Genomic DNA, 144,179 nt, shown 5'->3' on the forward strand with positions numbered 1-144,179 from the left:
ACCAAAATTCTTTCTCTTCTCCAGTATTATTGGTGCACAAGAAGGATGGATCGCGACATATGTGTTTGGATTATGGAGAGCTCAATAAGCTCACTATAAAAGATAAATTCCTCATCCCTGTCATTAATGAATTGTTGGATAAACTTCATGGAGCAATTTATTTCACCAAGCTGGATCTTCGCTCAGGATATCATCAAATTATAACGAACACAAAAGGTAATTCGAAAACAACATTCATAACTCATGAAAGTCATTATGAATTTTCGGTCATGCCTTTTGGCCTTGCTAATGCACCTTCCACATTTCAAGGTTTGATGAATTCCATTTTCAAACCCTTCATTAGAGAATTTGTGTGTGTGTGTGTGTGTTTTTATGATATATTAATCTAGAACAAGTCTAAAAAAGATCTTGTTCAACATGTTGACAAGTTACCAAAACTATTGGAGGAGAAACAATTGCATGCAAAAACCTCTAAATGTTTCTTTGAGGTACAAGAAGTGGAATATTTGGGTCATATTGTATCTCACGAGAGTGTTAAGGTGGACCCTAACAAAATTAAATCCATAAAGGAATGAAAAATCTCCACAACCTTAAAGCATCTTCGAGGATTTCTTGGGTTGACAGGGTATTATCGCAAGTTTGTTAAGGATTATGGGAAAATAGCAGCACCACTAACAACATTACTAAATAAAGATGCATATTTTTGGGCTCCATGAGCAGCTAAGGCCTTTGAAAATCTTAGAGAGACAATGTGTCAAGCTCTAGTCTTAGCTACACTAAACTTCGCATAAACTTTCATTGTGGAATGTGATGCCTTGAGAAATAGAATTGGTATTGTTTTAATGCAAGAAGGAATACCTGTTGCTTTTGAAAGTCATCCAATCAAGGGAAAGTATTTACACAAACCTATTTATGAGAAGGAAATGCTAGCAATATTACATGCTTTGAATAAATGGCGCCCTTACCTAATGGGAAGGCACTTCAAGGTAAAAGCATATCATGATAGTCTTAAATACTTCTTGGAACGAAGATTATCTTTGGAATAGCAACAAAAATTTGTCACAAAGATGTTGCGTTATGACTTTGAAATTATCTACAAAAAAGGGAAGCAAAATGTTGTTGCAAATGCACTCTCAAGAAGGAATGAAGATGTGGAAGCATTGCTTTGTGCCATTTTTATTATCCAACTTGATTGGATAACCGAAGCAAGAGATGAATGGAAGATTGATGAAGAGGTGTTGACACTCATTCAAAAGTTGCAACAAGATCCTAGTGCATCTGATACATTTATTTGGAAAAATAATTCACTATGGTACAAAAATCACTTATATCTATGTAAGAACTCCCTACTCAAACAAAAGGCTCTTTTGGAACTACACACTTATCCTATAAAAGGGCACTCGTGATTTTTAAAAACTTACCACAAGGTCAAGAAGGAATCTTTTTAGGATGGCCTTAAATCTAATATTCAAATTTTTGTGGCAAAATGTTTGGTTTTCCAACATAATAAAGTGGAGACAATTAAGACCCCAAATTTTTTACAAACATTAGTTATTCTGAGTCGGCGTTGGGAGGAAGTATCAATGGATTTTATCACAGGTTTACCCAAATCTAAAGCAAAGAGTGCCATCTTGGTGGCTGTTGATAGACTTACCAAGTATGCACATTTTTGTGCACTGTCTCATCCTTCCAAAGTTAGTACAGTTGCTACTACATTTGTGGAAATAGCTCAAAAGCTACATGGAAACCCAAAGATTATCCTAAGTGACAGAGATGGCATTTTCACTGGAATTTTTTGGATAGAATTATTTTCTTGTCTTGGTACTCAATTAGCTCATAACTCATCTTATCATCCTCAATCTGATGGGCAATATGAGATAGTGAACAAATGTTTGGAAGAATATCTTCATTACTTTATATCAGATAGAAGAATACAATGAGTCAAGTGGTTACCTTTGGTATAATGGTGGTATAACACTTCCTTCCATACCGCAAAAAAAATGACCCCATTTATGGCGCTTTATGGATATCATCCATCGTCCATCACATTGTCTTTAAGAGACAATTATAAGGTTCAAGCAATGGAAGATCACATCGAGCATCAACAATAGGTTATCCAACTCTTAAAGGATAACTTAACTCTACATGAGCATATCCAGGACACTGATGGATGCCTTCTTCACTAGGTCATGATATCTATTCTACTCTTTGCTGGCGATGTGGTCCTCCTCTGCTCATCTCTAGAAGGATTACAGAGGCAGTTGGATGCCTTAGCTCTATTTTGTGATCTTCGACAGTTGACGATCAACCTGGGTAAAACCAAGGTTATGATCTTCAACGAAGTGAAGAAAACTTCGAACCTTCACTTCTTATTCAGAGGGGAGGAGGTTGAGATCACCATCACGTATACGTACTTGGGGGTGTAATTATCAGGTCCCCGCTTCAGTTTGTGACCAACACTACAGCCTCATATCAACAAAGGATATGGATCCTTAGCCCTTCTCAAGAGACAGTGCTTTCGACATCACTTCTAGGACATCTTGTTCAAGATGACCCTCATGGACACCTTGATCCGTCCCACTGTTCTATATGGCTCAGAGATTTGGGGACCGTCTTTACTTGAGTCGGATTGGGCTTCAATTGAGAGAGTCCAGACTCTTCTTCTCCACTGCATCATTATATGCAAACAGACAATACCTCAACACATCATCCTTGCAGAGTTTGGAGCTCAGCCCTTTCAGCTTGAGATAGTCTCTAGTTTGGTCTCATTCTTGCATCGTGTCCAGGGATTTGCAGACTCAATAAAGAGTAGGGACCATTACCCTTACTTGGCATATTTCTCTTCTGAGAATATTACTCATTCTACTCCCTCAAGTCGGGCAAGATGTTGGTTTATAGGAGTTTCAGATCTCTTAGAGTCAGTGGGTGTTCAGTTGGATCGTCTCCCTCCTTTCCGATATTCCATGGATGCTCTTGGTCACCTTCTACCTACTAGACAAGAGTTGAACAAGATCATCAGGGAGGACATCTACATGAAGTTCCTCCAGGTCACCTGGGTCAATCCTTTTGGAGGATTGCACCAAAAAATGGCCTTCTGCGTTGAGCACTTCTTAGAGTTGAGAGACGGGCTCATTATTCGATCCCAATGTATGTTTCACCATTGGATGCATGCTCTTCGCATTCCTCTAGGCTAGTTCAGAGTAGGTTCTCATAGACTTCGACTAGAGACGGACCACCAGATTGATAGACTAGACAAAATCTGCCAGGTATGTCATTTACAGGAAGTAGAGACCGAAGTGCACTTCATTTTTGGATGCCCTATCTACTACGAGATCAGAGGAAGGTTTCATTGCTTGTTCAAAGACTCTTAGACCCTCGTAGACTTTTTAAGGTATCCCGATCAGATATGTTTGGCCCTATATATGCAGGAGGCTCTCAGGTTCCGAGTGCATATTCTTTAGCCTCCCATCAGACTAGACCCCACACAGAGGATCACGACATTTTTCAGGGTACTACCTTCAGACAGGGGCACAAAGAGAACGATTGGTACAATTTCATATCCAAGCTCTAGACCAATGAGGATCCATGGGACCTCACCCCGCCACACGAGACCTCAACAACTAAACCATCTCAGATCTGTCCTTGGGAGATGGAATAGGTCCTCCAGACCTCGCAGTGCACAAAATCCCCCAGGCAACGAGTTAGTGGACAATCTGCACCTTCCACTGACCCTTCATTAGGCCAGCAAACTTTGTGGAAGTTTTTTCAATGCTCTTCAATTAGCTTCGGAAGTTAGGAGAGATGGGTCTGATTGTCAAACCCATTAGCCCCTGGATCTTATTCGTCGAGGCATTCCATACATTGTATCTTTTATGTTCCTGCATTGTACCTTTTATATTCAAGCATTGTATTTTTTTATAGGAGACCATTTGGTTCACCCGCATTTTATGGACATCATTGTACTCAATAGTCCCTTTGACCTACTTTGTGGTTATTAGTTAGACATAAATATAATTATCTTATCTTATCTTATCTACCACATAATTGAAAGAAACATCGCAGTGAAAGAAGTTTTGATGTGGGCGATTAGGTATTTTTACGGCTACAACCATACAAACAAATGCCCCTCAAGCAAGCTAAGAAGGATAATAAACTATAACCCAAGTACTATGACCTTTAAAAGGCATTGCAAAAGATTGGTTCAATGATATACAAATTGGAGTTGTCTGCATCTTCGCGAGTACACCCAATTTTCCATGCTTCATTCTTAAAAAAGGTTACATGTGACAAGCCCCAGTTTAAACTATATTTCCAGAACTTGACGGGGGAGGAAAAATCATATTGGAGCCTGAAGAAAATCACAGAAATAAGGGCCCAATAGCTATGGAATCAATCAATTTCAGAGTATCTCATAAAGTGGAAGAACTTACCTACTGAAGATTCTACATCGAATTATGAACATTTCATATAAAATCACCCAAAACTACTCAAACATTGAGGACAACACTTTTTTTTAGGAGAGGAGCATGATGGGTCCCTATAATACTAGTATGGGCCCCATATTGTTATTGTTGTGCTCTATAGAAGCCCACTATTGTTATTGTTGAACCCTTACATTATTATTGTTATGTAGGCCCTAATTATATTTTGACCCCTTAGACTCCTATATATACCAAGGAAGTCTCGTCATTTGAATCATCCAAGAATTGTTCATTTATGTGATGTAAATGGAGGTTGCCCCCTCGAAGAGGCTTATTTTCAAGTCATTGATCTACCTTTTCTTATGTTTTGTGATCTGGTTACATAACAATACAGTTATAAATTTAATATGCAAATTGCTAATGGCCACATATCACAATAAATGAGAAATGGGAAGGTTAATGAAACATAGTGTGGTATTCGTGGTTTTTTTTATTCACTATTTTCCTCCCGTACAAGTTTCACAATGAAACATATGGTTGGGTTGTTTTGCTAGCACATGGGGTTAAATTGTATGTGTGTGTAGGAACATACTACCTTATCAACGAACTATTTGTGTATTAAATTTGGATCATTCAGTTGGCACATGGAATCAAATTGCGTTATCAATGAACCGTATGAGCAAAAGGCCCATAACTAGAAATGTATCCAACTATAATGCACAATAATATTTTCATATTGAACAAAATCATTTACAATGTATTCAATTACAACACATGGCAACCTTTTCTTATTAAATATATTTAATTACCAAGCTAAATCCCTCTGAACCTTGGATCTACCAAGCGCCGAGAGGGATAAGATATCTTTTCACTTTAAAAGAGGTTTGCACCTCAAGATATTTGATCCCTACTGCGCTCAATAGCTCCAGAGTTAAGATGGATCTAGGCTAGTATATATATATACTACTGGCAAAATCATGGGTTGTCAAAACTTGGAGCCCAAAAACTGCCAATAACGAATTGAGTATTTTACCTCAACTTTGTTTTAATTATTAATTTTTCTTTTGTCTTTTATATTTTCCTTTTATTTTTTGTTTCACTTAGTCAAAATGTTTAACAAGGCATGAGAGGATATTACAAAATCTCTTCTATATTGGGTCAACACAATAATATATTAGTCAATGTATATTGTGATGTTTAACTAATTTTTTTTTAATTTGATTGTATATCACTATTTCAATCTATTCCTTGATAAGATCACAATACTTTGATAACAATTAAAACAGTTGATGCTTCTGGCTCTGCAACCCTAGCTATGGAACCCTTCTGACAGGGGTTTGTAGGCCGTCCTACGGCCCTGTAAACCCCACCCACTCCCGTACTCCCCCCTCCGTTTTCTCATTGGCTTCCGTGCCGGTTTCATTTTTCTCCCCCACGCCCCGTGACTCCCTTCACCTTTTTTACCCTTCCTCAGTTTTTACTCCCTCTTACCTTGGTTTTTCGCTCTTCCTGGCTCCCTGATCTTCCCTGCTTCGGAACGGCGCCCACACTCCGGATCGGCCAACAGCTCTACGAAAGCATCGTTTTCACTGCTAGCGGGGAAAGCAACCTGCTGTTTTCGATCTATCACCTGCTCGGGCTCAACTGTTATTTTGCCCTCTGCTGCCGTTGCAAACCCTAAACGGTTACCAGGATTCGAGGAGAGCTCTAACGGGCGGTTACCTGTTTTTCGAGGAGGGAATATTGCAGCTGTCGACATGGACTCAGAGGATGTGGATTACTCGGAGTCTCCGCTGGCGGATAGCTCCATCTGGCGTTCCACGTTTTCTTCATCTGGGGGTCTACACAGTGGTAATCTGCCTGCTAGTTTCGAAAACCTCTCCCCCCCCATTGACCCATCCCTCCCCTCCACCATCTTTCCTAGCGAGCCCTCCTCCTGGAACTCTTTCACGGTCCCCTCTCCGGCTACGTTGGGTTTCCTGGCGAACTGTTTACATCCCTCCCCATCCGGCGATCCCCCCCAACAAGCGGTTTTACCCTCCCTTACCCCTCCTCCCGTTATCCCTTCAGAGACCCCCTTACTTCCCGTTGCAAACCCTCCCATCTCGGTAACAAACCCTCCTTCGATCCCTTCTGCCCCCTCTGGCAGCTATCATGAGGTCCCTCCCCTCCCGGAAGCCATCCCCCCTCCCGGATCAAACCCTCTCCCCCCCCCTCCGTTTCCCCCCCCTGCGGACTCTCAGGCAACTGTCAACCCGGGCCGTATGTCCTCCCGCCTCGCCAAGAAGCAGCGCTGTTTTAAATCCACTGCGGAGGACGCTTTTCTGAGACTGGAAGAGGATATTCGCTGGGGGGAAGCTATGGACCTGGCGGATTGCATCCTTGTGGGTCAGATTAAGGGTAGACACGCACCGGCTGCAAAATTAAAGCAATGGGCGACTGAGATTTGGGGTCAATACCTCGCGGAGATTCCATCGGTCCAGACTTTTGTGCGAGGGTGGTTCGCACTCAAATTTGCACGGGCGGACCACACGAGCTGGGTCCTTTCATCGTTCTGGCATTTTGAGAAAGCCCCGGTCCTTCTCAAACGATGGACGCCGCTCTTCGACCCGGAGACGGAGCTATTAGGCATCGGTCCAGTCTGGGTCAGATTACCAGGGCTGCCTCTGCAGTACTGGTCTGAAGATATCTTCAAGAGAATTGGAAATGCACTAGGCACCTTCATGGAATCAGACAAAACATACATAGCGACGGGCGCGATGGCATACGCAAGAATACTAGTGCATATGGATACCAGAGGGGGGGTGCCGGAAAACATCACCATACAATGGAAGTCTACTTCAAGAAAGCAAAAGCTCGATTATGAAGGCAACCCCTATAGATGTAGAAGATGCCACCAGGTGGGTCATCTATACAAGGACTGCCCCCTCCTCCAGAAGACCCAGCAGACAACATCAGACCAGGACCTGCACACCACAGAAGGACAGCCAAACCCCCCTGTGGCAACGGCACCGAGAACGGACCATATCATCACATCGGACACGGTGGAAGCGCCTCCTGCACCTCGCCGCAAGAAGCAAGTCTCAAACTCGACTCGGCCTCCATCTCCTCCTCTGACGCGATCCAGAGCTGCAAAGGGTGCGGTCTTCTCCTCGGGGAGCGCAACACTCGGGCGGACTACCTATCCAAGCAAGCAGCGCAGAGGCAAGAAGCGGACTGGCTAATACAAGAAGACCTGGATGGAACCTTCTTTCAGCACTATCACAGACCCTTTGATGACTATCAGGCTCAAAGGGACACTCAGAACTGAAAGGGGTCCCAACATGCACAAAGTGTTGTTTTTGTTCTTTATTTTCATGCTTATTATACATAACTGTTATAATGGACAGCATCGACTATGGCAATCGTAGTCATCTCTCTTATTTTGTTTTTTTGAGGGCAGCACCTACAGCTGCACAGCAAACAACAGTCAAACACAGTTTATACATGTTTCTTTCTCTATTTCACAGATAGTCTCTTGGATTGATACCTCTCCGAACTCCCTGCGTGGACAAACAGTTCGGGGAGAGGATGGTTATTTTATGATCGTATATCTGTTTCAGTTTTTTTTGGAACATTGGACAGTCTCCTTCAGGAGTTTTTGAGAGGCATCCTGCCTCAGTATGCATATGCTCTGCATCTACGGAATGTAATTTCTTTTGACTTAATAGAAATTACGACTTTTTCCACGGGAAAAAAAGATCACAATACTTTACAAAGAAATATAGATTAACTACATACTATGAAAATTCCCTTTATCGTGTTTGCAAATAACTTTAAATGCAAATAAATACCATCCTAGATCCATCTCCACTTTCGATCTACCAAGTGTCGATATGGAAAAGAGATTTGATCCCTCTTCGTGCTTGAAGATGGATCTAGGCTAGATCAATGTGTCCCTCTCCTCGAGCCAGTAGATTTAAATTTCATATTTATATGTGTTTTATAATTACACAATGTCTTAGCGAGCCATGATTTCCATGCAGTCATCATTTAATATTTAAAAAAACAAGGGTATGTAATCCATGTTATATTTTCACATTTACTAATATGATTATAAATTTTATATGCAACTTGCTAATGGGAAGTAGGAAGGTTAATGAAACATAGTGCATTTTTTGTGATCTTATTTATTTGTTATTTTCTTGTCGTATAAGTTTCATAATGAAAGGTATGGTTGGACAATTTTGTTGGCACATGGGATCAAATTATATGTGTGTGCATAGGAACATACTACCTTTTCTTTTTGAAAGTCAATCTTCTATTAATTTTGGAGAAAGGAGTACATATAGATGTCGTCAAAACAAGGGGTCTCACCCCGATTGGGTTTGTTGACCAAAAATTTCACCATATGACAAAAATACAAAAGGGCCTCTAAAGGAAAAAACCAGAATCGATTAGGCCATAGGCACCAAAACACAACTAAAACAAAAAATACTCCAAAAAGCATACTAGTCACCAAAAGTAATGGACGCAGGGTTGTCCGGGGCAGTTCCAGGAGGCGGTGGAGGGTAGAAGTCGCATTAGACATTCCCTTCTAAGTGTGCCATCCAGGTCTCCAACTTTTCAACTTTATCTGAGAGCAGATTCTGACCTCTCCACACCACAACTACACACTCCCTGCATTGACTCTAGAAGTAGTGAAGCCGCTCCAAGGTTGCCATTTGCACCGCGTGTTCTTCTCTCTCGATGTGTTCAACAACATCCATTCGATTCATTAGATTAATAATGAGGTCTCGACAAATTTCCCCACAACACTAGTGGTGGACTTGAGCTTCAGATGCTCCTGGGCCACTTTTCACTCCACCTCGATGACCACCACCCCAACTCCTCTATCCGCGACTGTTCTCTGCATCCCCTGGCTCATCCCTTATTTGCCACCTCTCCTAATGCCTCCCCCTTGACAAACATGCTCCCCAATGGATTTTAGTTGCCAACTTTTTATTACTTTTGACAGGGGAGATCCATTGATGAGGAGTTGGAGCATGGTTATTGCAATATGTGAGTCTCTCGTGACCTGAAGCTTTTTTATGCCCATGTCTTTTGCCATCTGGAGTCCTCAATCCAGAGCAAGATATTCTACTACATTATTTGTGGTGTGTCCGCAGGGCATGGCAAAGAATTTTCCTTCTCGACCTCTGTCATCGTGGATGATCCCCCCACAACCAGTTGTCCCCGGGTTCCCCTTGGAGGCCCCATCGAAATTTAGCTTAAAGAAGCCCTGTGGAGGGCACATGAATTTTTCTGACTGGGCACCTGGCGAATGTGAAGGGAACCTCGAGGGGGTGAGAACAAAGTCCTTGGTCAGACCAAGTGCTGACAAAATAGCCAGCTCCCGTCCCTCTGCCTTCCAGGCCTCCTCAGACCATGGGCTGATTAAAAGGGTCTCCTTTAGGTTATGGAGGGCCTTTTTCCAGGTTTTCTTCGGTCTAAACTCTTATGAGTGAAAAATGGCCTTATTTCTACCCTTCAAGATATTCCACAAAACGAATCCCTAAGACAAGCACCACACGTGATTGACTATGGGATTCGTAAATAAGTTCCATCTCCACGTGTTCAAGGAGTCCCACAAACTTATGGTTGATTTGTCAGTAATGCTAAAGATTGCAGTATGAGATTTCCAGACTTCCAGAGATTTAGAGCAAAAGTTTAACAAGTGGTTTGTCGCTTCTTCCTCCATGTAGCATAACGGGCATCGGGAGGGGCCAACAAAACCCTTATTTCAGATCTTGTCCCATGTGAGGACCGTGCTCTATAAGCCCTAAGAAAAAGGAGACTTTCGAGCATAGGCACGAGTACCAAATTCATTTCCATGAGGGCTTTAGTTCCAGGTATTCGAATGTGATTTTGAGTGAATACGCCTCCTTGAGGGTGAATCCACCTTGCTGCTAATAACCCCATCTAAGCTTGTCAGGCTCCTCATTACTTAGGATAGGGCGCTGATGGAGGATATCTTGAAGGGCCTCCCAGTTTAAGGGGGCTCATGAGGAGGCCAATTTTAAGAGGATTTCCATTTGCGCCATTGTGAGGCCGACACTGAGGAATGTCAAAAATCACGAACCTTAAGAGTGTCATTCCGGGAATAAAATGCCTAGAGATTAGCAAGATCAGGGTTCTGGTTTAAACATGGATACTGCATCCATCTACTGGTCCAGAAATTAGCTGTGGAGCCATTCCTAACTTCCCAGAAACCATGCTTCTAGATAAACTCTTGTTGTGCCTTTGTTTTGTTCCATATCGATGAGCCTTTCGGGAGATCAGGACTCGAGTGCAGGGGATTTTGCCATCCTTCTATACCATACTTAACTGCCCAAAGTTTCTTCCACTTCTCCTGGCCTCCTTGAATCCACCGCCACCATATCTTAGCACTAAGAGCTTGTGATAGAATCCCCGAGTCTTTGAGGCCCAGACCTCCCTGGAGTTTGGGTTTGCAAAGCTTCTCCCAAGCCACCAGGGCCCATTTACGACAAGATTGGGTTCCAGAGCATAGGAACCGATGAAATTTTGCAGTCAACTCCTGATACAAGTTGCTCAGTGTCAGGATAACCAAAAGTTGGTACAAGGGAATGGCTTGAAGGATGATCTTAAGCAAAACTAGTCTCCTGGTTGAGTTTAGCGCTCGAAAGGCCCAACTGGATAGCTTCTTATCGATGCGGGACAAGACTTCCTTCCAATTGGAGGTCTTCAAGGAATTAGGGACCGGGGGGACCCCGAGGTAGGTGTTGGGTAGCTTACCTATCTTAATCCCCATATTTCTTGCCAGGTGGGCTTGGATTTGAGGGTGGGTATTGAAGAAGAAGAAATCCGACTTGTCGCCATTTATTTGTGTTCCAGAGGCTTGTTGAAAAAGGTCGAGGATTTTCCCTATTTTCTTAGCTTCCTTAAGGGTTAGCTTTTCAAATAACATATTGTCATCAACAAACTGCTGGTGGGTTGTAGGTGGGGTTGCCTAAGTGATTCTAATACCCAAAAGGGCTCAGAACTGATAATGACTCTAATAATATGGCTCAACCCCTTAGTGGCAATGATGAACAAGAAGGGGGAAATGGGATCACCTTGCCTTAGTCCTGAAGAGGCGAGGCGGGGCACTGTTTCAAGAATGGAATAGAAGGGAGTGGAGATCATGGATCTAATCCACTCGATCCATGCTGCAGAGAAACCAAAAGCATCCAAGATAGACAATAAAAAATCCCAACTCAATCGATCATATGCCTTTGGGAGGTCGAGTTTGAAGATCACACCTGGCATGCGAGAAGAAGAGAGGGAATGAACCATTTCATGCTCTGGCAGGATGCCATCCATGATCTATTTGCCTTCCATAAAGTCGAACTGCTCCAGGCCAATAATTCTATGAAAAAGGGGCTTTAGCCGACGGACCAGGATCCCCGAGAGGAATTTGTAGATAACGTTACACAAAGCTATGGGTCAGAATCCACCTAGTTCCAGGGCAATTTTTTTTTTTGGAATAAGCGGTAATAAAGTTGCATTCAACCCCACCCAGAGCCATTAAGATCTACGAGAATAGTCCACTAGTTCTCTGATTTCTTCTCCCAAAAATTTCCATCCTTCTTTGAAAATTTCTGAAGTGAAGCCATTTGGGCCAGGGGTCTTGTGGGGCCGAAGAGCCCACACCACTTCTGTTGAAGAATCTAGGGCAATTAGGTATAGTAGGATTCTTCTTTACTTGATAATAATTTGTGGAGTCTTTTTACATTTTCTTGTTAGCTTAATCTTCTTCTTCTTATCATTAATGCATATTTGTGTACTTCATCAAACTGCTACCAAAACATAAGAACAAGAACACAAGATGTTGCCTCTCTGCCAGGGCCAAAACCTCTCTTCTCTTGAGAGGAAAACCCTTTAGTAAGTTTCTCTTATTGAAGCTTCTTATTGATCAATCCCAAACCCTAGACCCTTGACTTGAATATCCTCCAAGCACAAGTCAATTCCTTCCGACACTTTGTTTCCTTAGCACTTCAACCTCCTTCTTCCGACACTTCATTCTTCTTTCTATTGTTGATAGAACTTGTTGCACTTGCTCTATAAGAGATACCTTTTGGTGAGTCCATTTTCTTGTGATGATCCCTTCCTTCTTCTTTACCAAATGAGCTCCTTCTTCAAGGTGTAGGTGCAGATTTGATATGATTGTCCTGCAACCCTAAATTCTCGTATGTGTTGTGGTTTACTTATTGTTGTGACCTCTTTCCTTCTTCGCTTGAGTGCCCTTCCTCTTCGCTTGATTGGGAGGCCTTATAGGCCTTATTTACTAGCCCAAAATAGAGAGATATGTCATTGTGGGTTTTGGTTGTTATGACCGCAAGCAGACTCATTTCTCGCACGTGTGGCTGTCTTAACCCTAGAAAAATAGTCCCTTCCACCTAGCCTTCTTTCTCTCTTCCTTCGTTGCCCTAGAAGACCTCTTATTCGTCCCTTTCTTAGCCTCTTCTCTTCTCTTATTTCAAAGCTCTTGATTGGCATTGTAATGGAGTGGACAACCTCTATTTATATAGGATTGTCCCTCCTTTTAGACCGACTGGAAGGCTGACATGCTAACTGTTTGTAGGCCGACTTGTTATTCAAACTTCTGATGGTTTCTTTGGTGGTGAAACATGCTTGAAGAAGCTTCTTTGATGGTTGCTTTGCATAGGAGGATACTTGAATTTGTTTGGAGGTATTCTCTTGACCCTAATACATAATCATACATGGTGTAACATGCCCTTAAGTCCTTCAACATTTCCTTTTGACTATTTGACTCACTTATAACACTTAACATGTGCTAGACCTATTTCAATGAGCAAGAAACTCATTGATAAATATTATAAAAATAATATTTATTTTCTTGAATAAGTACAAATATCAAAAGTACATTTATGAAGACCAAACCTAGTTACATTTCCTTCAACACTCCCTCTTAACTAGGGAGGTATTGATACAATATTACAAGGTGTTTGTTTATTATCAATTTCTGAAGAATTCACATAAGAGAAACTAGATTTGCAATCCATCTGTTATAACATCATATCAATCGACATTGTCCTAGTCAAGGCAACTCCATCTCTTTATGAGATCATGAGCTACAATGCTGGAGAGACCAATGATTTATAAACACCTTAATCATTATTGTCTCTCAAGGTACATACCCACTCGGGTGTTCTCTGAGTATGACCTTCTAAGACTATTCTTATCTTGGGTTCCCAGCCCTCAAAGTATATTGGTCCTCTTGCCTACTCTTGTCTTGGATGCCCTACACATCCTCAAAGAGTATCGGATGTTAGATGATTACCTAATCCTCCCATTCTTTCTTCCCAAGTGAAGGCAAGAATGTTGTGTCTGTCTTGTGTCTACATTTCCATTCATGGACTTCATCTAGACTTATGGTTGTTAGTCTTGGTCTAGTGCATGACCCATTAAATGGAAAAAACACAATTGTCACTGCTTTGTAATCAGGGGTGATCCAAAACTCGTTCTTGATCAGGGACCTTTTAGAGCTCCCTCTTAACTAGGGACTCTTTCATTCATCAATAACTTCTTCTTCGTGGGTCCTTCAGCTACTTGATCTCCTTCCTTTGTTTGATGTCATGAAGTCTTTGTTTGAACTTCTTCTAGGTAGGGCACCATCCATTGATCACTTTCCTTCCTAGTTTGTCATGTCATTTCTTCCTTCGTGGAAAGTGGATTTCTTGTCATACATCAGGTTTTCTTGTCATCTACTTACTCCTTTGTCATATGTCCATGCTTCAAAATACTCTTCTCATGGATTCTTCGTCGTACTTGCTTGTTTACATGCTTCGACCTAGTAGCCCATCATGACTTCATCCTGATATTGCTTCAACATTGTTTTTGCTTTTGCTGGATGGCTTCTTCATCACAACATCTTTTGTAGAGTAGAATCAATTATCTGTACCTTTCATATCTCCAAGGCCTTCATAGGTGTCAAGGGTCCTTCATTCCTTTGTAGAGTTGTCCTGCCTTCTTTCGGGAGATATATTCAAAGTATCTTGTCAAATAGTGATTCTCGATGATCATGGTGTTCTTCACATGCTTGATCTCTTTCTTCATTTTCTTCTCTTTGGATAAGTTGATCAACCACCTTATGCTCTTTGTGAGAGCACTCTTTCATTGCTTGCTTCCTGAACTAGTCATCATTTCTTCTTGCTTCTTAGTTAGCAATCTTATACTCCTTATGTGACCATATCTTTTTGTTGACCTTCATTGCGATGTAGTACATGCCTTTGAGCATGTCCTTGGTGAAAGATATTCTTTCATATTTGATCATGTTATAGAACTATCCCTGTGACTCAATAATATACAAATGATAACATGACTAAAATTTAATGCATGCATACCTCATTTTGATTCTCCTTTGATCACCTTAGCTCATTTGGTTGTCCTTGGTGTGGCCCTTCTTGCTTCATCTTAGCTTGCTTGCATATCATCCTTTTCTTGAATCCCATGAATGGGATTCCTAATGAGACATCTACTCTGGTTCATGAACCTTCTTTTGAAGATTCCATCATGGGATCTTAAAGACCCCCACCTTGCAAATGTTTCTTTTCCTTTGATGATGGAGGTCTTCTAAGATCTTAATCATGATCAATTTTCTTTCATCGTGGATGAGGTCCTATACTAGGTATGCTCCTTCTACATGAATATCTTGAGCTATATCTACCATGCTCTATGTCCTAGAAGATATTTTTAACCATGCATTTTGTTCTCATTATAAATGCTACTCTTTATGAGCATCTAGAACTCTATGTACTCCATGCTTCTAGACTCTAGAAGATGTTTCTAGCCATGCACTTTTCATTTATTCCTACATCATCCCATCCTACTCAAAACCTTGAAAGAAGGTTTGAAGTAAGGAGTTTGACTTAGTCATAGTAGAGATCCGAAGGATCTTCCTTCTTTTGCTTCTTTTCTTCTTATTTTACCTCTTGAGTTATGTGAGATTATTCCCTCTTTCTTTTGTTGTTGTTGTACTTCTTAAGCTTAGGACAATTCCTTTTGTAGTGTCCATATTCTTGACATCCATAGCATTAGATTTTGGACATGTCTTTGTTGTTTGTTCTTCGTGGACCAAATTTGCCAATTTTTCCCTTTTCTCTTGGCCATGGTAGCAAATTCTTGCTCCTTTGATCCCACATCTTCCTTTTCTTTAAGTATGGTTTCCTTTGTCTTGCATAGATACCACATTTCATTGAGTATGGTAGCATCCTTCTTGGCATATATGCTTGATGTGAAGTTGCCCCATTCCTCAGGTAGAGAATTGAGTACTACAGTTGTCATTTCTCTGTCAGACATAACTTCCTCAAGCTCTGGAAGTTGATCCCTCATTTCAAATATTTTCATGAAGTAGGGAGTTATTCCTTCCTTTGTTATATTCATCTTGTACAATTCATTCCTTAGAGATATGACTTCTTCGACTGTGTATATTAAGAATAACTCTACTAGCTTATCATAAATTTCTTTTGATGTTTCAAATTTTGAGACATAAGGAATGAGAGAGTCTTTGATTGATTCTATTAGAATCCTTTGAGCTCTTGTCTCATCCTTATTGTACTTAGCTAAGGTTTGAGTTTGTTCCTTAGCAGGGATAGTAATATTCCCTTTGACATGTTCTAGGAGTTCATTCTCCTTTAGAAGTAAATCAATCCTCTTCTTCCATGCAAGAAAGTTATTGGTACCTACCAATTTGTTGCTTTCCTTGCAAAATGACATTGATGTATATTCAAAAGGGGACATATACTTACTTGATAGATTTTTGAGATGTAGTGGATTTTCTTTCTCCTTGAAGACTTGGTGGCTTGCCTTCATAGGATCTTGATGTTCTTCAAGTTGCCTTCCCCAAGTGGACTTGATTAATGAAGAGATTTGCTTGGTGACTTGTAGATGGTGTAGGTCCCTCTTTAATATGCTCTTCATTACTTGATAACAATTTGTGGAGTCTTTTTACTTTTTCTTGTTAGCTTAATCTTCTTCTTCTTATTATTAATGCATGTGTGTGTACTTAATCAAACTGCTACCAAAACATAAGAATAAGAACAGAAGATGTTGGCTCTTTGCCAGGGCCAAAACCTCTCTTCTCTTAAGAGGAAAACCCTTTAGTAAGTTTCTCTTATTGATCAATGCCAAACCCTAGACCCTTGACTTGAATATCCTCCAAGCACAAGTCAAGTCCTTTCGGCGATTTGTTTCCTCGACACTTTCTCCTTCCAACACTTCAACCTCCTTCTTCCGGCACTTCGTTCTTCTTTCTATTGTTGATAGACCTTGTTGCACTTGCTCTAGAAGAGACACCTTTGGATAAGTCCCCTTTCTTGTGATGATCCCTTCCTTCTTCTTGACCAAATGAGCTCCTTCTACAAGGTGTAGGTGAATATTTGATATGACTATTCTGTAGCCCTAAATTCTCATACGTGTGGTGGTTTACTTGTTGTTGTGACCTCTTTCCTTCTTCACTTGAGTGCCCTTCCTCTTTGCTTGATTGGGAGGCCTTATATGCCTTGTTTACTAGCCCAAAATAGAGAGATATGTCAATGTGGGTTTCTATTGCTATGACCGCAAGCAGACCCTTCCTTTATCGTACATGTGGCTATGTTAACCCTAGAAAAACAGTCCCTTCCACCTCGACTTCTTTCTCTCTTCCTTCGCTGCCCTAGAAGACATCTTCTTCATCCTTTTCTTAGCCTCTTCTCTTCTCTTATTTCAGAGCTCTTGATTGGCGTTGTAATGGAGTGGATAACCTCTATTTATAGAGGATTGTTCCTCCTTTTAGGCCGATATGTTAACTATTTGTAGGCTGACTTGTTATGCAAACTTCAGATGGTTTCTTTGGTGCTGAAACATGCTTGAAGGAGCTTCTTTGATGGTGTCTTTGCATAGGAGGAGACTTGACTTTGCTTGGAGGTATTCTCTTGACCCTAATACATAATCACACATGGTGTAACATGCCCTTAAGGTCTTCAACATTTCCTTTTGATGATTTGACTCACCTATAACACTTAACATGTGCTAGACCAATTTCATTGAGCAAGAAACTCATTGATATATATTTTAAAAATAATATTTATCTTCTTGAATAAGTACAAATATCAAAAGTACATTTATGAAAACTGAACCTAGTTACATTTCCTTCAACAACTTCTTCAACCTTGGACAAGGAGACTTCTCTCATGAGAGTTTCATTTTGTTCTAGTGTGATTAAGCGTGGAACATGTTGGCGGATCTTCGAGATGGATTCCTATGTGTCTACTTCCAATTCACTTAGGAGAGATTGATGAGCCTCATCATTGGGTAATTATATGGGCCTTAATTCACCTCCTAGCTTAGTCAAACCAACTATTTTCACAACTTATTTCATACTTTTGAGTATATTTTGTTTATGAGATGAGTTAGAGATGGATATTTTGCTTTGTGGTTTAATGTGCATTTAATGCAGGATTAAAGGATAAAAGCAAGGAATTTTTGCAACGACCTTGGTAAAAACTCGAATGAGACAAGGGAGAGGTATTATAGTAGGTAAATCCTCCTCATTTACTACCCCTCCATTTGCATATTTTTCCATCATCTTGGAGTGCAAACAACCAAATCATGAGGACTAGAAGGCAGCCGAGCAAGTGAAAGTCAAAGCACCAGTTTATCTCGAGTTTGGGAGCCAAGCCTCCCTAATTTTAAGGAAGTCATTGGAGACTTCAGATGTATAAGTAGAGAGGCCTAAGACCTCAGTAGAATTCATATTTTTTGATTGTAAAACTATACTCTATTTTCGAGCTACAAGACGCGTGATAGTTTTTGATGTAATCCATGGTTTTGATAATAAGAATGAGTTTTGTTTTGAGCCAACACTGAGTTAACTCAGAGGGCTGAAGCTCTTGGGTTAGGGCCCAACCCTAGCAGCCAAGGCTCCTCTTTATTGTACATGTATGCTAGCATAGATTCATGGTTTAATTGTTCATTTGCTTAAGAAGTTGCATTTCTATTACAACAATGTAGAGTAGATTGGTTGTGTTTTAGTTTGCTTCCATTTGTGCCTTCTTTCAATTAACAGGTTAGCAAGGAGAAAAAGATCACCATAACGTTGTCAGCAGGTGTCTCGGCCTCACCTCCTCCCTCTGGGACCATCATTTGAGGAAGAGACCCTTCAACAACCCCAAAAACACAGATTTCTAGTTCTTGTGTGAGCATTGGAGTTTGTTGTCTTGATTTAGCACATTTCATTTCATTGTCATTTTTTCCCATCACTCTCTTTTCGTAATAAGATCTCACTCATATTCTCATTTCCTTAAGCACTTTCTTCATGCATAATATATGTGGAAGCTAATAAATCACATCTTAATCAGATTATACCCGTGGATTTCCTTATTGTCCGATCCACAACGAACCTGACCAATCGCCGTCAACCGCGTGTCGCGTAACTGACGTATTCATTTCAATGTTTGACTTTAGGCGCTCCAAATATCCACCGTTGATCTGTTTCGCTTGATCCAACGGCCATCGCGTCACCCGCTCGCCAACTAGCTTGGCCGATCTCCACCATTGATCAATCCCGCATGATACAACGGCTATCGCGCAATCTCACGTGAAGTCTTACATGACTGATATTGTAGGTTTTAATCCCGTACAGAAATTACCTGCATACGAATTCTAAAACACAGAAAAAAAGACAATGCGAGAGCATAACACATAAAACACATATACACAGTGATTTCCCTTGGATCACGAAACCGAGACTACCAGCTTGATTTTTCATTATGTTCCTTTCAATGTTATAAGACATATTTATACATGCCGAAGCATCTAATACCATGGACCGAAAACCATCGGGTCAAATACCATGGACCGAAAACCATCGCGTCCAAAAACATGTGCGAAAATCATGCACAAAACCATAAGTGGATCCGCCCAACCTAACATAGGGTCAAAAACCAAAAAGTGGGGTTACGGGTACACCTCAAACCCCCTGTGACCCCCCCTGCTACATAATCAACGCAATGAAGGGGGGCTCCGCCCCCCCTCTAACCCCCCGGTTAACTATGTGGGCTAGTCGTGGAAAGAATATAACACAACCCAACAGATATCCGGCCGAGAGCGCGCGAGAAAAGTGGTTTTCCCGTGCTACGTGTCACCCACTTAGGTTAATCGCGTGAAATTTATGAATTCTGCTTACAGCTTTAGGGCACGCGAGATACTGCTTACCACCCTATGAAGACTGCTCCATCATTCTACACGTTTTCCACCCTTATGTCGACACGCGACTTGATGTGATCCATCCATCTATTAACTTAATCTCCTGCGATAAGATCTCCTCCGCTCATCTTCTATTAATCCTGTTCGTTGATCTGACTGATCCAACGACTCCTTCGCACTGCTGCTTCATTACTTCTTCCTTTCACTGATTTCAATCTTTGATTGCTCTTCCGCTTGACTCCTTCCCAAACTTTGTTCTACGTATTATTTAAATGCTACCACTCCTGAGCTTTGATTTGGTTATTCAATCAGACTCCAACACTGTTTGATCATCGCAATACTCCTCTGAGCACTGTTCTCTCTCTCAGATTCTCTTTGAATTCCCTGCACACTTATGTTATGCAGAATTACTCTAATCCACACACAGTTCATAATTCAATTACTCAATACACACCACACAAACTCAGAAATCGCACTTTTGTATTAATAAATAAATATTTACACAAAAAAGACCAAAAAAGTGAAAACAGATTTAGTTTAGTTTCCTTGCTTACACATTAGTATGGTTTGATGCTCTTTACTTCTGTAACTTAGATAACAGCATTATGTTAGTGTTGATTTAGAAATTCTGCTTAGCATAATTGTTTAAATGGTTAATTAGGATATGGTGTGATTTAGCATTACATGTTGTTTTCTTCATTACTGCAGTAGAGTAGCTCTCTTAGAATAGATTTGCTCTTCTTCCATCAAAGAATCAAGCTTCTTCTGACTCTATAGAAGTCTGGCTTGGAACTCCTGGGGTCTCTCGCTAGATGAACAATGACAACAAGTAGGACCTTCACTTTTACTTGTGCATATAGCACTGTCACCTCCAAGTTTGTACGAACCCCGGGTTGATAAGTAAAGCTAGTAGCCCAGGAGTTGCAGCATCCTTGCTACAATACTGGCGCTCATCAGAGACCTCAAGTGATCTATTAGGACTTCATAAATCTCCTCGTGCTGCACCAGCTGATGCCCTTGAGGGGCGTTGAAAGAAAATATATGATTGTGATGTCGATGATACACCAAAGTTTTGTGGAAGAATTTTGTATTACACTCACCTTCCTTGAGCCATTGAACCCGTGACTTTTGCCTCTAGAGGATCTCCTCCTACTTCCTTCTTTGTTCCAATTCTGTGACGAGATGTCCTTCCTGTGTGATGAGGTCTTCATAACGACCTTCCAGAATGATTCTTTGTTGAAGAGTACTTATTTCCTCTTACAGATGCCTTTTCTCCTTGTGGATGTTTCCAAACTCTGTTTTGTTCCATTCTTTCAACTTGCTTTTCAGATCTTTGAGCTTGAGCTAGAAGGTTTGCATCATATTTCGGCCCACTACACTGGAGGACCGCCACCAGTCTTCCATTTTGGCTACGAGGTCAGAGTGATCTAACCAGAAGGATTTGAATTGGAATGACCAGTTCAGGGGTGCCATATGTAGGTCAATTTGCACGTAGATGGGCCAGTGATTTGAACACATGTAAGGTAGGATTTCTGCCTGGAAGAAGATATCCTGAAGTAGAATATTTTGAGAGATTAGAAAGTGGTCGAGCTTGAAAGCAATTTGAGATGTCCTCCCCCCCCTCCTATTGTTCCAGGTGAAACTTCCATTTATGAAATCCAGGTCCTCCATTCCCATGACTTGAATGGTTTCTTTAAAGGTAACTATCACCTAATCCAACCTTCTTATTCCTCCTTTTTTCTCACTAAGCTCCTTGATAAGGTTAAAGTCTCCTGCCATTATCCAATTTGAATCCGCAACGACATGCTTCAATGATTGCAAACGGTTGAGGAAGATGGCTTTTTGTCCTAGCACTGTGGGTCCATAGACAGCTGTTAACCAAGTCTTTTCTGTCGATCCTACACATTCAAACTGTCGAGTGTGAGGGATTGCTACCCATTTGTCGAAGGACACAAATCTCAGGTCCCAGAGGATCCCAAGGCCTCCTGCACTTCCTTGGGCATCTAGAGCCATACATCCAGTCAAAGGGCAGCTCCGATTTGCAATGTCCTCTAGTTTATCCATTGTCACTTTAGTTTCTTATAGAATTACAATGTCTCACTTCTCCTTTTGAATTATGCTTCAGAGGTACCTCAACTTCCCTTTTGAGTTCAGGCCCCTTATGTTCCATGAGATCAACTTCATTGAGGAAAGGAGGGGAGGGAACGATGATAGTACTTCGTCAGGACATTTTCTTGTTCGAAGTTTACCAATATTGCCCTTGCTTCTCGGATTACTTCTCGAGTGGGTCTGCGACCATGCTTATGAGAAACCAATGGGAGATCAAATCTTTGCTAGGGTTGCCCCTCGTCCTGGGAGACTAGGGCTAATTGATTGTAAGGTTCAACTCTAGCAATGCAGCTTTCCCATTCTTTATAATTTGTTTTGAACTGGTCCAGCTAGTCCTAAGGGATGTTTGTCGTCCCATCCTTTGCCCATCTCTTGAGGAAGGTGACCAGGATTAACTCGTTTGAGTGAAGTTGATCTAACTTGACATCTTGTTCTAACGCTTGGCAAACTTGGGCTAGGACTTGGAGGATATCTTTGGTATTCGATTGGGCTTCTGGAGATTTTCTTTTGTTTGGCTGTTTATTCTTGGCCACTTCCATATGTTGATCTAGAACCATGTCAGAGGTGGTCTGAGGGGTCGAACATGAGGTATCTAGGGCTATTTTGATTTTCGGCTTGGGCGATTCCGCAAGAGCTGCAAATCGGTTAGATTGAAGGTGGGGTGCAGGGGGTTGAGGGACAGGGGGAGGGCACTTTGCCAACACCGGTTGGGATTTAGAGGGGTGGCTAGAAGAAGCATGCACTGGATTTGTCTATCCCGAGGGGGGAGGGACCTTGGGCGGCGGGGGATGCCGGTGATGGACTTCTTGGAATCCATCCGAATTTGGGTTAGGGGTCTTTGGTTGGGCTTGTTGTGGATAATACCGAAATAGATGACCATGTTCATGACAAAGGCGACGTTTGAACGACACTTGCTCATAGTCTAAGGGTTGGGACCATACCTCATATTGGTATTCTATTTTGATAGATTCATGGAGGGACTGAGAGATGTTCATGTATGCACATATTCGAGCATACGAAGAGAACTGCTTGTTTTTAGTAATTTCAGAAACTTGAACAAAATTGCCAATGGAATTACCTATAAGCTCCAAAATGTCCAGCTCCTAGAAGTCCCCAGGAAGAGAGTATAGGCACACCCAAACCAGAGTAGCTAGGAATAATTCCTTGTCTAGGTTGTAGCAGGGCTCCCAGCGCCTCATGAATAGATCGACATTACTCATGAAGTAGGGGCCGTTATCCAAGATGCGCTTCCGATCTTCAAGGTCCTCGAATATTACTGTGAAGAACCCCTTTTCTCGGAGGCGGAGATCAAAGGGCGATTTCAGCTGCCATTTTAACTGGATCCAGTGGAGAATGTCCATTTATCGCGACGAGATTCCTATGAATTTACATATGATGATGTGGTCCTGCATAAACTGGTGGGATTGTTCCAATATGTTTTGGGGAATCACCACCTTTGGGTTCTAAGCTGCTTTTGGTAAGCATTGACCCTTCATGCATGCTTGTCATTGCACCCCTAGGGTTGGCGACTCCGACTGCCCATTTTTCCCTGTTCCTGAAGACGTCGATGGTGGTTGAGTTCTCGCAGTTCCAGTGAGAATAGATTTGAAGGAGGGGGCTGAGCCCCCTCCCCTTAGCGGCCCCATCTAAGGGGCAAGCACGGGGGAGCTGATGATGACGAATTCGCACAGTAAGACAACGATACAAAGAGGACAGAAGAGAAATCAGGTGTTCAGAAACCCTAGCATCAGGCGCATGGATCACACCACCATAGGAACATACTACCTTATCAGTGAACTATGTGCATATTAAATTTGGATCTACTAAGTACCAAGAATGATCAAATCTTTTTTCACTTTAAAAGAGGTTTGCCCCTCAAGAGATTTGATCCCTCTTTACACTTGGTAGATTCATAATTAAGATCTGGTTACACACACACACACACACATATCATTTGTTGTCAAAACTTGGAGATGATAAATGGAATATTTTACCTCAATTTTGTTTTAATCATTAATTTTATTTTTTATTTTTATGTAATTTAACTGAATCAAAATGTTTAATAAGACTGGACAAGACATTACAACATCTCTTCCATATTGGGCTAGAGAGTGCTTCTCAGCACAACAATATATTTACAACTTATATCGCAATGTTTAACTAACCTTTTTAATTGACTATATATAAATATGTTAATATATTCCTTAATAAGATCATAATACTCTATGAGGAAATACATATTAACTATATACTATGAAAATTCCCTTTACCCTATTTGCAAATAACTTTAAGTCCATCTTCACTCTTGATCTACCAAGCATTAAGAGGGAAAATAGATTTGATACCTTTTCACTTTTGAAGATGGATCTAGGTTGATTTTATATATATATATATATATATTTTTTTTTTCGTTAAAACTATACTATTCTATTATATACAGGAACAGAAAAAACAGTTACAATCATAGAGTCATTTTGCCAAAGGCCGACTGTGGCACTTTGGAATAAGAGTTATCAGAGAGAGCAGCCCACGCAGGGGCACCGCGACTGAGCAAAACAACCCACGCAGGGGCTTTAAACCACAGAAGTGCAACCAGATCATACATAACATCCCGCACAGGGGCTTTGACCAAAAAGTGTTCATCCCTCGCAGGGGCATCAAAAAACCTTCAGCAAGATCCCTTTCGGGCCAAACAAACATAGCAAGAACATACAGTAAGCCAACATGACAAACACAGAAAATCAAAATAGGACCTGAACAGCGCCTGAGAGAGTGTTGCGGAGCGGATGGACGGCTAATCGTCCGGCTTCTCTTCGACCACCCTACACCAGCCATATTTTTCCCTTTCCTCTGCAGTAGGAAAGGAATCCATGTCGTCATTGTCCCCCGTGGGTGATAACACTGCCTGAGTCTGAGGTAGGTTGGAGGCGTGCTCTGGAGCAGCCGCTGGCGTCTCCTCGATGAGATGTTCCTCGCCATCATCCTGAGGTTCTTCAAGGAAGAGGACCGAGACGTGGGCATTGATACGGGTTTTTTCCTGAGAGTTGCTGAAGGAGAAAATGGCAGTACCGAAAGCAGGCAGAGGTGCTGGGCCATAATCTGGGCTTCTGGTGTCCATGAATTGGCTTGATTGGAGGGGATTGGCCTCAACAATTCGATGGCAAAGGCATCGACAGCAGTGGGATTGGGGATTTTCGATTGAAGGACGTGAGGACCCTCCCCGGGCAGAGCCTCGACGGCTGAGCAGGCGCTGTCGAGGCCTGACCATCTTTGCAAAAGAACCGGGGGTTTGGAACAAAGCGGAGTAGGAGGATTTGAAACGCCACCCAACCAGCCTTTCAGACCTGAAACAACGCTCAACTGATAGAGGGATGGCAAGAGCTGTTGCCCTGAAAACCATATACCAGGCAAGAGCCTGAACACCAAATACCAAATACTGAGCGTGAACCAGCACATGACGATCCAACCCACCACCTTTCTTAAACTCTTCATCGCCTCCTCGAGTTCTGTACGCCATAACTGCTCGCTGCAGTCGCACCACAATCCCGGACAGAGCATTGAATTGCCGTCCCTGATCACCCATACATATATTCCTTGGCGGCGATCTCGCATTGAATGCCTGCCTTAAGCTTGAGGCAGCACATGGCCTTCATGTGGCTCCTCACTTCCGCCCGACGTGTCACCCGCATATATATATATATATATATATATATATATATATATATATATATATATATATATATATATATATATATATATATGCGTAAGCTAACTTATAGATGAAATATATTTTTTCACTAAAATCCAACAAAATAATTTCAAGAAAGAATGTGATTTTTGTTGTTGTTTAAAACGCATTTATGAATGCATAAATGGATTCAACACTCTAAAAAACCACTTGGGGCACTTGAATTTTACATATTACTTAAACTCAAATTTTTAAAAATCTCTGTCCGATTTTAGTTAAAAATAACCTAAAAATTTCACCAAAAAACTATTTCGCGTATAAGTTAAAATACATCTATAAATTAAAATATATATATATATAAATTTTCTTACCTAAAAATATTATTCACACATAAATAAATATATATATATAAAAATAGAAATATCATTCCCTAAACTACTATATATCTTATGAAACTTAAAAAAATGCCAAAGAAAATGGACTACTATACCTAAATTTTACATTAATTATTATTTTTACTTTATGAAACTTAAAAAAATTGCGAAAGAAGATTGACCAGTTTACCTAAATTTTACATTAGTTATTATTTTTACGAGTTTACCTAAATTTTACATTAATTGTTATTTTTACTTTAATTTTACTAGTTCACCCGAATTTTACATTATTATTATTTTTATTTTAATTTTACTAGTTTAGGGCTAAATTTACATTAATTAATTTTAACTTTAATTTTACCAGTTTAGGGTTTAGTAGAAGGATTGTGTAAAATGAACAAACAGCTTAAGATTTTGTTATTGACGTGCGCGTGGAAGGAGGTACCGGGTCAGTTAGCAGAGTGAGGCAGAGAGACGGGGCATATCGATTGCAGCAATGGTAAGCATGCATTCGTTCACCTCCTGTAGGTAATATTGGATAACCACAGGGACTTTGTGATGTTTGCTGAGCTCGGCTATTGATTGCAGGCTCCGAAGAGAGGGGTTAAGGCTCCAGCTGCTGCGAAGAAGAAGGTTAGTAGATTCAAGACTTCTCTGTTTCTGGGTTATTGTGATCCCTTATTATTTTTGAGAGAAGGATAAAAGTGTTATCATGTAATCATTTCAGGGTTTGAATAGATTCGGGTGGAGTAGGTTCTTGATTTTTAGGGTTTGTATTGATGTGGGTGTGCGTGGCAGGTCCCGAAGGTTGTTAATCCATTGTTTGAAAAGCGGCCCAAGCAGTTTGGGATTGGGGGAGCTCTGCCGCCAAAGAAGGATTTGCACAGATTCGTGAAATGGCCGAAGGTCGTACGCATCCAGAGGCAGCGGAGGGTATTGAAGCAGCGTTTGAAGGTTCCTCCGGCCTTAAACCAGTTCACCAAGACCCTTGACAAGAATCTCGGTTAGTCCAATATTGTTTAATATGCCCCGAGTATGCATCCTGTGCTTTTTTTTAATGTGACAGTAAACAAACGATTAGAAACTTGCTAGTATTTGCTTCCATAAAAATAACATTTCTGGTGCGTTTGCTTCGTAGGTTCATGATGCTGGCCTTCATTTGTATTTTATTTTTGAGTTTTTTGTAAAGGAAAAACAATAGAAGAAACCAAAATGGCTTTGCATTCCACCATCTCTCAATCTGTCCGATTCATCACTGTCTCAGGTCTTGCCCTTGTCTTTCAGTGCTCATCATCAGGGGTCCTGAGCAACCCTGAGTTTTGTACCTTGACTGTCCCATCTAATCCCTTGACGTTTAGAGCAACGCTGATAAATTCGGCTTGTGAATAACTATAAGCTGGAGTGTAAGATTTTAAGTTGAACTCAGCAGTGAGTTTTTTTTGTTTAACTTATGGCATTTTTATTAGATACCGGTTAGTTTTCCTTCAATCCAGGAGTGAGAAAATGAACAATCTGCAAGCCCATCACCGGTTACGGTCCTATCTCAAGCTCTTTGAGGTCGGACTTTGTGCTGGCGAGTCTGACTTGTCAGCGGAGAATCACTCTTGGGGATCTGTACACGCGGCCGAGCAGGAGGTCTGAGCAGAGGTTAGCTCATAAATAGTAAAAAGACAGACTTGGCAATACCCTTAACCATGCACGAGGGATAGTTTGCGACTTATAAAAAAATTTCTTAAACCACCTTCAAAACGTACATTACGTCTCCTATTTAATGAATCTAATTGTCACAATGGATCACATCTTAGGTCTTTTATTTGATGGATCTCATTGTCATAATGGATCACATCTTAGGTCTTTTATTTGATGGATCTCATTGTCATAATGGATCACATCGTCGTATATCAGCTAATCGTCGCATTCGCATCATTCCTTGGTGGGGAATAAGGCCTGACTTGTTGTTGATGAGTTTGATTCGTATTCAGAAAATCCGATTTATGACTATGTTAACGTGGCCTATCAGCAGGGCCGAACGGAGTTTGACTCGGGAGTAAGTTTTCAAGATACTTCGTACTCATAATAACACAGAAAAGACTTAAGAGAAAACGCCTGGAAATATATCCTTTTGGTTGTTATTTATTATTTACCGTAATGGACCATATTCCATGTAAAACAACCATGTAATCTTTGGCTGGGACAGGTGGTGACTGACATGGTTCTAGTCCGTGTGCCTATTGGATTATCAATCTATAAAAGCCCATTTTCCTCCCACCATTGCCACTCCGTTTGTGATGGTCTGTACGTTTTATCACTCTTTCTGCAAATCTATAACCTAGGTGTATGGGGTAACCCAACCTTCTTGATTTGGGGCTTATTCGAATGGAAGAGGTGAAAGAGTGCAGTGTAGCTAGTCCTCACTTCCACTGTATTTCCCAATGGTATATAAAGGAGTTCTTTAGTGCCTAGATTTCTACGAGGCTATCCTTTCATCCTCCTCTATTCCCGATCTTTCTGTTAGCTTCTTTAAAGGACTGCTCTCCTACATCTGCGCCAAGCTTCATTCCCCCTTGCCCTTTCAGCTGCTGAAAAGTGTGTAGAACTTGAGGCAGTCATATTCATTGTCCGACAATCTTATATCTAGTGGAGGAAACTTGTGAGCTTCATGTTGAGGGTTCAATTGCAAGATCAAAAGACTGACTTTCTGTGGAGCTAGCTGCATGAGATGGCTAAGAATTTCAAGAAGGAATTGGAGGAGCACCAGAATGACAATAATTGCATCCTTATCCAATAGCTCTAGATTACATGACAGCATGTGAGGCTTCCTGAACATCATAGTTCTGATTCTGGACTTATTTTGCATTTTTATATCAATTTAGATACGTCAGCAATTTTTTGAATAGATTTTGTAGACTAAGCAGGCATTGGCAAGATAAGTAACATAGACTTTACATCACAGATTTTAAGTTAACTGATATTCTGTGTATTTTCTCCAAGATAAGGTTGTAAAAAACAGTCAGCAGAATTGTAGTGCCATGTCCAAGCAGAATTGGGGGGTAGGCCACAAAACCAAAACTTTGTACCTCATCTTATATTTTTAATGGAACTCTAGCTTTTGTTACAAACTCAGAAAAGCTATGCCTATCACTGCATGCAAATTATTGAGTTAATATATATTAATTTTATAGGCATATATATGTGTGTGTGTGTGTGTGTGTTATATGAACATATGCTGTATACATGTAATATGGATAATCCTTTTATTCAATAAAATAACAGTCTAACGTGGGATAAAAATGGCTACATGTTTTTTGGGAGAACATAAACACTTATAAGAATGGTTCTTTGAAAGTTTGACAAAAGTAATTTATTGTATTTCTATTTTTAATGCTTCTAAATCTACACACAGATATATGTGTGATGCCACTGTTTCTTTGTTCCTTCTCTCTCTCTCTCTCTCTCTATATATATATATATATATATATCCGCATGTGTTATATGAACATATGCGTTATACATGTAATATGGATAATCCTTTTATTCAATAAAATAACAGTCTAACGTGGGATAAAAATGGCTACATGTTTTTTGGCAGAACATAAACACTTGTAACAATAATATTACATAGTTCTTTGAAAGTTTGAGAGAAGTAATTTATTGTATTTTTATTTTTAATTCTTCTAAACCTACACACAGATATATGTGTGATGCCACTGTTTCTTTGTTCCTTATCTCTCTCTCTCTTTCTATATATATAGATATATGTGTGATGCCACTGTTTCCTTGTTCCTACTCATTTTTATTTGTTTATTTCAGGTAACTTAATGTAGAGTAATCTCAGTCAATTCTATATTCTGTTGACTTAATTGGGTAACATATGAATTTGGTTTTATTGATGATTATCATGTAATTTCGTTTTGACCAGTGCCTGACAAATATGAGAAATAATAGCTGTGCATACTTTGTAACGTTGTCCTCAAATATAGATTAGTGTGAAACAACAATTTTTCCAAGACCACCTTGAAGTAGAATTTTTCTGCTTTTAAGTATTTTTGATATTTTAATTACGAATCAAGTATTTTTTTTTTGCCTTCTAATTGTGAAATGATCTCTGACGCATCTATGTATATTGTGAGAGTAGTTAGGGTAGTTGTATCTTTTATTGTCTGCTGTCTGAGGTTCTCTTTTTGACATTGTGTATTGGTTGAGTCGTTTGGCTTATACTCTTTTCCTTTTTAATGTAGTTGCCAACCTTTTCAAGATGCTTCAAAAATATAGGCCAGAAGATAAAGCTGCAAAGAAGGAAAGGCTTCTGAAAAAAGCTTAGGCTGAGGCAGAAGGGAAGATTGTTGAAGTGAAGAAACCTATTGTTATGAAATATGTAATTAATCATGTAACCTACCTAATTGAGCAGGTATTGCAATTGTAATTGTTCATGTTTCTCCAATATGCATTTTAACAGAGCTCTTTCTTTTTGGGGTATTGTTATGTATTCCTCCAACAAATTATTTCTTCTTCTCAGTCATGATAAGGAATATTTGTGTGCGTGCAGAGTAAAGCTAAATTGGTAGTCATTGCACATGATGTTGATCCAATTGAGTTGGTAGTATGGCTTCCTGCACTTTGTAGAAAAATAAACATCCCATATGCAATTGTCAAGGGCAAACATGTCTTGGAGGGGTATGCATATTTATAATCTTTGTTAACTGTTTTTGAGCATGACAGAGTTCACATAAGCTTAAATTGTAAGTAATATGTGATTAATTTTCATGGGAAACTAATATGCCTTCTGCACTATGCAATTTTTTGTTGCAGATTGTGCACAAAAAAACAGCAACAACCTTGTGCTTGACTTATGTGAAGAACGAGGACAAGAAGGAATTTAGCAATATTGTTGAGGAAATAAAGGTGTGCATAAGTTATTATAAGTCACTATGTTTTACTCATCAAACAATGCCACATAAAATCAAAATTATAAATTAACTCTTCTTGCAGGCTAACTACAATGACAAGTTTGATGAGTATCGGTCACAATGGGGTGGTGGCATTATGGGAACCAAATCTCAGGCAAAAACAAAGGCCAAGGAAAAACTTTTGGCCAAGGAAGTAGTAAAGAGGCTCGCTTAAGAATAAATCCTCGGAATATTTGTTCAATGTTGAAATTTTTATTGGATTGCCTTATGTAGTTTGTTGCAATTTGATTTATAGGTATATTAACATAATAAAGTTTGTACTAAGGAATTCTCTAAAGTCAATTTTAGCTTAAGGCTTAGAAAACTTGTCCATTTTTCAACTGGATAAATTGTTGAGTAAACAATATATCATACACATTCATTGGCCTTATGCATTCTCTACAACATTTTGTATGTTGTGATGATGATATCTTCATTTTGTCCTTTTGTATGTTATTGTTGTTGATATATATTGCTATATACTTTTAAGCATGTACAGTGTTTACATGTACATGTAGCTATCTATTTTGGTTTTGTGTGCCTTATTTTGAAGTGCTAAGATCTGCATACTCAGTCTTGTAGCACGGGTTTATATGATCTTTCATATATTTTAATTTTTGCACTATGGTAAAAGTATCTCCATCGAATGGAATTTTCCTTCCTAACATTTTAGAATTTCTTGGTCCTTGATGATAAGATGGTTTACCTGAGCACAAAATTACTTAAAGTTCTAAGTTTGATTTGAAGACATTTTCTCTTTCTTGAATTGGTTTTAGTTTTATTAAATTACATATTTTCTTGCTGAAGGTGTTTTGTCTGCATTTGGAATAATAATTAATCTAATAATGCTTGCAAGTCTTCTGCGCCTACTTCCAACATGTTGAATGAGACTCTAGCCTGACATTGGGCTATACTTAGTTAATTTAGATGGATGCCTCTTTTTTAGATAATTTTAGGTTAGGCAGGTGGGACAACCCACCGGGGATTTGAATCAAGGGACCTGTTGCAAGGAGTGAATAATAGCGCACCCATTCACCATCAATCCAAAGCCCCATGGGCTTAGATGACTTTCTTTTATTGGACTGCCAATTCTTACAAAAATCAGCTGATGAGCTGTTAAGGAATGGTTTGTCACTGGTACAGGCACGTGAAAACAAAAAAGATTTCAAGATTTCCTTAAGCGTGATTATGATTGGATAATGATGATTTCATAATCACTCTGGCCATTGACATTTATAAATTTTCAAGTGAAAATGCCCTGATCATGGATTCTATGCAAATTGTTTTATGCAGTTATAAACTTGTTCAATATACTTAAGAATTGTGCCTACATTGCTGTATGCTCCTAAGCTCAATATTCTTTTTGCTAGGGCAAAGTTGGTATTTCCATGGCTGATGGGATTATATAAATTTCTATACAGTAATTATGAGTACTGACCTGATTCCCATGTGATCTGCGCTAAGGCCCCAAGAAGGGCAAAAGAGAACTGTTAACATTGACAAAAATGCTACTCTATTGGATCTAGTCTGGGATTCTCTTCTATGGTTGGTCTTCTTTCTCCCTGGCCCAGAAACATTTTGTACCTGATGCCCTGACGTTGATTCCACATCTGTTGCTCAAATTTAGATCTGGCTGATGTGATACTATAGGTGAATCATTTCTTGCTTGTTTTAGGAGTTTTTAATTTCTTTCATGGCTTAATTCACTTGTCTGGTTCTCTGTTTCTTCTTGGCTGCCTTGAACTCCTGACATTTTGAATGCTTTAGGCTTTTTGGTATGGGAGGTGATACTTTATGGGTCTGACCCTCACTTTCTCTTTATCTGACATTTGCTGCTTTTGATGACTTGAGATGGAGTCAACCTATGAGATTAATCTGATGATATCATGACATACGCGCATTTATAGGTGGATGCTGTAAGCTTCCCTTTCCTTCCATTCTACAGGGGCTGTAGTCTCTTGGCAAGGGAGATATATTTGCCTGTGAGTGAATTTGTCCTCTGTGCTGACTCGCATTCGTAATGAGAGTAAGGGTGCTTCCATGTCACAGAGCTGGAGCTTATCTGCTGTGCGCTACAAAACCGGATTCGTCCAAAACAGGCTACATGTCCGAATCCCATGAATCCGATACGATTCGATGGGAATTTGAATCCTAAAATGGGACACCACATGTCCTAACAGGACACCATCGAATCCCGGTCGTCTCCCGTTAGGACACATCATGTCCCGATTTTGGGATTCGAATCCCAAAAAAGTGAGGGTTTATGAGGTTTATGAGGGTTGTGAGGGTTTATGCAGATATTTGAATTTTGTATGTACTATGTATGCTATAATGTTACTAACTTTGTAAACAGTAAAACTAACATCCAGATGAAGATACATGTTTGAAATCAATGAATTTGTATCATTAATGAGAATTTGTGTAAGAAATATCTAATTTTTAATATATATATATATATATATATATATATATATATATATATATAGATATATTTAAATATATATATATATATATATATATATATATATATATTTTTTAATAAAATAATATATAATGAATCCTACGTGTCCTGTTCCGGAGGGTCAACGTGTCCGAATCCGACACTCGAATCCCCGTATCCTACGAATCCCGAATCCCCGTGTTAGGTGACTTAGGCTGTATGTGAGAATGTCTTCACTGCATGAGGTTTTTGTAAATCTTAATATGAATCATGGATGTTGTGACCTGATTATACTGATCGACATGACTTGGAGATTTGTCACTCTTTTGCAGTCATTTGCCCCGAAGATTTCTTCCTGCTTTACATCAATCATTCCATACCTTCACAATATGGCCTTGTCAGTCATCGAAATTGGTGACCTGATTGGTATCTCTTGAATCTTCTAGCATGCTGGAAATTGATGTGTTGGAAGAATCTTTTGTAGCTCAACCACCAATGTATGCAGCCTGTTAATTCACATTAAAGGAATTGTAAAAATTGTTGATGGAACATTCCATCTGTTGTAGGATTTTAATGTTCTATCCACCTTCCAGAAGCCATTTGCAATTAGGTGAGTTAATGGTTTGAGCAAAACCGGCAGCAGCTGAGTGTGATTGGCCTGCGAAAAAAATTGTATAATATTTGGCTTTTCCTTAATTTTTAGGGTGTTTTATGGATCCCAATTGCTGACACATTTTTGTCGAATGGATGCCTAATTGATTTGCAGAAATTTGATTGGCTTCTGTACATAGCATGTTGACTGAATCAAATTGAATTATTCCAGTAATTCAACCAAAGTAAATTATAGTTGATTTTTGTTTTGAAATGGCGAATATGGCAATAATCTGTAACTATTGTGATTGGTCTGCATTTTTTTTTTGTTGTGTTTCTGGTTTTTGGAATTTGATCTATGGTTTTGGTTATTTTTATTTTAAGATGCAAATTTTGCCTATCATCACAGCATAGTCAGATGCAAATTTGAGGCAACAGATCTGCAATCAACATGAAAGCATTAGGAAGTAAACATTTTTGAGCCAAGGGGAAGTAACCACAATCAAAGAGAACCTCAACCGAGTGCCAGTACAGGTTTTGGTTATAATTTTATTTGAAAAATTGCAAAGTGATGTGAACAAATATGCGTGAACCTTTGTAAGGTGAGGTGAACGTTGGTTTTAGAACTATAAACTACTTCTTGATTAACTGGATTCTTCGCCTACAATAATCTGACATTGTATATCCCGCATCTTTTGAGAGAAGTCTACTGGGAAAGCCATTTGGCCCTCGTGCTTTACCTTCTTTGAGGAAACTACATGATGCAATGCTTCTTTGAAATTGCAGCCAGTTGTCTGTTACTGTGATGCCTTTCAAGATATATTTGGAGTATTATATAGGATGGATTCTTTACGTTTCAGATATATTTGTTTCCTAACCAGGAGTGTGTACAGTAGTTCTGGTCTCCTTCAGTGATTCTGTTTTCTGAGATTTTTGCTGGAGATCTTGTTACAGGCTCTTCAAATCTGGCATGCCCCATAAAAGATAAGAGTTAATGTCAAACAAGTGACCACAGAAGTAGGTCAATGGAACTAACATGTACAATCCACGTGTATATAATTCACGTCTGCAAAAGTGAGCCCTAGATCAATACTGATAATAAGAAGTGTATATAATTCACGACTGCAAAAGTGAGCCCTAGATCAATACTGATAATAAGAAGTGGAGAGGAGGAAAACCAAAGCTAAATATTTAGCTAGGAACTATAACACAGTCGTCCAAGATATGTAGATTCCGTATAAGAGGACCAGACAATGAGAATCTAGGTGCTCTGGACGACAGAGAAGGAAAATGACCGCATTCTGATGAGTGATTTGAGAGAGGTACTTAGGTGTGGGCTCGTTCTGTAAATCACTATAAAAAGGCCAATGCTCCGGTGGATGATATCACCTTATGGAGTGCCCAAGGATGTGGGGATGTAGCTGTGTGATCTTTTTGGTGTAGGGGGCAAGAGATCGAATGAAGTAGCTAAATAGCTTAGCTAGGAACTATTACATAGCTGTTAAGCCAAAAGATAAAAGAAAGTATAGATGCCCTGATACAGTAACAGGACCAGACACTGAGGGTCTTGGTGCTGTATGAGAGAGAAGGAAAATGACTCTGCATCCTGATGACCGAGGTTAAGGGAGTTTCTTAGATGTGGGTTCATTGTGTCAATCACTATAATAGGGCCAATGCTCTGGTGGATGATATCGCCTGTTGCATGAAAAGGGATGAGGGGATGCAGCTGTATGATCTTTGGTGTGGGGAGCAAGATATCGAATGAGGAATCTCCGCTCTCTTATCATCCAAGGGTGAGGGAAAGAAACTTTGGATGGATAGAAAGGCCGGGCCTTCATGTTTAAATTGGTGGTGAGTCTGGTGGTTAGATGTATTCGGGCTTTGTATCCATTTAGATCTGTTCCGTCTGTTGGTCTGGTGATGTGTGATTTGGGTCAGCAACTCGTCACAGGCCCCAAAGGCATAGGTTGTTGCCTGAAGGTGAAGGTCATCAAGAGACACTAGTGGAGGTCCCCGGGTCTTACCAATCTCAGATGTGAAGTTTCTCGGGCCTTTTCTGTCACTTGTTGTTACAATCAGACGGGGAAAACTGGAAGAGGTTATCCCCGTGGAAGCGTCTGGCAGTGATGGTGCCTGTGAATGGATTTTTTGATTGTCTGCCTCTTCTGGTCACAGGAGATTTCTGTTTCTACAAAACTAAATTTTTATGATTTAGATTCAGTTTATTTCCTAGTTTACTGTGTTTTTTTAGTCCCTCTGACATTCTTGAGTGTTCTAATTCTTTTTGATTTTCCTCTTTGTTCACGTGTTGCCATATTTTTTCAACTTTTTCCTTTTTTGAGTCTATTTCCTGTGCCGTTTCTTATCTCACTTTTGAGATTCTGCATTTAAAAAAAATTAACTTTGGAAGGAGAACATCTTTTTGTTTTTGTTTGTTACTTAAGCCAAGCGTCTTAAATCATGGTGGGTTTTTATCTCATCCACACCAATCTTTGATAAAGTTAGTTCTGGATTTTTAAACCACTTGAGCTCGAATCTGAATGGAGTATTTAAATTGTTCTCGTCTCCCCTGACAATGTAAAGGCTTATTGGCCAATGATTTAAAAATGTCTTCCTTCAGGATGAGAGATTCAGATGCAAGGCCATCTGTTTCCCGTTTTTGCTGGTTAGGAGCTTGTCCAATTTTTGCATGTGGATAAAGAATTCTTATACATGATCTTTTATCCACATGTAGAGCTCTTGGTAATGGCTTCTGCCTGTTTCAGAATTCTATCTCTTCGCTTCTTCCGTCATGATGTCATTCATTTTTATTTATTGGATGAACATTATATCGCTTCTTCCTCGTCTTTGGTGCGTAATACCCTCGTGTTACACGAAATAATTTTCGTTTGTCTTCGATTCCTAAGGTCGTCATTTAACAGAAGTAAAAGCAGCTAAAGAGTTCAGGGCCTGCCGGTTTGATTGGTATTGCTTTGTCGGAGTGTTGTCATTTAAAGTAACCTGTGGGTTGTTGTCATTTACAGTAATCTGTGTGGTTTTGAGCTTTTAGCTTCGTAGGGTAATGTATATTTGCCTCTCCATGGCATTGTGCCTTTGAGCTTAAGTTGGGTATGTATGTTTGTCTCTCCATGGCTTTGTGCCTTTGAGCTTAAGTTGGGTATGTAATGTTTGTCTCTCCACGGCATTTTTGTTTCGTAGTTCTTTGTCGGAGACCCTTCGGCTGTCTTATAGCTATATGTTGTTTTCTCTCTTTTTTATAAAATTTTGTTATATATGTTTTTAATTCGTCGTCCTCTTGGATCTTACCGAAATATTTGATTGGTATTGGGCGTTGGTTTTGTTCGGGTGCTGTCATTTATAGCAATCTGTTTACCTTTGAGCTTCATTAGGTATGTATGTCTGCGATCCTGCTGTTGTCTTACAGAAATCTTTGGTCTGCTTTTGAGCATCATTTGCTATGTTTGTTTCACTTCATAATGTTTTTTAACATTGGATCTTACCAAAATATTTGCCTTCCCAGATCCTGGGTGGTGTCGTCCAAGAAGTGGTTTGGATTTTAGATTTTGTGCTTATCATGCCAGGCGGATTTAATGCTGTTCTAAAGATCTTTGGCGACAACCTTTTTAGGTGGGTTGTCAGGGCAGGAGCCAAAATTTGCATATCAATGCTGTATTTGAGCGTGGACAAAGTGTCCTAATCCTCATGGGTTAAACACTAATCTGCACTGCTTGTGCTGATCTTTCCAGACAAAAAAAAAAGCTTTCCTAGACGGAGCCAAACATTGAATATCTACCTGTTTCTTCCTTGAGGAGAGCCAGCAGTTCCTCCACAGCCCTGCACTCAGTCTGAATGAAGGATTTATAGAAATCCACTGTAGCTCTGCTTCGATGTGAGCGCTTTCCTCTTCTAACTTCATTTTTGAGATTAGCTTCGTAGTGACATAAACCGGTGGTTGCATTGGAACTGTTCTCTGGCATCGTTGAAACTGTTCCCATTGTTTCAAAGATTTTGGGAGGGAGCTTGGAAATAGGAACGAAATGTCCCCAATTGTTTGAGAAAAATATTTTTATTCAACGTTAAAATGTTTTTATTCAATTATTACAAACAATTAGTTTATTGGATATAGTTTTACAAAATTTATCAAAATATCTCTACAAAAGAAAGGTTAGTCCCTATCAGTCCGTATCGGAATTTTATTTAGAAAATTTGAGTAAAAAAAAAATATCAGTCCGTATCGAAATTTTATTTAGAAAATTAGAGTTAAAAAAAAATTAAATATTCACAATGTCATTGTCTCTGGCAAATAAAAATACATATTTTGACAGAAGATACGGTTTTACCCACCAAATGCTATCTCCTAATTGCAAAGTAATTCGCCATCTCACTTGCTTATGGATGCAGTAGTGAACCCTTCATTTTCTTAAAAGTAATTCACTATCTCACTAGTAAACTATAAATTAGGCAATCATCGGACTTTTGGATGTAGTATTGAACCAGGCAATCATCGGACTTTTGGATGTAGTATTGAACCCTTCATTTATCTTCATGTTGTCAATGTTATTAAGAAATAGATTGAATCGTTGGTATTTAAAGTTTTAAAATATTGACAGTAGAGAAATAATAATGAAAAGAGTGAAAAGTAATATACAATATAAATTTTACGTTGTAATACTCTTAACAATTTAGTAGGGGTTTTGGGTGTGAGGTAAGTATTTTATTAATTAAGATGAATAGTTACAATTAGATTTGCAACTGCTTTCAATCTTTTGGGTTGTTCCAATATTTTTATTTGGGCACCATTTCATTTGACATATGAATTAACATTGGGTTGTAAACCAATTTTATTACACTAATCACCAAAAAAAAATTGATTTTTTAATTTTTTTAATTTTTAAATTACTTATTATTATATTTTAACAATATCTATCTTGCCTTGTCATCGCCTTTTCTAAGTAAATAGAAGGCAAACACCCATTGTGACTTCTTTAACAACACTTGTTTTGCAAATATGTTGGTGCAATTTTCTTTAGTGTGGACCTTTATAAGATTTCTTCCACTTTCATCAACGAAGTCTTACAAAATGGTACTTAATATCAATATATTTAATCTTACTATGATAAGCTAGATTTGTAGCGAAATGAATAACACTTTGACTATCACAGAATACAATCACATTATTTTGTGTTTTTCTAAGCTCATCTAAAAGACCCTTCAACTAAATTGCTTCCTTGAAGACATGCGAAACAACGATATGTTTTGCTTTTGTAGTGAATGGAACATTTTGTTTTTTTTAAAGCTTTGACGTTGACATCTAACTAATAGATTCTCTTAAAAGAATAAAGACAACTTGAATCAACATAGCCAATACAAGTCATTACTACCATTAAAGGTGAGTAAAGGTGATGCAATAATAACTTGTGCTTCAAAGACACATGAAGCGTGCATTCCAATGTTATCTTTTTGGACACCCATTGCATGTGAAATATTTGGTCTGGTACATACCATTGCATGCATCGAACTTCCTATTGCTTTACCATACGGTACATGACATGAGACATAATCCTTTCCTTTCTCACTGCGAGGGCAAAAACCTAAAGAAAGCTTAAAATGGAAAACAAAAGGGCTATTTATAGGTTTCTCATTATTTGTACCGAATTTGATAAGTATTTTCTTAACATATCTTTGTTGTAAAAAATTGAGTTTATCATTATGGGTGGGGGAGGATTGGAAGACCAACCAGGTTGAGGAAGGTATCCTGAACAGGTTAAATCTTAAGTTTGAGATGATCCATCACACACAAACCCCCAGACAGGATATGCGGACTCAAAGCCCTGAAAAATTCAGCGATCCCAGAGGAAATTTCATAAAATTAAACTTCGACGGGGCCTCAAAGGGGAACCTGGGCGAAGCTGGCTTTGGAGGTATTTTCCGAGACAACAGCAATCAGGTCCGGTGGATTTTCGCAGAATGGGGAGGAGAAATGACCAATAACGAAGCCGAGTTCTGGGCTCTTCATCAGGGTCTGAGGATTGCGGTAAGAAATGGTTACACTAATCTAGAAATTACGGGAGATTCTCAGATTGCGGTGGAGATGCTGAAGAAACTCAGTAACGGCCAAAGCTGGGAGAAGGTTACAAACAGTTGGCGTACAACAGGGATTGTCCAGGAAATTGCTGACCTCTTGAAAAGAATTGAATATAGGATTATAAATCATGTTAGAAGAAAAGGAAATCAGGCGGCTGATTTCTTAGCAAACTGGGGATGCAGAAACCACGGAAACAAGGTAGATGCTCAATGGAGAGCGGTGTGTGGAAATAGGGAGTGGACGGACCTGGCAGCGATAATCAATGCAGACCATGACCAAGCCACAAGCGGAGGTGCGAGGGTGGATGAGCTGGAATAATCAGAGGACGTGGAGGCCCCGAACCATGAACCTTATTCATTCGGGGCAGAGATGGGATATGATCGCAGGCAGCAGAGCAGCACAGGGGCGGCACGAGTGGGGGACGGCCCTAGATCAAAACCTAGGTGATGAAATAAATGATCGCAATCTTAGAGGAGGTGGGAACGGTCTGTCAGACCTCCTAAGGACGGGCATTAATCGCGAAATGATGGCCGAATGCAACGTCACCTTGGCAAATAAACGGCGGCAAATGAACTCCGACCTGAAGACGTACGCGGCGGATAAAAATCTAATATATGCTCACAAGGGGGAGGAGAAACAGTCATTTTGCTGTTTCCAAATTGGGATAGTTGCGGATAGTTCTGCCGAAAGACGTCAATCTAACAGAAAGGTGCCCGAGTCTCAAAGATTTCCCTGCAGCGGAACGGTGGGCAATATGGAAACAAGGCAGAAATCCAGAGAGGCAGCGGAGAAGCATGATCATGCTGTGGAGGATAAGAACTGGAAGGGGAAAGGAATAATGGAGGAAGACCAACGGACTGAGATATGGGATATAGAAGATGAATCCGAGGAGGAGTTGCCCCGCGGGGAAGGAACGGTGAGGTTCTCTCATCAAGATAGGTCTGCAGGCGAAGAGGGTCAGCATCTGGGAAACGACAACCCTGCTACTGTTCGTCGCTACGGCATGAGAAATCGAGGGACGAACTCGAACAAAAGTGCGGACCAGGGTAGGAAGAGGGGCCGTGGACAGGGAAGGAGTAGGAAGGAGAAAGGGGAGAACTCTGGGCAAGATTCGAATCCCGCTCGTCAGCCAAGGAGAACGGTGAATCATAGAGTTAGGAGAGCTGAAAGAGCCTACCAGCGAAGCACGAACCCGACAGTCAGAAGAGTTATGCAGCTCCTGGAGGAAGAATCCCTCCAAGATCAGTCTGAGGATGAAATGGAGGATTGGGAGTTTCTGCTTCAAGATTCAGGCCATACCAGGGGACGAATGTCCTTATTCAAGCAATCCCTGCACATATATTGGGTCATGAAGGGACTGATGGCAAAAGCCCTTGAACAAGTAGCCAAGGAGATGGTCGCTTTAGCTAAGGGTGATCCGGATCTCCGCAGAGAATTGAGCTACATACGCATAAGGATGGCAAATCAAGAGGCAACGATGAACACTATTCTTCAGCTGCTGAAGGGAAATCAACAGGACGCAGAACGAGAGGCCAGCCCGCCGCCAGCTATGGATAACGCATGACTTAAGATATGCTTAGGAAATCCCATAATCTTCATAGTATCAGTTTTTTGTCTGATTTAGATAGAGACATATACTTCTTGCAGAGTAGTAGTATGAGAAAATCTCAGGATTGTCTGGTTTATTTAGCTAAGATTTTCAGATTGTGGGCCTATTTTTTTTGGGCAGCTATCAAAAACTATAGACGGTTTAAGTACCTGGTTTCCCCTTGTGGGCGGGTCTATAACATTTTTGCTACTATGTAATGGTTTAATTTCTACTCAGTAATAGAAAAGGTTCCACCTCAGCTTACAAAAATAAATAAATTGAGTTGATCATTTTTTCTTTCTTTGTGCATTTTAATGCCCAAGATTTGTTTTGTTGCTCATAGATTCTTCATATCAAAGTCCTAGCCATCTGAGCCTTCAACCTGTTGATTTCATCCATGCATTTATTTGCAACAAACATTGTTGTTAACATGCAACACCAAGATAATGAATATGCCATTCAACCTCTTGAAGTAAATGCAATGATCAATACTCACTTATTGTATAATTTTGGCTCATTATGAAGGATCAAACTTGTACCATTGTCTGAGAGATGGCTTTAGACTTGTAGTGACTTCTTGAACTTGCAAATTAACCTTCTTTTGCAATGTTGAACAAAACCTTTTGGTTGTTCCATGCATATTTACTCATCCAAATAACCATGTAAAAATGTTATTTTAACATCTAATTACTTCCAAATCAAGCATAGTGACTAGTGTGAAAACAATATGAACAAATACAAACTTAACAACCAACGAAAAGATGTCATGGAAATCTGTACTTTTCCATCTAAGAGTAACCATTTGCCACTAGTGTAGCTTATACCTTTTAACATTACCATCGATCCCTTTTTTTCAATTTGGAGACCTATTTACACCCAACAACCTTTTCATCTTTAGGAAGTTCTACCGGGTTCCAAATTTTGTTTTTCTCCAAGGCATCCATCTCCTCTTTCATTGCAACCTTCCATTTGACATTATTGATATCATTTGTGACACCTTGAGAATAAGAAGGCTCCTCCATCATTAGTAACCAAAGTAATAGATGATATAAAATTTGTATTATTGTTTAGGAGGTTTTTTCTCTCGTTCAGATATTCTCGATGTTGGTTGTGGAATTCCCACATTTCTTTGAATATCTTTAGCAACTATGATGTTCCTTGTGTCTAGAGAGGGTTGGGTATCTAATTGAATTTGTTGATTTAATGGTACTTGTTCATGTTTCAATTAACTAATAAATTGTTTGATTTAATGAGGGGAGAATCATTAAATATTACATTTCTCTGAAAAAAATAGCTTTATTTGTTTTTGATGATTGGTGGAGCGTCCACCCAAAACATTGATGGTTTCATATATAATAAATAGTGTTATTCAGAAAAATCATTGACATAACATATTGCGGTTTTGCTAATGATGATTTTGTGGGCAATATGATCCCATATTCTATATATCCCTTAGCTACATCATCATAACCGAAAAAAATATATTTTTTCGATTTAGGGCCTAATCTAGAATGTGTTGGTATTGAGAATATGAAATAATCATACAACAATACAAAACACCACAGAATTTTACTAATCTATCATGCTATGCATATAATCACATTTAATCATTAAAAAAAGGAGACAAGAGACAAAAAAAAGTAATCATTAGATTTACGTGGTAAAATCCCAATTTGGGAAACATCCACGAGAACGTAATATCGTTTTTATTAACTATGAACAAACAACGCTTTTGAAGGAGTTTGAACACTAGCACCAATGACAAGCAATACTTTTGAAGAAGTCTGAACAATGTCACCATCAATGTTGATCAAACAGAAGTTTATAAATATGCATAACTATATCTCCCAATAATAGTGGAAGATACAGATTGATATAAAGTCCTCAAGCCTTTATGAAGTGCACTCCATGACCTTTTGATTACTCCAACCACAATCTACCCTAATGGTTGGCGCTGGTCTATAGTTTCGCCTTTCATGTCTCCACAACAAAGATTTGAAAGCATAGCTTCCATGTTGCCAAGAATTTGGATTACTTGGTAAATTCCTATGATTTTTATGAGGATGATGATATGCGATAGATGTAGACTTGGGTTATGATTCACTAACAAGAGTAGAATAAACATCTACATCAACAACGTTATCATCTGCAACAACATTGTCAATCATCTCATCAGTGTGCTCAATGCAATCAGTGGAGGGTAGCTCTTCCAACAACCAAGTTTGAAGAACTCCAACAAATAACATCGTCTGATATTCAACATGACTAGGTATAGGAAATGAGGTAGTAGTAGCATTATATCCAAGACTTGCTCTAGATATATGTATCTCAAGAGCAATATGATTAGTAAGGCCCTATCCATTCTTCCCAAGTCCACCTCTATTGTTGCCTATCTTGTTCAACAATTGAAACCTAATCCATCTAGTGTGATTCTCAACGCTGGAAGAAACAACATTAGTGGTGGCCAATAAACCATGTGATTAGATAGAAACATCAACATCAACGTCTTATAATTGACCAAAATACAAGCATTATCATTAGTAAATGAGTATGACTACTTAACATCATTAGTGTTCTCAACATTTTGCAGAGGATTTACTTCGAACTCAGGGATATATTTCCAATCTTATAGGTTTGAATAGTCTCATCCTTTTTAGTCCGATGCATCAACAAGGTATTGTGATCTTCCATCGAAGATTGACATTGATGTTTCAATCTTTCTCGCTCTATCTACCACTGAGCAACAATACACTGCAAGGTAATGAATCCTTAATGAAGTGGATCATCAAACTTCTTAAGAGAATAGGTTGCAACATCATTAGTCTTCTTGTTAGCATTTTGTAGACCACTGACCTCCAACTCAAGGTTATATTTGCAATCTTGTAGGCTTTGAATAGTCTCATTCTTCTTAGTTAGTTACATCAACAAGGAATCATGATCTTTCTTCAAAATTTGATATTGAATTTTATTTCCTTCTTGCTTTGTTTGTCACTGAGCAACTATTGATTGCAAGGTAAGGACTTCTTTACGAAGCATATCAAAACCCTTCAACCTTGGGGAATGGGTAGTAACATCACTAGTATTCTCATGCAAATAAGTGAAGGTTTTCCACACCTCATTTTGTAGATTGTCTAAGATAGTTTGCCGAATGAGACCTCTTGCATGTTTACAATCCTCTTCCCATACAACGAAATATTTGGCATTAGTTGGTTTCTTTCTAGCACCATTGATTATGCGTCAGAGGTTCTTGGCCTTGAGAATGTTAATCAACTTCCTCTTTCAAACAAGGTAGTTAGTGCCAATCAACTTAGGAATCAAAATAATCACACTTGTTGGTTTGAAACGCGTCGACAATTGATTTTCCATGTGATTTTCGCCGAAGATTCTCTCTCTAAATCAAAATAATCTTTGAAGTCATGCTAAATAAACTAAGAAACTGTTAAAATAATGCAAAGAAGTAAATGAAGAGTCCAACAAATCAGATTATCAAACCCTTTTTACCAATCACCACCAACAACAAAAAATGTACGACAATCACAAAGAAATACGCAAAAGCGTGCTTTGTTTTTACCTGAACTTAGAAGCAACTTACCCACAATGACCTGCACTGGAAATTACCTGCAATAGAAAATACCATGTCCAAGAGCAAAATTCCAGTGCCTAATAAAGTGTTTTTTCCCTTAAGAATACAATGCTCCAATAGAAAAACTTTATTAATGCATATATATTTGAATGTTATATAGACACATCATAACATTATTGCTCCTTAAAATAATAAATGTATAAAATTTAAAACTTACAAAACTACAAAGTCACAAAAGCATATTAACATGGTTATATTTACCCGAATATAGAGTAAATTATATGTTAATGTCTATGGTGTTTTGTATTGTTGTATGATTATTTCATGTTTTGTATTTAAACTTTTTTAGGATTAACAACAAATTATTATTATTATTATTATTTAATTAAATTTGGTAGCAGGGATGACCTCTCCATATTTTAAGGTTTTTACAATTGATTGCAATTGAATGTTGATCGATTTACAAGATAACAAACAATATTGATTGCTACCGCCCACAACACTTTACAATTGGCATTACTAAACATGCTCCTTGCTCTTTCTAGAAGAGTCATGTTCATGTGTTTTGTTATGCCACTTTGTTGCGGAGTATATACAATGGTTTTGTGTCTTATGACTCTAACTTATTTGCAACATTTTTTGAACTCTAAGGAAGTGAACTCACCTCCATTATCCATTCTTAAACATTTGGTTGTCTTGCTAATTCTCTTTTCTACCATAATTCTAAATTGTTTTAATGTATTAAACACATAGTTTTTTTTTTTCATGACATAGACCCACACATTTTTAAAGAAATTATTTATAAATATTACAAAATATGACGATCCTTCAAAAGAAATGATAGGGGGTGGCCCCAAAACATCTGAATAAATATAATCAAGAATACGTTTATTAATATGATGTTCGCTTTAAACTTTTGTCTACACTACTTTTTAAATATACGATGTTTGCATAAATTCAAAGTAGACATTTTAAATTTGGAAGTAGTTTGTGGTTTTTTAGAACCTCGATTCTTTTCTCACTCATATGACCCAATTTCTAATGCCATAAACGAGTGGTTTAAATCGCCTCATCAGATACCATCACTGCTTCATTGATTTGAGTACTTCCATCCATATTGTAAATATTTCCCATCTTTATAGTTTTCATAATCTAGCAAAGCGCCCTTGGACATCTTCAGTGATCCACCTTGACCAGTAAACTTATGATCTCTAGAATTCTCTCCCAAAGAAACTAATTTTTTTTTAGTTCAGGAACATGTCTAACATCTATTAATGTCCTTACATTACCAGTAGACATTTTTTTTTTATGCTTCCAACCCTAACAGTCTTACAGGAAATATTAGTACCCATAAGAACAATTCCACCATCAACAACTTGATATGAAGAAAACCAACTTCTATGTGGAAACATGTGATGAGAAACACCATAATCTAACAACCATTCTTCATAGTATTGAGGAACATTACAAATAGTCAAAACTTCACCAATCATACCTTAACCTCATTTAGCGCAATTTGCATCCTTTTGGGAGTCTTCCTTGGATTCTTGTCTCTTACAACAATCCTTCTTGAGATGCCCTGACCTGTGATACTACCAATATTTAAGATTTCTTTTCTTGCCTTTCGACTTTGATTTGTATGTACCTCTTGACTTTTTTTTCTTTTTCTTTGGACTGACCTCTAGCCACCATTGCTTTTGGTGTGGAAGTTTCAATACTAGATTTACTTCTCACCTCCTCAGACAACAACAATTTGACAAAAGAACCAAATTCAAGAGTTTTGGTTGTAATAAATTTAATGGACATGAAAAAATGATCCCATGATTTAGGCAATGAACACAACATAATTGCCTTATCTTTGTCATTGAGTTTAACATCCATCCTATTCAACTGACATATAAGAGTATAAAACAATTTCAAATGATCTGCAATTTTATTCATTTTTAAATTGTATAATTGCCTTTTCAATTAGATCCAATTTGTTAAGGACTTCATCATATAATGACTTTCTATATTGATCCATAAGCTTGTCCTTGTTACTTCCCTGATAATGTTAAACATGCATCATTTGCAAGACATAACCAAATAGCGTTGAGGGCTCTAGCATCTAGGTCTTTCCACTCTTAATCAATCATATTTGTAAGGTTTTTTCTCTTGCCTCTAACACCTTACGCAACCCTTGATGTACTAGCAAATATTGCATGTTTAGCTTCCATATAATTTGAAGTTGTTGTTTTTTGTTTTTTCAAACCATTAAATTTTTACACAATGAATTTGGTGTTCGTTAACTTTGCCATTATTTTCTACATAGGCTTTCCCTCCAAATCGATTTTTTCTCACAAACCCCATCGGTGATTTTAACCATACTCAACTTTCATATATATATATACAAAAAAAAAAACCGAAGTATGTGGTATACACCAGATTGACTTTGAAAAAATTAAAACATTGATTGATTGATTTATTTGTTTTTTAAATATATATAACGCCACACACACACACACATACACACTTTACCACTTCCATAATGTCGGATGAATTCTTCTCCGCTTGATTTTCAGCACTTGGTTCCACCTCAAAAACAAATGTAACCCGCCCCCCTATTGGTTGTACCATTTGGGCTTAATTGGGCTTGACTGCTCAACTTCACAAATTGTGGTCAATTGTGTGTCGACATTGGTGGCTTTCCTTTGTTGCTATGAGTTTGCAGCCTCTGTTGTCACCCAAACAACTCTTCGTGGATGATATGAGAGGTGACTAGGGGTTTTAGTCGCTCCTTCACTGCAAGAACTCTTTTTCTCATGGACTAACCCCAATTCTACTTATCTACAAGCTTGATTCTTGCTAACACCTTTGTATCCACAAGTTGACAATGGATTTCTTTATCACTTTCCTCCACTTTGACTGTTACGTAGGCCTCCTTCACAAAAAGATAGGTTGCACTTCCTCTATACTCAAATTTCCTTCGGCTAGAATGACTTGACCTCCTCCAATCATTGGACCTAAACTACTCTTCATGAATTTAACTAGCTACTCTCTTTGCACACATATTCACACACATAGACTTTGGCTTATATATTTTGAATTTATGCTTTGATACCACTTGTTGGTATTTACAACTTAAAAAATCTTGATAGTAGAGATATAATAATGAAAATAATGGGAAATAATGCATCCAACGCGAAATTTACATGGTAAAACACTCACAATCTATGTAGAAAACATCCATGGGACAAGGTAATGTATTTTATTGACAAGATGAACAATTATACTTATGTTTACAACCACTTTCAACATCTTGGGCTGCTTTGATATATCTATCTTGGCACCATTACATTTGTTATATGAACTACCACCATTTTCATAAACCAATATTGACAAACTAACAACAACAAAAAGTTCCTTAAGTCAATTTCATTTTGTAGATTCTCTTTTAATTAATTATTGTCATGTTTTAACATTAATCTTTTAACAAAATTCTTAGTATTACCCACAAAATGCTTGAGCTTGTTTTGAAAGTACTTTGCTATCTCATGAGTAACTCCATATTGGGCAATTATCAAACTTTTAGATAAAGTATTGAACCATTTATTCCATTCTCTTTGAGAAATATTCCTCTTAAAAAGTTATTATTTGTAATATTTCTCATTTGATTCATTGTTCTTAACACTAAAGGAAACTTTATGAATATCATTCATATAATTTTTTTTGTTTGATGTTCCACAAATTTCTTAACACCATAATTTAGTGGCACAAAGGAATATGCATTTCATAATAAAATTTGTGGTCTTTTGAGTTTTTTTCATCTAATATTTAAAAAAAGGTTCGTCTTTCTCTTTACGTGGAATTTATTATAACTTCATTTAAATTGAACTCATACTTGCAAGTTTTTATTCAAGGTAAACCTTGCAAGATAATCCCCTCTTCTTGAAATATCCAAATGCAGGACAACTTAACCATCAACCATAATTGAAATTGGTAATCACACGAGGTTTAAAAAAACTCCAACATTAACAAGATTAAATTGTGAACTTTGACTTGAAATAGTGTGTTCAAATCAATTGAACTAATTCATTGTAGATAGAGAGTTCGGATTTCCCATAGTGATATTAAAGAATTGTCGACGTTTCAAATCCATCTTCAAAACAAAGATTAAAGAAAGACGAGGCATAAAAAATTCAATAAAACCTAATAAATCAACTAAAATACTAAATTAATAAAACCTAAAAAAAAACTTAATAATCAAATACTAAGCTAAATTATTATTAAAAAATGAAAGAAAATGGAAAGTACATCAGGTAAATTTTCCCTATAATCTACCATCTCAAGAGTACTGTAGAATTTCCCACTGTAGATCACCTGATAATGCAATATACTAAAGCAAAATACTTGATCTAATTCTACAAACAAACTTGTGGAAGCTTAATCGATTTTGAGCAAGATCAAATAGAACACATATAACAGAGAATGAGAAATCAATCGCACATGAACACAAAAGAATACTATGGGGAAAGCCTCAGCTAAAAACCCCGCTATCTGTATTATCATACAAGTGGAAATATCCCCGGATTACACAAAGCTTTAGCTCACAAGCTATCAAGCTCTCAGTACATTCCCTCAATGCTGCTCATAGACTAAATAGACACAACATATGCCTTCCTCCAGTCCTCCAAGCCTCCTATTTCCTTACGCAGTTTCTCCTGGGTCCTCTCGCTACCACCTATGTGAATACGCCTCTCACACAACTCACCAAACTCAGAAATAACTGCGCAATCCTCAAGGAATGAATTCCTTCTGCATGCAAGAGATATCCTCAATGGAATATTCCTGCAACTGATAGTACAATGTACCATCCTCTGATCTCAACTGGGTCTCTGAATGAACTGACATGCATGAGTTATTTATGAAAGAATATTCGGTTATCTGAAATACACTAGTTACATGCATGCATGAATTAACTAACTGAACTCACAATCAGTTCCACAATTGTTGGAACTAACCTAACTGGACTTAACTCAGTTAACTGAGCGAACTAATTACAACTCAAAGTACAACTCATCATCATCTCCTTAATTAAGGGATAACTTCCTCAATCAAAGGGATAACTGTTGCATGTCTTCACATAGACTTCATGTTTGATTTTCTCCAACTAATTAACTCAAGATGAATTAATTAATTATTTTTCAAACAACTGCTAAGATCAAATTCGAATTTTAATTCTCAATTTTAGTTCAGGGACTAACTAAAATTGGAATGTATCCCGAAATGCTATTTATAGCAATGCTATTTTTAGCACTTCTATATTTAGCATTTATTGTTGCTATTTTCAACACTCCCTCTCAACAAGAAAGGGATTATTTATCACCCCAATCCTGTCTCTGTGGAACTCGAATTTGCATTTTGACAATGCCTTAGTCAAAATATCTGCATCCTGCTCCTCGGTCGAAACATACAGCAACAACATGATCCTCTTCACCACATAGTCTCGAAGATGATGATACCAGATATCGATGTGCTTGGACCTATCATGAAATACTGGATTCTCAGAGAGTTTGATACAACTCTAATTATCGCAATAGATCATAGTTGGATCCATCCTCTGACCAAACAATCCAACTAGAATTTTCTGCATCCAAATGGCCTCACATGCTGCCTGACTGGCAGCCATGTATTCAGCCTCTGCTGAGCTAAGTGCAACTAACCTCTGTTTCCTGCTGTACCAAGAAATTGCAGCTGAACCAAGGTTGAAAATTCCTCCTGAAGTGCTCTTTCGATCTGATGGACTCCCTGCCTAATCTGCATCTGTGAAGCCCTGAAGCTTCACTCCCTCTGTCCGTCTGTACCATAATCCATACTGAGATGTGCCTCTGAGGTATCTCAGCACATGCTTCGCTGCCTTCCAAAATAGCTTGGTAGGCTGAACCATAGCTTGACTTAGCTGGTTCACCGCAAAGCACAAATCTGGTCATGTGTTCACTAAATACATCAATGAACCCACAAGCTGCCGATAAACAGTAGCAACTACTACCTCACCTGAAGTAGCATCCTCCTTCCTCCAGTTACCTGCTAGAGGAGTCTGCATGGGCTTGCACTTCTCTATGTGGAATCTCCTGAGTATCTCATTGGCATACTTGCCTTGAGACACAAACGCTTCCCCATCCTTCTGCCACACTTCCATGCCTAGAAAGTAGTGCATAAGATCCATGTCTTTCATCTCGAACTCTCTTGCAAGGTCCTCCTTGCAAGACTGGATCAACTGATCATCACATGTCAATATCAAATCATCAACATAAAGAACAATGATCAATGGATTACCTTCTACCATGATGTGGTAAAGGTTCGCATCCGCTTCGCTCTTTGTGAAGCCCAACCCGGTGAAATAGCTGTTGATCCTGGTGTACCAAGCACAAGGTGCTTGCTTTAGCCCGTACAAAGCTCTCTTGAGTCGGCACACATGCGACTCACGATTGAAGGTCTCAAAACCTTTCGGCTTCTCTATGTACACCTCTTCCTCAATCTTGCCATTGAGGAACGCAGTCTTCACATCCATCTAATGGATCTTCCAACCCATTTGTGCTGATAGTGCCAACATCGATCTAATAGATGAGTACCTTGATACAGGAGAAAAAGTCTCATCGTAGTCGATCCCCTCAACCTGTGAGAAACCACGGGCAACAAACCTTGCCTTATATTTCTCAACACTCCCATCAGATGCTTTCTTTACCTTCTAAAGCCATCGGGAAATCACTACTGACTTGTCCTCTGGTCTTGGGACAACATCCCAAACATTGTTCCAAACTATGGAGTTGTACTCCTCCACCATAGCATCAACCCAGACTGGTTGTTGCACTGCTTCCTCGAAGGAAGATGGTTTGGTCTCTATACATTCCCCAACCAGGGCCATGTAACTAGTGTACCTCTTAGGTGATCTCCTCTGTCTGCGCTGAGAGGATGGCTGTCCCATATTATCTCTCGCATCCATCACCAATCTGTCAGCTTCCCTTGAGCGTTTTCGCCCATCTCTGGAAGACTCTGCATGAGTGGATGTCTCCACTCCTGGATCCTCTGCATGCGGTTGCTCCACATCAGTCTGAGGCTCCTCCTCGTTAGGAACCAAAAGTTCCTCCTCTGCATGGAACTTGAGCTCCCTCTCAAGGGATACTCACATGGCCTTCTGCTCGTCGAACTTCAGATCTCTGCGTACCACTTTCCTCTGACTGGTAGGCAAGAACACCCGATAGTTGTGGGGTGTATCAGTGTACCCCACAAGTATCCCCAACTTAGCTGTTGGCTCTAGCTTCTTCCGGGCATCTTTGGTCACATGGCAATAAACTGATGATCCAAAGATCCTAAAGTGACTCACATCTGGTCTCTTCTTGGAGAAGGCCTCCACTGGTGTCTTCATCCCCAGTATACGATGCGAGCTTCTATTCTGCAAGTATATTGTTGTATTGCATGCCTCAACCCACAAATGAAGTGGTAGGCCTTGGTCATACAACATCGCCCAAGCTGCTCCCACAATCATTCTGTTCTTCCTTTCGGCCACCCCATTCTGCTATGGGTTATGGGGTGTCGTCAACTCCCGTTTAATTCCTTCTGCTGCACAGAAGTCCTTAAACTGTTGGGAGACATACTCTCCACCATTGTCGCTTTGCAAGGCCCTTATTTTCTTTCCAGATTCTTTCTCAACCAAGGCTTTGAACTCACAAAACCTTGAGAAAGTTTGATCCTTCTTCAGCATGAAGTAGATCCAACCTCTACGAAAAAAATCATCAATAAAAATAACATAGTACCTTTGTTTAGCGGTGGAGGCTGTCGAGAATGGTCCACACACATCTGTATGAACTTGCTCCAGGATTGCTCTAGCTCGACTGTCTCGATCCTGAAAGGAAGATTTTGCATACTTACCCAAGGTACAACCTTTGCATGTATCCACTTGCTCTAGTTTACCCTTGGGAAGTCTGGTAGAAATCTACTGCATGATCTTCAAGGCCCCATGGTGCAAGTGGCCCAATCTTCTATGCCATAGCTCACCAATATCTTGGCTTTGCACCAACTCTGCTTTGGAACTCAATGCAACACAATCATCTACCTCTAGCTTGTAGAGATTCTTTACTCGAATCCCAATCCTCTTGGTCTGTCCAGTGCCAATGTGCCTCAGGAATGCCTTTCCTTTACTAAAGACTACATCATAGCCTTTGTCTTCCAACATTGCGACGGACACCAGGTTCTTCTTCAGACCAGGCACATACTTTACATCAGTCAGGGTGAGAGGAGCTCCATGCTCCCTCTGAAACACAACCGTACCTTCACTTGAAACACGGTACTTTCCATCATCGCCCATCTCTATGCACATATGGAGGTCCTTCTCCTCCAAGGTACTGAATAGACTCTTGTCGCCGGTCATGTGGAATGAGGCTCCACTGTCCAGGTACCAAACACAACCCACCATCGATGAAACCATGCATGCGATGAGGGTGAAATCCAATTCGAATTGTGAGGCCAGTGCCTCACCATCTGATCCTTTCGAGGATCCCTTCTTGGATTTCTTCTATGGACAATTCGTAGCATAATGGCCCACCTCATGACAATGAAAGCATCACACTTTCGATTTGTCAATCTTCTTCCCACCATGGGAAGAACTCGATTTGGAATGGGAAGCCTTCCCCTTCCCTTTCCTCGCCTTACTTGCTAAGGCTAGATTTTCTTCGTCATCTTGCTTTGATGAAGATCCATCTTTGGTGCTTCTCCTTATCTCCTCCTGCATTAGATCCAACCACAGTCATTCCCAATCTCGCAGTTTCTCTCTTCCATTTACTGAGTCTTGGTAGGTATGCCAGCTCTTAGGAAGACTGAGGAGAGCAAGACTCACCATGTCATCATCGACTGTCGTGATTCCTACACTTCCAAGCTCATCCCTGCAGGTGGTGAGCTTGTTCAGATATGTAGAGATCGTGTCGCCCTTTTCACACTTGATTTTCCGAAGCTTGTCTTTCAGTGCCAACTTCCTTTGATTGCTGCTGTTCTGATATAGATCCTTCAATGTTTTCCACATTGAAAATGGTGTCTCCTTCCCATGGAGACTCGAGACAATGTGGTCTCGAACTCCCTCCAGAAGAATCCTCCTTGCTCTAGCCACAAATTTCTTCCATTCTGCCAATTCTTGGGCATTAGCAGCTGCTGGCTTGGGAACTTCTTGATCAATGAAGTCCTTCAAACCGTTGTCCTCTAATACCGCTTCCATGCGATCCTTCCAGGCTATATAATTTGAGCTGCCATCCAAGGCATACTCGAGTCTCAAACCGTTGAATGCCATTGGTGAAATTTGAGATGTGATAAGAATTCAATTTCTATAATCAGGAACTTCAAAATTCGAACTTCGAACTTCTCCCTTCTTTGTATACTATTCTCCGCTTTGATCACCTTTGCTCTGATACCATGTAGAATTTCCCACTGTAGATCACCTGATAATGCAATATACTAAAGCAAAATACTTGATCTACTTCTACAAACAAACTTATAGAAGCTTAATCGATTTTGAGCAAGATCAAATAGAACACATATAACAGAGAATGAGAAATAAATCACACATGAACACAAAAGAGCACTCTGGGGAAAGCCTCAACTAAAAACCTGACTATCTGTATTATCATACAAGTGGAAATATCTCCGGATTACTCAAAGCTTTAGTTCACAAGCTATCAAGCTCTCAGTACAATCCCTCAATGCTTCTCATAGACTGAATAGACACAACATATGCCTTCCTCTAGTCCTCCAAGCCTCCTATTTCCTTGCGCAGTTTCTCCTGGGTCCTCTGGCTGCCACCTGTGTGAATTCACCTCTCGCACAACTCACTAAACTCAGAAATAACTGCACAATCCTCAAGGAATGAATTCCTTCTGCATGCAAGAGGTATCCTCAATGGAATATTCCTACAACTGATAATACATTGTCCCATCCTCTGATCTCAACTGGGTCTCTGAATGAACTGACATGCATGAGTTATTTATGAGAGAATATTCAGTTATCTAAAGTACACTAGTTACATGCATGCATGCATTAACTAACTGAACTCACAATCAGTTCCACAAACTGTTGGAACTAATCTAACTGGACTTAACTCGGTTAACTGAGCTAACTAATTACAACTCAAAGTATAACTCATCCTGATCTCCTTAATTAAGGGATAACTTCCTCAATCAAAGGGATAACTGTTGCATGTCTTCACATAGACTTCATGTTTGATTTTCTCCAACTATTTAACTCAAGACGAATTAATTAATTATTTTTCAAACAACTGCTAAGATCAAATTCGAATTTTAATTCTCAATTTTAATTTAGGGACTAACTAAAGTTGGAATGTATCCTGAAATGCTATTTATAGTAATTCTATTTTTAACACTTCTATATTTAACATTTCTTGTTGCTATTTTGAACAAGTACCATTCCTCAAATTCTTTAGAGTTGACCCAAAAAAAATGATGATAGAAAATTTTTCTAATGGAAAAAAGCATCTCATTATAGGATGATAATTTCTTCATTTGTCCCCTTAGCTCATTGCCCTTTTCTTTCATGATGTGATCACAATGGTTTTTCTCCTAAATCTTAACTTCCAAAATGTAGAAAGAATATTTGTCCAACTTTATAATATGCGCGACAAGAGGGAATTCAAAGTTTGATGACTTGAATTTCTAATTTAAAATATAGAGTTCTTCCATTTCTTTTTGAACTGTTATCTATATTACACTTAATACTCTTGAGAGTGAGTGTTTGTTCCTTAAAGAAACTCATAAAGTGTTTGTAATTCCAACACTTCTTTTCATTCTAAATAGGATTAGTTTGAGTTTATAATATATTGCATTGATTTCATTCATCATTTTAGAGAATGATCCTTCATCCCATCATTCACACATCAAATGTCATTAACTTGAAGGGTTTATTCAATTTCATTATATGCATTTGCACTCTTTTAATTTATCTTTTTTACTTGAGTATTGAGTATGATCTTGTCATGTTCTCCCTTATTCTCATAAATTTTTATTAGATTATCATCTTTTTCTATATATTTTTATTATTTATTGTGGTTGTGGTTTAATTTTATTTTTAAGGTTTTCTTTTATGTTCAAAGTTTTTATTTTCCCCTTGAGAATTTAGTTTGTTAGGTGTTTGTTTTCACTATTTAAACAATTGATGGAGATTCTTCATTTTCTTATTATTTTAGTGTAGGGCTTTTTAGATGGTGGTGTCTAAGCACCTTGTAGCACCACATTAAATGCAATGGTGGGGTGCCTAGAAACCATTAGATCTTATTGTTAGTAAGATTTAACATTGTTTAAGCACCCCACTACTACATTCAATGTGGGCTTGCAAGGTGTTTAGGCCTTTCTCTCTTATATTGAAAGATTGGATCATTGACCCATTTTATTTAATTCTAACTTTGGCCTAGAATTAAGCATTATTCCATCTTTTTTACTTTAGACATAGCATGTTGATAATCTCGTTATTTCCACCCTCATAATCATCCAAATAATCTACCATCATACAAATCATTTTTCCTACTTCAAATCCAATAGGGGCGTTACTCTAAAAGTGTAATGTCCCTTGCCAAAATATGCTAACTCAACTTGCATAAATTTTTAATTTTCTCTTTTATGCATTTTGACAAACACTTTGTATGCAAACATTTCTTTAAACACTTTGTATGTGAATAAAATGAAACATTTACAACAGGGATATTTCTTCATACATTGTGTTTGAATTAAACATGAAAATCCTTGATAGAGTTCCCAAAGCACAACCAATTTTATTAAATTTGATCAAGAAATTACATGCAAAATATTAATTTTTGGAACCTAGAAATTACTTCAGCAACTGACACGAATTGGCTGCAAGACTGAGATGAAGCATATGGTCTCCAAAAATACGATTGCAATCTCCTCAATCAATTCAACCCTCTAGGAAATAATTTGACCCCTGAAGATCAACTTGACTTCCTCTTAGAATTTGGTCCTCAAGAAGGAACTCGACCCCCTCAAGATTAATTCAACCTCTATATATATAAAATGCGAAATTCTTGTAGACAAATGGATCAATCCATTCTCAAGCTCAACATTCTCTAGCAAAAATATTATCATTAAGCATGTGTGAGAAATATGGATGATTCCTCCTTCTTGATCAGCTAGGGTGGATATGTCTCACCACAGAAACTAATCTTGATTAGGTAGGATGGATATGTTTCACCACCAAAAGTAATCCTCATGAGGGTTTCACACCCTTTACTCGAAAGCTCCAAGAACTCACCAAAATCAATTTAGAAAAATAACTAATGCATAGTCAAAAGTGAGCTCTAGTTCTCTTTTTATAACTTTATCATTGGAATACCATTCGTCAAAATACCATGGGTCATCAAAATACCATCGGTTTCTCTTTTATAACCCTTTTAAATTTAATTATTCAATGTAACTTTTATATGTTGCTTTTTCACCCAAATGATATTTAAACACTTAAATCAATTGATCCCCTTTTTACCGACTATAGTCTATGGGAATCAAATATGATATTGAGTCCTCCTCCAAAAGTGATCATCCGGAAAGGGACATAACAATCCTCCCTTCCTCATATTTCTTTCCCTCAAGTGATCCAAAACCTTCATATCAATACAGGGATCCAAAATATGCCTATAGAATGCTTCAACATATATTCGTTGTACCGTCCTAACACAACTAAAACAAACATCACTATTGTGGAGAAATTCGCTATAATGTAATCTATTTGTCATAAAAACCCCCATTAAAGTTGAAGGGCACAACTCCTCATGATTCAATTTTACAACATATCCCATGTATCCTTCAAGGAGGATTCCAAGTTTCAATTCATCCTCCCATTTTTTCATCTTACTCATAGAAGTATCAATGTACAAATTTACTTCATTTACCATAATTTGATTACTAATTTGTGATTGACTTGTTGTGAATATTGTGATAACCTCCCTCCCCAAATCATCATCAATCAAAATTGGCCCAACCATGAAATCTCTTTCAACATCCTCTTCATTCTTGTGCAATATATGTAATTGAGACACCCATGGGGAAAACTGATGATATACTTCACTCACCATTTCTCCCTTTATAACTGACTATGTAACCTGCTTGCTTGAAGCCTAATAGGAAAGCACCTAGTATTGTTTGGATGAAAGATATAAGCACAAGAAGTATCATTCTATCCTACTTTCGTGTTTCCATCACTTGCATTGTACCAGCAAAATGATTGATGTATAGGAAAGGCTACTCTATATTTAGGATTTATAATCTCCATCGGCCATCCTGTTGAATTGGAAAACACCATCTAAATCCCATTTGAGTCGATAATTACTTTCCCATTTATATGTTCTGGTTTCACTAAAGAGGTCCAAGATGTTTCTGTATTCAAGCTTCTGTGATCCATAATGAATTAAGCAAAGTTTTTCGGTAGAAATCACATAAGAGAATTTTTTTGCCGACGCGTTTTGAACCAACAAGTGTGGTTCATCATTAGTACCAGATGAAGAGGCAGACCATGGCAAAGGCTTAAATAAAGAGCAATGTAGAGACATAATTTCAAGTAATGACTATATTTGAACAATAATATTTAAACTATAATATTAATTTATTAATATATTAAAAACAAATATTATTAACTAACGACTATATTAAACGGCTAGTTTTTTTGAAAAAATATTTAAATAATGATATTATTTCATTAATTTATTAAAAATATTAAGAAGTAACGGCTAAATTAAACGGGTAGTTTTTGAAAAATAATATTTAAATAATGATATTAGTTTATTAATTTATTAAAATTATTAATATGTAACGGCTAATTTTTGAAAGATAATATTTAAATTGTGATATTAGTTTATTAATTTATTAAAAACAAATATTAATAAGTAACCACTATATTAAACAACTAGTTTTTGAGAAATAATATTTAAAAAAAAAGAGTCAAACTTTAAAGGAGGGGAGTCAAAAATTATAAAAACAAGTGAAGACCCTAATCGAGAAAAGATCATTTGATAAATGGAAATAAAATAAAATAATTAATGGAAAAATAAATGAAATAAAACAAAAATATACACAAGTCAAAAAAAAAGAAAAAGAAAAAGAAAAAGGAAAAAGAAAAAAGAAAAAGAAAAAAGAAAAAAAAGAAATAGAAACACACACATATATATATATATCCAAAGAAAAATAATCAATAAATAAAACGGGGTCAATAATAAATATGGGGTTGAGGCCCATTAAACAAATAACAAAAATACTAAAAGGAGTTAAGAACGAATAGGATGACAAAATACATAAAAAAACATGAAGGATCAAGAAAATAAATTCTAATGAAGAATAAATCAACAACAAATACTATAAAAATGATGCCAATACCTACATAGATAAACAAACAAACAAAATAAATCCCAAAAAGAAGCCTAAAAAACTAGGAGGACATGACAAGGACCCAACTTCTACTAATATTCCAACCATCATCTCTGTTCAAATTATTGGGTCTTTTTTCAAACTCTAGGGCCTCCCTCAATTTGCGATGATGGAAATGACTAACCCTAGCAATGAATTGGGCCTCCTTAATGCAGATGTGATGCTTATATTTATCTACATGCTCTGCCAAAGCAGAGGAGCCGGTCCTGCCATTCTTGATATCAGGAGCGTGCTCATGAATCCTTTGATTAATCGAGCGACTAGTCTCACCAATGTAGGGAGTCCCATAAGAGCATGGGATAACGTAAACACCCTTCATATTCTTGGGGTCCGCTGGGTCTTTAATAGATCTAAGGGAGCTCCAGATGGTATTTAAAGGCCTGAAGGTTGAAGCCACTTTATGCTTCCTTAGGATCCTCGCAATCTTGTCAGTGGTCCCTTGGATAAAAGGAAGATGAACACCAGAAAATCTATCCTTGGTATCTTTCTTAGCACTAGGACCTTTTTAAGCTCTGAGGAAAGCCTTAGTACATTGGTGTCTACTATACCCATTATTAAAGAAAACACTTAGGAGATGTGCTTTCTCTTCCTTGAGATGGTTCTCATCAGAAACTTTTAAAGCTCTAGTCTCTAAGGTGTTGAGAACACCAAGCTTTTGAGCTGGGAAATGATGAGAATTAGCATGAAGATATTGTTTCGTATGAGTTTTCTTACGATATACCTGATGAGAGAAAGAGCCATCATCATTCCTTAAGAGGAGGACGTCAATGAAGGGAAGACTACCATTCCATTCAAATTCCATGGTGAACTTTATAGAACTAGATTGATTGTTAAGATGGAGGAAAAACAATTCCAACTTTTCTTTACCATGGGACCAGATGACACAAGTGTCATCCACAAACCTCTTCCACATCTTAGGCAGAAGATGAGAAGAAGCTAAGGCCTTTGATTCAAAATCCTCCATGAATAGATTAGCTACCACAGGGGAGAGGGGGGAACCCATGGCGACATCGCAAGTTTGCTCATAGAATTCCCCATCGAATGAAAAGAAAGTAGAAGTAAGACAAATACCAACTAAATAAGTCGTATCAGGATCTGTGATGCGCTTGATGACTTCGATGGCCTCGTTGATAGGGATATTAGTGTAGAGGGAGACCACATCGAAGCTCACAAGCTTGTCATTTGGATCAAGCTTGAAACTCTTTAACTCATTAACAAACGATGCAGAGTCCTTGATGAAGGATTTTGTATGGCCAACAAGGGGCTTAAGCTTCTGGGCTAAATATTTAGCAAGAAATATACAGATTCTTTTCAGCTTTCAGGAAATATACAGTGTAACCAAGGGCGAACTAAAGCTTCAAATAATATATTAAACAGTGGTCCAGTTGGAACTAAAATGTCCCGTGTGTAGGAATTGTGAACTCTTCTGGTTGTTGCATCAACTAAGACAATCGATGCATGAACTCTATTTCCATCTAAATCTAATACATCCAATGTTGAACTTGCTATCGACATTATGACAACTTTGTTACACTTCCATCTCATAGGATTATATATAACAATTATTATACTCATCCCATTTATTAAGTCAACTTTAGATTTAGGGCATTAGTTGATATTCCTTGCATTCATTGAATAAATGCAATGTCACATTTATCTTATTTGGTTGTTGAAGCCCATTGCCAAGAAGCGATCCATCTAAGGTGAATCTTTGTTCTTGCAGGAGGCTTGTTTTTGAAGCATCTTCTTGAAGAATGAGTTTGCTAACCACAATGCTCACACAAATGAAGATCAAAACAATGATCTTTCACATGGCCAACTCGGTCACATTGTTGGCATTTCACAATATGTTGTGAATGTGGAGGAGGAGCATAAACAGGTGAAGATTTGTCCTAAAGAAATCTAGCACTCTAACATTTGATGGGCTTGGAATAGTTTAGAATATGAAATGACATCTCCTTGTCATATCCAAGACCGATTTTGTGCTTGTTGCTGACAAGCTCTTCCCAAGGTCTGGTGATGGGCTTGGGAGGTGGAACCTGAACTTCTATAGCTGCATGCAAATATGCTCTTGCACTAGGCATTGAATGTGAATCAACATCAGTCTCACTCATCTTATTACTTTCTAGCAGCTAATGGGGGTTAACTTCAAACTCATAAAGTGGATTGTTCTGAATAAAAACAAGTTCTAAATTATGACTAAGCTATTGTAGCTCATCTTGTTGTAGTTGTGACTCAAGCTGCAAAAAATATATATTTTCTTGTGCATTATGTAGATAGGTCTAAATGTCAAAGAGAGAGCTTTTGTTGATTTTAATTGTGTTTTCAATAGTAGACATGATCAAAGTTCTTAATAACTCTAATAAATTGTCAATGTGAGTCATTTAAACTTCAAAAGGTTTCTTGCAACTTAATTCATTAGCAATAATCCAAAATAAATAAATAAACAATTGGTAACCTATGCAAATCAATATTTAGTGCACTCAGATAGAAAACAAAAGATTATGTTGGCTACAAAATGTTGTAGCGAAAATTGAGATTCAAGGTTCTCTTTCCCGAACAAGATTTCTTCACTCTAATACACCCATTATATAATGAAAAATATCTCCAACGATTTGATCAGATTTCTATGGAGAAACCACGACTAGAAATTCAAGTTGGTTTGGATATATTGATGAATTTCATTCTTGAAAGAAGAAGGATGAAGCAAATTGGAACAACAATTACAATTGGTCCTATACTTGCAAGGCTTACACAATAATTTTTAGATGCTCTTAATGCAAGGGTTGTGCCAACAATTGCAACTCACTGGCAACATATTTATCATCTTTGCTGGAGAGAAGGCAGAGGAAGAGGAGAACCCACTTATACTGATTCAAACAATGAATCAATGGATTTTCCTCGTTATTGTTCTCTTCTACTAATACCCAGAGCTCCCACAACATTTATAGATAAAATTGCACAGGAAGGTTCGTAATTCTTATCGTTCATCACCCTTTTGCAGTTTCATGCGACTTTTCAACAACAATGCATCTAAAGGCCAACATTTATTGCAATTCTAATCAATATCGGATGGATGCTTCCCAATATGAAAAGTGGACTCCAACAATGCCAAAGCACGTAGGCGGTTCATACTCACTACGAGCTAGTCCTACAACATCCTCCTGTCTATGATCCCAATTCACTGGTTGTTTACACTATATATAGGTTGGCCAGACTTATTCCTCTTCTTACTGTAGAGTCTGTCGTGGGTGGTGCATGTAAACGAATGAATGCATCTGAAGCTACAACTATGTACACACAACTCTATATAGACAAAGAGAGACCGAGTCGTGGCCTACGCTTGCTTTCCTGTCAGTGTGTCAGTTCTACTTGAGAAAACAAGGGCCCTCCTTATATGTTGAGCTTTAATAGGTTCGAGACCAAATCAATGTGCTTCATCAAACCTGAATGGAGACTTACAACACACAAAGGCTTCATCAACCAGCGCTCACAGCATATGTAATTCAATAAAACACACTCAATACAACAAATTCATATATGCTTTAATACAATACTCTCAATCAACTAGCCCCAACGGATAGCTCAGTTGGTCGAGTTCCTGTTGCTAAGTGCCTCACCTATCGGGAGGTCATGAGGTCAAATCTCCTCGATGCCCTTGGGGTTAGGCCTTGCTAGTTTGGCCAATGGGTAGATCCCTTCGGGTTGATCTACCTGGATTTTCCCGTGGATGTAGCGGCCACTCAGTGTCTGTGAACCACCTTGAAAAAAACACTCTCAATCAATACAAAGCATACAACATACATGTCATATGACCAACATACAATCAAACACACCGTACACTGGAGTCTTCAACGAAAATTACAACACATAGAAGGAATGACCAACACACAGAGTAATCAATGCACAATCTTTGAGTTGTTAAATGAATGCACGAACTTCAAAACACACATAAATGAATGCTTATTTTCTGGGACTAATGTTTATAAGAAACACATACACAATTAATTATTTCTCGCCATCACCCTGCATCGCATATAACAACACATTCCAATGTATACATTGATAGCTACAAAAGTCGGGGACATCGAGGCATTCTCAATATATTTCCATTTGATTTAAAACCAACACCATCGACCCCAATAAACAATGACAACATTGACTGCTCACTTCAATATGCACCATACGTTGTCACCGAGAAAAAGAATAGGGGCAATTTTCCAACGAACCAATGTACAATGAGGAGACATAGCCAATGTTCAGAAAAGAGATAGATAAAATAACATAAGCATCGTTGACAACAACATGAGAATAACGTAAGACTAGGCAAATAGAACATTAGGTGCATAGGTCTGAGCAAAGGGACCATGAAGTCAGATTTGTGAGAAAGTTTGAGTAGGAAAGGGCGTTACTTCATGTTGTAAGGGGTCACAGAATAAACAAACCAAACTAAGTAATCAAACCATATTAGCAGGGCACGAAACTAGTGGCTCAAACAAGATTAAACAAGTTAGAAATGTACCAACTCTGATACCATGTTAAACACACATATGTAATGGACAAGAGATATGAAAGATAAAGCATTGAATTGCATTTACTATTCACACTAATGTACATTTATACATATGACATGACCGTTGGATTCATCTTCCAAGGTCTCTTGGACTCCAATGGTTGTTCAACTTCCGCACCATAACCCTTAGTAGATTAGGTGTCCAATAATGAAAAAGCATTGTGAAAGGGTTAATTTCTACCTTAAGGTAATCATTGAACTATCAACCTGCAACAAACTTACCTTTTGATGTACATAATGGTTTCTATACCTAGTGGGAATTTTATCTCCACAATTATTATTTTACTTGTCACTCATAAGATAGAGTAACACAAATTTATTCACACTCTCATCCTCTACAGAGCCATTTGAAAGTCGTTTTGCATAATCATTAGCTACATGTTTTGAGGTACCAAATATTTTATCATGTTGCTGCAAAAAAACCATTGCTTCTTCCACATAATCGGTGTTCAAACTTCCATTATTTCTTCCTACAAGGAACTTGAATTGCCTTGTTGCTTGCATAAACCCTGATAGTTTTCTCACGTAACCTTTCAGAGTAGTCCGATTGATGAAATATCTAGTCCAGTAAGCATTTGAATAGTCTGTATGCAAGAAAAAGTCTCTTGTCCTCAGAGGTCAACGTTTATTAGATGCATATTCTTCTTTTGCGTAGATAGTTGGATTTGAGTTAAAAGCATTGACATGACCATCCTTATTCACATAATGTATGAGTTTATTCATCTGTATGAATCAAGTACCTACACTTTTATATTGGAAATCTTCACCCATAGTCCTTGGCATGTTCTCTGGCAAGGTGAATAAATTTATCATTCATTTCCTTAATAGTAAAATAATGTAAAAGAGGATCATCCTGGATTACAAATTTTGTTGTCGCAATACCAAAATTAAAGTTATCAGGAGATGTATAAAGATTTGGAAGTATTCTTGTAAATACCTCTGCAATTGCCCAAAGAAACTAGAATTATGTAGACCCATCTCCATTGTACGATTCTTGCCTGATGGAATTGCAATGTCCATTCTAAAGAACATGCATCAAACCCAACTTCAGTAGATAGAGGATAAATTTGAACAACTGAGTGCCCAAATGGATCAATTTTCCATCCAGTGCAAGGTATAATGCCAAATTCCTTCTTAAGAAATATGTGCCCCAAAGATGTTTGGTCTATCATGTCCATGCTATCTCCTTTTTTCACACCTGACATATCAATCTCCAGTTTGTTGGAAAATTAGAAAGGCAGAAAGATTTTCTGTAGTTGATAATTACTTATGATATCTTTGAATCCTTATTATTTTTCTTATGTTACCTTTTAACTTAGTTCATCAAGAAATTACCAAAACCAAAACAGAAAAATCAAGTTCACCTGATATAAGCACTCATCCAGGGCTAAAACCCCTATATAGGGAAAATCCCAATCAAGAACTCTTCCTTTAGTAATTCAAATTGAGATGGACCAAGACCCTAGACCAATAAACCTTCCTCCTCCACCAAGTCAACCTTCTAATATGACATAGTAGTTTCTTCTTATCAAACTACTCTAATCCAGTAATTTGATTTCGCAGTTGCAGAATTTCGACCCCCAAGAGCAAAATTTTGGCCCCCTTCTAGCAATTGCACAACTTCACACGTGTGGGAAAGAGAGAGAAATTTTCGACCTTTTGTGCTCAAGAAAGACCTTATTCTTCTTCACTATCCTTCTTCTCCTTCTTCCTTGAAATTAACACTTTTTCTCAGCCCAAAAACTACAGATCGAACTTTTGTGTGTGTTTGTGACAAATGAGGTCAAGTTGTAGCGTTTATATAGTGATTTTGCTGCCTAGTTTTAGGCCGAATTGTCTAGTTTTGAGGCTGACTTGGTGGAGGAGGCCTAGAAGACTAATTTTAATATAAAATAATTTTCTTTATTGACAAATAATTCCTCAGAAGGGTTCTTTACATTATGACATGGACAAGGACACTTGACACAAACCCTGCAAGCCTTCAATGGAGGCTTTTACCTAAAATAATATACCCAAGCATGAAACCCATGCTTTAATAAGTCAATTTTAATAATAATAAAATTTCACTTTTTTTCTTTTAATAAATACATTATGTTGTGACTTAAATACATTTATGAATATCGAACCTAGTTACATTCTTCAACACTCCCTCTTAACAAGGGAGGTATTCATAATTACAACTATATATAGGTACATGGAATATCTCCATAATGAATTATGAAGAGTTCAAGCACATTCAGTGCCACAAACTAGATACCTGACCATGGTTATCTATCCTGGTGGGACTAATATGGACTAAAGCATTGTGCAAGGGTTAATTTATGCCTTAAGGTACTCATGGAGTCATCATCCTGCAACAAACTTACCTTTTGATGTTATGAATGAGTTCCATATGTTAGGATATTCCGACACATAGGAAATAGTTAAGTACAACTTGGTCTAGTGTAGAGTTAGGTAAAGTGTGTTTCTTTACCGTTGTACATTTTGTAACTTACAATCCAACGGTCACGATATGTAGTGATCCGACGGTTCATTCTCTCCTCGGTATTACCGACACTTGATCCGTGGCTTGACACCCGATTGGTCCATGAATTCTATTTAAAGAGCATGGAGGGTCATTTGTAGGGTAATCCGTGCATGAGAGAAACATATGTAAATTTTCATTCTTTTATTAATAAATTGCCTGAAGTGGCCGCGTTGGCTCAGGCCGTGGACTGTTTCCCTCTTTGAGGGTTTTAACCACGTCGAAATACTGGTGTATTGATCTGCGATCTGGTTGTGAGCGGTGTCCTTTTGGTGTTCTGTCTGAGGAACTTACCCTGTAAATTCCTATATGGTATCAGAGCTATTTGAGGGCCGCGTCCGTTGGTGATCCAAATATGAAGCCGGTAGAACTGCATCCGACTGCCGTTTCCTAGATCTGCTGTTTCTGACTGCTTTCGGGCCGAGAGGACTGCTTTGTTGTGTTGGGAGCATCTGTTCCAGTGAGGAACCCCTTTCGTTTCACGCGAAAAGGTTTCCGGTAGCCCTAGCTGCGTCTTTTTTAAGATCTGGAGGTATACAGTGTTTATTTGCAGTTTACTGTTATTTTCTCTCTGTTTATTTCGGTTTCGGTTTATTTAGCCTTTTTATTACCGGATCTATACCTTTCATTTCTGCGTATGCTCTTTGCCCTGCGACTCTGTGCGATCTGGGCAAATCAGAAACAGAAAGGAAGGATTTTTCTCATGCGTATGCTCTTTTCCCTGCGCCTTAGGGTGATCTCGGAAAATCAGAAACATTGAGGAAAATATTTAGTTTCCGGCCAAAGCTAACTTTGAGCCGCAAGGTTCATTTTTGAAAATATTTAGTTTTTCGGCTAAAGCTAACTTCGAGCCATAAGGTTCGTTTTCTTTGGATGTCCGTGTTGGGTTTTGTGTTTTTTGTTTTGTAGGGAAAAAGAGCTTTCTCAAAGCAAGCACGAAACCCAAAGCACCCCCCCCCCTCTCTCTCTCTCTCTCTCTCTCTCTCTTTGAAATGGAAAGTCAATACCAAGTTACCCTTGACAGCACCAACTACTTCCAATGGTTGGCTTACATTGAGGATTTACTTAGAAGTAAAGGTCTCTACAGAATAGCCTCAGGCCAAGAAAAGAAACCGAAGGATGAAGATAAGGCTGCTAAATGGGAAAATAGGCAAGATCAAGCACGTGGATTGATAGGGATGTCTATTTCTCCAGATCTTAGATTCCATATTGCAGAAATTGATACTCCTGATGAAGCAATGAAACAAATCAATAAAGTTTTTGGGATTAAAAATGAAATTAGAGCCCATCAACTTGAAAATGAGTTGCTTACATTGGACCCTAATAATTTTTCTTGCATTGAAGATTTCTTGTCCAAGTTCAAGACCCTTAGATATCTTTTGGAAGGTGTTAAAGTTAAGAAAGAAGATAGTAACCTTATCTATTCCATTCTTACAAAGTTGGGACCAGCCTACTCTGTGTTTGTTTCCACCTTCCATTCTACAAGAGAAGCCTTCATTTCTCAAGGAACAGACTACAAGCCCCCTTCCTTTGACTCTTTTTGTGATTCTTTAATAAGAGAACAAGAAAAACTCTTACACCTTGGTCTTCTTAATCTTGGAAACTCTTCCAAGAAAGCGTTAGCCGCCCAGCAGCAACCAAATTCAAAGAATCCTAAAAATTCATATCCTAAAAAGAATGGTCCTAAACCAAACAAGGGTCCTAAGCAATTTCAGCCCCAAAATGAAAAATCATTTCAACAAAATGATAAGACAAATAAAAACAAAGGGAAGAAGACTGATAGACATTGCAATTTTTGTAATCGAGATGGCCACGTAGAATCAAAATGCTTTAAGAAGATGGAAGCCTTGGAAGCAACAATGAAGAAGCATAACATCCATTTGGGGCAATCTTCAACTTCAACTTCATCTTCAGGAATGGCACTTTCTGCATGTTGTTGTCAATCATCTCGGTCTGGCTATGCATTAAATGTATCTTCTTCTTCTCATTCTCATGAGTGGCTCATTGATTCTGGAGCTTCTTATCACATGGCCAAAAACAAAGCCATGTTTTCTTCTTTAAATGATTGTAACACCAAAAATATATATGTTGGTGATGATAGATCTCTTAATGTTGTAGGGACTGGAACTGTTCATCTAGACAATGGTCAGTTTAATGATGTATTATGTGTTCCAACCTTATCCTGCAACCTTCTATCTGTATATCAGATAACTCATTCAGGTGAAGGTAAAATCGTTGAATTATCACCTCATGATGTTGTAATCAAGGACTTAAGAGATCCTAAACAGATTTTGGCTACTGGCATTGCTGATGATTCTACAAGGTTGTATAAGTTTCACAACTTTGGGTCATCAAATCTTCCCTCAGTATTTGTTGCTCATAACGATGAAGTGAGCAAACTTTGGCATGAGCGATTTGGTCACTTAAACTATCGCTCCCTTCAGCATCTATGTAAAGAAAATATGGTGACAGGTCTTCCTATGGTATCTTGCAGAGATGGTGTTTGTTCCGGATGTGTACTCGGAAAACATCATCGGGACAGTTTTGAAAAACGTGCCTCTTGGCACGCCTCAGCCCCTTTACAGCTTGTGCATAGTGATTTATGTGGTCCACTTCCAGTTGTGTCATTCTATGGGTGCAAGTATTTCTTAACTTTCATTGATGATTTCTCCAGACACACTTGGGTATACTTCTTAAAACTCAAGAGTGAAGTATTTAACACTTTTTTGGCCTTCAAGGCCTTTGTTGAAAAACAATTTGGACATCAAATTCTTAAGTTAAGATCTGATAATGGCGGAGAATATGTTAAAAACACATTCATCAACTATTGCACTGAGAATGGAATTCAAATGCAACATACTGTTCCATATACTCCACAACAAAATGGTGTAGCTGAAAGGAAGAATCGCACCTTAAAGGAAATGGCTAATTGTATGCTACAATCTAAAGGACTTGGTCTTAGTTTTTGGGCAGAAGCAATTAACTGTCAAATTACATAATAAATCGCACTCCTACTAATGCTTTAAAGAATATCACTCCAGAAGAAGCATGGAGCTCAATCAAACCAGATGTAAGTCACTTTCGTGTTTTTGGAAGTGAAGCGTGGGCCCATATTCCAGATGAAAAGCATAAAGCTTTAGAACCTAAGAGTGAAAAATGTACTTTTGTTGGATATTCTGAAGATGTCAAAGGCTATAGACTTATTCCATTTAAGTCCAAAAATGTTATCATTAGAAGAGATGTAAAATTTGATGAAAATATATCGGCCTGTGAGCCTAGTCCGGCGGATGTGCCACCTCTCCCTATATCTTCTACCTTTGAAAACATTTCTTCTTCAGATGATGAAAGTGAGGACGACAATCCTCCCCCACCATCTCAGGATCCTCCTTCAACTCCTGAGCTTCCAAAATGGGTTCGTGCTACTCGAGATGCAGCAGGTGATCTTGTCGGTGATCCTACAGATCAGCGACGTACACGTTCTCAGTTCGAGAGAGCCTCTTCTTTACTGGCCCAAGCTCTAGTAAATTATGATCCTGACACCTTTGCAGAAGCTTCAGGCCATCCAGATTGGGAAGCAGCTATGAATGAAGAATATCATTCATTGTTGGCAAATGATACATGGGATCTTGTTCCTCTACCAAAGGGACGAAAACTTGTTAGATGCAAATGGGTTTACAGAACCAAGTATGGACCAGATGGGAAAGTTGATAAACATAAAGCTCGTCTTGTTGCTAAAGGTTTTTCACAGGTTGAAGGCATTGACTACGCTGAAACCTTCTCTCCTGTTGCCAAAATGAACTCTATCCGCCTTGTTCTTTCCCTTGCTGCCTCTTTCAAATGGGAAGTCCATCAGATGGATGTTAAATCTGCCTTCTTGCATGGGGACTTGCATGAAGAAATCTATATGGAACAACCCATTGGCTTCATACAAACAGACTCCAACCTTGTATGTCGACTTAAGAAATCCCTTTATGGTCTCAAGCAAGCTCCTCGGGCTTGGTATGCCAAAATGGATAGCTTTCTTTTAGAATCTGGCTTTTCTAGGTGTCATTCTGACAATACTGTCTACACCAAGAAAGTGGGCAACTCTCTTATCATCCTTGTTCTTTATGTTGATGATCTTATCCTTACTGGCAGTGATCCCAACCTTATAAACCATGTGAAGTCTAGCCTTAAAAGGAAATTTGAAATGACAGACTTAGGACACTTACACTATTTTCTTGGTCTTCAAGTCTTGCAATCCAAGGAGGGTATTTCCCTTTCCCAGTCCAAGTATGCTTGTGATATTCTACGTCATTTTCACATGGAAGATTGTAAGCCAACCCCTTCTCCCTTTCAGTTTGGAGTCAAACTTTCAGTCACTTGTAATTCTCCTGAAGTTGATGCTACCTTATACCGTCAACTTGTAGGAAAACTTTTGTATCTAACCCATACTCGTCCTGACCTTTCCTTTGCTGTTGGCCTTGTTGCTCGGTTCATGCAAAACCCCAGTGAAAGTCATTGGAAAGCAGCTAAAAGAATACTTCGTTATGTTCGAGGTACAGTTCAGTTTGGGATTCATTACAGTGCCGAAGCAGCTCCTCTATTGGTTGGTTTCACTGATTCCGATTGGGCTGGTGACCCTGATGATCGGAAGTCTACTGCCGGTTATGTGTTCACACTTGGTTCAGGACCTATTACATGGGCTTGTAAGAAACAAGCTGCCATTTCTCTTTCATCAGCAGAAGCAGAGTATCATGGTGCCGTAGAAGCTAGTAAGGAAGCCTTGTGGCTTCGTCAGATCCTGTCAGAGTTTGGCTTTTCCCAGCAGCATCCGACTACACTTTGGTGTGATAATCAAAGTGCCATTCAGCTATGCAAAGATCCAGTCCAACATCAGCGCAGCAAACACATTGAACTGCACATGCACTTCATCAGAAAACTCATTCACGACCATGTTCTTGAAGTGCAATATTGTTCAATAGATGATCAAGTTGCAGACATCTTCACAAAGGTTCTCACAGAGGCGAAGTACACTAAACTTCGATTTATGGTTGGAGTTCAGGAAGTTGTCACTAAGGGGGGATAGGCTCTAGTGCCTCCTTCCTTCTCCTATTGTGTCATATTTGTAAATCCTTCAATCCTATCCCAAGTTGTTCTTAAGGGGGGATGTTAGGATATTCCGACACATAGGAAATAGTTAAGTACAACTTGGTCTAGTGTAGAGTTAGGTATAGAGTTAGGTAAAGTGTGTTTCTTTACCATTGTACATTTTGTAACTTACAATCCGACAATCACGATATGTAGTGATCCGACGGTTCATTCTCTCCTCGGTATTACCGACACTTGATCCATGGCTTGACACCCGATTGGTCCATGAATTCTATTTAAAGCGCATGGAGGGTCATTTGTAGGGTAATCCGTGCATGAGAGAAACATATGTAAATTTTCATTCTTTTATTAATAAATTGCCTGAAGTGGCCGCGTTGGCTCAGGTCGTGGACTGTTTCCCTCTTTGAGGGTTTTAACCACGTCAAAATACTGGTGTATTGATCTGTGATCTGGTTGTGAGCGGTGTCCTTTTGGTGTTCTGTCTGAGGAACTTACCCTGTAAATTCCTACACCATACCTAGTGGGAATTTTATCTCCACAATTATTATTTGACTTTTCACTCATAAGACAAAGCAACATCAAGTTCTTCACACTCTCAGCTTCTATAGAGCCATTTGAAAGTCATTTTGCATAATCATTAGCTACATGTTGTTTTGAGGTACCAAATATTATATCATGTTGACACAAAAAAGCCATTGCTTCTTTCAAAGAATCAGTGTTCAAACTTCCATTATTTATTCCTACTAGGAACTTGAATTCCCTTGTTGCTTGCAGAAATGGTGATAGTTCTCTCACGTAACCTTTCAGAGTAGGCCGATTGGTGAAATATCCAGTCTAGTAAGCATTTGAATAGTCTACATATGAGAAAAAGTCTCTTGTCCTTAGAGGCCAACTTTTGTTAGATGCATATTTTTCTTCTTTGTAGATAGTTGGATTTGAGCAAAAGGCATTGACACAACCATCCTTATTCACATAATGTATGAGTTTATCCATATATATGAACCAAGTACCTACACTTTTATATTGGAAATCTTCACCCATAGTCCCTGGCATGTTCTTTGGTAAGGTGAAGAAATTTATCATTCATTTCCTTAATAGTAAAATCATGTAAAAGAGGATCATCCTGGGTTACAGATTCTGTTGTTGCAATACCAAAATTAAAGTCACGAGGAGGTGTATAAAGATTTGGAAGTATTCCTGTAAATACCTCTGCAATTGTCCCAAAGGAATTAGAACTATGTAGACCCATCTCCATTGTACGATTCTCTCTTGATTGAATTGCAACGTCAATTCTAAAGAACATGCATCAAACCCAACTTCAACAGTTAGAAGATAAATTTGAAAAACTAAGTTCCAAAATGGATCAATCTTCCATCCAGTTCGAGGTATAATGCCAAATTCTTTCTTAAGAAATATGTGTCCCATAGGTGTTTGTTCTATATGCTATCTGCTGTTGTCACACCTTACATATCATTCTCCAGTTTATTGGAAAATCAGAAAGGCAATTTTTTTTCTCTAGTTGATAATTACTTGTGATATCTTTGAATTCTTATTATTTATTTCATGTTCCCTTTTAAATTAGTTCATAAAGAAATTACCAAAACCAAAACACAAAAATCAGGGACACTGGATATAGGCACTCAACTAGAGCTAAAACCCCCATATAGGGGAAAACCTAGTAAAGAACTCTTCCTTCAGTAATTCAAATTGAGATGGACCAAGAGCCTAGACCAATAAACCTTCCTCCTCCACCAAGTCAACCTTATAAGATTATATAGTAGTTTCTTCTTATCCAACACCTTAAATCTAGTCATTCGACTTTCGAGTTGCATAATTTCGGCCCCCAGCAGTAGAGTTTCTACCTCCCGACTACAACAGAATTTTGGCCCCCCTTCAGCAGTTGCACAACTTCACACGTGTGGGAAAGAGAGAGCGACCTTTTGTTCTTGAGAAATACCTTCTTCTTCTTCACTATCCTTCTTCTCCTTCTTCCTTGAAATTCACACTTTTTCTCAGCCCATAAACTGCAGATCGAACTTGTTGTGTGTGTGTGACAAATGAGGTCAAGTTGCAGCCTTTATCTAGTGATTATGCTGCCCAGTTTTAGGTTGAATTGTCTAGTTTTGAGGCCGACTTGATGGAGGAGGCCTAAAAACTAATTTTAATATAAAATAAATTTCTTTTTTTACAAATAATTCACAAGAAGGGTTCTTTACATTATGACGTGGACAAGGACACTTGACACAAACCCTAGAAGCTTGTAATGGAGGCTTTTACCTAAAAATAATTTACCCAAGCATGAAACCCATGCTTTAATAAGTCAATTTTAATAATAATAAAATTTCACTTTTTTCTTTTGATAAATACATTATATTGTGACTTAAATACATTTACAAAGATTGAACCTAGTTAAATTCTTCAACACTCCCTCTTAACTAGCGAGGTATCCATAATTACAACTATATAGAGGTACATAGAATATCTCCACAATGAACTACGAAGAGTTCAGGAACACTCAATGCCACAGACTAGATACTTGACCAAGGTTATCTATCCAGGTGGGACTAAGATGGACTAAAGCTTTTAGCCAGTCCAAGTACCATCAGGATTACTAACTAGCCATCAACCTAGGGATCTAGGTGCGTATCCAAGGTCATATCTCGACCAACGCCACCCTCCCTCTTCAGGATCTAGACATCAACACACAAGCTGTCCAGATGTCCTCCCAAGCATCCATCATTGGATGCTTCAACTCTCCCTAATAAATTAGATATATCCATTTTCCCAAGCATGCTTCTCAAGTGTTCATCCTTCTTCATGGACATATTTACCTGTACAAACCCCAATCAAAAATAAACTTTCAAATATATATACAAGTAAACGCAAACCTTCGGGGTCCTTAATAATCCTGATCCTCCTTTCATATACAATTTGTCGGAAGCTTTCTTCTTTTGTCATTTCTTCAACAACACCAAATACATCCTCAGATCTTCTCAAGTCTTTTGTTTGCAACTTCATATTCATCAATAATATTTTTTCTTACTTCAAGGTATTCATTGTCATAATATGCTCTACCTCTTAACTGGGGAGATATACCTTTTCTTTTATCCTAGCTCCCTCTCAACTTAGGGAGATTATCTGCTTCCTTCCTTTATAAAATCGAAGAAATTTTCATGGCTCCATCCCTTCTTATGGTATCAAGGTTATCTTGATCATCATTATTTATATGACTTCGTTCATCATGCTTATTAATATCATCTAAGCATCTTCATCATCTTAAAGATTATGTACCTGCAAAAATTTAATAACAAGTACAACCAAATACAAATATATAGAACCATGAAGTTAATTTTGTCAATGGAAGCATCAAAACAATCAAACTTTTGACATCAAATACTGGAACCTCGTTATAAGACACATAAGCTAGACATCAACTTTTTGCTAGGGTTTTGTCATAAACCCTAGACTTCATCTTCAAGCAACTTATTCAAGATATCAGTCTCATTATATCTAGGGCCTCAATATTACTTTCAAATATATATGACAACCTCTTTTGTGATATATTGCAAACCCTAGCATCCATATTCGAGACATAAAGCCTTAGATATTAGTTCTATAATGCATCTAAGGGATCAACAATTTTCAGAATTTATATGTTAGACTCTACTAGGGTTTGTTGCAAACCTTAAATTTTATCAACGAGACTAAATCATATTGGAAACAATATCATTATATCCTAGAATATCAAACTTCTACTAGGGCTTTGTTACAAACCCTAGAATTCACAAACTATGAACATCAATAACTAGGTTAGCATATATATATGTAGGATTTCATAATCATGCACTAGCAATATCTACTAGGTAAGACACAAACATCAATACATCAAAATTAGGTATATAACAATTTCATTCAGAGTATGGTTTCGATCACACTAATATACACATAGGGTTTCATTCCTAAAATCTTACTTACAAGGAATTTGTTTACAAACCCTAAAGATCTAGGGTGTCAATACATAGTATAGACATTAACAACAAACCCTAAAGGGCTAGGGTTTTTATCATAACAATTCCAAAACATTAAAAGAATAGGAATTCTAGATTTCATCAACAACCCTAAGTAGACTAGGGTTTCAATATTAGCATCGACATACCCTTAGGTTAGGGTTTTACAATGAACCTTTTTAGGGGTCCACAATAATGATAATATAATGAGGGTAGATTCAATCTAATGATTAATCACCCTAACAAGAATCTTTGTGATTCAAAATCCTAGACATAACGATTTCAGTAATGTAGAGCAAATTTAAAAGAGAATGAACATGCATTTTATGAAGAGAACTTTTAAAGTTTATATTCTAAGGTATACCTTTGATTTATTCCTTAAAGAACCTTGTAGGACATCAAATATCGACAAGATTAAATAGAAATTATTTCATGCTTCAAGTCTATCCTTTGAAGTCACCTCCATAACCCTCGAGGAAACAACAAGCTTTCCTAACCAAGAAAAATATAAAGAGAAAAGGTTATTAGCATACAATACATACATTCTTTGATATGATAAAGAAACCAAACACAAAAGAGGAGACAAGGAATACAATACTTATATTTTGGTAAATGATGGAGGCTCCCTCTTAATCCAATATTTGAGGGATACCTACAACTTATAAAAATAATTTAAAAATGTGTTAACACAACATGTTAAACCTACAAATTTTAGAAATCAAAACATAAAGAAAATTCATAACTTAGAATAGAAGACCAAGGGAGGATATGTGAAAGAGAGGACTTAGTAGTATAAGTCCTTGACTTCTGCTTTATCTTCAGCCTTGTTTTTCTTAGATTGAGCTTCATCAGTGACATTTGCTTGATCCCTATTTCTTTTCTTATTTCTTAGATTCTTAGGACAATGGCTCTTGTAATGTCTCATCTTGTGGAAATTGTAACATTCAACCTTGGATAGGTCCACTTTCACTACAACAAAACAGGCAATTTACGCCAGATTTAGCACCAGATTTTAGTGTATTTTTCTCTCCATTGGGATGAGCAGCCTGGCGCTAAATCTGGCTCTATTGTACAATTTTTAAAGCGTCCTTTTTTGCGCCAAATTTTGCATCTTTTTTCTACACCAAATTTTGCATCATTTTTTGCATCATATTTTGCACCAAGATTTGCATTTGGTTTTACAACAGTTTTTGCTTCTAGTTTTGTGCCATTTTTTGCATCTATTTTTGCATCATTTTTTGATCCCTATTTTGTGCCATTCTTTGCTTCTATTTTTGTGTCGTAATTTGCATCGAGTTTTACACCATCTTTTGCATCTGATTTAGTGCCTTTTTTTGCATCGAGTTTGTGCCATTTTTTGCATCTAGTCTTATGCCATTTTTTGCTTCTAATTTTGTACTTATTTTTACATCTGTTTTTGCATCAGTCTTTCTGCCTTTTTTTACACCATTTTTTGCATCTAATTTTACACCATATGTTGAATCTGATTTAGTGCCAAAATTTTCATCCATTTTTGCACCATTTTTTTCATCCACTTTTTCGTTTCATTTGTCTCCCTTTTTTGCACCTAATTTTGCATCATTTGTTGCATCCAATTTAGCATCATTTTTAACAACATTTCTTGCATCCAATTTTTCATCCTTTTGAGCATCTAAATTTTTACCCTATGTTGGACCATGTGTTGTGTCCACCTTTGAATCCCATTTTGTGTCTAATGTTACGTTCAATTTTGAGCCATTTTTTTCATTATTTTTGCATTTGTTTTTGCACCAAGTTTTGAATCATTTTTTGCACCTCATTTTGCATCCAATGTTGCATTCAAATTTAAGCCATTTTTATGCCCATTTTCACACCATTTTTTCTACTTTTGTGTCTAATTTTTCACCATTTTTTATGTCTAATTTTGCATCCTTTTTGGTGTCTAATTTTGCATCCTTTTTGGCATCCAAATTTGCATCATTTTTTCTGCCACATTTTGTGTCCACATTTGCATCTCATTTTGCACCTAGATTTTAGTTTGAATTTTCATCTAGTTATGCATCATTTTTGGCATCCTTAGTTTCACCCTTTTTTAGTCCCATTTTGCTTCTTGTTTTGTGTCTTTTCTGACATCCTTTTTGCACCCAATTTTGCATCCTAATTTTACACCATTCTATGCATCCTCATTTTGGTGTCCATTTTTACATCCTTGTTTGCACCCAATTTGGTATCTTTTTGTATGCCCTATTTTGTTCCATTCTTTGTGTCTAGTTTTGCACCCTTTTTAATTCTACTTTAAATCTCTTTTTGTCTCATTGTTTTCATCTTGTTTTGATGGCTAGTTTAACATCCAATTCTACTCCCAATTTTGCATCGATGGTTACATCCACTTCTGGCTTCTTGTTTAGAGTTTTACTTTTACTTCCATTTTACTAATTTTATTACATAGTGAAATATATTACAGTTTCTAAATATCATTTTGCTGTAGGATTTAATGCACAGTTAGATGAACATAAAACCCTCTCAGTTTATCACAAAAACCTAAGATAGATTGATTAAGAGAAAGGTTGTTCTAAGGCTCAGGATTCTTAGTAGATCAATATTTAGAGTATAGATTAAGAAAAGAAGAATGATTTCATGTGAGTCCTCGCATGCAGGTCTTGTTGGAGTTTTTAGTGTAGCTGGGAAGCGCTCCTAGATAGCTCCAAATCTTGGTCCTACACACAAGAGAGAGAACAAAGAAAACTTCACAACGTAATATCTTGATAATTGAAACTATCATAAACATATAAATATTACTGAATAAATAAATAAAAACCAAAATCCCATACATTCATTAGTTAAATAGGATAAGTAAAGAATGAATAGTAGCATATGGAAGGAAGAACAACTAATCTATATTAATAAAGGAGTTGGAGGAAAGTTACAACCATTAGATGCAGTTGCAACAATACCTCCCCCAATTCCTAGCTCCAAAACTCTGGATAAATCTCAGCAGCGTGACAATACATGAACTCCCATCATTTCCTTAATGGCCAATCCTCCAATATATAGGAAAGTGGAGGCTATGAAGATTTCCCAAATTCCTAATTAATTCAATTTTGGCAAAAGCTTTTGGATGAATAATGTTTCCTCATATAAAAATGGCATTTTCCACTTTTTAGAAGCTTTTGTGCTTAGGAAAAAGCTTCCCCATGCTTTATGGCTCTTTCCCACTTTTGTATGCTTTTATTTTTTAGGAAAAAGCTAAAGATGAGGATAAAGAGATTACATTCCACCATATGAGTTTCCAAAAGTGAACAAGAGTGTCAAATTCTAGTTAACTCCAGCTTTTCTCCTCGCATTAGAGGAATTTTCATTTTAAAATGTTAACTTTGAATTTCCATGGCATAATGTGTAATCCAATCAAAATCCTTTAAAATTTAAAAGACATACAAGTGTGACTAGGCAGTGGATTTTTTTTTAATAATATAACTTACCTAATTTAACTGTGAATAGTGCCCAAGTGACCCAAAACTATATTAAATATTAAAAATTAAATTAATATCTTAATCTATACAAATTAGAATATCGAGAATATTGTTAATGAAGAGTAAATCATGGCGTGTTAAATAAATAAATTTAAATATAAAATCATAAATCCTAAATTTAATTTAAATTTTAAATTTACTTTCTTAATTTAAATTTTATTAAATCTTCTATTGATAAATTAATTTAAATATAAAATATAAACATATGGTTATTTTGAAAAAAGTGCATTTATTTGAGTAACTTAAATTTATATTTTAAATTTTCCTTTGAAATTTAAATTTTCTTAAATCTTGTGTTAATAAATTAATTTCAATATAAAATACATGTAGATGGTGATAAAAGTGACATTTATTTGGGTAATTTAAATTTAAATTTAAATTTCCTTTAAATTTTGAATTTGCTTTTTTAATTTAAATTTGTTTTTTTTTTAATTTAAATTTTATTAAATCTTGTGCTAATATATTAATTTAAATATAAAATACATATACAGTTATTTTGATAAATGTGCCATTTATTTGGGTAATTTTGGTAAAAGAATAATAAAAATGATATATTAAAAAATTGTCTACATGGCATTATTTTATTAGTTTCTTAATTTTTTCTTAAGTGGTTATTTTTTGAGTTGAAAATTCCTCTAATGTGAGAATTTTGATAACAAAAGTTAGATGAAGGGGACAACTTGTTATAGACTAGGATATCGTGGTCCTCATCGTACATAACTTATATTATAGGCTTATATAGTTTAGGAGAAAGGGGTATTTCAACCAACAGCATAGTATTCTCCTCCAAGATGATGAGGAGGTATTTTCATGTATAAAACATTTAAGAATATATCACAATTCAAATTCATAACTTATTATTTGTAAACAAATTTAAGGGTAATTGACAACATTCATAAAAAATATAGCAGTATCCTCATATATAACAATTCTCCATCAAAAAATCATTGACAATTTTCAATATACATATATCACTACTAAATCAACATTTATCGTAGATATCATTATTCCAAGGTAAATTCACAACATTACATCCAAAAATAGTAATATCATCATACATAATCATTCTCCATAAAAAAGCATTGATAGGTTTCAACACATATATAAAGTAACAAGATAATACTAATAATATCCTCATCATCTTTAATCAAATCAACTAAGATTGAAATGTGTGATTATCATATCAAAATATTTCATGAACACCATTATTCTAAGGTAAATTCACAACATCCATCAAAAGATAGTAATATCATCATACATAATAATTCTCCATCAAAATAATGTTGATAATTTTCAATATATACATAAAATAACAAGATAAAAATGATAATATCATCATCATATTTAATCAAATCAACTAAAAGTCAATGTAAGATTACCAACTAAAAATGTTTCATAGATATCATTATGTTAAGGTAAATTCACAACATCCATAAAAAAATAGGAATCTCGTCATACATGATAATTCTTCATAAAAAAATTGTAAACAATTTTCAACATATTCATAAGGTAACAAGATAGTGCCGATAGTATCATCATCATTATTCAAATAAACTAAAATTCAAATGTACGATTACCATATTAAGACATCCAACTAAATATAAAAAATAACGCATGGCTAGCTAGCACCACGAAAATCATAGTCAAGCTCATCCTCATGATCATTTCCATGATCATCATCCTGACCATCCTGATAATATCATCCACATAATCATCACCAATGCCATCGCCATCCTAATCATCATCATCTCTGATATATGATGTAATCTAAACATAGTCTATATCATCATCTTTGTGGTCATTACCTATAGCGTTCTGGAAAAAAAATCAATATTACATGTTAGTACTAATTCTACAGCAAAATGCATATTTTTATTACAATGCTAACAATAAAATGAGGTAGGACATAATAACCTTTAATAGTACTAAAAATGAAATGAATATATGGCTTAAGATATATTGGAGATCCAACTAAGATAACACTTGTAATTCACATTAAGTAGTAAAAGCATTTATTAATCCATATGAAGTAGGTACCCATTTGTTCTTCATTATATTGTGAATGTTTCTTATGATTTCCATGCAGAATTGGTAAATTAATATTTATTGGAAGCTTTATTTCAAATTACAATTGTAATTGAGATTAGAAATAGAAGAAATTTTAACAAAAAAAGAATGTCACATGAAAAAGTAAATTGTTTTTAATGAAAAATAAGTCGCATACAATATGAATGTCACATGAAATATTGAGTTGTTTTTAATGCATGTAATTTTCTCTATAATAAGATGGATCCTAATGTTCATTCAAGAAAAAATGCTCACAAATAATTACTTCATTTTATCCATTATCACACTTAATCCATTATACCTAGTGACGACAATGATTCCTTTCAAATTTCTTTGAACTCCCTACATATAATGTAAAAGAGAAAACTCCATGACTAGAACCATGACCGCAACCCCCTCCCTTGCCTCGTCCACCATCAGAGACAATGAACTTGGAGTTATGACCACGATAGCAACCCCTCCCTTGCCTTGTGTCTACCATTAGAGGCATTGAACTTGGAATTAACAGTACTCATGTTTTCTTTGCTCTAATTAATCTCCAAGGAATCAAAACTTGGTCAATATATCAAGGACTCCATCAAGGAATAGATATATCATAAGAGAAGCTCAATAGGCTTTGCCAAAAGAGTGTGAAATAACACTTATATCTGTTTTATGAAATAACTCAAGTGAGTGGAATGAATGGTGGGAAAAACTTACCAAGGAAAGGAATATTTTTGGTCTGTCCTTATTTCTATTATTATTTTTGCTTCTTAGAATGGAGGGAAGTGTTTCAAAAAATTCTAAAAATTATTTTAAATTAAAAAATAAAAATAAAAATAAATAAATAAATAAAAAATATATATTTGCTTAATTTTAGGTTTTTTTTAATATATATTCAGTTTAGTATTTTTATTTTTATTTCTAAAAAAATATGTTTAGTTTTTGGTTTTTTTTTTATAACAAAAATTATATTTTCTTTTTATAAAAATGAATTTTAAACATCCATTCATGCTAAATTTGTGATTTTATGATATAACTTTAAATTATATATCAAAAAGTAACTTAACGCCATGCATTGTGTCACTGAGATGGGTATTATACATCTCTTCCTTGCTAAGTTATAGAATGTGCTTGGGTTTTCTCAATGCAACAAAATTAATTCTTCTCTTCATTATATATTGAGATGTTCAACTTGCACCTAATAAAACAATAAAGTTAAAATAGGTTTGCCTTTGTCCTTTGTAGATTTCTTTCCCCATTAATCCTTGTCTTAATAGATTAATTGTCTTATGGTGGTCTTGAGTGGTCATTCCAATTAGTTGCATGCTTTTTAGTTTTATGTTAGTGACATTTCTTAGGATTGATAACATGTTATTTAATTTATGAAAATGTGTTATTTTCCATATTATTGTTAAATATTAATATTAAATATGTTGGTTTTGAACATGGTTTAGCAAAAAGTTCCCAAAAGGTTTATAGATTGTAATTTATAATGTAATGCTTCATTGCTTGATGAAATTGTTTTGGATATTTTTTTTAAAGATTCATTGATTGATGAAATTTTTATGGATATTTTTTTAGTATATTAACTTATATGTGATAAAGTCAAAAGTCACCTCTTTTTGAGATTTTCATTAGTTAATTTCCCTTAAGGCTATCAAGTTCACCATTCAGTCCCAGGTTAAGGAAATATAGGAGTCATGAAGTGGCATTGTCCAATAACATAAATCTTGGAACATGTTGTTTTAGTCACATTATACTTCCTTTCGGTGTAAATTATCCATGAAAATAGTCTCATGGAACATGAGGGACCTCAATAGTAAAGGAAAACAAATACTCATAAAAGAAAAATGGTATGCAAAGCAGCCATCAATAATGTTGATATAAGAAATAAAAATATTAAGTGAGGTTCTACCTCATATAATTAGAAAATGGGGTAGAAATTTCCAAATAGTAGTGATTGATGATTAGATATACTTGGGTGGAATGGTTATTATTTGGAATGATCAAGACATCAAGGTTACCAATATGTTTACCTATTTTCGCATTATGACTCCAATAATATCCAATGTCTATGACTCCAATATCCAAATCATAGACTCCAATATCCAAATCATAGACTCCAATGTATCCAATGTCTATGACTCCAATATCGCAAATGGAAAACCTCTATTTCTCAATTCTATTTCCAGCACAGTAATTTATACTCCCCATCTCCGTGGATTATTGGGACTGACTTCAATATTATCAAGTGTCTCGAGGAAAAGAAAGGATGAATCACAATGTTTACCAAGCAATTTTGTAAGATATACCATCAAGGAGCTAAAGTAGTATCCATTAAAGTTCTCAAGCAATGAGTCTCCAACCCACACATGTGGATCAATGACATGTAATACATGTGTGTGTGGTGACTAACTTAATACACTGTTCTAATAACTCCACAAACTTAAGTATATCACTTCGTCACATGATTGACCGTAGTGTGACATAAGTAAACCAAGAGTAGACATGAAACCCTTAGGCAAGAAAAATTCCCTAGATCCTCAATTAGGTGCTTAAATGATGAAGTGAAAATGAAAGGGGAAAAGAGGACTTCATGATTTAACCATCACAAACATGTGATCAAATGTGACTAGGAGTGTATATATTCATATGTTTTCCAAAGAGGGTGTGAATACATGAGTTACCATTCACTGGGCATTATTTTTCTTTCTTTTGATTTTTCTTATATATAGGACTTAGGGAATTATATTTAGTGATTTTTTTGGTGCTAATACTAACATCACCATTACAACAAGATATTTTTCTAGTGCTAATACTGCCATTACAACAAGATATAAGAGGGATATAATGCAAAAAGTTTAATAATAATATGTATGTAGAAGATGGTCTTCGGACTGGTGAATTCATGATAATCAATGGGACTACAGTCAAAATAATTGGATGTTATTTACTTTTTTACATAGATTGTCAAAATAATTGCATAAATCGGTTTTTTTTAACCAAAATTTAACAAAAACTTTGCTAGTGCTAACATTAGAACCACCATTACAACAAGATATCTTTCTAGTGTTGACAACACCATTATAGTAAGATACCTCAAGAGAGACAGAAAATCTAAAAAGTATGATAGTAATACGTATCCAGAAGATGGTATTGAAACTAGTAATTGTTCACGAATCCATAATATTGTAAGGTCATTCTCATTATCATAATCATTTTCATCATCATCACATCCTTGTCATTGTTATTGCCATCATTACATTATCATCATAATCACCATTCATGTCATCATCATCATCATTATGGACATTGTTTGCAATTGTTCATAATTGTAGATGTTGTAAGAAATATCATCAACCCAAAAAATGTGATCAGTGCTAGAAAAGGGTTGTTTAGGACACATTGATATACGTAAGAGAAATAACAACTCTATTTTTGAGAGATGATCGATGATCATCATCATCACCACCATTATCATCGTCATTGTCATTTTTATCATCCCCATCATCATCATTAATGTAATTTCTATCGACATTGCTGTAATCATCATCATCATTCATGCCATTATAGTTTTTGATGATGACCTAGATGAAAATGATGATGATGACACCAAAGATAATGCTTATGATTATGACAATGACAACATCTAAAATTGGGAAGATTCGCCAACATCATTAGCATCGTCATCATCATAATCATTGCCATCATCATCATTGTCATTGTAACCACTATCGTCTCTATCATCATAATCACAATTCATGTCATCGCCATCATCTTCATTTTCATCATTGTCATCAATTGTTCATAATTGTCAATGCCATAAGGAATATCATCAATGTAGAAAATATGATGAGTGTTGGGAAAGGGATGCAAAAGCGAACATAGAAATGGGGGCAACAATAGAAGTAAAATTGGATGAAAAGTGGATACAACATAAGTAGATGCACAACAACATGAAAAACCTGACACAAAAGTGGATGCAAAAGTAGATGCAGTTGTCAATGCAAACTTGGATGCAAACATGAAGGCAAAAGTGGAAGCAAACATGGGTCCAATGGTAGGTGTAAAACTTGGCACAAATTGTGGTGAAACAAATGTGGATGCAACAACGGACACAAAAGTAGATGCAAAAATGGATGAAACAAAAGTGGATGCAATAGGGGATGCAAACGTGGAAGCAAATGTGGTTGCAATGGTAGGCGCAAGATATGGTGCAACAAAAGTGGATGTAACAATAGACAAAAAAATATGCAAAATAAGATGCAAAAATGGATGTAAAAGTGGAAGCAAACATTGATGCAACAGGCAAAACAAAATTGGATGCAAAAAATGGATACAATGTAAGTAGATGCAAAAGTAGATACAAAACAAGATGCAAAACCCAATGCATAAACCTGACACAAAAGTGGATGCAAAAATAGATGCAATATTTGATGCAAAAGAGGATGCGAACATGGATGCAAAATTGGAAGCAAACGTGGATATAACAGTGAGTGCAAAACATGGTGCAAATTGTGGCATAACAAAAGTGGATGTAATGATAGATGCAAAAAAAGAATCAAAGTATGATGCAAATGAAGATGTAAAAAGGGATGCAAAAAGTGAAATTTAAAATGGGTGCAACAGTGGATGCAAAATTGTGTGCAAAAGTGGATGCAATAGAAGTCGATGCAAAAGTAGATGCAAAACGACACACAAAACCCGATGCAAATCCTGGTCCAAAATTGGATACAAAAAGGGATGCAAAAATAGATGTAGTAGTTGATGAAAACCTAGACGCAAATGAGGATGCAAACGTGGATGCAAAATTATAATCAAAAGTGGGTGCAAAAGGAGGTGCCAAACTAGGCGCTAATTGTGGCACAAAAATATTAGATGCAATAGTGGGTACAATAATAGATGCAAAAGAGGATGTAAATATGGATGCCAAACAAGATGGAAAAGTGGATGCAACAAAAGTAGATGCAAAATTATATGCAAAACTAGACACAAAACTCGATGTAAAACTTGGCACAAAAGGGATGCACAAATGGATGAAAAAATGGATGCAAAAAATGATTTAAAAAAGGATGCAAAAGTCGATGCAAAAGTTGATGCAAGTGTAGGTGCAAAAAGTGGATGCAAAAGTATGTCAAACAAAATTAGGTGCCAAACTTGATGCAAAACCTGGAACAAAACCTGGTGTAAAGGATGACGCAAAACTTGGCATAAAATTTGGTGCAAAACGTGGTGCAAAACCTATTGTAATACCTGGTGCTAAACTTGGTGTAAGATTTGGTGCAAAACTTGATGCAAATTTTGTGTCAATTTTTGCACCATATTTGATAAATGGATGCAAATAGCACCAAAAATGGGCTCTAGATGCAAAAAAAGAAGTAAAAAGGGACGCTAATCGCTGGTTTTGTTGTAGTGTTTCTTCTTTGGTCCCTTGAACTTCTTGAAGGTTCCCTTCTTCTTGTGATGAGCAAAATAAGAATTCAAGGTGTGTCATTCTCTTGTTATTGTTTACCATCGATATTCTAGCTTCTTCTTAACTACATGCATTCCACATTTGTTCAAATGTTGGAGTATCCTTCCAACTGTTAAGTCTTGACACAAAAGCACTCCAAGATTTAGGTAGTCCTAGAAGAGAAATAATTATGAGCTCTTTTTTTGGGACAACTTCATCTATTGCTTGGAGTTCATCCCCATTATAGATATCCTTATAAAGTATGATGAAACAGTGTCATCATTTTTCATTTTAACAATTCTTAGTTCATTCTTGAAGCTTGCTATTTGACCAATGTTCTTGATTGTGAATAACTTGGAGAGAGCCTCATACATTTCTTGAGAAGAATTTATGTTGGATATGTATGGAATTAAGTTATCCTTAACTCCATCCACTATTAGATTCATAGCCATGATTTCAAGTTCTCTAAACTTCACTTTATCTGCATTACTTGATTCATCAGTAGGATTCTTGAATTTTCCTTGAACAAGATCTAAAACTTTGTTCTTTTCGAGAATGAGATATATTCTCTATTTCTAGGTCCTGTAGTTGCATGCCCCTTCTAATTTGTTTTCTCCCTTCACTGAGTTTTACATTATTACTGTAAATAGTAGGATTGTCTTCTAATGTGATCCCCTTTTTAATGTCCCTTCTCTTGATCTCCTTTTTCCTTAATAGATCATTTAATCTGCCTTTTTCTTCCTTCTTCACCTTAGCTATGTTACCATGTTATAAGATTAGAAAGGAAGAAAGATTTTCTCTAGTTGATAGTTACTAGTGATATCTTTGAATTCTTATTATTTTTCTTATCTTCCCTTTTAACTTAGTTCATCAAGCTATTACCAAAACCAAAACACAAAAATCAGGGACATCAGGTATAAGCACTCAACCAGGGCTAAAACCCCTATATGGGGAAAACCCAGTCAAGAACTCTTCCTTTAGTAATTTAAATTGAGATGGACCAAGAACCTAGAGCAATAGACCTTCCTCCACCAAGCCAACCTTCTAAGATGATATAATAGTTTCTTCTTATCCAACAACTTCAATCTAGTAATTCGACTTCCCAGTTTCAGAATTTCGACCCCGAGCAATAGAATTTCAGCCCCCTTACAGAAGTTGCACAACTTCACACGTGTGGGAAGAGAGAGAAAATTTCGACCTTTTGTGCTTGAGAAATACCTTCTTCTTCTCCATTATCCTTCTTCTCCTTCTTCCTTGAAATTCACACTTTTTCTCAACCCATAAATTGCAAATCGAACTTGTTGTGTGTGTGACAAATGAGGTCGAGTTGTTGCCTTTATATAGTGATTCCTCTACCCAGTTTTAGGCCGACTTGGTGGAGGAGGCCTAGAAGACTAATTTTAATATAAAATAAATTTCTTTCTTCAGAAATAATTCCCAAGAAGGGTTCTGTACATTATGACATGGACAAGGACACTTGGCATGAACCCTAGAAGCCTGCAATGGAGAATTTGACCTAAAAATAATTGACCCAAGCATGAACCCATGCTTTAATAAGTCAATTTTAATAATAATAAAATTTCACTTTCTTTCTTTTGAGAAATACATTATGTTGTGACTTAAATACATTTATTAAGACTGAACCTAGTTACATTCTTCAACACAATGCACATTCCTTCTTACTTTGAAGTTAATAACACACTTTCTAGTTTTATTAATTTTGTTAGGAATCTTCCAGCTTTTATTTCAGTTCCAACAATTGCTCAAAAAATTATTTTGCTGTGGATTTAGTTTCAGTACACCAATATTTTGACAAATTCAACTTTTATTCTTGATTTTTGTGCTTAGTTGAATGTAATAATTGTTTAGAAGTGATCGATGTTTCATCTTTTGCAATGTCATTCTTGACCAATTCCACACCTTGTTCCTCTACTTCAAAAAATCCTTCGTCCTCGGCATTCTCAATCGCTAGGTTCGATGGATGATTCACAACATCTAAAGTAATGTTCTCTTGTTCATGCACTTCTTTAAGCCCTATTTCTTCTAAACTTTCACCTTCATATCTTTCATTGAGGTTAGAACTCTCATTCTAAAACATTTGGGATTGCAATATTGATTTTGAAGTTGGGCTAGGATTGTCGAGCTTAAGGTTAACCATTCAAATGAAATCGAAAATATCATCCCTACCCATCTGTGACTGAAAAGGCGAACCATTGTTATAGACAACAACAAAAAAATCCATGAGCAACCACTGTCTTTTGAGTTCTGCGAACTCAACTAGGTAGGATTTTAGAAACCCCACTTCATGTTCTGCTCACTTGATGATCTACATAATCCTTGAACCTGCAACTCCCAATATGATAACGTTCATCCTTATCAAGAATTTCATATCCTAATGCCATAACAAGCCCTTCTCCTTTGGATTTCCAACTGAACAGAAAAGAAGTACTCCATAAATTGTCACAATCTTTATAACACACCCCCTTACCACTAATCATTCTACTAAGGTAGTGTTGATGGTGTTGGACCCACCAACATGTCAGGGGATCTCCCTAGTAAGAAGTCCCAACTAGACCTCAGATTGTTTGGAGTAGGAGTCCCAATAGTGGGTAGTATGGTATTGCCTAGACTGCGGTTGTGCGTAGAGGTAAGTAAGATGTCCTTATTGGTAGCAAGGGTGTGACCTTGCAGCAAGTCTAGGAAGGTGCATGAAAGTCTCTAACACACGAAAAGATGGAAGAGTGTGCCCCTTAGAAACCTGTGATAGCATGCAGCTTGAAAGGGAACAAACGAGCAGAAATACATCACGAGATGGAAAGCAGGATAGTCGACGATACAAAGTGATGGGTTATACCTGATTCATACGAACACATACGGAATAGTCCATACATATATGCGTAAATTAGAACTACGCACATCATTAGAGTAACCAGGATAGTCGAGCTACAATAACAACATATGCATGAAACGTGTTGGCTTTGTTATATTAAAAGAGTGAAAGATCCAATCATACATACAACCATGACAACCACTAGCCCCGATAGTGGAACATTACAGTCACTGCCGCTTGCTCCTCCAAAGAGATGTACTAGCTCTGCACTGTGGAGAAGCCAAGGCTCGTTACAATACACTCCAAGCTTTCTCTAAGTTATCCCTATAGGAAGCTTGGCTCCCAAAAGCCTTTACAATGAGTTATGAGGTTCTATAAATAGCAAAGGGTGGGGTGACCCTTGACATTCCCCTTTGTGACTCTTCAACTACCCTCATGACTCTTCAACTTACACATGACTGTTACATTCTACTATTGACACTTGGTCTTTCACTTTTACAACATGTTTACATTACAATTTGCACATGTACCCATGTGAGACAAAAATAGGCTTGAGTAAGCCATGCAAGACATCACTAAGACTCAGACAACTGTGGGAAGACTAACTCTTTGACATCCTCTCAATGATCGACGGTGGCGAACTGATGCCAAGCTTGGTAGTTTGTTATGGTGTCCACGTACTCTATGGTGACATCCTTCTGAAAGCGAACTCTTGCCTCTGTTGCATCCAGGTACACTGATTTGGCACCTCTGTCCAACTCATCAGATAACATGTGCATCATGGTCTTGAGTGCAGCCAGACCAACAACATACTGGTGCATAGTGTTTGCGCTCATATGCAAGTCTGCACTGGTGGTTATGCGCATCAACTGATCAAAGTATATGTCCAACTCTAGTCAGACTTGGTTCTTTGTTTTCACCTCGGTGAGTGTGCCAATGGATGGGATCACATGCGTGCACACAATGACATCCATGCTCCTGAACACTCGTGCATGTGAAGCCTGTAAGCTGGTGATGAGCTGCGGGAGTTCCTCATAGTTCCGTATCTGACTCCAAATGCGTGCCTTCAACTCCACTACCTTTGGCTTCATCATCTTTTGTAAGTGCAATGGGGCTCCCTTGTACCTCATTGTCCATATTTGCATGTGATCGAAAATAGTGTGTAGATCTGACAAGATGTGTGCTCTCCTAGCACAACGTTGCTGCCAACCGTTAAGATGGACAACTGACTTATGCACGGTGACGAACCTGAAGTACAGCTTCCGCATGACTGTCTCAAGAGACAATACTTCATCAAGTATTGCTTTCCTCAACTCTGCTCTGGCGGATGCTGTAACTTTCTCTTCTCCCTGCTTGGTCACTTGTAGCTCCTTAGCCATGCGCTCATTCTCAGCTATCAAGAATCTAACACTTGAGCTGGTGGCTTCAACATATGCTTTGGTGGCATCGACCAATGCAGCTGGATGTCTGCGCACATCAGACATGATCACTTGCTCTTCAAACTACACATGAGATACATGGACATCCGGAGTGGGCACTCTGCGCGACTGCACAACTCTATGTTGTGACTCGTCGAAATATATGTTGTGCACATCCGCTTCCGGATTGTCCTCAAGGATTTCAGTGTCTCCTTGATCACTTGGGACTTGCTCTTCACTTGGATCTGGTGAAGTTGGTGGGGTGACCTCTTGGTGTTGAGGCATGAGGTCAATGTCCTGATCTAACTTTGGTTGAACCACATCCGTGTCCATCTGCTCTAGCATTTGTTTGATCTCTTGAGAAAAGTCCTACTCCTGCAACTGCTCACCACGTCTGCTATGTGTCAGTTGTTTGGATGAGTCAATAACTTGTATGGGTGCAGTTTCATCAATATGTGCATGTTGTGCCTCCTGTTGTTCTTGTCCCTATTGCGCTTCCTTCTCTTTCTTGCGTAGCTCTTGTTCTTCCCTGAGTTGTTGCTTCAACTCCTGCAACTCCTTTTCTGCTTCCTCCAACTTCTGTTTCTCTCTTTTCCTTTGTGCGATCCTCCTGTCACGTTGTTGTCTCTTCGCCTGAATCTCCAAAGATGCTTTCAACACAAGTGGATCTGCTTTGAACTTGCAGCTTTGCTCCTCCTCTGCATTGTCAGCAACCTTCCTCATGCCTTTGTTAGGTGCAGGTATGTTGCCCTCTGCTGTTGTTGATTATGCTTCTGATGATGTTGCTTCCTTCTGTGCTTCTAACCACTCTATAACTATTCTGACCTACTCATTGAGCCTTGAGAAGTTGTAGCAATATCTCCATGGGTCTTCCTTAGACCAATGACACGCCCCGTGGATCCAAGGATGATACATTCTTGCACATTGTTTCTTCATTAAGAAATGTGGGTTATATGGATTGAAACTTCTGGTGTCGAATGTGAATCTCTTGAATTCCTTCATCTCGACCTCAACATGCTTGAGATTCTGGATCCCATACAACTTGATCCGCAAAGGAAGAGTGGGCCAAGGTGCCTTCTTCTTCCTGTGAAATCTCATTGACAACCCTTTTGAGATGTGATATGCAACCTCTTGCATGACCAGTTTATCCATGGAAAACTTCGGTAAAACATGTGGAGCCTTCTCCGAGCTGTACATCCGTATGAAGGTTCCAAGGGGTGAGGCATACCAATCTGCTATGTCGATTAATGCCTCCATCATTGCCTACGACATACAAGGTGGATCTTGCTCAAAGATCATCCTGTAGATCGGGGTGATGAAATGGTATAATAGATGTATAATAACTCCACAGAAGTTGCATTTAGAGAAAAATCTGCAATAAGTGTGCACAGAGGTTTCTGAAGGTGTCCATGCCCAACCCAAGCCTGGGAACTGTTGACGGGCATAGACTGCATCAAGTATGTAAGCAGACATGAATAGCTTCGCTGACTGACCCTTGGACGAATGCCCAACTTCTATTACTTGTTCCTTAAACCTAAGAGCCAACATGTCAGACCAGTTGAAGGGTCTCCCTTCGTTCGCCAGTTGATCCAACACAATCACCCAACTCTGAGGGAATGTTTTTGTACTCTCCTGACCGTATAAGCGGCATGCAAAGATGACCGAGAGCTGATATGCCTTTCACATTATTCTTGTCTTATACACTTGGTTGGGTGTCATCCTGAACTTAGATGGCTCTTTCACCTAGCTCTTTAGGATGTCTCTTAAGTTTGCACTATTGCTAGGTCTGGTGAATGGTGTATCCATTATGATCACCGGTTGTGGCAAGTAATACATCTCCTGAAAGTCCTTTGCCCTGAAGGTAGCAAGTTTTGTTCCACTCGCACTTCTCAACACCATTGTCTCTAGATCAATATGCGAGACAATCCAGTGGATCATGTCCACGCATAGGAAATGCGGGATACCTGCATGCAATCTGATACGAGCCAAACTTGTGAATGTTGACATAGACCCTGTGGTCTTCCAATTTCGCCTCAAATGTGCCTGAAAAGGTGTCATTGATGTCCTGCCATTTCATCTTGATCTCCTTATCTATGAACAACTTAGTGTCTTCATAGATGGGCAAGCTCATAAACACTTTCCTGACTGCATCTCCAGTTGCACTCTCAACGACGTCCTTTGAACCTGCTCTCTTGGAAGTCATTGTACCTGTATTGCTCAGAGATTGATGAACACCTGTGATACCTGGAGACAAAGAAACAATCATGGAAAGAACAATGTCAGCTGAAACCAAATCAACTTGAGGACTGACATGCAACACACCTGGGTGACTGACTGGAAGATTTGCACAATTTTCACCGAGAGGCTGGGGGATTGAGTACCATAACTGCGCAGAACATAGTCCAGACTGTCAGGGGGTTGACTGACTATTAAAACTACGCATATCACAGTCTAGCTTGGCCTATTGAGGACTGAAACTGCGCAATGTGTAGTTTCAGTCAGCAATGACTACACCCCGGAAAATTGCATTTGCGCAATTCTGGAGGGCCAATGGGGCACTGGCTCTCAAAATTTCATAGAGAAAGCTTAGAGTCTGGGAAAGATCTATGAATTCCTAGGAGGAATGCAGAGCCTTCATTCTCATAAATGCGTAGTGCAAGCCGAGCAAGGCAAGGTCCGGGCCAAGGCAGTCTAGACCCGCCGATGGGTGACTGAAACATGTAAAGGCTGAATGTGTGTGTGAAGCTGAGTGCATACATGAGTGAATGAACATGCATGCAAACAGTGAGCGCAAGATTCAGTAAAGGGGGGAACAATTAAGTGTGTGAAGTGAGTCGTCGCAATGGCGACCATTAGTGCAGAAACAGTTTCATGCATGTGACAACATTGATATACAATGAAAAACTTGAGACAATGCTTCTACAAGCTAACATGCATTGAAATGACAACAAGTGTTCAACCAAACCAAGCAAACAACACTCAAACAAACCAAAATACAAAAAGTGACATAAAATCAGCAAAAGACATGAAAAGTGGACTCACCCGGAAAAAGATGAGCTGAGTGTGTCAAATGCTCCTAAATGCGATGGGGAATGCTAGAGCTCCAAGATCGAAGTGAAGAATGAGCTCTGAAGTGTCGAATAAATAGTTTTGATAAGATCGAGGCTTATGACGCGCATGCCACAAATCTAGGAAAAAGCAACACTTGGCAGGAGGTTTCTAAAACGACTTTTTCATGTAACTCCCAATTGCTAAAAATGGATCCCTAAAATTTAGGGATGCTTTTTTGGGAAAAATAAGCCCATGCATGCAAAGCAATATTGAATAATCTTGGATGGAACCGGTCAACTTGGGAGCACATGCAACGAATTGCAAGCCTTTGGATGACTTCTGCGCAGTTTCTGGATTGGGTGGCTCTAGCTGCCCCTCAGGCTTTGTGCAATTTCTGGGTAGAAAAACTCTGTCAGCCAGACCTGTGAAAATTTTGAGAGAAAGCCCAGTGATGGGATGCTCTGCGCAATTTCTAGAGGGAAGGTTGCCTGCTTTCTCTGCGCATTTCTGGAGAGCAGCAGGCTGCCTTGATGGTATGTGCAATTTTGGAGAGGAAGGTTGGTTCCCCTCCAGTTTTAATCAATTTTCCAAGTGAGCACAAAAACCAGATAATGACCAAGTCCCGGGATGTCAGCTTGCGGGTGGGAGGCAAACAAGTTGGAAAACACAAGTTTATAAGCCATTGAAACTCAACTGAAGCATAAGTACCTATCAGTGCAAGACATGCTGCTTAGGATGGTTGGTAAGGAGGCTCCAAAAAGAAGCTAAGGAAAATTTTTGGAAGGTGGTTGTAGCCACTACAACACTTGGCGACACACTGGTAGAACTCCAACTCTCTGAATGGACCTTGTTTTGTGGAAAGTAATTCTAATTCCTCCAAAAGTATTATTCAATTCTTAGATCATCATGGTTCCCACACTAGCTTGAGTGAAAGATGTAGCATCTGCCATGCTCTTGATTGGTCAACACACATTCCAAGCCAAGTCAACTCAGTAGTTTCGATTGGGAATGAGGGCTATATTGGTGCACAAGTAAATATGATTGTCAGAGTTTAAGTTTCATCTCTGGTGTTGCTCCGTTGCTAGTAGACCTGAACAGTACCCTGGCGGAGTCACGTAGGAACACAAACATCGCTCCGCTGCTAGCGAGCCTGGTCAGTGCCCTGACGGAGTTACTTGCATCACCTCTTTATGCAGGAAGCCTTTTTTTCTTTCGCCTTATTCATTTTTCCAAAAAATGTCACATTTTCATTTTCCATTTTTTCAAGAACTGTGCATAACACTTATTTATTTTAGAGGCGGAAGAGGGATCCCGACTTATTGAGAGCAGAAGAGGTTGTTCCTTTAGAGAATTATGTATCTATACCTCTGACATACTTGTTAAGGTTTTCCCCCTCACCTTACTCTATTTGACTGCGTTGACAAGGGCTAACCCAAAAACAACTGACTAGAGTAGGTGGTACTAGTTAGCACGCAAGCGTTGTGTTTTCACCAAGGTTCACTTCAAACAAAACATATTTTCAATTGGTGTATCATTGGCTGAATACAACAAGTTCTGCATAAAGAGAGAAGACAATAGATAACCAAAGGTTGGTAGATGTACAAGTCCTCTTGTACTTTACCCTGCTTGTTTCAAGAGTCGTACACGGTTTCATGCGAAACTAATCTACGGGTGTAAAGAAGTAAACAAACAAAAGAGCAAAGAGCATAAGTAAATGTGAAAGCGAAGCAAATAAGCAAAGCAAGCATGCAAGAAAACAAACAAACAAATCAATAAAGAAAACATGCATGCAAGAAAACAATACAAAAGAAAACACTACTCCTACTCCTAAGCTAACGGCGCATGGGTATACTCATGTGAAGTGATATTTCCAATGTAGCCACTGGCGCATTGGTTGACCCATATTAGTGAAGGCATGGTTTGTGAACCACATAGTCAGGCGAACCAGCAAACATGAAATATATAACAATGAGGACAAACACATTCTGAGTTAAATGCAAAAAAAAAAACAAAAAACAAAAAACAAAAAACAAAAAACAAAAAATGTGAAATGGCACGACATGCACTCTGTGGACTTACCATGGTGTTGTGATACACTGTGTGCAGATGTTAAGCATATGCACTCTCTTGAGTATGAAATGCAAGCGAACATGAGAAAGAGAGACAACTTACATCTTTCAAGTGTGCTTGTTGTATAAGTTTCCTCCAATGGATGAGTAATGGGATCATGTGATTCGGGTGGAGGACGTGAAATCTGTGTGTTGGATCGATCTTCAATGCATATATATGAGTGATGAGGAGCCTTGGATGTTGCAACAATTTCCTGATTGGAAGTGAAACTAACCTCAGGAGAGTGAGGGCTTGACATAACCATTAACTCGGGTTGAAGTGCCTCGACAGCCTGCGGGGTTTCGACTTCATCAACAGATAGATCATCATAAACAGGTGGCTTTTGAAGATAAACATCGTGATTGAATACATGAGTAAATAGATCATGACAACTATGATAAAAAAAATCAATGAGTTCATCGGCATCCTCATGATATGATAAATCAAACAGAGGGGTAGATGGGAAGCAAGAATGTTCACCCTCTGTGTTTCCGGAAAAAGTAGATGAAAAATCAAGTGGATTTTCAGTGAAGAATTTGTCCTCTCCGCTATCAAACGACGGACTGACATCGGGTGTGTTCTGCGAATGATCAGAAGTAGATAGATCCGGGGGAAATTTACACGGGGAAAATAAGAGATAACAAACTCACCAAAGATGTCAGAAAAAGTGGAGGAGGCGCAGACAAAAGGAGGTCATCCTTCACCACGGGTTTATGTTCAGATTCCCAATCATACTCATCATAAATGACAACGCAGGTTGGTTGTGCAACATCAACTCTGTAAATGTCTTGATCCCCGTTCAAAAAAGTGTAGAGTATGGAATGGAAGAACACATGACAGTGCAATCCAGAGGATCAACAGAACAGAAAAGACGAAGGTTGAGATAACAAATGCATGTGACAACCCATGGGCTTCCCAACCAAATATCTACATAAATTAAGAGTAGTGATGGTGGGAGGATGTGACAGTTGAAAAGACATGTGTGCACGTTCTCCCACATCACTTTGAGGGGGTGGATTTGTTTGATGAGGGGAAGGCAGACAATCCCTTGTGATGGTGACTATGTCCGCTTGAGATTGCGCAGCTCCATCACCAAAGTATGCTGAGCGGGGTTTGAACTTTCTCTTCACCTCGAGATAGAGTGATTTGTGTAAGCAATATTCAAATTTGTCCATAAGATATTGGAATTTCATCTGACTTTTCAGAGCTTCAAACATGAGTAAACAGAAGTGCTGCCAAAAATCCATAGGCGATTCATGCGGGGCCTTTCGTTGTTTTAACATTTTTTTGTCAAGAGCTTCAGGATCAAAATGATGGAAAACAGATTCGATTAGATCACTGAAGTGCTTAAATGAGTGCATGTAATTGTGAGGCAGGTTGCGACACCATCGTTCCGGGGATTCACGAAGTGTGTATGCAAGTAGCATGCTGACCTCTACTTCATCAAACTCTTCCTCATTCCCCAAGAATGCAAGGAAGTCATGTAAGTGCTCAGGCTAGGCCACTTCGCCTTCACCATCATACGTGATTTTAGACAAGTGATCAAAAAACTCCTTCGTGACTTCAAAGGAATGTGCATTGGACAGACATCGCGGAGGGTTAACTACAATGATATCCATGATAGATGTGTGAAGATTCAAAATAGGATGTGAGGACTCAACTTGTCATCTGGCCCTGCTTCTAGTGCCAAAAAGGTTGACAGTGCTAGACCTGCCAACATGTTAGGGGATCCCTGGTAAGAAGTCCCAACTAGACCTCAGACCATTTGGAGTAGGATTCCCAGCAATGGGTAGTACGATATCGCCTTGATTGCAGTTGCGCGCAGAGGTAAGTAATATGTCCTTGTTGGTAGCAAGGGTGTGACCTTGCAACAAGTCAAGGAAGGTGCATGAAAGGCTCTAACACAACACACAGAAAGGGGAAGAGTGCGCCCCTTACAAACCTGTGATAACACATAGCTTGAAAGGGAACACACGAGCAAAAAGACATCACGAGATGGAAAGCAGGATAGCCAATGATCCAAAGTGATGGGTTATATCAATAACATGCTTCGATAAGATTCATACAAACACATACAGAATAGTCCATACATAAATGCGTAAATTAAAACTACATACATCATTAGAGTAACCAGGATAACCAGACTACAATAACAACATATGCATGAAACATGATGGCTCTTTTATATTAAAAGAGTGAAAGATCCAATCATACATACAACCATGACAACCACTAGCCCCAATAGTGGAACATTGCAGTCATTGTCGCCTGCTCCTCCAAAGATATGAACTAGCTCTGCACTGTGGAGAAGCCAAGGCTTGTTACAATACACTCCAAGCTTTGTCTAAGTTATCCCTATAGGAAGCTTGGCTCCCAAAAGCCTTTACAATGAGTTATGAGGTTCTATAAATAGCAAAGGGTGGGGTGACCCTTGACATTCCCCTTTGTGACTCTTCACCTACCATCATGACTCTTCAACTTACACATGACTGTTACATTCTACTATTGACACTTGGTCTTTCACTTTTACAACATGTTCACATTACAATCTGCACATGTACCCATGTGAGACATAAATAGGCTTGAGTAAGTCATGCAATACATCACTAAGACTCGGACAGTTGTGGGAAGACTAACTCTTTAACATCCTCTTGATGATCGACAGTGGCGAATTGATGCCAAGCTTGGGAGTCTATTATGGTGTTCGTGTATTCTATGGTGACATCCTTCTCAAAGCGAACTCTTGCCTTTGTTGCATCTGGGTACACTAATTTGGCACCTCTGTCCAACTCATTGGATAGCATGCACATCATGGTCTTGAGTGCAAGCGAACCAGCAACATACTGGTTCATAGTGATGAAAAGAGATTTCGGGGTATAGCCAATTTCCCCTTTCATATCAATTTTTGAACCTGGGACCTATGGGTTATGAGCCCACTTCATTATCGGAAGCGTTCCATAAGGCTTTAAGCCTTTAAAACCGGACCATATAACATATCGGAGCCTTTTACACTATCGGGAGCATCACATTGCTCTTTTACATTAAAACCCCGGAACATCAACTCTTTATCGCAATACATGGATTACACGGGAAAACAAAGGAAAACCCCGCTGGAACATAAATCCGGATCTCAAATTCATTAAACCCGCATCTAGAATTATCGTCGGGTCCGCCTCTTGGTCCATCGCCTTTCTGCTGCGTCGATCTTTGCCTTCTTCGATCTCTGATCTTCGATCCATCGGCTATTGGCGTATCGCAATATCGCTAATCGCCCATCAGAGTATCGGGCCATCGGAAATTGGCACTTCCTCCAGCCAGGCCTCTTCCACTTGAATGTGCCGATCCTATATGCCTTATAGACCCGATAAGATTATCGGTTACGTTTGATAAGGTTTCGGGTCCGACAACTAAATCGCATATGGCTCTTTCTTTTGGCCAAGGTTCATTCCTCCCTTTGGATGATTGCGATGCGACATTCTGGTTCCAATTTGATCTCGACCGTTGATCTCCTAGATCTAACGGTTCCTGTGCATCACTTCTTCATTTCTCGTTCCATTAATGGATTTCTGTGTTTTAACACAGATCTCTGCCATACTCTATTTATGCATGATATCACTCCATACGTAATTCGTTTAATATTGGATCGCCATTGATCCTTAAGTGATCGATGGTCGATCAACAATGCAACACTGAACATTTAACTCTATCATATAAACGATAAATAGACATTACTCAGACATATAGAGATCCACACAACGCACACATATATTCACTATACACAGTACGATTACAGCTAAGGCATTTCAGCCTTAGAACAGTTTCTCCCTCGACTACATTGGAATACTCTCAGTTTTACAGTTTCTATCTATCACTCTATATTCTTCTATGTCTCTCATTGAACACGTAGGCTCATAATATATATAAGGAACATTGGATCGGATCATTGAAAGGATCCTATCAATCCTCTCCATGAATCACTCAACTGTCACTAATTCTCTCTACATGCATACATATTTGGCAGATTACATTTAATAAGTCTCCTAGAGACTTTTATCCATTCCATCATTTACTCTGTTTTGAACAAAATTGTCCCCTATTTTGCTCAATGGTCCACATCCTCTCCTTGCTCTGCTTTGGATTCCTCTTGTAATTATGAGTGCTTGGATGCTCCTGCATCACATAGTCTCTATAGTCATCTGCAAGTCTGCGTTGGTGGTTATGCACATCAACTAATCAAAGTACATATCAAGCTCCAATCGGACTTGGTCCTTTGTCTTCGCCTCAATGAGTGTGCCAATGGATGGGATTGCATGCGTGTGCACAATGACATCCATGCTCCTGAACACTCGTGCATGTGAAGCTTGTAAGCTGGTGATGAGCTGCAAGAGTTCCTCATAGTTCCATATCTGACTCTGGATGCGTGCCTTCAACTCCACTGCCTTTGGCTTCATCATATTTGGCAAGTGCAATGGGGCTCCCTTGTACCTCATTGTCCATATTTGCATGTGATTGACAACAGTGTGTAGATCTGACAATATGTGTGCTCTCCTAGCACAACGCTGCTGCCAACCGTTAAGATTGACAACTGACTTATGCACGGTGACGAACCTGAAGTACAACTTCTGCATGATTGTCTCAAGAGACGATACTTCATCAAGTATCGCTTTCCTCAACTCTGCGCTGGCAGATGTTGCAACTTTCTCCTCTCCCTGCTTGGCCGCTTGTAGCTCCTTAACCATGCGCTCGTTCTCAACTATCAAGAATCTAACACTTGAGAGCTGGTGGCTTCAACATATGTTTTGGTGGCATTGGCCAATGCAGTTGGATGTCTACGCACATCGGACACGATCACTCACTCTTCAAACTGCGAAGGAGATACATGGACATCTAGAGTGGGTACTCTGCGCAATTGCACAACTTTGTGTTGTGACTCGTCGAAAGATATGTTGTGAACATCTGCTTCTGGATTATCCTCAAGGATTTCAGTGTATCTTTGATCGCTTGGGACTTACTCTTCTCCCAAATCTGGTGAAGTCGGTGGGGTGACCTCTTGGTCTTGAGGCATGAGGTCAATATCCTAATCTAACTCTAGCTAAACCACATCCGTGTCCATTTTCTCTAGCATCTGTTCAATCTCTTGAGCAAAGTCCTCCTCCTGCGACTGCTCACCCTGTTTGTTATGTGCTAGCTATTCGGATGAATCAATAACCTGTTCGATATGTGCATGTTGCACCTCCTGTTGTTCATGTCCCTACTGTTCTTCCTTCTATCTTCTGCGCAGCTTTTGTTCTTCCCTGAGTTGCTGCTTCAACCCCTGCATCTCCTTTTCTGCTTCCTCCATCTTCTGCTTCTCTCTTTGCCTTTGTGCGATCCTCCTGTTGTGTTGTTGCCTCTTCGCCTTAATCTCCAAAGATTCTTTCAACAAAAGTGGATCTTCTTTGAATTTGCAGCTTTGCTCTGTCTCTGCGCTGTCAGCAACCTTCCTCTTGCCTTTGTCAAGCGCAGGTCTGTTGCCCTCTGCTGCTGCTGATGATGCTACTTTCTGAGATGCTGCTTCCTTCTGCACTGCTAACCACTCTATAGTTATTCTGACCGGTTCATTGAGACTTGAGAAGTTGTAACCATATCTCCATGGGTCTTCCTTAAGCCAATGACACGCCTCATGGATCCAAGGATGATACACTCTTGCATAGTGTTCCTTCACTAAGCAATGTGGGTCATGTGGATTGTAACTTCTGGTGTCGAAGGTGAGTCTCTTGAATTCCTCCATCTCGGCCTCAACATGCTTGAGATTTTGGATCTCATACAACCCGATCCACAAAGGAAGAGCAGGCCAAGGTGCCTTCTTCTTCCTGTGCAATCTCGTTGACAACCCTGTTGAGATATGATATGCAACCTCTTGCATGACCAGCGTATCCATGGAAAACTTCGGTAAAACATGCGGGTCCTTCTTCGCGTTGTACATCCATATGAAGGTGCCAAGGGGTGAGGAATACCAATCTGCTATGTCGATCAATGCCTCCATCACTGCCTGCGACATGCAAGGCAAATCCTGCTCAAAGATCATCCTATATTCTGGGGTGATGAAATGGTCTGATAGCTATATAATAACTCCACGAAATCTGCATTCAGAGAATAATATGCAATAAGTGTGCACAGAGGTTTCTAAAGGTGTCCATGCCCAACCCAAGTCTGGGAACTATTGACGGGCACAGACTGCATCAAGTATGCAAGCGAACATGAATAGCTTCACTTGCTAACCCTTGGGTGGATATCGGGCTTCTGTTAATTGTTCCTTCAACCTGAGAGCCAACATGTCGGACCAGTTGAGGGGTCTCCCTTCGTTCGCCAATTGATCCAACACAATCACCCAACTCTGCGAGAATGTTTCTGTACTCTCTTGGCCGTATAAGCAGCATGCGAAGATGACCAAGAGCTGATATGCTTTCCGCAGTATTCTTGTCTTATACACTTGGTTGGGTTTCGCCCTGAACTTAGATGGTTCTTTCACCCAACTCTTCAAGATGTCTCTTGAGTTTGCACTATTGTTGGGTCTGGTGAAGGGTGTATCCATCGTGATCACCGGTTGTGGCAAGTGATACATCGCCTGAAATTCCTTTGCCCTGAAGGTAGCAAGTTCTGTTCCACTGACACTGCTCAACACCATTGTCTCTAGATCAGTATGCGATACAATCCAGTGGATCATGTTTGCACATGGAAATGTGGGATACCTGCATGCAATCCGGTACAAGCCAGACTTGTGAATGTTGACATAGACTCTGTAGTCTTTCAGATTCTCCTCAAATGTGCTTGAAAATGTGTCATTGATTTCCTACCATTTCATCTTGATCTCCTTATCTATGAACAACTTAGTGTCTTCATAGATGGGCAAGCTCATAGATAGTTGCTCGATTGCATCTCCAGTTGCACTCAACGGTGTCCTTTGACCCTGCTCTGTTGGAAGCCATTGTACCTGTACTGCTAAGAGACTAACGAACACCTGTGTTCCTGGAGACAGAGAAACACTCATGGAAAGCACAATGTCAGTTGAAACCAAAACAAGTTGAAGACTGACATTCAACACACCTGGGTGATTGACTGGAAGATTTGCGCAATTTTCACCGGGAGGCTAGGGGACTCACTGCCAGAACTGCATAGAACACAGTCCTGACTATCAGTGGGTTGACTAACTATTGAAACTGCGCAGAGCATAGTCCATCTTGGCCTACTGAGGACTGACTGCAACCTAGAAAATTGCATCTGCGCAATTCTGGGGGCCAATGGGGCATTGCCTCTCAGAATTGCGCAGAGCAAGCCTGGAGGCCAATGTTGGGCAAGCTCTGAGTAATTCCTAGGAGGAAGGCAGAGCCTTCACTCTCAGAAATACACAGTGCAAGCCGGACAAGGCAAGGTCTGGGCCAAGGCATCCCAGACCTGCCGACAGGCGACTGAAACATGTAAAGGTCGAATGCGTGTGTGAAGATGAGCGCAAACATGAGTGAATGAACATGCATGAACACAGTGAGTGCAGGATTCAATAAACGGGAAAACAAGTAAGTGTGTGAAGCGAGTCGCTGCAACGACGATCGTTAGTGCATAAACAATGTCATGCATGCGACAACAGTGAGATGCAATGAAAAACTTGAAACAATGCTTCTACAAGCTAACATGCATTAAAACGACAACAAGCGTTCAACCAAACCAAACAAACAACACTCACACAAACCAAAATACAAAAAGCGATAAAAAATCAGCAAAAGACTTGAAAAGCGAACTCACCCGAAAAAAAAATTGAGTTGAGTGTGTTGAATGCTCCTAGATGTGATGGAGAATGCTAGAGCTCCAAGATCAAAATGAAGAATGAGCTCTGAAGCGTCAAATAAATAGTTTTGATAAGATCGAGGCTTATGACGTGCATGCCACAAATCTAGGAAAAAGCGACACTTGGCGGGAGGTTTCTAAAACAGATTTTGCATGTAACTCCCAGCTGCTAAAAATGGATCCCTAAAATCTAGGGATGCTTTTTTATTTTTCGAGAAAAAGAAACCCATGCATGCAAAGCAAGATTGGTCAGTCCTGGAGGGAACTAGTCAACTTGGGAGCACATGCAACAGACTGCAAGCCTCTGGATGACTTCTGCACAGTTTCTGGGTTGAGTGGCTCTAGCTGCCCCTCAAACTCTGCGCAATTTCTGGACTGAAGCCAAGTCTGTCAGCTAGATTTGTGCAAATTTTGAGAGCAAGCCCAGTGATGGGATGCTTTGCGCAATTTCTAGAGGGAAGGTTGCATGCTTGCTCTACGCATTTATGGAGAGCAGCAAGTTGCCTTGATGGTCTGCGCAATTATGGAGAGGAAGGTTTGTTCCCCTCCAGTTCCGCGCAATTTTCCAAGTGAGCACAACAACCAGATAATGACCAAGTCTCGGGATGTCAGCTTGTCGGTGGGAGGAAAACAAGCTTGCAAACACAAGTTGATAAGCCACTAAAACTCAACTGAAGCATAAGTACCTGTTAGTGTAAGACATGCTACTTAGGATGGTTGGTAGGGAGGCTCCAAAACGAAGCTAACGAAAAAATTTGGAGGGTGGTTGTAGCACTCTAAGAGTGGTTTATTAATCCACAACAAGAACCCTAGGTGGTTTATCAAATCTCTCTCAGCAAGCACCCATCTGCATGTGGTTTATCAACCCTAGCTAGCACCCTGAGCGGTTTCTCAAGCAGTCCTTAACAAGCACACATTCCCATTTCCTCTTAATCTTCTTGCACTCTAGTCACAATTTAATCTTTCAGGGAATCCCATTCACTTACATACCTCATATCTCTTTCCAAGTCTCCTCATGAGCTTCACCAAGAAGAGGCCCAACCCCCACATTGTTGTGCATTTGCCTTTTTATTATTTCCTCATCGTGTCTTTCCATGTTCCTTTTGGACTTGTTATCACCCCAAGAAACTCACCTAGGTTGCATATCGGTGATGCTCGAGAACATTACAAATTCAACCAAATATAGTTGGATAAATGGTGGATGAATGGAACAAATGCTGCATATTCAAGCCAGATAACCGCTTCTACTATGATTGACCCCAGACATGGGTGAACACCCCCAGACTACAAGGCTTTTAACCACCTATTACTCACAGTTTGAGGATAAGGTGACAATGGAGAAGACTGACCACACTAGCAGATGCACAGGACCCTGTGATGGCCGGCTGCAACCAGTTAAGAGGTCTGTAAATCTAGTTTCTAATGCACAGACAGGATGACAACTCTCTATGCATTAAACAACAGAAACCTGCACACATGTTCTATGATACATGCTAAATCCTAACACAGAGGTGGGATGACAGCCCCTATGATGCTAAACATTCACAGCAATAGAACAAATGCAAACAGGCACAACCTGGAACAAGAAAGAGAAGTGGAAAGTGAGCAATAAACAGCAAAAGAAACTTGTATTAGCTGGAAATGAAGACCAGAAGCTGCAGGTTACAAAGTAGTTGCAGTCTCCAGAAGTTGAACCTTACAACAGGGTTCTCTTCATCTAACACTCATCAATCGGATTACATCTCAGTTCTGAGTATATATAGTGTTACAATACAAAATATCTCTGTTAAACAATGCGTGGAGGAGCCCATAAATGGCCACCAACCATATTCATATTCAGAAATGGGCCTCTGATACAAATCTGTCTGAGTTTTAAATAGATTTGACCCTCTCTGGCTCTCTGCGGTCCTCCTTGGGCAAGTGGAATGGAATATGGATGAAACCCATAACCATTGAATGCTCTGTCTGGATCTGTGGTGTCCTGTTTCCTCCTCGGCCATACTGCTGATTAAATGCTGCTGCTGAATCATTGAACGGCTCTATCATGACTGCTTTGGTTTAAAAACAGTGAAACGATGCCCAAACCATGCATTCCCGCCCATCACTGCTTCCATGTTGACTTTTAAAAGGCTCAGGCATAGTCTATTCACTATCGGGTCCGCCTTTGGCTCGCAATTCACGTTAAAACAGGCCCCTCCCTTGTTTTTTAATATTTGACAAATACCTGCAAAACTGCCGCAAACCATGAAAAATTGGCTTTGGCGGATTTGAAATATATATATTTGGCCTTTAGAACCCTTTCGGATCCGAAATCCCATCGCAATCGGCGCTTGCCACAGGCTTCCCTTTGTATTTTCTTTATGCAAAGAAAATACACAAAATACATTGAAAACGCTATGGGCGCGGACTTGAAAAATATGAAATGGAGTGTTGTGCATATATCGGGTCCGGCCCGTCGGATCGGAACATAAAAGGCCCATGCTCCATTGGAAGTGTCGATAGCGATACGCCGATGCGATATCGGCGATCGCTCGTCGGCGCATAATAAGGCCCCTTTGGTAAGTCCTCCATTGCGATATGCCGACGCGATCTGGACCGTTGATCGGCCAGATCCAACGGCTGAGATTGAAGCGGAGCCTTAAGCCTGTAATCTTGGTTTTTACATAGTTTTTGGGGTATTTCCGCCTCCCGATAGTGTATTTCTGCCTTCCAAGGGGCTTTTCTCTTGCAACTTTTTTGATCGGTGGGCAGCTTTTAGCCACAATTTGAGGATTTCAACAGCATCAATGGATCCTTTGGCATGATTATAAGTGTGTTTGCAGCCTTTGAGAGTGTTTGAATCCATTTTTGATTCTTTTGAACAGCAAAGCTAATAGGACTCTTCCTCTCTTTTTTTTCCTTATTATTTGCACCATAAATTAATTAAAGGTGCCAACTTACCCCACCTGGGTTTATCTTTCCTCTTCCCTCTTCGATCATGGACATGTGGTCCCACTCTTCAGGCCATTACATAAAAAAATACTCATTTATAATTCGAAGTATTTTTACATTACCAAAAATCAAGGGAGAATGTACCAGGGGTGTCACAATCTTCCCCAACGGGATTCTTTCAAACGACTTCCTGCAACAATATACTCATAAAATATTGATGTCATCATTTGTAACATTGTCAATTTCTTCATCATTGCTATGTCCCTTATACAAGCACTCAATTTTCACTAAAATGGCTAAGGGAAGGAGCAGGAAGGCCATGTTTATATTATTGAGAGTCCCCAAAGAGAGCTTGGACTTCAAATGAAAGCTTTTGTTGTGTTATGTTGTCAAATTGTTGCTTTAAAGCCATTATTTCTATTTTAGCGTTCTCCCAACCTGACACAACTTCATCCGCTACTTTGGGACGTTGCTTCACCAAATTATCTTTGGAAATATTGTCTAAAAGCATCAAGCACAACTTTTCATTCAAACTCTTTATCTTCCCCTCCAAAAGTTGCGAGACCATTATTGTCTCTTCATCATTATCATTGTTCTTGCTCATTGTTCTTGTATTGTTGTCAGTCTTCATCTTCCATCCTAACTGTATCTTTACCCTTGCCCTGATAAAAAACAATATTTATCAAAAGTCTCATGTGCTTCCTCCTTGCTATGTTAATCCTTTCACCATTCATAATCACAACATTGGAGCCATTTTTTATAGTATTTGCAACGACTATAACCTACCTTGTGGATCCTTCATTATAAATTAGGATACTATCTTGAGACAGTTGGTTGCAAAAGCCTTCTTTGGCACTCATATTTTGCTTTGTCTCTTCAAATATAAACCTTTTAATAATGACAAAATAAGATTAAAAAAATAAAATAAAAAACCTATAAATATAAAATAAAAATGACCCATGGTATTCATGTGGAATATAGCCTATTAAAAGCGGAAATTAAAAAAGCCTAAATCCATCTTAACTCCGGATCTACCAAGTGTCAAGAGAGACCAAATCTCCTTTCACTCTAAACAGGTTTGCATTCCAAGAGATTAAAATAGATCTAGGTGTTTGGTAGTTCCAAAGTTAAAATAGATTTAAACTCCTTTAACCAAATTAGAATGTTTACATAACGAGACAACAAGATATTACAACATCTCTGCGTTAAGAATCCCAAATATTTTCATCCTCCCAACTTTAATTCTAAATTTTGAAATTTGCATTAATATTAATTGAGAGTAGAACTAAATAAGACATTGTGATTAATATATTTCCATCAACGTTCGAATAACATATAAAAATTGGAAAATACCATAATAACCACATTTAATAATATAATACAATTGGCCAAAACCCATGGATTTATTCCACTGGATCTTCACCAGCTGGACCATGGAGTGTGATATCCATCTCTGTTCGAAGGGTTTCTTCATAGTAAGATTTACATCCAAGGAAGTCAGAGATACAGTCATAAATGCTGGGCCATGGTTCTGGGGAACAACGGGGCTGTTTATGACCCCATGGTTCCCAGATTTTGATCCAAATAAAATGACCATAACCAAAATGCCAGTATGGGTCAGATTATACAATCTTCCACTACACTTTTGGAATGAAAGAGTGTTGGAAGGCATTGGGAACAACATAGGGAAATATATCAAATCAGATCTAGAAAGGATCGATGAAAGGATCTACACTTTTGCTCGTATCTGTGTGGAAGTTGATTTAAGTAAAGGGTTGCCGGACAATATAACGCTGATCTACAAACAACAGAACTGGTTACAAGTACTAGACTATGAAAACACCGCTTTCAGATGTAGGCTCTGTAGGCAGACAGGATACCTACAAAGCTCATGTCCAGAAGTTAAGAATAAAAAGAAGCAGAAAGGGAAGCAGAAAAAAGGATGGAATTTTTCACACTCAGACTCAGAGGATGAAGAATCAGAAGTAGCAGAGGAAGAAATCCCAGCAGAAAAGACCGAGGCATCTCAAGAAATGGAGAATCATAAGGAAATCCCATCAGACAACAAGGCAGAGAAGTCAAACATGGATTTGAGCACGGGAGGCATCAAACGACAACACCACTCAGATACTTCAGATTCAGACAAAGAAACTGGCCCACAGAATACAGAAACACAATTAGTCATTGCTTCGATCGAGCCCACTCCAGGAGCGTGGCGCAAGGTCGAAAAGAAAAAGGGGAGAAAAACTTGAAGCGTGAGTCAAACTCATTGCCGGAATTCAGTTTTTTGCCTCTTTTCTCTCCTCCCTCCTTCTATTCTTATTCTTTGTGCACGTTAGTCCTCTAACGTTGCGTGGGGTGCGGAAGCACTCGAGCCCTTGTGGCAGCTTACGGAATGCTTAAATGCATCTGCTAGTCTAACTTTTCATTATCTTTTTAATAAAAAGTTACCGTTTTTTTTTTCCTTGGAAAAAAAAATAATATAATACAATTAGATAATTACGCCGAAAGGCGTTTTCTCTGCGAGGTTGGGGTGAGAAAACATTGTTCACCCTTTTGCTCACTCCACCCAATCACCAACTTTCATTTTCGCCCCCCTCTATCTAATTAAAAAACTGACACGTGGAAGATTGTTGTTCGAAGTCCGTGAAGATTGATTTATTTTCATCCCCTTACTCTAATTAATCAATATCCGACATGTGGAAAAGTCTCTAATAAAAACACTTGGAAAAGTCACGCGGGTCACCACTCGCACGACTATGAAGAGCATTATGTCGTGCACCAGTGCCTCAGCCACCAGTCCGACCGACATCGCCACAATAAATGAAACAAACGTGCTTCTTCAAACTGCCCCAAAGTCCGGCTTTGTAGGGTCCTTTCTAACTGAATCATTCTTGGTCGTGCTTCTTCAAACTGTCCCAAAGTCCAACTTTGTAGGGTCCTTTCTTACTGAATCATTCTTGGCCGTTGTATATATCAGCTCAAAAAATTAGGAATTGAAGGCAAGGTAGCGCACCATGTTTGCAAAACAAGTGTTGACAAAAGAAGGAAGAAGAGTGGATCCTGAATTGGGTTATCCAAGGGGTTATGCCAAACTCTGCAGGAATGCTAACATTCAGATGTGGGGTCTCATCACACCATACATAGAGGGACCTCCCCAGCGATTTATCCCTTATACATTGCAACTCGAAGATATGGTGAAAATGAAGGAGTTTAATGAGCTATTCCCAATCACTGAATTGGAAGAGAGAGACCCTTCAAGTACCAGAAGATATGCAAATTGTTTGTGGAAGTAACTTGATCATGGGAAATGTAGGATTTGATCCAACTAAGTTTAGAATAGATCCCTATGGAAATATACTATAGATTAATGCAGATCGTGCTTCCCTGTCTGCTTGGCAGGTTGATCCCTGGTTTACTCATTCGAGAGGGAGGAAAACAGTGCCCAACAATCTGAGGTTGGTGCAATGGCAAGTGAATCTGAGGAAGTATAATAAACTAGAATTCCTTGTACCATGGTGGGATCTACAACTAGATTTTGTCTATATTTGCCTCAAAAAAATCAGATTTTAGGCAGAGGGAATTTTCTTTGTTCTTTTTTGCAAGGGAAAACAAACCATTGAATGAATTTTTGGTTGCATATTGTCATTCTTGGCCACCTTCTTTCCACCAAAGAAAGAGCCAGTTTGGGGTCACCCCAGTTGCTATAATTATAGTATAATATAAGATAAGATAAGATAATTATATTTATGGCCAACTAATGATCACAAAGTAGGTCAAAGGGATTGTTGAGTACAATGATGTCCATAAAATGCAGGGGAACCAAACGGTTTCCTATAAAAAAATACAATGCATGAATATAAAAGGTACAATGCAGGAACATAAAAGATACAATGTATGGAATGCCCTGACGAAGAGGATCAGATCCATCTCTCCTAACATCCGAGACTAACTGAAGAGCACTGAAAAAAATTCCACAAAGTTTGTTGGCCTGATGAAGGGTCAGTGGGAGGTACAGATTGTCCACTAACTCGTTGTCTAGGGGAGTTTGTGCACTGCTGAGGTCTAGAGGACCTAGTTTGTCTCCTAGGGAAAAATCTAAGATGGTTTAACTGCTGAGGTCTCGTGTGGTGGGGTGAGGTCCCACGGATCCTCACTAGTCTAGAGTTTGGATATGAAACGGTATCAATCATTCTCTTTGTGCCCCTGTCTCAAGGTAGTACCCTGAAAAATGTCGTGATCCTCTATGTGGGGTCTGGTCTGATGGGAGGCTGACGAATATGTACTCGGAACCTGAGAGCCTCCTACATATATAGGGCCAAACATCTTTGATCAGGATACCTGAAAAAGTCTGTGAGGGTCTGAGAGTCTTTGAACAAGCAATGGGACCTTCCTATGATATCGTAGTAGATAGGGCATCCAAAAATGAAGTGCACCTTGGTCTCTACTTCCTGTAAATGACATACTTGACAGATTTTGTCTGGCATATCAATCTGGTGGTTCATCTCTAGCCAAATTCTATGAGAACCTACTCTGAACTGGCCTAGAGGAATGCGAAGAGCATGCATCCAGTGCTGAAATGTATATTGGGGTCGAATAATGAGCCCATCTCTTAACTCCAAGAAGTGCTCAATATAGAAGGCCATCTTTGGGCGCAACCCTCTCGGAGGATTGACCCAGGTGACCTAGACGAACTGCCTATAGATGTCCTCCCTGATGATCTTGGTCAACTCTTGTCTAATACGTAGAATATGACCAGGAGCATCCAAGGAATATCAGAAAGGAGGGAGACGATCCAACTGAATGCCCACTGAATCTATGAGATCTGAAACTCCTGTAAACCAACATCTAGCCTGGCCCAAGGGGGTAGAATGAGAAATATTCTCAGAAGAGAAATATGCCAAGTAAGGTCAACAATCCCTACTCTTTATTGAGTCTACAAATCCTCGGATACGATGCAAGAATGAGATCAAACTGAAGACCGTCTCAAGCCGAAAGGGTTGAGCTCCAAACTCTGTAAGGATGATGTGTTGAGGTATTGTCGGTTTGGATCTAATGATGCAGCGAAGAAGAAGAATTTGGACTCTCTCAATTGAAGGCCAATCCGACTCAAGTAAAGATGGCCCCCAAATCTTTGATCCATATAGAACAGTGGGACGAATCAAGGTGTCCATGAGGCTCATCTTGGACGAGATGTCCCGGAAGTGATGTCGAAAGCACTGTCTCTCGAGAAGGGCTAAGGATCCATATCCTTTGTTGATCCAAGGTTGAAGAGTTGGTCGCAAACTAAAGCGGGGACTTGAGAATTTCACCCCCAAGTACATATACATGCTGGTGATCTCAACCTCCTCCCCTCTGAATAGGAAGTGAAGGTTCGAAGTTTTCTTCACCCCATTGAAGATCATAACCTTGGTTTTACCCAGGTTCACTGTCAAATGTCAAAGATCACAAAACAACGCTAAGGCATCCAACTGCCTTTGTAATCCTTCTGGAGTTGAGGGGAGGAGGACCACATCGTCAGCAAAGAGTAGAATAGATATTATGACCTGGTGAATAAGGAAACCATCAGTGTCCTGAATATGATCGTGTAGAAAAGCCTCCAACTCATCAATATAGATGCCAAACATGGTAGGGGACAATGGACAACCCTGTTTAACCCCAATAGTGCTTCGGATGAAATCAAACATCCCATGAACCATACGAAGACAGCCAAGGACGAACTCATATAGGCGTGTAATAACTGTCAATAGGGTCGCTGAGATGCCAATATCTCTGAGTCTCTGGAGTAAGGATTCTCTCAGAACAAAGTCAAAAGCTTTCCGAAAATCTACGAAACAACAGTAGAATTTCGAAGAGTGATGGCGTGCCTCCTCAATCACGGCATGAAGGGTGAATATATGGTCAATGGTCTCATGAGCTGGTCGAAAACCTGCCCATCCCCTAGCTCTGAGTTGTCTCTGCTCAAGGTCACTGGAGAACTTCCTATGTAGAACAATAGCATAAAACTTTGAGAATGTGTGGCCCACCATGATCGTTCTGTAGTTATTAGGATTTGAGCTGGAGCCTGATTTGTGGATCAGATGGATGATGTGGTGTGACCATGCCGATGGAAAACCTTCACGAACTACATGGTTGAAGAGATCAACCATGTAATTAACCAAAGCATGGAAACTGTGTTTAAAGAACTCTGCTTGGTAGCCTTCCTCATTGGTTGCTTTGCTGTTGTTCATCACCCAAATGGCCTCTCTAATATCTTTCTCTGAGAATAGGTATCAGGAAGGGGGTGGGCAGGTAACATGAACTTGGCCCTGCCCCGAAATATCATAAAGGTTGGAAGTGTGAGAGAACATGGATGGAGGGTCGAGGTCAGATGGAAGAGGGGAGTATCGGGGAAGGATGGTATTGCATAATTGTTTAAAGGAGTGGGCAAGGAGAGTAGAAAGTTCCCATCTTCTATGAGAGACAAAGAATTGTTTATTGCGACGAAGGGTAGAAGGGTTGAGAGTGGGTGAAAGCATATCGAAGTTCTTGATGTAGAGTCTTGCATTCATCATCGTACCATTTGTTCATGGGGCAAGATCCAACTTTTCGGGAGGTGAAAGTGGAACATGTGGAGTGAGGGAAGGATTTTAGTGTGGCTTCCCAAATGGCAGATGAAAGACGGGTGTATTTAGTGGAAGTAGAATCAAGCAAGGAGAATTGGGTTTTTGATGGGAGCATCTTGCGTAGAGTAGAGGTGAAGATGTTAGGGTTGCCTTCGTTAAATCGAAAGGTGGTTCGGGGTGGGCCCTGACGGGAAGGATGGAGTGGAAGGGTAGGGTCAAACCGGAGAGAGGAGGAAAGAAGTGCATGATCAGCAAGGGGGGTGGGGGAGATCGAGAGATGGCAAATAAAAGGAAGCAAGTTCTGGCTAGTGAGGACATAATCAACTACACTCACACCTCCACCATATGGCCGACATGTGAAAAAATGAGAATCTGGGAAATAGGGAAGACCATTTAGAATTAACAACTCCTGTGATTCCCCCAACTGCAATAGATGCTTACCATAAACTATTGTAGGCCCCAAAGCATCATCTGACATCCGGTGAAGCCCAATTGAATCTGGATCTATCCCTTAGGTACAAAACACGTCCTTTGATCGATCATGGAGAAGGATCTGGATATCTCTAGTATGAGCATTGAAGTCACCTAGGAGGATGACTTCCCCAATAACAGAGTATTGGGTGATGCTAATCTACAAGTATATAAAGGGGTCCCCATTTGATCCATTATGGATGGAAAATGGTGAAGAGGTTGGCGGAAAGTAACAGACTGCAATGTACATGTCCCTCGGACGAGAGACTTCGACGCTAATCTGAATCCACATAAACCTGGCAAACTCGTCTTCGACTACCACAGATACCCTGTTCCGAAGTGAGTCACTAGCCAAACAAGCAACTCCACCTGATCCTCTGACCCCTCTCGAGCTCCTCGTCTCCTGCCTGCAAACTGAGAACCAATGGTAACTTGTGATATCTGGGAGAGGTCGAACAGGGCTTGCATGAGTCTCGGTCACGAAGAGGATGTCTGCTGATTCGAGAGCGTCATACAAAAGTCCCGACAATGACCAAAAAGATCCATTTCCATTCCAACAACGGATAGAGATGTCTGTACCCTATCGTCTCCCCAAGTGGGCCTATCATTTGGAACCTCCAGTTCAGGGTTCCCACCCAGGTGGAAAGGAGTCCCAAATGACTACCTGAAGAATCCTGATAACTGCCCATTTCCCTGCCTGTTGTGCTGCCACCTATTCTCTAGATTAATTAAGTTCCACAACCTGTGATCGGGTGAGGTCCTCATCCAAGAAAATGCTGCTGGGGAGAGAAAACCACTTTCGCTTAGCCCTGAGGGTGCAGAGTCGATCGAACGCAGTCCAAAACTTGAGGAAGAGAGTGGAGTCGTAGCCCAACCAAGCTTTGTCCAGAGATATATCAGGGAGGCTAAGGGTATCCTGAAGGAACCTAGCCCCCACTTCCATAGGATCCTAATAGGAGTGAGGTAAGGGGATATCGCTCACCATGAATTCAATTCTCTCGCTCATCTGGTGCGTTCTTCTATAAGTTTTGCTTGCACCACCTCCTAAATTGCTACAAGAGGGGTAGGAGTTTTATCCTTTGCCTGAACCGCCTGTGCCCAAGAATTGATGTGTGTCTCAGTTTCTTGTTTGAAGGTGGCCAGTTGGGATCATATTTCTTCCTGCTTGCTTTTAAGTTCGAGAATTTCTGCATGCAACGTATCATTTGGAGGATGGAGATTTTGCTACTCTTTGCTTTCATGTAATATCTTCTTAAGGGATAAATTATCTCCCTCCACCTCCGAAACTCTGGTAGAGAGGGTGTGTATTTCAGAACGAAACTTGTTGTTTTCAGTTTTTAGAAATTCCATTTTCTGCAAAATTTGTTTTACTTGGGCTATCCAAAATGAAAATTTCAACTACATGGTTTTTTCATGGACCCTAGTTTCAAGCTGTACCCCTTGACCTTCAGCCACTGTTACTTCAGGTGAAGCTGGAGCCTCTGACAAGATTTCAAGGAATTGATTAATGTCCATGTATAGGTCCATCAAAAGTCCTATAAAAGTACTACACAAACATGGACTGTAACTTTAGTTGTTATACAGTTGATTCGTCAAACACTTAGGGTGCATCCTCTCTTCCTTTTATGGTTTGCGCCTCTCAGCAGCACTGGATTATTTTCTTTAAGTTTGCAATGGATGTCTTGAGAAGTCTGCCACTATAAATCTGCTATAAAGTTTTCAATGAGCCTAATTCGAACTCTTCACAGAGAAAATTGCATTCGCATTCTGAGGTTTTAGAGACGCAAACTTCCCTGAAAACAAAAACAACTATGATCCAGAGAAAGCTTGAAGTGGACCTGTGTAAGAAGCACACAAAATGAAGAGGGAGATCTACGACAGTCTTAACCCGCCGCAAAAGAAAAGCAGAAAATGGTTAAAGACAGATGATCCTCGGAATGTTTCACTTCTTCCGGAGTTGACGTTCCAGAAACCCTCGCGTTGTTGTGGACGGGAGTTGATGGCCTTTGTTAGGACGGACAAACTCGCTATCCTTGACGTATTATGTGCTCATATTCACTAATTACCTTATAAATTAACTTGCGGTTCTCGCTGTTCATTTAAATATCTGCCATGAAAATACAAAGCAAAGATGGTCAGCTTGCAGAAACGAAATTTGAGAAGGCTCGCAGAGCAAAGAATAATGGAGTTGGAAAAGTCAATTCGTAGAAAGCCGCACTGAGTAACGTTGAAAGATGATTAACGTATAGAAAGTTAGAAACAAACAGATGAGTCTTTAAAGTTATTAGATGGAAAGCGACCTAAAAATTATGCTTGGCCTGTATCTTCTGGTACACCAGTATAAAAAGATGGACGATGGAAGAAGAAGAAGCTTTGTGGCATGCAATCCACAGATTCGGTTCCGGTAACTACAAGGAAATTAAGGAACACAAACCATTGTTTAAGAGCCTATCAACTGTACAAATCAAGGATAAGTATCGACAAATGAAAGGAGATTGGGAACTAGAGAAGGAGAATAGAGGAGATGATCTTTCAAATAAGGAGTCAATGTTGTCTAGGGCTGTTCAGAAAGAGAACAGGCTGAAGAAAATTAGAGAGCATGAGGTTCATGTAAAGGAAGAGGAAATTCTCTAGTTAGATAAGGAGTTGAAAGAACTACAAGAACAAAACGAAGCAGAGAGTCTGATGTTAGAAGATTTGGAATCTATATTGATTAAGCACAAGAGAAGAGTAGAGAAGCAAAGGCGATGGTCTGAAACACAGTCCTCATATAGGATGTGCTTGGAGAAGATGATAAGAGATGCCATGCACCAAAGCATTGTGTATAAGGATCAAGGAAGGTTGAATGAAGCCTGCAATGCCCTCATGGAAAGGCTGGAAACACAGAAGGCTACATGTGATGCATCTGAGATGGAACTTATCAAGAAAATCAAACAGAAAGAAGATCTACAGTTGCTACTCCACTCATGTATGGAACAAGCCAAGAGAAGGCTTCAAGGTGATGATACTTCAAGTTGCTCCAAGGAAAATATCAAAAAGGAATTAGAGGAATTGTCGAATTGCTACCCTACAGATACTGGATGTGCTCATTTTGCAAATGTAGTTGCAACTGATGTTAAGGAAGCGCCTGATACAATAGTGAAGCACAAGGAAACCTTCCTCCCTCTTCGTGAGAGTAAGGAAGAATACTCTACAGGTTTGCATAAAGAGTCGAGACTGTTTCCTAAAGAAGAGAAAGAAGAAAACAAAGCTAATATGTGCCTAATTGCTCCAAAAGAGCAGTGCAGGGCAGAGATGGAGATAGTGAAAAATGGACCAGCTTTATCTGTTGCAAACATGGGCAAGAGAGTTAAGGAAAAATCTAGGCTGTCAGAAGCAAAGGAGAGTGACTTAGATGTCTTGATTGTTGGTTATGAGTATGAAGGGGTTAGAGCTAGAGCCAGAGAAACTGAATATGTTGGAGAGAATCTTAGCATTGGCACATTATCAGATTTCAAGCAATCCAAATTTGAAGGTTGGCCGAAAGAGGACTGTGCACCGATGGTAGGAGAAAACAATAGATTGAGAAAACAAAGCAAGGTAGCAAAGGAGGATTGAGCCTGTAAAGCCCTGGAGGATGACCAATTAGATAAAATGTTTGGAGATGAATTAGCAATACAAGTACAAGCAAAGGTAGTTGTTGCAGGTACAATTACAGGGGAAGAAAAATATGATGAATATGAAAGAATTGAAACGGCTGGCTAATCCAGTTTAGGTAACTGGTTGCAAACATCACTTCTGAATCCTCGGCTAGGAGAGGACTCAGAACCAAAGAATAACATACTTACAACAACATATGATGGTTTCACTGCAACTCAAGTTGATGAGTCCATCAAACTCACCTCCAGATCACCCCCTCACTAGAAGACTCCTAACTTTAACTGAAACTACTCTGGGTCCACCTTTAAAACTGCTCTAATGTGGTTGTAGGCATGGTTTGATGAAGCTCATCCTGGCTTGGTGAAGCTCATCTCCAGGCTGTAGACATGTTTTCCCAAGCTCATCCTGGCTTGATGAAGCTCATACCTGAGCTTGGATGACCGTTGTTTACATCCGAGGCAGTAAGAGTCTCGCAGAATGAATGCACCATCCTTTTTGGCTTTGGTGGAGGGGAGGAACCACATCATTGGACAGTTCATTTTGCTGCCATTTAAACACAAATCATCAAGCTCGATGTCACTCATGGATCAATGAATCTACAATCGAGATCTAATTATTCAATGAATTTTCAACCACAAGAACAAAAAATCTTACCTCAGCTTCTGGAACCAGAGCAATTTGCGCATACACTCCCTCTGCCTGCAATAAACACCAAAGAAAGCCATAAGTTCAAAAGGTGAACATACTCAAAGCTGTTATAGAAACCCTCTAAGTAATTTCCTGGTTTCCATTACGTCTCAGAATAGAAACCTCGCCCTGCATCGGTTGTTGCTGCGACTTGTCGAAGGACGATTTTGGAGAAATATGAAACAGAAGGTGATTGAAGAGATTGTTGTAGCAGATTTACACATGTGTCTAGCAATCCTGATTTATGTTATCAGAAGTAGCTTTTAAGAGGGTTATTTTTAGTAGTTCGCTTGAGGTAACTCAAGTGGCAGTGGTCTTGGAAATGAAGACTCACCGAATTGGAAATTTTAGGTTCAAATCTTGTGCGACCCTGGAAGTCTTAGGTTAAAATCTTGTGCTACCTCCCTGGTGAATAGTAGACATGTGAAAAAGAAGAGTCCTACCAAGCTTAAAAAAAATTACTTCACAAACTGGAAAAAAATCCTACCAAACTTACAAAAAAAAGCTACTTCACAAACAGCTCAAGAAACCTCTTGCTTGCACCCGTTTCCATTTTCTGGTTGGGAACTTGAGAAAAATGCACTAGAAACTAGAGACTTGAATTAGGCGCTTTAACCGCTCAAGAAACCTCTTGCTTGCACCCGTTTCCATTTTCTGGTTGGGAACTTGAGAGAAATGCACTAGAAACTAGAGACTTGAATTAGGCGCTTTTCTGTTGTTCATTTTTCTTTTCTGGTAACATAGATCATGTCTATGTATTGGTAAATGCAATAACATGTGTACATGTTGGTTGCCACGTTATTTTATTTTTTTCCTTTTGATCCCATTGTTGGACGAAAGATTTTTCTCCACTTATTGGACAATAGGGAGGGAGACAACGACTTTCTTAACTGGGTGGTGAGCTTTGACGTGTTGACCCATGGAATTTTCATAGACAAATATTATTTCCTAGATTTACTTTTCAGCCAAGACCTTGTGGAGTAATTATTTTCATTTCTTTTGAAAGCAACAATTGATCCAGGTGGATATTGGTGGCCACCTGCCAAGTCCACCTGGACCCCCACCATTGTCTTTCTCAGCATTTTCAGTTTCCTTAATTGTAGCACAACTTACTATTTTTAGCAGTTTTTCGGGTCCTGAACTTCCGGAGCCGTTTTGAGGCCCTAAACGACGTTTTTTGGGAAATCTGGGGGCAACATGGGTCCATGGACCAATGTTGCCCTTCCCAAAGTGGTAGTGCTCGGATAGATCTTTCTAACGAGCTATTGTACGCGTCAAACAGAGATCGTATGCCAAAGTTACGACCCCGGGAAGTTGATGTACCAATTTACCCAAACGGGGCCCACAGTTTGGCGTTTCATCTCCTAGGGTTAGGTTTTGGAATGTTAAGGGTTGTCCATTGTTTCTCAACAATAAATAGGCCTTCGAGCCTCATTGTAACACAGTTCAGAGGCATGTAGCCATCACATCTCTTCTCAGAGATAAGCTACCATCGCCCTAGCTAGTTTATTGCCATTTCTGTTTGTAAGCATATTTCAGTATTTTCCATTAATGAAATGAAGTATTATTTCCGCTGCATCTTTGTGTATATGGTTATCTCTGTAATTTGTTGCGTTCCTGTTTAAATCCGGATCAGTGGTATCAGAGCGGTCTGCTTTTTCTCTGTTTTTCTTTGCATGTCCCCAACAAGGTCGGGATATAAGGAGTTAGGGCTTGAACTGGTTGAACCTTTGCAAGACCAGCCTCGCAAATCCCGACGGCCTCCCATGGCGGACGAGAAGAAAGACGAGGGGGCAGGAGATCCCATCAAAATCTTGCTCGAAGAAGCGCTCGAGCGACAACGGAACGCGATGATGGACAGCTTTGCGCAGATCCTTCAGCGGCTACCCAGAAGCGGCGCATCGGCTTCCAGTAGCTCCTCTGGAAACACCACACCCTTTAAGGTACAAGTTAATTTTGAAATCCCCATATTCGAGGGTCAGATAGACGCCGATGCCGTAGATAAATGGTTAAATCTGCTAGAGGGTTATTTTTCTGTTCATGAATTTTCGAGTCGGGAAAAGATTGTTTTTGCTCTTCTCAAAGCAGCCCCCCACGTCAAGGACTGGTGGGAAACCTACTGCGAGCAGAAGGATGAAAGTACTGGCTCACTGTTTTCAGCCGCACCCACCTGGGATTCATTCCGGGATGCCATCAAGGAGCAGTACTACCCTGTCGGAAGCTATGAGGATGAATACATAAAGTGGACCACGCTGCGGCAGGGAAGGGACCAAGACGTGCCGGAGTTCACCAATCTTTTCCATACCCTTCGCACAAAGTTGGGTATCAAGGATTCGGAGCAACATTTGATACTCAAATACCGTGGCTGCCTGCACAAGTACATCCAGGAAGAAATACAGTTCTTAAACATCCCCTCGCTCGGCGCAGCATACCGGTATGCCGTCAAGGTCGAGCAGAAGTTTAAACAAAAGAAGCGAGACTTTGGATCTGCGAATCCAAAGCAGGGGAAAGGTGCCCCTAAACCACAGAACAAAGGACAAAGCCAAGGCGGGACAGCCCAAGACAACCAGCCGAAGCTGCAAGCAAAGAGCAACGCCGCGAAGCCGAGAAAGGACACTGGAAAATGGTGCGAGTTCCATAAGAGCTCCACTCACAACACAAGTGAGTGTCGGGCCAAGCAGTCACTGGTGGCTGAGCTAAAGGTTTCAGAATCAGATGCATGTTCCGACTCTGAGTCAGAACCCGATAAGGGGTATGAAAAAGGGAAGCAGATCATTGATGCGGATCCCAGCGCCACTGTTGCTACCGCAAAGATCCAGAAAAATGAACCCGAAGATCCAGAGGAGGAGGAGCGTCTCTTCCACTCCCAGATGTGGGTAAAGGGCTCCCCGATACAGTTCATTGTTGATAGCGGGAGTCAAAAGAACCTCATTTCGGCAGAGGTCGTGAAGCGGTTGGGCTTACCGACCACAGCACATCCACAACCATACACCATTGGGTGGCTTCACCAAGGGCGAGATCTTCGCGTGAGCCAGCAGTGTCGCCTTCCATACAACATCAAGCCCTTCACGGATGAGGTATTGTGTGACATTGCTCCCCTTGAAGTTTGTGATGTATTACTAGGACAACCATACTTGTGGAAGCGACATGCTGTGTATGAATCAAGGCCCCGTGCTGTTATTATTACATTGGGAAATAAGTTGTTCAGGATACCAGAGGTAGCACCACCTGCCGCCATCTCTTTGATTACTGCAAAACAATGCAGTAAGATCATTTCCAAAACCAGGAAATTTGTTTTCCTGATGATACGCCCTCAAGGGAAGAAGAAGACAGTGGCCGCGGCCTCCAAACGGGGTTCCTCTGCACGGCAGCTACAGATGGACAAGATTGTGGAGGAGTACGAAGACATCTTCACCTCCCCGGCAGGGGTTCCTCTGCACTGTCAAGTCAAGCACTCCATCGATCTGACCCCAGGTGCGCCGCTACCCAATGGACCAATTTATCGGCGCTCCGTTCTGGAGAACAATGAAATCAAGAGACAGATTCAGGAGCTCCTGCAGAAAGGTCACATCCGTCCGAGTTCTTCGCCCTGTGGGAGCCCGATAGTGTTGGTACAGAAGAAGGATGGGACGTGGAGACTCTGTATTGACTATCGGGCACTGAACAAGATCACTGTCCGTAATAGGTACCCGATCCCGCGGATTGATGACCTCCTAGACCAACTAAAGGGGGCGAAATATTTCAGCAAGATCGATCTGAAGTCAGGATATCACCAGGTACCAATTGAACCCTCAGATGTGTGGAAGACTGCCTTCAAATCCAAGGAGGGCCTCTTCGAATGGTTGGTCATGCCTTTCGGATTGACGAATGCTCCTGCAACCTTTATGAGGCTAATGGATGACATCTTGCGGCCATTCACCAACTCCTTTGTAGTAGTATACTTGGATGACATTCTGATCTTCAGCCAGAGTTGGGAAGAGCACCTCCACCACATCCGACAGGTTCTCCAAACACTGCGGCAACACAAGCTATGTGCCAATTTGGAGAAATGCACTTTTGGCATGACCGAGGTTCAGTATCTGGGATACATCATTGATGAACAGGGGGTGCATGTCGATCCAGCCAAGGTCCAAGTCATTCGGGATTGGCCCTCTCCAACCACTCTAACAGAGCTCCGCAGCTTTCTAGGTCTTGCCAACTTCTACCGCAGGTTTGTGTTGGGATTTTCTCATATTTCTTGGCCCTTGAGTCAAGTCACCAAGGGCGGGGCGAAAGCAAAATTCTTTTGGTCTGAATCTCAACAGAAGGCATTCAGGGAGTTGAAGGATCGCCTCTGCACGGCACCAGTGCTCGCGTTACCAGATTTACAACAACCATTTGAGGTCGAGACAGATGCCTCTGACTATGCTATTGGGGCAGTCCTTACTCAACATGGACATCCAGTGGCATATCACAGTGAAACACTTTCAGACACAGTCCGGAAGTACCCCACTTATGATAAAGAGATGTATTCCATTGTACAGGCCTGCCGACAATGGAAGCATTACATTTTGGGGAAGGAAACGGTCATCCACACAGACCACCGACCTCTGCAGTTCATACAGACCCAAGGGAAATTGCAGAATGATCGCCATCAGAAGTGGTCTACATACCTGCAACAGTTTCACTTGAATATCAAGTATAAAAAGGGCAGCACCAATAATGTTGCAGATTGCCTCAGTCGACCACCGATCATGGCGCTAACCACCGTGCTCAACTCTTGCGGGCACGAGACTTCTGATTGGCCACTTCTCTACAAAAGCGACCCAGAATTCGGCCACACATACCAGACACTCTTGGAGGGTCGGCAAGTTGCAGATTTTCACCTCCAGGATGCCCTATTATGCCACCTCGGTCACCTTTGTGTTCCTTCAAGCGAGCGTGCCAAGATGATTTGGGAAGCACACTACAGTCGGGCTGCTGGGCATTTCGGGGTCGAGAAAACAGTGGCAGTACTGCAAAACTATTTCTATTGGCCGAATCTTCGACAGGATGTTGGGAAGTACATCCGATCATGTACTGCCTGTGCCATTGCCAAACCGACCATTAAGAAGCAAGGCCTCTATACCCCGTTGCCTACCCCTAGTCGACCTTGGGAATCCATCTCCATGGATTACATGTCAGGCCTTCCTTCCACTAAGCATGGAAATGACTGTGTTTTTGTGGTCGTCGACAGGTTCTCAAAGATGGCCATTATGATGGCCTGCAAGAAGAATATCACAGCAGAAGCCACTGCTAAACTCTTCTTTGAACGAGTGTGGGTGCACTTTGGGATCCCACAGTCTATCATCTCAGATCGGGACAGTCGGTTTCTCAGCACCTTTTGGTCCAGTCTCTGGTCAATGCTGGACACCAAACTCACGAAGTCCACAGCCTTCCATCCTCAAACTGATGGCCAGACAGAGGTTGTCAATAGGATGATTGTGCACATTCTGCGCATGTATAACTCAAAGCATCCACGCACATGGGACGAGAGCCTCCCCTACGTTCAGCACAGCTACAACCGAGCTCTTCACAGCTCCACTGGCCATAGCCCTTTTCAGGTGGGTTTGGGATTCCAGCCACTATGCCCCATTGATGTGGCCATGCCACTTGCAGCTACTCACATGAATTCAGCTCATGTCCAGTCCGAAACAGATAAGGCCACCAGCTTCATTGAGCGCATCCAACATATTCGCCAGCAGGTCCATGACATTCTTGAGAAATCAAATGCCAAGTACAAGCAGCGACATGATCAACATCGGGTGCCACACAAGTTTCAGGTGGGCGACAAAGTCTGGTTGCATTTGCAAAAGGAACGCCTTACTGGAGCCTATCGAAAATTGAGACCACTCCGATATGGTCCTTACACCATTACTAAGGCTATGGGAGACAATGCATTTGAGCTCAGCATTCCCCCATTCCTTGGCCTGCACCCAGTATTTAATGTGGACCGCCTTCGGCCATACTTTCCACCATTGCTAGACACATCCGACATTGCAGAACAGCTCAAACCCACAGAATTAAATCCAGATTGCATGGAACAAGCTGCAACTGATCGGATCATGGACACACAGATCAAGAACACTCGCCAACAGAATATCCAACTGTATCGAGTTGTCAAAGCGGGCCAACTCCTTCAGCAGGGCAAGTGGCTCACCAGGGAACAAGTTCAGCAGAAGTTTCCTCATCTCATGGAGGAGCTCAACGCAATGGGGACCATTGCTTCCTAAGGGGGGAGGAATGATCCAGGTGGATATTGGTGGCCACCTGCCAAGTCCACCTGGACCCCCACCATTGTCTTTCTCAGCATTTTCAGTTTCCTTAATTGTAGCACAACTTACTATTTTTAGCAGTTTTTCGGGTCCTGAACTTCCGGAGCCGTTTTGAGGCCCTAAACGACGTTTTTTGGGAAATCTGGGGGCAACATGGGTCCATGGACCGATGTTGCCCTTCCCAAAGTGGTAGTGCTCGGATAGATCTTTCTAACGAGCTATTGTACGCGTCAAACAGAGATCGTATGCCAAAGTTACGACCCCGGGAAGTTGATGTACCAATTTACCCAAACGGGGCCCACAGTTTGGCGTTTCATCTCCTAGGGTTAGGTTTTGGAATGTTAAGGGTTGTCCATTGTTTCTCAACAATAAATAGGCCTTCGAGCCTCATTGTAACACAGTTCAGAGGCATGTAGCCATCACATCTCTTCTCAGAGATAAGCTACCATCGCCCTAGCTAGTTTATTGCCATTTCTGTTTGTAAGCATATTTCAGTATTTTCCATTAATGAAATGAAGTATTATTTCCGCTGCATCTTTGTGTATATGGTTATCTCTGTAATTTGTTGCGTTCCTGTTTAAATCCGGATCAACAATGTCACTGGAGGGTGCAACAACCCTGGCTCTGCACACTGTCTTGCGTCGCGTCCAACAAGCTGTTGAAAGATCCGACAGACAAGCGTCTCAAGTGAGGGTTATTGTAGTGAGCAAGACAGAACCATTGTTGCTGATCATGGAAGTTTATGACACTAGCCATCGTCATTTCAAGGAAAACTATGTGCAGGAGCTCCTGGACAAGGCACCAGAGCTTCCCACAAATATCCAATGGCATTTCATTAGGCACCTTCAAAGCAACAAGGCAGAGGTTGGTATAGTTGGTGTACCCAACTTGTATATGGTGGAAAGTGTGGATAGCTCCAAGGTTGCAAACTACCTTCATTGATCGTGCTTTATCAAGTATTGGTTGGAGGCCACTATTTTTTTTTGGGTACAAGTCAACATGTGCAGAACTTGCAAAACATGCAAAACATGTCAAGTTTCAGTGCCCTAATTTGGAATTCTCAGGCTTGATGACGATAGGAAAGTTAGACTACTCATCTAGACTCGAGAATTTTGAGGCATTGTCAGGTTGCAGAATTGAAGTTTGTAAAGCTCTTGGAATATCAGAGGATCAATATGAACTGTCAATGGGCATGTTAGGAGACTTCGAACAAGCGATTAAAATGGGAAGCACAAATGTAAGGATTGGTTCTACTATATTTGGAGCAAGAGAGTATTCTGCAAAGAAGTGAACTTCATTAAAAGTCGTTTTGCAAGAGATTTACTAGGTGATGTTAAGTAAATTACTAATAATCAATGAGCAATTCAACTTAATGCTTGTCTTGTCGCATGTAGTATATGTTGTCTTTCAACAGTTTCTAGAAAAATGGGTGGACACTGGGATCTGGAAGAGTTGATTTTGCTTTTAATCCACTCAAGAATGTTAAAATGTTGGGACTAACGACAATTGGAATTATGTTTCTTTTACACAGTGATTTCTCACTAGTGTGATGGTAATTAGGGAGGATCTTAATTAAATATTAAATAAAAAGAGATACACATATAAACATAACTTCAAATGAAATTAAAATCAAAGATGGATATATTGCACATTCTAGAAAACATAAATAAATGTTGGTGAAATATGAGTCTATAAACAATGTCTATTTTAATTGTGCTACCATTGCAAATATCTTATTATCATTTTGCAATCTTATTTTAAGAAAATTAGGACAATAGCCAGATTACGATTAATGTTTCAAATATTAAATTTAAATTGAGTGATTAGAATGTTAATTTTGATGTTTCAAATATTAAATTTAAATTTAGTGATGAGAATGTTGATAATTAATTGTATATTTTAATATTTTTAAAATAAAGAAAATAGCTAAGGTTACTAGAATTATTGGACGATGAAACTATAGATCTTAACACTAGTTCAATTACAAAGAAACATAGGAAATTTGAAGCACCATATCAATTTCTCATTATTATACATTGTGATAATAATATTATGATTAGATTGTGATAACAATGATACTATTTAAATAACAAACAATCATGTATTGTGATGTGCTTGTAGCTAAAAAATTCATAGTCATTTATGTTTTATCGCTAATGGCATGCCAAAGTTGAGTTGTCACCCAAAGGTTTATAGTCTTGAATAACATATAATTAAAAATGTTATTTATATATATTTATATAGTAGGAAAATCTAGCATAACTAGGTTACCAAATCAGTAGTGGGGAGAATTGCTATTGGCTTCTATCCAATGGTGGAGGAGCATATTTTTCCTTTCTAAATTGAAGAAGTTGGAAAATCCCCCACTAGGTTTATGAGGGGGTAAGTTTACCCATCTACATTTCTTAGTTTCAAAACTTAAGAGTTTTAGACTTGTGGCATTGTGCCCAACTTAGGGAGCTTCTTGTGTGCAAAATTGGGAATGGAATTGTGGACAAGGGCTTCCCAATGTTGAAGAGCTTGAAACTTCATGATCTAAGAAAATTAGAAAGAATGGCGAGATCGTCAAGTGAAGAAACAATGCCCAAACTCAAAGATATAGATATATGTTCTCGTGGTAAAATGAAGAGATTGGGAACGAATAAATTATCTCATATAAAGAACTTTAAAGCACTGGAACTTGATAGTGGTGGTCTTCCAATGTTAAAGGACTAGAGGTTTCTTCAACTATACAATTTTGAAAGTATAGTGGGATCCTCTAGTGTGATCAATGATAGAATAATGCCCTAACTTCAACATTTGTTCATACATACTTTCGTTGTTGAGAAGATTGGTATTGAAGAAGCTACCCAATTTAAGGGACATTAAAGTATGGGGGTGCAATGAACTAAGAGAGTTAGAGGTTGGAGCTATTGGAGTGTTAGAAGGTAGAGAACATAGTAGGACCCCATGATGTGTGGGATGATGAAACAATGTCTAAACTTCAATCGTTGAGAAGATTGTCAAGAGGAATGGAAAAACCCTCCAAGTTGCATAAAATAATTGATTGAGTGGTATAAAAATCTAATTTGAGAAGATGAGAATGTGAAAATTAATCTTTCTCCTCTTTTCAAAGCTGAAAGCACATTATAAATGTTTTTGTTATATATCATATAACTTGTAATATTATTTTTTAAATATATGTTTTCCTTTTCTTGGGTAATATTTAAATGTCATTTTTATATTATATACAAAATTGTTTATATAAGTCATTTATTTATTTTTGAATATTTTTTTTGACACATTATAAATTATTTATAATTTTGTTAAATTTATTTCTTTTATAATTTGATTTTTATTTTTAATTTTGAAAATATTAATAATATCATATCTATGATTTCATATTTGCATAAATATAAGAATTCCATATATCAATACAAAGTGTTTAATATTGGAGATTTTGAGTGGTGTCAAAATTCAATTTGGGAATATGATAATCTAAAAGTTAATCTTTCTCATCTTGAATGTAGAATAGAAAGGAATAAAACACACACTCTAAACTAAAAAGTTTGTATTTATATAAATATGGATAATATACATTTTACTATTAGAGGACTCGTCAAAATTCAACATCTAAAGAGCCACTTCCCTCAGAGCCTAAATAACCACTATAATTAAGACAAATTTATATTCACCATTTTTATTGACAAAACAAGTATTTCCACAAAGAGATTGAAAATGATGAGCTGCAAATAATCATAACTAGAAATGGAACTCCATGATTTCCATCTCCTAGCTATCCTAATACTCATACAAACCAAAACAACTAGGCTATAATTCCAAAGCTTCCTACGATAATTCATCTACCTTCTGATTTAACTTTTGTAGTTATGCTTGAAAGAGTAACATAGCAAATAATAGAATAATATTTTGGATTTCCTAAAGAAGGGGGGCAAGACATACATTATCCACCACAACATTTTTAAATGTCCAATCTATCACCAATTTAGAGTCATCCATGACCTCTAATTTGGATACTCCCCACTAGCTTTCAAAATGAAGAAAGTTCCATAAAGCTAAGAACTCAACCTTTGTGTTTGAGCTTTTATTGAACAATGTTGAATGCGATCTATAAATTGCTATAACTATTCCATTGGAATAGTTTTTCACAACAAATTTGAAAAACCACTAAGATATTACCATTATTTTTTCCTTAAGTTTCTTGATTTTCTACTTGATTAAAAAAACAAAACCATCCACAATAGACAAAAAAAAATTCCCAAAAAAACCCTTAGAGGGAATAACTAGCTATAAGGTAACACTGCTTTGCTATAGTTTTTTTGTTTTTTTTTTCATAATTTAATTCATCTCATTTTAAAATACCCCAAATAAAACTCCTTAACCATGTACAATATGATTGCAAAAATTACCATGATTCTTGAACATTTATGCTTAATGTAACTTTCTTTTTAAATTTAACTTCCTACTATATTCTTTAGAAGATATATGAAATCTCAAACGATTAATATAACTTTCTTTTTAAATTTAACTTCCTACCACATTCTTTAAAAGATATATGGAATCTCAAACTTTGATTACATTTTATTGTCCACGTATTTTGCCTCATTATTTACTTCCACAAATTGCTAATTATAACTGTGTTAGTATAAAATTAATTTAACCAACGACAATCTGAAAACACCATCGTTTTCCCATTGGTCTCCCACCATTTATCGTGCCCTGACTTAACCCAGGGTCAGAGATTTGACCCTGGACTCAGAAGAGTAGTTAGTCTAGCGGTGGTAAGGGTTTGTAGAATCAGGGTTTAGGAGAAGGGCTGTGTAAAAGGAACAAACAGCTTAATTCTTTGCTATTGACATGCGCGTGTAAGGAGGTACCAGGTTAGTTAGCAGAGGCAGAGAGAGGAAGCAGATCGAGTCCAGCAATGGTAAGCATGTATTCGTTCACCTCATGTAGCTAATATTGGTAACCACAGGGGCTTTGTGATGTTTGCTGAGCTCGGCTATTGATTGCAGGCTCCGAAGAGAGGGGTTAAGGCTCCGGCTGCTGCGAAGAAGAAGGTTAGTAGATTCAAGACTTCCGTGTTTTTGGGTTATTGTGATACCTTTTAATTTTTGAGAGAAGCATAAAAGTACGTATCATGTAAATCATTTCAGGGTTCGCATTGCTTTGGGTGTAGTAGGTTATTGATGTTTAGGGTTTGTATTGATGTGGGTGTGCGTGGCAGGTCCCGAAGGTTGTTAATCCATTGTTTGAAAAGCGGACCAAGCAGTTTGGGATCGGGGGAGCTCTGCCACCAAAGAAGGATTTGCACAGATTCGTGAAATGGCCGAAGATCGTACGCATCCAGAGGCAGCGGAGGGTATTGAAGCAGCGTTTGAAGGTTCCTCCGGCCTTAAACCAGTTCACCAAGACCCTTGACAAGAATCTCGGTTAGTCCAATATTGGTTAATATGCCCCTAGTATGCATCCCGTGTTTTTTTTCAAGGTTCTTTTAATGTGACGATGAACAAACGATTAGGAACTTGCTAGTATTTGCTGCCATAAAAGTAACATTTCTGGTGCGTTTGCTTCGTAGGTTCATGATGCTGGGCGCATTTTTTATTTTATTTTCGAGTGTGTGTAAAGTAAGGATAAACTAAAAGGAAGTAAACAAATAGAGGAAACCAAAATAGCTTTGCATTCCACCATCTCGTAATCCGTCCGGTTCGTTTTTGTCTCAGGTCTTGCTCTTATCTTTTAGTGCTTATCATCATAGGTCCTATATTCGTTGCTCAATTCTACAAGCAACGCCGAGTTTTGTTCCTTGAATGTCCCATTTAATCCCTTAACGTCAGAGCAATGCTGATAAATTCGGCTCGTGAACAACTATAAGCTGGAGTGCAAGATTTTGAGTTGAACTCAGCAGTGAGGGTTTTTGTTTAGCTTATGGCATTTTTATTAGACACCGGTTAGTTTTGCATCAATCCAGCAGTTAGAAAATGAACAATCTGCAAGCCCATCACGGGTTAGGGTCCTACCTGCAAGCACTCTGCGGTTGGACTTGGTGCTGGCAAATCTGACTAGTCAGCGGAGAATCACTCTTGGGGGCTCTGTACATGTGGCCGAGCAGGTCTGAGCAAAACGTGCATTAGGTCTCATATTTAATGGATCCCATTGTCACAATGGGTCACATCTTAGGTATTTTATTTAATGGATCTCATTGTCATAATGGTTCACATCTTATATAAGCTAATTTTCGCATTCGCATCATTCCTTGGCGGGGAATGCGAGCCTGGCTTGTTGTTGGTGAGTTTGACTATCTGTGAGTTTGATTAGTAGTCAGAATATCCGACTTATGACTATGTTAACGTGGCCTATCACTGATCAGCAGGGTCGAGTAGAGTTTGACTTGGGAATAAGCTTTCAAGATACTTTCGTACTCATAATAATACAGGAAAAACTTAAGAGAAAACACCTGGAAATATATCCTTTTGGTCGTTATTTATTATTTACCGTAATGGATCATATCCTATCTAAAACAATCATGTAATTCCTTTGCTGGGACAGGTGGCGACTGACATGGTTCTAGTCTCGTTGGTGTGCCTATTTGTTTATCAATCTATAAAAGCTCATACTTGTCCCACCATTGCCACTCTGCTTCTGATGGTCTGCACGTTCTATCACTCTTTGTGCAGATCTATATCCCAGGTGTATTGGATAGCCCACCTTTCTTGATTTGGGGCTCATTGGAATGGAAGAGGTGAAAGAGTGCAGTGAAGCTAGTCTACACTTATACTGTTTTTCCTAGTGTTATATGAAGGAGTCCGTTATGCCTAGATTTCTAGGCGGCTATTCTCTCTTCCTCCACTATTCCTGACCTCTCTGTTAGCTTCTGAAGGACTGATCTCCTACATCTGTGCCAAGGTTCATTCCCTCTTGCCCTTTCAGCTGCTGAAACGTGGGTAGAACTTGAGGCAGTTATATTCATCGTCAGACAATCTTATATCTAGTAGAGGAAACTTGTGAGCTTCATGTCAAAGGTTCAATTGCGAGAACAAAAGACTGACTTTCTGTGGAGCTAGCTGCGAGAGATGGCTAAGAGTTTCAACAAGGAATTGGAAGAGCACCAGAAAGAAATTAATTTTATCCTTGTGCAATAGCTCTAGATTACATGGCAGCATGTGAGGTTTTCTTAACATCATAGTTTTGTTTCTGGACTTATTTGGCATTTTTATATCAATTTAGATATGCTTATGCTTAGCAGTTTATTGATTATATTTTGTAGATTAAGCGGGAGTGGCTCTAGAGTGTGCTCCATAAAAAAATGCTCCCTGCCTTTTCGGGAGCGTTTAGTCTTTTTTGCAAATTTTTTTGCAGTGATATTCCAAATGCAATTTTTTTCAAAAAAAACAAATAAGTTTTGAGTGGGGCAGCCTAATGATCAAGCCTATAGCTCTGTGTATTGTCTCCAAATAAGCTTGTCAAAAACAGGGTTGCGGGGGAGCGCCCCCCTCTCTCCCGCTCCTAATTCGCGCTCCGAGTGGGGGCGGCTCTGGAGCGCTTTCCCTAAAAAATGCTCCCTGCCTTTTTGGCAGCGTTTAGTCTTTTTTGCATTTTTCTTTTTTGCATTAATATTCCAAATGCAATTTTTTTTTTCAAAGAAACAAATAAGTTTTGAGTGGGGCAGCCTAATGATCAAGCCTATGGCACTAGTATTGATATGAGATTCATGGTAATGTTAAATTCTTAAAGTAAAAGGATGATCCTTTTGCATAAATTTTTAACATTACCGTGAAATGACTGAAGATATTTGAGAGTGGTTCCAAACTCGTTGGGTTTCATATGGAGAAAGTAGAATTTTAGATTTCATTCAAAATCCAGCAGACTTACCAGTTTTTCAGGATTTTAGGATTGGGGGAATTGCAATGTTTCCATTGGATTTTATCATGTATTAGGGTATGGAACTCATATTTAATCAAGAACACCAATCCCTCAATGTACCTTGATGTTAGTGACATTGGTTGTTGAACTCCTCTATCATGATCCTCCAAAAAATGTACGCATCACTTAAACAAAAATCTTGACTTTTTTTTTGTGTAAGTCAGAATTTTATATTAAAAGGAAAATATGATACAAAATAGCTGCGGCAGCAGCCAGCGGGCCGCTGAACAACAGGCCAAGCGTCCGAAGACTAAAAAGAATGGACAACACACCACACAGGGCGGCATAGAACCAAAGGACTTGAGAAAGACACTGGTAAACTGGAAGGATCTGAAACAAATCTCTGCAGACAAAAAGGCCCGCCGGAAAGGATAGAATATCCACCTCGGCTGCCAAAAGAAGAGAGGACGAGAATAGAGCTGAACTGAAAGAAACCAAGAGAAGAGGGACCACGATCAAAACCGAAGATATTACACAGCGAGGGTGGAATCATTTGGTCGACCTTTTTTCCATTTCTTGTTACCAACTTTGACCCAACCATTTGGACACTGTTGGTCTTGCACGATTTGTAAACTGCGTTGGGCTGAAGGTGAGAGCTCCTTGTCTGAATCCGAAGGAGAAGACTCATGAGTTCGTTTCTGGGATATGGGCGGGACTGTTGCTTCTTTGTGACGAACCAAAGGAGAAACCTGTTCTGGTATTTCGTCCATGACTTCCTCATCTTCCTCCTCGTCCTCTTCATCTGAGCTAGAAAAGACATCCATTGGGGGAGGATCATGAGGTTTCCAACTTTTGGATTTTGGCTTGGAGTTGGCTTTCTTTTTTGGGAATGGCATTGAAGGACATGAGCTTTGAAGGTGCCCTGTAAGATGACAATTACGGCAGCGGAAGGCTGTGTTCTCGAAATCCAGGGGCTGAGTCCAGTGGAAATCTCCTATTTTGAGAGTGATCTGGTCAGGAAGTCCTTTGCTTATGTCTATTTCTGCGCAAATTCTGGCGAAGGTATACATTCCTTTTAGCCCTCTTGAGGAGTTTGTATCGAGGTAGCGGCCTAAGGAGTTGCCGATAGCTTCAAATACAACAAAGTTCCATAAATGCGCTGGAAGGTTCGGAAGTCTGACCCAAATGGGGAGTTTGGTGATGACTGCTGTGGAAGGATCGAACTCTGGGAACCACGGGGTGAGGAATAGACCCGTCGAGTTCCAAAACCAAGGGCCTTCAGTTAAGACTCTTTGGTAGTCCTCACTATCAGCAAACACTGTTATAAAGAAGCCTTTTGAACAGAGAAGAACCTTGCAATTGTTGGTCCAATTGGCGTGAATCCATTGGTACAGATCTGCTGTACGAGGCCAGAGACCATTAAACCTGCAGATGATGCCAAACTCAGCAAATATCTGGTGTTGCTTATCCAGCAAGGGATGTGTTATTTCAATGGATGGGGTTTCCTCCAGCTTGTCCACTAAGAAAGGTTTAGGAGCTTGAATTGGAGAAGCTTTTTCCTTGGGTTTCTGAGAATGGACAACATCTTTATAGGAAAAAGCAGCAGCAGAAGAAGACTGACCAACAGCTCCCCCTCTCAGACGAAGGGATAACGTGATGGATGCATTTCATTGAATATTATAACAAGACAGGGGACAGGAATCCTCCAGTTGTTTACCTTCAAAAAGGAGACGCTGAAAGGCTGTTGGAACACCCATTTTACTTTCCAGGAATAGCTTGAGGTTCTGCACTGGATCTGAGGATCTCACCCATTGCAGCAAAGATTTCCCGGAAAGGAGTACGATCAGGATCTGAAATGGTTCTGATATTTTTGTTTTCTGCTTGCCGCTGTGACCCTGATTGCAGAGAAGACTGGTGCACGCATAATTGTCAGATAGCATATTCTGTACAAACAAAATCTTGACTTGACATGCAATGCTTTTTCTATTTTATGTTAATGCTTGGAGGGTGATATTAATGACAAAGATCCTGATTTTCCAGCAAGACTAAAAATTAGACATTTCTCGTGGTGGCAAGAGGCCCAAGCATTAGCAATAGATAATAGATTTACTTTTCTTTTCTAGTTGTAGTATTTTTTATAACTATTGACTCTTTCATATTTATTATGCTATTTTTTGTAAACAATATATGACAATTTAAGTTTGAAGTTTGAAGTTGGCAGTTATAACTCATTAGTAATGAATTATGAATATGATGCTTCATGAAAGTTGAAAGTTGTTTAATTTCGTTTCATGTTAGATATTATTTGTTGTAATCTATGTCACAAGGTTGGTCGAACTTTAACCTTGAGGTTCGGATTTTGGCGAACCTTAAAAAAAATTTGAGGTTCGACGAACCTCATCGAACCTCATAGCCATTGACCAAGTCCATAGATCAAAAATCATAACTTCTTGTCGCAACTCAAGCTTGTTTTAGCATTTTGGATGTTTATTGATGTTGATTTCTCACTATTTTATATTATAATTCATTATATATATATATATTTATATATATATATATATATATACACAAACCTAATCACGAACCCCATCAAAACATTCGAACTCAATCTGAACTGAATCATTGTCGAACCCGAACTTGAACCCGAGCCATGTGACATTGGACTTGTAATGGTTACACTTAGCTTACAAGTACAACTTTGGTGATCAATGATGATAAATGTTATATATTGAATTTTGAAAGCTTGAAACTTTAAGATTGATGTATCATGAGACTCAATATGTTGTATGTTACTATGTTACTAACTTGTAGACATGGTTGATGAAGATTATAACTTCTAGATGATTGTTGTTTTTTTCCGAAGAAAGAGAATTCGTATTTTTCATTAAGTCAGAAAATTACATGTTGTAGATGCTGAACGCATATGCTGTAGTGTGGGTAAACCACTTACAAAAGCATAACTTCAAGAGAAGTATGCCGAAAATCCCTCAGAGAGGGTAGCAAGTAAATGGGTGTGTAAACCCCAACAGGAGGATACCCCAACCCATCCCCAAACAAAAATAACAGAAAAAAAACATAAGCTCCTGAGTAATGAGCAGAAAATTCGAAATGGCCGCCATGATAAGGAGGAGAGGCACGAAATGGAGGAGACCTCCTCCACCCCCTCAAACTCTGCTCCTGAAACCGAAGAAACCAAGGGAAGATACCACCCATACAACCTCAGAAACCAGAAGAAAACATCCAGGTACAGCCATGATGAAAGCGGCACGAATCGATGCAGAGACAGACTCCACACCTCAGATCCCTCAACGCTCCATATAAACTGCAGAGGAAAACCAGCAAGCTGCCAAAAAAAGACCCAAAGCCTCAGCAAGGGAACCCATCAGGTCCCAACAAAGCAGAGACGGGTCGAAACCGGGGGCAGAGGCGGCTAGGGCAGCCACCTCGCCCCCATGGAGAGTATCTAAAAACCCAACAAAACCCTCGCACCCGCGCCGCGGCTCAGCTCAAGAAACGCCCAAGTCCAAAAAACTTCCCTGGTCCGCCGCGCTGTCAAGAGCCCAAAGGAAACAGAGCAAATCCGCTCAGAAGAGCCGCCCGGAAAAAAGGACCGCCAAAACCTATAAGGTGCTTCGCAGCCACCCGATAGGTGCGATGGAGGACCCCGGATCACAGCTGATCAGTGCACAAGACAGTGGGCCGCCGAGACAGGTACCACAGAGCCGAAAGGAGGGAGCAGGTGCCGATTGAAGCGCCGCCACAGACGATTCTCCGCGCAAAAACCCCAACAGATAGCAGCACCTGCAGAAGGGTATGTCGACGATGTTAAAACGAGAGCGAAGGAAGGGTCACCAGACCAGGGGCGGCCCGACCGCCACAACCCAAACGACGGAAGCAGGGCAAGAAACCCTATCGCCGCGCAGCTCCTCTCACTCTATCAGAAGCCCACTCTCATTTCTAGATGATTGTTGTTATATGGTTCAATCTATGTTTTTTAATATCTAATTCACCATTCTACATGTTTTTTTTGACATATATACATCAAAATATAAAAAATATATATTATATAAAAAATGCTTTGGGATTCGCTCCCAAACCGGGAGCTTTTGAAAATGTCGCTCCCGCTCCCAAGTAACCTTGGTCAAAAACGCTCAGCAGAATTGTAGTGCCATGGCCAAGCAGAATTTTGGGGCGGGGTAGGCCATAAAACTGAAACTCTGTACGTCATCTTATATTTTAATGGAACTCTAGCTTTTGTTACAAACTCAGAATAGCTTTTGTAACTTAATGTAGAGTATCTCAGTCAATTCTATATTCTGTTGACTTAATTGGGTAACGCATGAGTTTGGTTTTATTGATGATTACGATCTAATTTTGTTTTGCCTGGTGTCTGACAAATATGAGAAATAATTGTTGTGCATGCTTTGTAACGTTGTCTTCAAATATAGATCAGTGTGAAGCAACATTATATTTTTCCAAGACCACCTTGAAGTAGAATTTTCCTGCTTTTAAGCATTTTTGGTATTTTAATTATGAATCAAGTCATTTTTTCCTTTTAATTATGAAATGATCTCTGGAGCATTGATGTATATCAGAGTAGTTGTATTTTTATTGTCTGCTGTCTGAGGCTGGTTTTCTGACATTGTGTATTGGTTGAGTCCTTTGGCTTATACTCTTTCTGTTTCAATGTAGCTGCCAACCTTTTCAAAATGCTTCTAAAATATAGGCCGGAAGATAAAGATGCAAAGAAGGAAAGGCTTCTGAAAAAGGCTCAGGCTGAGGCAGAAGGGAAGACTGTTGAAGTGAAGAAGCCTATTGTTGTGAAATATGGAATTAATCATGTAACATACCTTATTGAGCAGGTATTGCAATTGTGATTGTTCATGTTTCTCCAATATGCATTTTAACAAAGCTCTTGCTTTTTGGGGTTGTTAACTGTTGTGTATTCCTCCAACATATTTTTTCTTCTCAGTTATGATAAAGAATATTTGTGTGCTTGCAGAGTAAAGCTCAATTGGTAGTCATTGCACATGATGTTGATCCAATTGAGTTGGTAGTGTGGCTTCCTGCACTTTGTAGAAAAATGAACATTCCTTATGCAATTGTCAAGGGGAAAGCACGTCTTGGATCGGTATGTATATTTATAAACTTTGTTAATTGACAATTGTTTTTGAGCATGACAGAGTTCACAGAAGCTCAAATTGCAAGTATCATATGATTACTTTTCATGGGAAACTAATATGCAGAACTTCCGCTCAACGCAATTTGTTGTTGCAGATTGTGCACAAAAAAACAACAACCTTGTGCTTGACTTCTGTGAAGAATGAGGACAAGATGGAATTTAGCAAGATTGTCGAGGCAGTAAAGGTGTGCATAAATTGTTACGAGTCACTATGTTTTATTCATCAAAAATGCTACCTAAAATTAAAATTATACAGTTTATTAATAAATTAACTCTTCTTGCAGGCTAACTTCAATGACAAGTTTGATGAGTATCGGCGACAATGGGGAGGTGGCATTATGGGAACCAAATCTCAGGCAAAAACAAAGGCCAAGGAAAAACTTGTGGCCAAGGAAGCAGCACAGAGGCTCACTTAAGAATAATCCCTCGGATATTTTTTTCCATTTGGACTTTTTTATTGGATTGTCTTTTGCAGAGTTCATTGTAATTTGATTTATAGGTATAGTAATGTGTCAGAGTTTATACTAATGAATTCTTTAAGCCAATTTTAGCTTAAGGTTCAGAAAACATGTCAATTTTGCAACTGGATAAATTGTTGAGTAAACAGTATACACATTCATTGGCCATATGCATTTTCTCTACAACTTTTTGTATGCTGTGATGATGATATCTTCATTTTGCCCTTCTGTATGTTAGTGCTGTTGATATTTATTGCTATATACTTAAGCATGTTTAAATGTGCATGTAGCTATCTATTTTGGTTTTGTGTGCCTTATTTTGAAGTGCTAAGAACTATATACTGAATCTTGTAGCATGGCTTTATATGAACTTTCATATATTTTACTATTTACACTTACGGGGGTAAAAGTATCTCCATCGAATGGCATTTTCCTTTCTGACATTTTAGAATTTCTTGGTCCTTGATTATAAGATGGTTTACCTGAGCATGAGATCACTTGAAGGCTCTATGTTTGATTCGAAGTCATTTTCTCTTTCTTGAATTGGTCTTAGTTTATTAAATTATATCTTTTTATTGCTGAAGTTGTTTTGTCTGCATTTGGAAAAATAATTAATCTAATAATGCTTGTAAGTAATCTACACCTACTTCCAACATGTTGAATGAGACTCTAGCCTGATATTGAGCTATAATTAGTTAACTTAGATGGATGCCTTTTTGTTTTTGGATAATTTTAGGCTAGGCAGGTGTGACCACCATTGGAGGATTTGAATGATTGACCTATTGCAAGGAGTTCCTTAACCGTGCATCCATTCACCATCAATCCAAAGTCCCATAGGCTTTAGATAGCCGTCTTTCATTGGGCTGCCAATTCTTACAAAAATCAGCCGACTACCTGTTAAGAAATGCTTTGTCGCTGGTGTATAGGCACATGAAAACAAAAAGATTTCAAGATTTCCTTAGGTGTGATTATGATTGGATAATGAAGATTTCATAATCATTCTGGCCATTGACATGTATACATTTTCAAGTGAAAAAATGCTTTGATCATGGATTTTGTGCACATTGTTTTACGCAGTTTTAAACTTGTTAAATATGCTTAAGAATCGTGCCTACATTGCTGTATGCTCCTAAGCTCAATATTCCTTTTGCTAGGCAAAGTTGGCATTACCATGGCTGATGGGATTATATAGATTTCTATACAGTAGTAATTATAAGTGCAGATGTGATTCCCATGTGATATGAGCCAAGGGCCCATGAATGGAAAAAGAGAACTGTTACATCGACAAAAATGCCTTTTTGCTCCACTATTGGATCCAGTCTGGGGTTCTCTTCTATGATTGGTGTTATTTCTCCCTGGTCCAGAAACATTTTGTCCCTGATGGCCTGATGTTGATTCCAGATCTGTTGATCAAATTTAGATCTGGCTGATATGATACGATAGGTGAATAATTTCTTGCTTATTTTAGGAGTTCTTTAATTTCTTTCATCCCGTAATTAGCTTCTCTGGTTCTATGTTTCTTTTTGGCTTCCTTGAAACTCCTGATATTTTGACTGCTCTACGCTTTAGGAGGCCATACTTTATGGGTCTGCCCCTCACTTTCTCTTTATCTGACATTTGCTGCTTGTGATGATTTGAGATGGAGCCTTGACACATGATATTGATCTGTGATGATATCATGACTCAAGCACATTTATAGGTAAATTTTGTAAGCTTCCCTATCTTTTCATCCTACAGGGGCTGAAGTCTTTTGGCAAGGGAGATAGATCTGTTTCTGCGTGAAGTTTTGATACCTGCAGAAATGTTGTGAACATCGGGATTGGGATTAAAATCGGAAAAAATCGTAAAAATTGGTAAAAACGTCAAAAAAATCGGCAAAATAAAAAAAATAAAAAATACAAAAAAACATACAAAAGTTAGGATTTTTTTCCTCAAAAAATCGGGGGATTAAATTACAATTTTTTGAAAAATGAAAAAGTTGCTGATTTAATCGTTTCAGCAAAAAAAATTTGCGATTAAATCGTGATTTTCGCAACACTCTAGAAACACTTGAAAAAATCGCAGATTTAATCGTTTCAGCAAAAAAATAGTGATTTTCGCAACACTCCAGAAACACGTATGGGTTCTGCTATTTTTTTGCTGAAACGATTAAATCCGTGATTTTTTCAAGTGTTTCTGGAGTGTTGCGAAAATCACGATTTAATCGCGATTTTTTTGCTGAAACGATTAAATCAGCAATTTTTTCATTTTTCAAAAAATTGTGATTTAATCCCGATTTTTTGAGAAAAAATCCTGACTTTTGTATGTTTTTCTTGTTTTTATTATTTTGCCGATTTTTCGATGGTTTTTACCAATTTTTACGATTTTCGCAACACTCCAGAAACACGTATGGTTCCGGGAAAAGATGTCCTGAATATTGGTTATCTGTCATCAGACCAGGTCGAATACTTTATGAAATGGGCAGAGTATCCGAAACCATTGCTAGAGCAGCTTCTAGAATAACTAGATACAAAATGCCAATATCCTATTCGAAGTGGCTTAGTTTGTACCGGAAAAGCTTACGGCACAGAAAATAAATCCACTTTGTTTTAGACTCTTCCTTTCTTTTTTTGGCTGGTGATAAAGGCTGAAGATGGAAAGGTTCAAGGCTATAGGTTGGACCTGTTTAGGCTTCTGTTTCCTCTGATTACCGGCTGGATGGAAGATCGGCACATCTCTGAGCGGGCAACCAACCTGATACCTTGATAAAGTGGCGTCTTAATTCCGTTCTCGACCCTGATAGAAGATAACATCATCCCTGCTTGGATCAAACCGTAAGAAATACTAAATTGATATTTATTTCAATCTGATTGAGTTTCAAATCCAGTGCGTCACCCCACTGTGTATATTACATGCTCGCACAGAACTAGGACATGGAGAACCCAAAGCTGGACACCATAAATAGGAGAGTAAGGGTACTTTCATGTCACAGAGTTGGAGCTCATCTGCGGTATGTGATTTGAAGATTGAATGGCTTCACTTAGGCATGAGGTTTTTGTAAAATCTGAATATGAATCATGGATGTCATAATTGTTGATAATACTGATCGACATGGCTTGGAGATTTGTCAACAACACTTTATGGTCATTTGCCCTGAATTTTTATTCATGCTTTACATCAGTCATTCCATACCTTCACAACATGGCCTTGTCAGTCATCCGAATTGGTGACCTGATTGGTATCTCTTCTAGCATGCTGGAAATTGATGCGTTGGAAGAATCTTTTGTAGCGTAACCACCAATCTATGCAGCCTGCTAATTCACATTAAAGGAATTGTAAAATTTTTTGATGGCACATTCCATCTGTTGTAGGATTTTAACGTTCTATCCACCTGACAGAAGCCACTTGCAAATAGGTTGTTAATGGTTTGAGCAAACTGGCAGCAGCTGCATGTGATTGGCCACGGAAAAATGTTGCGTAATATTTGGCTTTCCCTTAATTTTGAGGGGGTGTTTTATGAATCCAAATTGCACACACATTTCTGTCGAATGAATGCCGAATTGAATTGGAGAAATTTGATTTGGTTTCGGTACACAGCATGTTGACTGAATCAAATTGAATTAATCCAATAGTTCAACCAAATTAAATTATGGTTGATTTTGTTTTGAAATGGCCAATATGGCTGTAATCTGTAACTATTGTCTGGATGGGTAAGCACTTTTTTTCTGGTTTTGGGAATTTGATCTATGGTTTTGGTTATTTTTATTTGAAGATGCAAATTTTGCCTATCATCACATCATAGTCAGATCCAAATTTGAGGCAACAGATCTGCAATCAACATGAAAGCATCTTGGAGTAAACCTCTTTGAGCCAAGAGGAAGGGACCACAATCAAAGAAGAAAACCCCAGCCCAGTGCCAGTACAGGTTTTGGTTATAATTTTATTTGAAAAATTGCAGAGAAATGTGAACAAAGATGCTTGAACCTTTCTAAGGAGAGGTGAACGTTAGTCTTAGAACTATAAACTGCTTCTTGATTTCCTGGATTCTTCTCCCACAATAATCTGACATTGTATATACCACATCTTCTGAGAGAAGTCTACTGGGAAGCCATTTTGGCCCTGGTGCTTTACCTTCATTGAGAAAACTACTTGATGCAATGCTTCTCTGAAATTGCAGCCAGTAGTCTCTTACTCTAAGGCCTTTCAAGATTATATTTGGAGTATTATATAGGATGAATTCTTTACTGTTCAGATCTGTTCCTCACCTATCCAACAATGGGTCTTAACGTACTCCCAAGTGTGGACAGCGGTTCTGGCCTCCTTCAGTGATCCTGTTTTCTGAGATTTTTTTTCTGGAGATCTCATTACAGGCTCTTCAAATCTGGCAGGCCCAATGAAAGATAAGAGGATGATTTGGTTAATGTCAAACAAGTGACCACAAAAGTAGGTCAATGGAACTAACATGTTCAATCCATGTGTATATATAATCCTTTACTGCAAAAGTGAGCCCTAGATCAATACTGCTAATAAGAAGTGGAGAGGAGGAAAACCAAATATTTAGCTATGAACTATAAGTTATAACATAGCCGCCCAAGATAAAAGAGTGTAGATGCCGTGATACAATAAGAGCACCAGACAATGAGAGGCTAGGTGCTCTGCATGAGAGAGAAGGAAAATGACTGCATTATGATGACTGAGTTGAGGGAGGTACTTTGGTATGGGCTCATTGTGTAAATCACTATAAAAGGGCCAATGCCCCGGTGGATGATATCACCTTGTGGTGTGAACATGGATGGGGGGATGCAGCTGTGTGATCTTTGGTATGGTGGTCGAGAGACTGAATGAAGAAGCTAAATATCTAGCTAGGAACTATTACATAGCTGCCAAGCCGAAAGATAAAAGAAAGTGTAGATGCCTTGATACAATAATAGGACGAGACACTGAGGGTCTTGGTGCTGCATGAGAGAGGAGGAAAATGACTGCATCCTGATGACGAAGGTTGAGGGAGTTTCTTAGATGCAGGCTCATTGTGTCAATGACTATAAAAGGGCCAATGCTCTGGTGGATGATATCGCCTGTGACATGAAAAGGGACGAGGGGATGCAGCTACACGAGGAATCTCTGCTCTCTTATCATATAAAGGGTGAGGGAAGGAAACTCTGGATGGAAAGGCTGGTTCTTCCTGTTTAAACTGGTGGGTAGTCTGGTGGTTAGATGTATTCGGGCTTTGTATCCATTTAGATCTATTGTGTGTGTTGGTCTGGTGATGTGTGGTTTAGGTCAGCAAGATGTCACAGGCGCCAAAGGTGTAGGTTGTTGCCTGAAGGTGGAGGTCATCAAGAAACCCCAGTGGAGGTCCTCAGGTCTTACCAATCTGTGATCTGAAGTTTATGGGACCTTTTCTGTCGCTTGTTGTCAGACAGGCAAACTGTAAGTAGAGGTTATTCTCCTGGAAGCCTCTGGCAGAGATGGTGCCTGTAAATGTGTTTTTTTATTGTCTGCCTTTTCTGGCCACAGGAAATTTCTGTTTCTACAACACCTTTTTTTGATTTAGATTCAGTTTATCTCCTAGTTTACTGTGTCTGTTAGGTCCCTCTGACATTCTCGAGTGTTTTAATTCTTTTTGCATTTTCCTCTTTGTTCAAGCGTCCCATATTTTTGCAACTTTTTTCCATTTTTGAGTTCATTTCCTGTTCTCATCTTACTTTTGAGATTCTGCATTTAAAAAAAATTAACTTTGGAGGGAGAATCTTTTGTTTATGTTTGTTACTGAAGCCAAGCGTTTTTACCTTGGTGGGTTTTTATCTCCTCCCCACCGATCTTTGATAAAGTTCGCTAGATGTGTATTTTTAAACTAGTTTAGCTCAAACCTGAATGGAGTATTTAAATTGTTCTCGTCTCCCTTGACAATATCAAGGTTAATTGGCCAATGATTTAAAAAGGTCTTTCTTCAGTATGGGAGTTTCAGATGCAAGGCCATAGATTCCCATTTTTGCTGGTTAGGATCTAGTCCAATATTTGCATTTGGATAGAAAATTCTTGGTAATGGCTTCTGCCTGTTTCAGGATTCTATCTCTTCACTTCTTCCATCACGATGTCATTCATTTTTAGTTATTGGATGAACA

General features: G+C 39.0%; 2 protein-coding genes and 2 pseudogenes across 2 annotated transcripts; 3 read left to right on the top strand and 1 right to left on the bottom strand.

The window, feature by feature from the left end:
- Window positions 1-26,196: 26,196 nt before the first annotated feature.
- LOC149234730 (large ribosomal subunit protein eL8y-like) lies at window positions 26,197-30,143 on the top strand. Its single transcript, XM_089371917.1, has 4 exons — window positions 26,197-26,316; window positions 26,406-26,450; window positions 26,616-26,820; window positions 30,056-30,143. The coding sequence occupies exons 1-4, from the start codon at window positions 26,314-26,316 to the stop codon at window positions 30,136-30,138; spliced, it is 336 nt and encodes a 111-aa protein (XP_089228043.1). The 5' UTR covers window positions 26,197-26,313; the 3' UTR covers window positions 30,139-30,143.
- A 14,912-nt stretch (window positions 30,144-45,055) lies between these two features.
- On the bottom strand, window positions 45,056-90,926 carry LOC149234731 (putative alpha-mannosidase At5g13980; annotated as a pseudogene).
- A 34,240-nt stretch (window positions 90,927-125,166) lies between these two features.
- On the top strand, window positions 125,167-125,890 carry LOC149234732 (uncharacterized; annotated as a pseudogene).
- A 3,466-nt stretch (window positions 125,891-129,356) lies between these two features.
- Window positions 129,357-138,243, top strand: LOC149234733 (large ribosomal subunit protein eL8y-like). The gene is made up of 7 exons (XM_089371918.1): window positions 129,357-129,499; window positions 129,588-129,632; window positions 129,800-130,004; window positions 137,128-137,297; window positions 137,438-137,566; window positions 137,713-137,802; window positions 137,902-138,243. The coding sequence occupies exons 1-7, from the start codon at window positions 129,497-129,499 to the stop codon at window positions 138,031-138,033; spliced, it is 774 nt and encodes a 257-aa protein (XP_089228044.1). The 5' UTR covers window positions 129,357-129,496; the 3' UTR covers window positions 138,034-138,243.
- Window positions 138,244-144,179: the final 5,936 nt, after the last annotated feature.

Source organism: Pinus tabuliformis, chromosome 8 (genome assembly GCF_031772625.1).
Source record: "Pinus tabuliformis cultivar Carrire ecotype Pingquan chromosome 8, CPIR1, whole genome shotgun sequence".
NCBI classification, from domain to species: domain Eukaryota; kingdom Viridiplantae; phylum Streptophyta; class Pinopsida; order Pinales; family Pinaceae; genus Pinus; species Pinus tabuliformis.

Bases quoted from the DNA above. Each gene is read 5' to 3' on its own strand.
- LOC149234730 (XM_089371917.1), top strand. The intron at 26,451-26,615 runs GTTAGTAGATTC...TGTGCGTGGCAG, and splicing joins CAGCTGCTGCGAAGAAGAAG to GTCCCGAAGGTTGTTAATCC. The intron at 26,821-30,055 runs GTTAGTCCAATA...TTTTTAATGTAG, and splicing joins GACCCTTGACAAGAATCTCG to TTGCCAACCTTTTCAAGATG.
- LOC149234733 (XM_089371918.1), top strand. The intron at 137,567-137,712 runs GTATGTATATTT...TTGTTGTTGCAG, and splicing joins GGAAAGCACGTCTTGGATCG to ATTGTGCACAAAAAAACAAC. The intron at 137,803-137,901 runs GTGTGCATAAAT...CTCTTCTTGCAG, and splicing joins AGATTGTCGAGGCAGTAAAG to GCTAACTTCAATGACAAGTT.